Source organism: Oryctolagus cuniculus, chromosome 16, assembly GCF_051225735.1.
Source record: "Oryctolagus cuniculus isolate XC-2025 breed Fujian yellow rabbit chromosome 16, ASM5122573v1, whole genome shotgun sequence".
Taxonomy (NCBI): domain Eukaryota; kingdom Metazoa; phylum Chordata; class Mammalia; order Lagomorpha; family Leporidae; genus Oryctolagus; species Oryctolagus cuniculus.
In genome coordinates this window covers 48,823,392-48,967,570 of record NC_142882.1, presented here as the reverse complement: position 1 = coordinate 48,967,570, position 144,179 = coordinate 48,823,392, and the positions used below count along the sequence as shown (strand labels likewise).

The 144,179-nt window shown below is 41.9% G+C and overlaps 2 protein-coding genes across 5 annotated transcripts; one reads left to right on the top strand and one right to left on the bottom strand.

Annotated features, from left to right (window-relative positions):
• Positions 1–27,581: 27,581 nt before the first annotated feature.
• Positions 27,582–118,175, bottom strand: ITGB8 (integrin subunit beta 8). Of its 4 annotated transcripts, none has more exons than XM_008261486.5 (14): positions 117,100–118,175; positions 79,907–79,992; positions 73,401–73,575; positions 62,279–62,525; positions 59,669–59,834; positions 58,927–59,085; positions 48,206–48,301; positions 45,084–45,173; positions 43,533–43,673; positions 40,425–40,830; positions 36,893–37,118; positions 36,007–36,113; positions 33,132–33,295; positions 27,582–33,038 (listed from the first exon to the last, which is right to left on the bottom strand). In XM_008261486.5, exons 1-14 carry the CDS (start codon positions 117,224–117,226, stop codon positions 32,916–32,918), a joined length of 2,313 nt encoding a protein of 770 aa, XP_008259708.4. In that variant the 5' UTR covers positions 117,227–118,175; the 3' UTR covers positions 27,582–32,915.
• On the top strand, positions 117,467–127,162 carry LOC149121729 (uncharacterized). The gene is made up of 3 exons (XM_089315616.1): positions 117,467–117,559; positions 117,844–118,565; positions 118,777–127,162. Exons 1-3 carry the CDS (start codon positions 117,467–117,469, stop codon positions 118,787–118,789), a joined length of 828 nt encoding a protein of 275 aa, XP_089171742.1. The 3' UTR covers positions 118,790–127,162.
• The last annotated feature ends 17,017 nt before the right edge of the window (positions 127,163–144,179 follow it).

Sequence of the window (144,179 nt, the reverse complement as noted above, 5' to 3'; positions counted from 1 at the left end):
CAGTAACTTATTGAATGGGGAAAAGTTGGGAGCCTTTCCGCTAAGACCCAGAGCCAAAGATGCCCACTCTCATGCTTACTAGTCAATATAGTCCTGGAAGTTTTAGCCAGAGCCATTAGCAAGAAACAGAAATCAAAGGGATACAAATTGGGAAAGAGAATGTCAGATTATCCTTATTTGCACATGACATGACTTTAAATGTAGGGGATCAGAAAGACTCCATTGAGAGACTATTGGAACTCATAAAAGAGTTTTGTAAAGTGACAGAATGTAAAGTTAACAAACAAAAATCTATAGTCTTTGGAGCTGGTGCTGTGGCTCACTTGGCTAATCCTCCGCCTGCAGCACCTGCATCCCATATGGGCATCAGGTTCTAGTCATGGTTGCTCCTCTTCCAGTCCAGCTCTCTGCTGTGGCCCTGGAGGGCAGTGGAGGATGGACCAAGTGCTTGGGCCCCTGCACCCTCAATGGAGACCAGGAGGAAGCACCTGGCTCCTGGCTTTGGATCAGCATAGCTCCGGCTGTAGTGGCCTTTTGGGGGGTGAACCAATGGAAGGAAGACCTTTCTCTCTGTCTCTGTCTCTCTCACTGTCTATCTCTATCTGTCAAAAATAAAAAATCAATAGTCTTGTATAAAAGGACAATGCCATGGCTGAGAAAGTGCTTCTAATTTAATACCATTTACAATAGCTACAAAAAATTAAATACCTCGGAATTAATTTAACCAAGGATGTTAGTGATCTCTACAATGGAAATTACAAAACATTAAAGAAAGACATAGAAGAAGACAAAAAATATGGAAAAATCTTACAGATTCACGGATTATAAGAATCAATATCGGCCGGCGCCGCGGCTCACTAGGCTAATCCTCCGCCTTGCGGCGCTGGCACACTGGGTTCTAGTCCTGGACAGGGTGCCGGATTCTGTCCCGGTTCCCCTCTTCCAGGCCAGCTCTCTGCTGTGGCCAGGGAGTGCAGTGGAGGATGGCCCAAATGCTTGGGCCCTGCACCCCGTGGGAGACCAGGATAAGTACCTGGCTCCTGCCATCGGATCAGCACGGTGCGCTGGCCGCAGCGCGCCGGCTGTGGCGGCCATTGGAGGGTGAACCAACGGCAAAGGAAGACCTTTTTCTCTGTCTCTCTCACTGTCCACTCTGCCTGTCAAAAAATAAAAATAAAATAAATAAAAAATAAAAAAAAGAATCAATATCATCAAAATGGCCATACCACCAAAGCAATTTACATTCAATGTGATCCCAATAAAAATACCAACAACATTCTCCTCAGATCTAGAAAAAGTTATACTGAAATTCATATGGAAATACAGGAGACCCAAAATAGCTAAAGCAGTCTTACACACACACACACACACACACACACACACAAAGATAGAGGCCTCACATTACCAGATTTCAAGTCATACTACAGGGCAGTTAGCATCAAAACAGCCTGGAACTGGCAAAAAAAAAAAAAAAAAAAGAAAGAAAAAAGAAAAGAAACAGCAGATGGATATACCAGTGGAACAGAACAGAAACTCCAGAAATCAACCCATGCGTCTACAACCAACTTATCTTTGACACAGGGGCTAGAATCAATCCCTGGAGCAAGGACAGTCTCTTCAGCAAATGGTGCTGGGGGACCTGGATCTCCTCATGCAGGAGTATGAAACAAGACCTGTACCTTACACCTTACACAAAAATCCACTCAAAATGGATCAAGGACCTAAATCTATGACCTGACCTCATCGAATTATTAGAGAACCTTGGGGAAACCACGCAAGACCTTTGAATAGGCAGAGACTTCTTGGAAAAGACTCCAGTGGCACTGGCGGTCATAGCCAAAATTGACAAATGGGTTTACACCAAATTAAGAAGGTTCTGCACTGCAGAAGAAATACTGAGCAAAGCTAGAGGCAACTGACAGAATGGGAGGAAATATTTGCAAACTATGCAACTATTCAAGGATTAATATCTAGAACCTATAAAGAGCTCAAAAAATGCAACAACAACAAAACAAACAATCCAGTCAAGAAATGGGATGAGGACTTGAACAGGCACTTTTCAAAAGAGGAAATTCAATTGGCCAGCAGACACATAAAAAATTCTCAGGATCAGTAGCCATGGGGAAATGCAAATCAAAAGCACAATGAGGTCTCCTCACCCCAGTTACAATGGCTCTCATACACAAGTCAGCAAACAAAGAATGCTGGTGAGGATGTGGGGGAAAAGGAACCCTAATCCACTGTTGGTGGGACTAAAAACTGGTGCAGCCATTGTGGAGGACATTATGGTGATACCTCAGAATTCTGACTATAGACCTACCATATGACCCAGCCATCCCACTGCTGGGAATTTGCCCAAAGGAAATGAAATCAGCATATGAAAGAGTGATCTGTACTTCCATGTTTATTGCAGCTCAATTTACAATATCCAATTCACAATTTCCAGATGTCCTTCAGCTGATGACTGGATAAAGAAATTATGGTAAGTATACACCATGGAATATTACTCAGTGGTAAATATTATTCAGTGATAAAAAAACAATAAAATCCTATATTTTCCATGAAAATTGAAAGCATTATACTTAATGAAATAAGCCACTTCCCAAAATACAAATACCATATATCTTCCTGATCTATGGTAACTAATAGAGTACCTAAAAGATAATCTATGAGAGTGAAATTGACACTGTGAACTGTCATGATTTTAAACAGCCCTTGTTTCAACTGTTGGGAAATAGTTTTTTTTCTTCATACTATTTGTTGAACTCTTTACTTTGTTTAGGGTTAATGTTATACATATAAATTTAATTGAAAATAGATTTTTATAAAAATAAGAATGTGAATAGGAGAGGGAAGAAGAAGAAATGTGGGATTGTGGGTGGGATATAGGGTAGGGTGGGAAACACCACCATGTTTCTAAATTTGTATATATGAAATGGGTGAAGTTTGTATATCTTAAATAAAAGATTTATAGATTAAAAAAAGGGAAATGGTGACCTTCTGCATGGATTGTAGGTTTTGCAGTCTTTCGTGATAGTTCCTATCAGGCAATGATGCCTAAGAACCTTTCTTCATAACCTTATCGCTTTATTCATTTTTGCTTATGTTTGACACTAGTAGCTTCACTTAGATTCTGACACTTTCTATTTCTCCCTTGTGATCAATTTTTTTTCTTGAAAGCATCGTTGATAAATCTTCCTTTGGTATGTGTTGTGTTCATTGTTACTAGAATCCATCTGTCTTGGTTGGTGATCTGGTTCCCCTGTAGTCACAGTTAATCAACAAAGACATTTTTTAAAGAGCGGTTCTTAGAGTAAACTGCTAAAAGCATTTAAGTGAATAATCAACAATATTTTGAGTTAAAAATACTAAAAGTAATAAATGTTAACAGATCTTAATCCCATGTAATTAATTCTTGCTCTGTTTGGTCTTTATTAATGGTTTTATTAATCTATTAGTGATTTAGCTCTCATTTGCTAGAGGCATTTGATCCCTCTTTGGTGTGGTCCCAACGACAGCCTCAACAGCAGGAGCACCATTTTTTGGAGTCAGCCTAGGTGGCTAGTCAACTCCCCAGTGGGCTTTTACGAAATCTTTCTCCCCTCCTCTGGAATAAGTAAGGTATTTAGCCTGGATATCAAACCAACTGAGACTATGAGTGGTTAAGATAAAATGAAATAAACTTTTTATTTTCCTCACATTGTTTCAATAAGAAGGCATGTGGTTTTTCTAATTATATAAATCTGAGTTTTGGAACAGGGAGTGGACATATTTTAAAAAAGCTTGAGGTTGTCACTGATTATTTAAGTCAACCAGGACTTGTAGAAGTGGAAATTCCCCTGCCTGGGTTTGAGTTAATCCTTTGATTTGTGTGTGCGTTTGTGTGTGCACGTAGCTGTTTTTCCTGTCCTTCATCTTGCACTCCTGGAAAGCTAAGCTGGGCTCTGCTGTTGGCTCCGTAATCCTCATATGGTCTATGTTGAGAATAATGCCATGAGGCCAGAGCTACAGAGGAGGATATAAAAATCAGTTAATCTCTATGAATACACAGAGACTGAGCCCATCCCTTCTCTTTTCTTTTTTTAAAATATATATATATATATATATATATATTTATTTGTTATTTGAAAGGCAGAGTTTCAGAGAGAGAGAGAGAGAGAGAGAGAGAGAATCTTCCATCTGCTGGTTCACTCCCCAAATGACTGCAACGACCAGAGCTGAGCTGATCCAAAGCCAGGAGCCAGGAACTTCTTCCAGGTCTCCAACACAAGTGCAGGGACCTAAGCACTTGGGCCATCTTCTGCTGCCTTCCAGGTGTATTAGCAGAGAGCTGGATCAGAAGTGTACCAGCTGGGACTTGAACTGGCTCCGTAGATGGTAGCTTTACCCACTACACGATAGCACCGGCCCTGGGACCATGAATTTTCAACAATGAAACCTGGTCATGCCTCTGATACACCAGACTTGGAGTTTACTCTGCCAGTATCCACAAAAGAGTCAATCAAGGTCCCCAGAGGGTCAAAAACTAAGGCTCAACAGAGAGGCAAGGGAGGAGAGCAAAGTATCTTTGAGATTATTCACCCAGAGACACCTTGTTTCAGAACTGGTTTTCTCAAAGGGAAGTGTTAAACAGCTTGTACTACTGCAACAGGGAGGGGTTCCCATGGACTAAAACATGGGACTAAGGGATCTAAGCAGGTTCTCAGGCTTAGTCATGGTAGCCTTCTCTCTCTCTCTCTCTCTCTCTCTCTCTCTCTCTCTCTCTCTCTCTTTAACAAGAGATTTATTTCGGGACACACAGCAGACTCATAGAATGGCAAATGCCCTTAACAGCACTCCAGCCTCAGAATCAACCCTTGGGGCATTCAGATCTGGCTAAAAGGCCCATGAGAGTCTCACAGGCATGGAAAGCCAAGACACTGTGGCAAAAACAACCTAAATGAAAGATCTCGGTGAATAAGACCCCAGCAGAAAGAATGGGCCATCAAAGAAGGAGGCACCTTTCTCTGAAGGGAGGAAGGAACCTCCACTGTGATATTGCCTTGACTAAACAAGTTCAGAGTTGGTGAACTCAAGGGGCTTCCATAGTCTCGATAGCTCATAGCAAGAGCCTTGGGTGATTACTGACATCATAAATAAGAGTGTCTATTGTTAAATCAACAATGGGAGTCGCTGTGCATCTGCTCCCCACGTAGGATCTCTGTCCTTAATGTGTTTTACTATGAGAGTTAAAGATAACACTACTAGTCGAACAGTTCTCTATATCTTTTGTGGGTGTGTGGGTGCAGTCTGCTGAAATCTTTGCTTAGTATATACTGAGTTGATCTTCTGTATATAAAAATAATTGAAAATGAAACTCGATGAAGAGTGGGATGGGAGAGGGAGTGGGAGATGGGAGGGCTGCGGGAGGGAAGGAGGTTGGGGGGGGAGCCACAACAATGCAAAAGTTGCACTTTGTAAATTCACATTTATTAAATAAAAAATGGAAAAAAGAGATTGATTTATTTATTTGAAAGGCAGAGTTACAGAGAAGCAGAGACAGAGAGAGAAAGAGAGGTCTTCCATCTGCTGGTTCACTTCCCAGATGGCCGCAACGGCTGGAGCTGTGCCAGTCCGAAGCCAGGAGCCAGGAACTTCTTCCGGGTCTCCCACGTGGGTGAAGGAGCCCAAGGACTTGGGTCATCTTCCACTGCTTTCCCAGGCCATAGCAGATAGCTGGATTGGAAGAGGAGCAGCAGGGTCTCGAACCGGCGCCTGTATGGGATGCAGGCACTGTAGGCGCTATGCCATAGTGCTGGCCCCAGCCTTCTTCCTTTTGCAGCAGGCACGTGATGCCACTGGCAGATGGTCCTAAGACCTGAAATTCCTTTGTGCTTGCCAGAAATTGTTACCAAATGAGCCAGATATGGTGTTTGTTGTGCACATAACAACAACCTTTGGCATCAGTCATTTGAGAAGAGAAAGTCTTTATTATGCATCGTGAAGAGGCCAGAGAATGTGACTTAACCCTACCTCTTCAGTCAGGGGTCTGGGGGTAGTTTTATGGATTAGGTAGGGAAAATCTGGCATGCAGAAATGCTGGCCTCGCTATTTCTGATTAGAGGGGCTTGGAGTCAGAGCAGCATGGTAAGTGGGTTATTTCCTTTTATTATTATTATTTTTTAAAATTATTGACGTAGGAGAGAGAGAGAGAAAGAGAGAGAGAAAGAGAGAGAGAGAGTTCTCCCATTTCCTGTTTCATTCCTCAAATGCCCACATAAGTTGGGCCAGGTCAAAGTCAGAAGCCAGGAACTCAATCCACATTTCCCTCGTGGGTGGCAGGGACCCAGCTATTTGAATCCAGGATACACAGAAGAGGGAAGCTGTACTGAGGAGTACAGCCAGGACCCAAGCACAGGCACTGAGATACGGGATGCAGAGCTCCCGAGTGATATTTTAACCACTGCCCCATATGTCTGCTTCAGGCTTTCAATTCCAGATTTTCTGGTTGGATGGGCCCCTTGCTTCTGAAAGGGCTCTGGTGCATTTAATGTCAGGTGGTGCTCTGATCTTTTTGGCTTCACAGGTTAGGTTTCTTCTGCACATGCTGTTGCTGTATGATGTGCAGTCCTCTGCCCTGTGTCTCTTTGCACATGTGTGACCATGTCCTGAGCAGCTCTCCTAAGGAATCAGAAGCCTAAAAACATGTGATCGGGTCAACTTCTAGAGCCTAAGATCGGGGAACTTGTAGGAAAAGAGTAGGGACGAAACTGCAAAATTTGGGGCACAAGAGGAAGCCCATTAATGGGCAGTCGGATAGCAGTACTCCCACCTGGCAAACCCCTAGAATAATTTTTCCACAAGGGTATGCAGGAAGGTGAATTGCAGGAGTACTGAATAAAGACCAAAAAGTCATTTAGAGAAGTGGGAATTAGATATGATTGCAGAAATCACTTGAAACTGATAGCTGTGTAAGAGGTTCTTCCTTTCTTCTCTTTCCCCTCCTTTCCTTTCTTCTTCTTTCCTTTCCTCCATGCCTCTCTTCCCTTTTCCCCTTATTTTCAATCAAATAAGATTTCTTCAAAATGCTTATTTTTCATTTTACTTAATTTAAAGGTAAATGATACACACACACCCCTACTGGTTCGCTCTTTCAATGCCTACAAGAGCTGGGGCTGGGCCAGTGCAAAGACAGGAGCCAGGAGCTACATCTGTGTCTCCTACATGGGTGGCAGGGACTCAGTCCTTGAGCCATTATCTGCTGCCTCCCAAGTGCATTAGCAGGAAGCTGGACCAAAAGCAGACATGGAGGTATGTCTCAATCCCAGGCACTCTGACATGGGATGTCGGTGTCCAAGTAGCTGCACCGCAACACCTGCCCCATTTTCCAGAAACTCTTTGAAGTACTTTCATATGGTGCTGATGGAGATCATTTTTGAGCTTGTGGATAGTAGACATTCTTTCTCCTTTTTGTTTACAGTTGTTTAAATGCTGCTAATCTCTCTAAAGTCATCTCCTTGTGCTATTATGTTTCAGCACTTTGTCTCAGCTCCCCAGAGTAAAATGTAATGAAATCCTTTATTTTTCTGTGTGTGTCCTAAGTTCCAGAAACTTATGAAAATGCTTCACAATTCAGTTGTGTCATAATCAAATCCAGAACATTCTACCATTCATACCCCAAGCACGCAGGCCTGGGCAGTTCAGGAAGTGTGTGGGTACTGAGCCAAGCTCTCTTCGAAAAGGCGTCTCAGTTCTTTCTTGTCATCCAGTGGAGTGGAAACAGTAGCCAGACAGAGACAAGGGAAAGAGCCAGGTTGATAAGTGGAAAGATCATTTGAGAGCAAGGATTTTCTAATCATCCTTGCAAAAGAGAAAACATTCTTCTCGGGTATTTCCCCAGCCCAGCTTTGTTCATAGCCTGTCTCCACAGGTCCAGAATCAAGGCCCAGCCTTTTCTTTCTTGTGGTACTTTCTCTCCTTCTCCTGTAGTTAGATTATTGTAGTTAGATCTCCTAAAGAGGACCTCATTTGTGAGTTTGTGAATGATAGATAAGAACTAAATATGTCTTTTTCCACCCAAAGGATAGAGTGCCTTTGAGATGATACTTTGGGTAAAAAGGGATAAATATTTAATGATAGACTTATATGATTATTCATTTGTTAGAATCTTTAATTATAACCTAGCTAACACAACAAAATAGTAGAAAAGGTTACAATAAAAGAATAAATATAATAACATAAATGTATACAATTCAATAACTTATATTTAATGTATCATATCCAGAAGTAATCTTTTTAGTTGAAGGTATTTTAACTAATGGATCTCACTTTATTTGAAAGGCAGAGAGACAGAAAGAGAAAGACAGAGACAGATTTTCCATCTGCTGTTTCACTCCCTCAAGGCCTGAAATAGCTAGGCTGAAGCCAGGAGCCTGGAACTCAATCTGTGTCTCCTGTGTCAGTGGCAAGAATCCAAGTATTTGAGCTGTCACCTGCTGCCTCCTAGGGGGTACATTAGCAGGAAGCTGGGTTGGAAGCCGAGGAGCTGGGCCTGTAACCAGGGACGTAGATATGGGATGTGGACCTCCCAAGTTGCATCTTAACCACTGCCCCAAATATAAAAGAAGAGTTGAGTATGCAGTTATAGATCATAGAGTAAAGATGAGTACAGGGAGACTGATTTTATTTAGCAGACGCTCATGCTTTCTAAATTATTTTCTCAAATCGTGACATAACTACTAATAGGATTTCTTTTTTTATGCCTGTTGGGTTTGATGTAAAAGTCTCAACTGTGTCTGGAAACATGAGACTAGCTAAAATATTCTTGAGGAGAATGTAAAGATGAGTGATTCATCTTAAATGTGTAACTCTTATGATTCAAATATTGTAGTAGTGCAAGAATAGATCAGAATGGTCACTATGGGGTAGAGCAGTCACCCTAGGAAGTATTCACAGCCCATCTACAACATCTCACAACGGACTCATTCCGAAGACTTCCTCTAACTAAGCAACTCATTGAAGACCATTCCTAAGTGCACTTCTGTTTATCAACTGGAGAAGGAACTCAGTGTCTACCTGAGTCCCATGGGGCCTCACTGGCATGATCAGCACCTCCCACCCCCTCTTCCTTTCTCAGATGAGAGTTGCTGCATGAAATCTCCAGCTCTGTGACCTCTCTGCTGGACAACTCTGAGGAACCAGGTTTGCACAGACTCGCCGTGTTCCCTACAAGCTTAAGGTACAATTATCCACAGCAGTAGAAGGGTTGAGAATGTGCTCTTCTTTGGTTGTTTTTGTTTCTTCTTTCAATTCCCTACTCTGCCAGTGTTTCCTGAGATAACCTTGCAGATAGATTATCTGCACCTGAATTTTTGGAGAGGTTATGGCTCATGGGGAGCCCAGACCAACGTATCAACCAAATTTAGTTGCTGGTGACAGGGCCAGGTCTTCATAGACCAGGGGCATCATTTACCAGAAAGTACTTGGTTGCACTTCAGGAGTCATCCCATTGTGCAAGGCAGGGACCCTGATAGTTTGCCATTTCTTCTAAAGTCCACTTTTGGAATTGCATTCTTGACAGATTTTTAATGTTAGAGTGCAAATATTAATGTTCTGCTCAAAGTGATGCTATAATAACATTATCATAGTACAGTATGTTTTTAAATTCCTGTCTTTCAAATTTATAAAGATAAATGTGGCTTAGTTTCTGTGATAAAAATAAATTCATTTACTAGTAAAAGAAAAATCAGTGGTGTTCTGGCAATTAGGGAGCTATTTAGGGCAAAAATCAAGTTATTTCTGTCTTCATAGTGAACACAGAAAATAAATATCATATTGATCAGTGAATAAATAAAAGATACTCTGGAGCACTAGAAAAGATTACCTAATATTTATCTTATCTTGAGCATTAAGTGTGATGAAACTGCAGAACGTTGCTGACTAATACTGTATAAAAATGAAACTTTGTGATGTCATAGTCAACATAAACAATGTCAAAAGATAGAGTGAAAAATGTTTTCAGATGTCATTGTGACAGAACCCCAAACTCTGAATCTACTTACCCAACGTGCATTGAGTCATTACTGGGCATCTGGGTTGGGGATTGGGAGGAAGTAGCTTTCTATTTTTGCAAAGCACAGAGAAAGGAGTATGGGCAGTTGTTGCTTAATTCCCAAACTGCACGAGGGATTAAAGATAAGGAATCTTCCAGCTGAAGTTTCAGTTAAGAGGTGAGTGTTCAGCTTGTGTGCATATCTCTGTATTCAGGGTCTTCCTTGATTAGTCAATGATAGGATGGCCATCATGTTCTTTTGGGAATTTTGAGAATGGCCACATGGGCTCCAGCCAGTCTGGGGGCTACCATATTGTTTGCTCAGGGCATGTGGTTCCTGTAGAAAAAAGACAGGGTGTGGTATCACGATGATGTTTGTAGAATAGGTAAATGAACTCACGAGAATGGTGGCCTGGGACCCTGTGCAGCCTGTTGCCTCTAGTACACCCCCCTCACTTCAGCAACTGAATCTTAGTAAGAGATTGATTTGCAGTCATCAAAGCAGGAAAAAGAAACTTGAAGCTAATGCAGGCAGATGGAGAGACTAGGACTTGAGAATATCCACACCAAAAGCTCCGAGTAGCATTAAAGGGCATTAAATATGCTATTAACATTATGAAGAAATGAGTGAACTCATTGAATTAAGATCTGACTGTATTTTCTAGCTGTACCACCTCTGGGAAATTAATTCATCCAGCTGTCTCAATTCCTTTTCTGTTAAATAGAAATAATAATTATACCCACTCAAGAGGGTGCTTTGAGCATTAAATGAGATTATCTAGTTAAGTGCTTTGCAGAATTTTTGGAAAATGTTAAAAATTTTGACAAAGCCTAATTTGAAGAACCATTTTAAAATATTTCTTTATTTTTTATTTTTGTTTTTATTTGAAAGACAGAGAGAAAAGGAGAGAAGGAGTGGGAAAGGGAGGGAGACAGAGAAAATGCTAAAAAAGATTTTCTATCCACTGATTCACTTCCCAAATGCCTGCGAGAGCTGGAGCTGTGCCTGGCTGAACACTATCTGGATCTTCCTAGTGGGTGGCAGGGACCCAGGGACTTGAACTGTAACCTGCTGCCTCCCAGGGAGTTCATTATCAGAAAGCTGAGTTGGAAGCAGCATAGCCAACATTCAAACCACTCCAATATGGGGTGGGGATGTCCCAACCAGCTACTTAACTGAGTGCCAAATGCCTGCCCTGAAGTATTGTCTTTTATTTTTTTTTAAGTTTTAAGCTTTTTATTCAGTGAGAGAAATGCATAGGAGAGTGAGAACCCTATCTGAAGGAGAGAGAGAAATCTGAATTGAAGTATTGTCTTTACAACTGGTTTATATCTCCTATACATAGTGAATACTTATACTATTTTTTTTTTATAAAAGAGGATGAACACGTCATAGAGAATCAAAAAGAGGATGGGAATAAATCACAATAAAGAAACCCAGATGATTAAGTGCCAGGCATTTAATGAATTTCCGTGAGTATGAACAAATATAAATTGAAGATTCCTTTGCATATTGTTAAGTACCAAAAATTTTGTTTAACTATTTTTTATTAGTTCATGATCAGTAGTGCCAATCTTAAATGTATTTTGATGATAATCAATTAAATTATTGCCTTTCATACTCATCACACTTGGGAATAGTATAAAAATTAAATTTGGTTGAGTTACTTGAATTATTCTATTTTATCTAATTTCTCCACCCTTGTTGCTTGCGGAGAAAGGATCTGGGTAACTAGGGACAGCAGTGGGAGAAAGACTTTGAAGCACCTGAGAAAAATCAGGGCCAGAGTTGGGGTGTAGCAGGTTAAGCCGCTGCTTCGGATGCCTGCATCACATATAGGAATGCCATTTTGAGTCCTTGCTGCTCTGCACTTCCAGTCCAGCTTCTTGGTAATGTGCATGGCAGGCAGCTGATGGTAATTAGGGTACCTGGGTTCTTGCCACCCAAATGAGATACCCAGATGGGGTTCCTGGCTCTTAGTTTTGACCTGGCCCAGCCCTGGCTGTTGCAGGCATTTGAGAGTAAACCAGTGGATGGAAGTTCTGTCTCTCTTCTTTCTGTAACACTTTCAAATCAGTCACTCATTTTCAAAAAGGGACTTAAAAAATCATTTCCTTAATGACCCAGGGGCAGGTGCTGTGGCGTAGTGGGTAAAGCCTCCACCTGCAGGGCCGGCATCCCATACGGGCACCAGTTTGAAACCTGGCTGCTCCACTTCCGATCCGGCTCCCTGCTGATGTGTGTGAGAAAGCTGTGAAGATGGCCCAAGAAGCCGTTGGATCCCTTTATACACGTGGGAGATCCAGAAGAAGCTCCTGGGTCCTGGCTTCTGATCAGCCCAGCTCCAGCCGTTGTGGCCATTTAGGGAGTGAACCAGTGGAAGGAAGACATCTCTCACTTTCTGCCTCTTCTTCTCTGTAACTCTGCATTTTAAACAAACAAACAAACAAATAAATCTTTAAAAATTAATGATCTAAAGGAGCAAAATTATGATAAGAATAGAAAATGGTGGTAAATAAGCTTTTGGAATCAGGAAAATTTTTTTCATAAATTATACTAAAATTTATGCAAAATGAAAAAATCCCTTTATTAAGTTCTATTTTACTATTTAGACTAGGAGAATATTCTACTGATAATGACTTTATTCTATCTTTAATGTTCACAAAGGAAGAATTGTGACTTATAAAAATCCAGCTTCCATATGACATGCCGTTCTTTTCCTCAGCAACAGAAATATTGTTGACTGCACCGTGTTTAGAAATATTAAACGTGCCAAGACCCCTGCATTTCTTGACTCACTTTTTGGATACATGAATTTCCTACTAATGAGCTACTTGCATTAAGCCAAGTCCTACTGATCAAATTATGTAGCAAGAAATGTACATACTTTTTCAGATTCCTTTACCATAGAGCTAGTGACCTACTTAATATCATTAATAATTTGAATATGGGGGCTGATATTGTGGCATAGTGGATAAAGCCTCTTGCTGCATGGCCAGCATCCCCAGTGGGTACCAGTTTGTGTCCCTGCTGCTCCACTTCCCATCCAGCTCCCTGCTAATGGCCTGGGAAAAGCAATGGAAGATGGCCTGAGTGCTTGTACTCCTGCCACCCCTGGATCCTTCTGGCTTTTGTCTTTGGCTTGACCCAGTGCTGGCCCCAGTGGCCATCTGGGGAGTGAAGCAATGGATGGAAGACCTCTCTCCCCTTCTCCCCAACCTCTGTTACTCTGCCTTTAAAATAAAAAAGGAAATAAAACTTTTTTTTAATTGAGGTTTGTTCATGGTAAAATAAGCCAAAAATAAGTAAATAAATAAAAGAATGTAAGCAAAAATAATAAAATGTAGAACTATCAACCTGAATATCTTGGAAGATTGGGAGATTCTGTAAGGAAAATTAGCCTAGTCATCGGGAAAATGCCTGACATGTGGGGAGGGGCTTCATAGTCTTAACGAAATGATAGTATGAGGTTCTAAGCCCAGGAAGCTTAGTGGCATCTGGATCCTGCTAGGATCTCTCTCTCTTTCTCTCTCTCTCTCTCTCTCTTTCTAGAGATTTCTTTATTTATTTGAAAGGCAGAGTTACAGAGAGTCAGAGAGAGAGAGAAAGCGAGAGCGAGAGCGAGAGTGTGAGAGAAAGAAAGAGAGAGGTCTTCTATCCAATAGTTCACTCCCCAGATGGCCACAATGGCTGGAGCTGTGCAGATCTGAAGCCAGGAGCCAGGAGCCTCCTCCAGGTCTCCCTCGTGAGTTCAGGGGCCCAAAGACTTGGGCCATCTTCTTCTGCTTTCCTAGGCCATAGCAGAAAGCTAGATCTAAAGTGGAGCAGCCGGGACTCAAACTGGTGTTCGAGCAAGGCTGAGAGGCAACACTGAGATGGTGGGCAGGCATCACGTGGCAGTGGCCTCAATGGAGCAGCAGTTTCCAAGAGTACAATCAGGTAGGCTGTGCCATCCAAGAAGACACAGAATGGAAAGACTCAGAATGCAAACACATATCATCAGAGCTTGTGGTTCATCGAGTTGATGTAAACATAGAGACGCAGGAGAAAGAGGTGGGATAAGTTAGCACACTGAGAAGAGGGTAGAGGGTAAGAACTGGACATGGGATGTGAATGTTCTCTCTTACAGTACTTCTAAGTCTTACTTTTCTCTCCCTTATCTGCCATCTCCATGGCCAGTGTGATTAAAAGAATCCAAATTGAGGGTGAGCAAGGGGCTCAGCAGATGGAAGGATCCAGAAGTCAGTGAACACTTATGCTATAGAAGAGCAATAAGGCAAAAGCATCCTGATCTCAGCACCAGCTTACCAGGAAGCTATGGCTTTGTGGATTTCATCTCAGGCTGAGAACCTGGGCCAGAATGGGTATCACCTGGGTGTGTGTGTGTGTGTGTGTGTGTGTGGTGTGCAATTTACATCTCCTGAATATTTGGTGTCTTCTCATTATCATGTATGGTGTCACATTTGCCGCATCAATACTTAGTAGATCGTGGATTTTTGTGACTCATGAACCAATTTCATGCCTTTTGGTCCCTCTATCGCCACCTGTGTTTAAGATACTCTTTTGGTCTGTTTCATGCATCCTAACAGAATATCTATTGCTGGGTAGTGTATAAATGAAAGAGGTCATGCAGCTCAGACGTCTGGTGCCTGGAATGCCCCATAGGGTCGTGCTAGCACCGTGTGAGGGCCCCCTGGCTGTGTCACAACAGGGTGGGCCGGCAGAGAGGGAGCCAGCTGCATGCAGAGGGGTGCCGGGGAAGATGCTGGTTAGGATGCTCACGTTCAGCATTGCAGTGCCAGGGGTCAGTCGCCGTCTCTGTCGCTCCACCCGGCTTTGTGCTAATGCACACGCTGGGAGGCAGTAGGGATGGCCCAAGTTCTTGGGTCCCCGCCACACATGTGGGAGGCCTGGATGGAGTTCCTTGCTTGGCCCAGTCCTGGCTGTTGAGGACATCTGGGGAGTGAGCCAGCAGATGGGAGCAGGCTGTCTCTCCCCCCTGCCTTAAATAACAAACAACAATAATTAATAATAATAACAGTAAAGAAACTGGGAGGGGGCTGGCTTGCTCTTTTTTAACATCCCACTCTTTCTGAGAGCTCACCCACTTCTAAGGGATCCAGACCTGTGACATCATCAGTTCCTTCCTGAGGGTGGAGCCGGGACCTAACTGCTTCCCTTGGTAAAGGTGCTGCCGCACGGGGACCAAGCTCCCACACCAACCCTTGGGAAACAAATCGCAGCGCCTCCTTAAGCTCTCCTTACTTGTTCCGCCTCAAGTGTCTTGTAGCTCAGGGACTCGCCACCCACGAGTGACACTTGCATCAGTTTCTCTCGCATCTCACAATTACTGTTGTTCTCACTATCTGTATTTAATGTTTTGTCTGTGTTTCAGCATTTCCATTTGCTTGTCCTGTTTGCTACGGGGGAGCTGAAAAATTCTCAAATAAAATGGCAAAAACACCTTCAGAAGGGGAATGTCTGAACGGAGACTGGGAGGGGCCGGGCCGGGGTGTGTGGACGGTAGACTCTTGTGTGTTTGTGGAACTTCATGCTGTGATGTGCTGCGGTTCTGCGGGAGCTGGCAGGGGTGGCCGTGGCCCTCCTCTTCATCTGGGCTCTTCCGTCATGACCTCTCTGGTCTGTCCCTTCTGGCTTCAGGGATCATGTTTAGGCACCACTGAGGAAGCATCTTCACAGAGCTGTGTACTTTAAAAACATTCCTTATATAAACTGCATCATGCTGTTTATTCCTGCAGCATCACATCCTCACCAGAACTAATAAATTATTTACTTTCAGCTGACAAAGGCTTAGCTAGAAAAACATACCAAAAATCAGAGGACCAGGGGATTGCAGAAAGAGGAACACACGAACTTTCTCAGGCCCTTGACTCCCAAACTGTTCAAGGGAGAATTCAGACTTGCATCAGAATTGAACCGTGGATCACACACGAAACAGGTTTGTCAGGAACCCAGCCCGTAAGTCCCTCTGCAGCTGACTCGTGTTGTCTGGGCAAGCCATCGATTGATTCTGGTCATTCGGTGCAGTAAACTCCAGATGAATTTTCATGAGCTGAGTTCCAACATAAGGGAGAAAAATCCCCGCTACCACTTACAGTATAAGACTCTCTTCTTTGTTTTTCATCTGGGATCATGGAAATCACCAAAGTTTTACTGCTGTGTCTTAAGATTCTATCAGGGTGGGTTGTGTGAACCCAACATTTGGCAATTTCTGTTTCCCCAGGCGGTTCCTTGGTAGTATCTGTCACACTGAGACAAACGTACTTAAAAAAAAAAATGAAGTCTTTAGCAATTTGAAGCTCCTTCCCCAGGTGATGGAATTATTTATCTGGGGACTGCCATGAAGGCCAAAGTTGAAGATGCCATAATCATAGGTGACAAAATGCTTCCATAAACAGGGATGCCAGTGGCCAACGTTGTGGTGCACTGGGTTAAGCCATCAAGTTGCAACACTGGCAGCCCATATGAGAGCACCAGTGGGAGTCTCAGCTTCTCTGTTACTGACCCAGCTCCCTGCTGATGTGCCTGGGAAAGCAGCAGAAGATGGCCCAAGTGTTTGGGCCTCTGCACCCACGTGGAAGACCTGGATGGAGTTTCAGACTCCTGGCTTCGGCCTGGCCCAGCCCTCACCATTTCGGCTATTTGGGGAGTGAACCAGCAAATGGAAGACCTCTTTCTGTCTCTCCCAATCCCTCTCTCACTCCTCTTTTCAATTAAGTAAAATAAATATTTAGAAAAAGAAAAAAAACAACTGATGTCACATTCATTAGTTTTAACTAAGGTGCCTTTTATGTTTAATCATTAATCAAAACCAATTGCTATATTTCAAATGGATTTTCTGTTCAGAGATGATGATGAGATATTCAAGATGATTTTCATGAGTTAAGCCTTCTATTTCATGACAGTTTGATAAAGAAACTGGTTGTGTAAAACTAAGAGGAATAATACTAAAGGGATGTTAATGTGTTTATGAGACCAAATATTTTGTTTTTTATATGTTGAATAGCATTTTTCCATGGGGAGAAAGAAGCCAGGGGACTACAAAGGAGTGGAGATTTCAACACAGGCAGTAAGTAAATTCATATAATAATAATAATAAAAAATTAATATAATAATAAATTACATATAAATTAAAATTCAGAGATGTCAGCCAGGTCTTAGCTTTGTGTAGTGTACATGAACAGACATGTAACATTTCACTTATTCATGTATCTGTAGTTCTACAAAAGACTTTGGGAGAAGCCAGAGGTTGTGTTTATCTTTGTGTTTCCAGTCTTCCAGAATTGTTCCAAGAGTGGGAGGGGAGAAATGAGGATTATCTTTGATCAGAAACAGCATGACTGGAATCTCCCCGGAACTGGAGCAAGCAATTTCCTGGACTGTGACACCAGGAACAGAATGCCAACTGTGACTCTGCAGTATTATCCTACTCTCGAATGCCCTCCGGTGACTTTTGTTTTCATCCCTGGCCTCCTCCCAGAGTGCTCACATCCAAATGATTGGCTCAGGAAGAAAGGGAGAAGGAGAGACAGAAAGAGGGTGCGGGGCACTGAAGTAACTGGAACAAGCGTCATGGAGGAAGTGTGGTAGAGTTAGAACGACTTGAAGGGAGATCAGGATCCAGACAAGTGAAGGAAGAACATTGCAAGTCAAAAGGTTGGCATCGGGGCTGGCACTGTGGTGAACCGGGTTAAAGCCCTGGCCTGAAGCGCCGGCATCCCATATGGGTGCCAGTTCTAGTCCTGGCTGCTCCTTTTCCGATCCAGCTCTCTGCTATGGCATGGGAAAGCAGAAAAAGATGGCTCAAGTTCTTGGGCCCCTGCACCCATGTGGGAGACCCAGAAGAAGCTCCTGACTCCTGGCTTCGGATCAGTGCAGCTCCAGCTGTTGCGGCCATCTGGGGAGTGAACCAGTGGATGGAAGACTTTCTCTCTCTCTCTCTCTCTCTCTCTCTCTGTAACTCTTTCAAATAAATAAAATAAATCTTTAAAAAAAAACACAAAAGTTGGCATCAGTGAGCAGAAGAGGCACAATTTAAAGTTTATGATTGCCTCTTCTGCAAAATATGGCTGAATATGTAGAGTGAGGTTGTAGTATGGGGTAGGGACTCGAAAGGGGATGGGTAAGTTCAACATTCAGAAAGCCAGGAGGGGTGAGCGTTTGGTGCAGTGGTTGAGACAACCACTTGGGAAGACAACATCCCGCATCTGAGTGCTGGGGCTCCAGTCTCTGCTTCCAATTCCAGCTTCCTGCTGATGCACACCCTGGGAGGCAAGTGCATCAGCCACCATCTGCCGCCTCCTAGGTGCATGTATTTGTAGAAGGATGGAATCGATCAATGGAACTGAGTAGATTCTAGAAATAGAACCATTCACACATAGTCAGTCACTTTTTTGTTGTTGTTGTTGTTTGTTTTTTTTATTTTTATTTATTTTTATATTTTTTTAAACTTTTATTTAATGAATATAGATTTCCAAAGTACAGCTTATGGATTACAATGGTTTCCCCCCCATAACGTCCCTCCCACCCGCAACCGTCCCATCTCCCACTCCCTCTCCCCTTCCATTCACATCAAGATTCATTTTCAATTATCTTTATATACAGAAGATCAGTTTAGCATACATTAAGTAAAGATTTCAACAGTTTGCTCCCACACAGAAACATAAAGTGAAAAATACTGTTTGAGTACTAGTTATAGCATTAAATCTCAATGTACAGCACACTAAGGACAACGATCCTACATGAGGAGTAAGTGCACAGTGACTCCTGTTGTTGACTTAACAAATTGACACTCTTGTTTATGGCATCAATAATCACCCTAGGCTCTTGTCATGAGCTGCCAAGGCTATGGAAGCCCCCTGAGTTCACTGACTCTGATAATTTTTAGACATGGCCATGGTCAAAGTGGAAGTTCTTTCCTCCCTTCAGAGAAAGGTACCTCCTTCTTTGATGACCCGTTCTTTCCACTGGAATCTTACTCGTGGAGATCTTTCATTTAGTTTTTTTTTTTTTTAAGATTTTATTTATTTATTTGAGAGGTAGAGTTATAGACAGTGAGAGGCAGAAACAGAGAAAAAGGTCTTCCTTCTGCTGGTTCACTCCCTAAATGGCATCAATGGCCGGAGCTGTGCTGATCTGAAGCCAGGAGCCATGAGCTTCTTCCAGGTCTCCCATGTGGGTGCAGGGGCCCAAGCACTTGAGCCATCTTCCTCTGCTTTCCCAGGCCACAGCAGAGAACTGGATTGGAAGATGAGCAGCTGGGATTTGAACCAGCGTCCATATGGGGTGCCGGCGCTTCAGGCCAGGGCTTTAACCCGCTGAGCCTCAGCGTGTGGCCCCATCAGTCATTTTTTGATGAAGGTACTGAGGTCGTTAATGGAAAAAGAACAATCTTTCCTAGAAATGATGCTGGGACAACTAGACTTTCAAAGAAAATGGACCTACACCAGGTTTTATAAAAACCTCAAAATGGATAATAAGGATCATACTACTAATACAAAACCTAAATTTTGAAAACTTCTGGAAGGAAATGTTGGAAAACAAAATGCAACCTTTCATTAGGCAAAGATTTTTTAGCTAGGCCACCAAAAGCATGAACTGGCAAAGAAAAAAATTGGATTTCATAAATGTAAAATTTCTCTAGAAAGCTTCTGTAATATTATTTTAAAACACCATAAACTGGGAGTAAAGATTTGCAAAGTGCTTGTCTATTTAAAGGTTTATAACCAAAGTAAAAGAATATTTCAAAAAGTTTATGGGGTAAGGACTTAAAAGTTTGCTTTAGTACTAAGTTTTGAAATTTGTGCACAGGTTTTTCCTAATATGTGCTTTTCCATAACTTTTTGAAGACCCTCTCTACACATGAATTTCAGAAGTTTTTGAACCAACATGAACTTATCTTTCATTTTCTTCTTTTTTGGACAGGCAGAGTGGACAGTGAGAGAGAAACAGAGAGAAAGGTCTTCCTTTTCTGTTGGTTCACCTCCCAGTGGCCGCTGTGGCCGGTGCACTGTGGCCAGTGTGCTGTGGCCAACGCACCTCGCTGATCTGAAGCCAGGAGCCAGGTGCTTATCCTGGACTCCCATGCAGGCGCAGGGCCCAAGGACTTGGGCCATCCTCTACTGCACTCTCGGGCCACAGCAGAGAGCTGGACTAGAAGAGGATCAACTGGGACAGAATCTGGTGCCCCGACCGGGACTAGAACCTGGTATGCCAGCGCCGTAGGCGGAGGGTTAGCCTATTGAGCTGCGGTGCTGGCCATTTTCTTCTATTTTTTAAAAATGTTTGAGACAGAGTGGAAAGGAGGGACCAGACAGAGATGGACAAGAGAACTCCCATCTGCTGCTTCACAACTCAGATGCCTGAATTGGCTGGGGCTGGGGCTGGGCCAGGCTGAAGCCAGGAGCCGGGAATTCAGTTCAGTTCTCCATGTGGGTGGCAGGGACTCAGCTATCTGAGCCATCCCCTGCTGCCCCCCCCCCCCAGGGTCCACATTAGTTGGAAGCTCGAGTTGGGAGCAGAACTGGGACTCTAATCTGGGTACTCTGATGTGGGATGCAGACATCCAAGTGGCATCTTAGTTACTATGCCAAATGCCTGCCTTTACATAGCCTATTAAATTTAGGAGAGAACTACATGAGGGTGTGAATTCCATTATCTAGGGGTTGCTGGAGGTCCATCTTGGAGGTTGGCCACTGCGGATAACAAAGAAGAACATGAAGGGACCTGTGTTGTGTGCAGTGGGTTAAGCCACTGTTTGCAATGCCAGCATTCCATATTGGAGTACCAGTTGGAGTCCTGGCTGCTCTGTGTCCCATCCAGCTTCCTGCTAATGCACCTGAGAAAGCTGAAGATACTCCAAGTGTCTGGGCCTCTGCCCACTATGTGAGAGACCAGGATGCAGTTCCTGGCTCCTGACTCTGACCTGTCTCAAGTCTGTCTGGCTGTTGCAGTCAATTGGGAAGGGAGCCAGTGGATCGAGGATGATCTGTCTCTGTCTCTCCTCCTTCCTCTACCTTTCAAGTAAATAAATAAATCATTTTTTTTAAAAGAAAAGCACATGAAGAGAAGATATCCCACTTTAGTCTTTGGCAAGTACAGATTAAAACCACAAAGAGAGAAGTACACACGTGCCAGTATGGTTCTTCAAAACCATTCTGCAAAGTCATGACCAGGGATGTTGAGCAATCTGATCATTCAGATTACGGCTAGAATGTGAAACAGTGCAGTTTGGGATTTTCGGATGAATTAACCATATTGCTCTCCAATCAATCTAATAACACTACTTCTAAGTACATAAGTGAGAGAAAGAAAAACTCATCCATGCACAAGGCCCTGAGGGAGAATGTTCACAGCAGCCTAATTCATAGTCATGAAAACTGGAAATTCTCCAAATGTCCATCAGCTGGAGAGTGGATAATCAAATTATGATAGATACATGCAGTGGAATCTCATAACTCAGCAATAAAAAGGCACGACTTGCACAAGGAAACATGGTTGAATCTCAAAAGCAGTGTGCTAAGTGACAGTCACATAAAAGTGACCCACAAAAGGCTATCTACAGTATTATTCATTATTTGCTTTATGTGGCATTCTGGAAAAGAGGGATGACAGTGATAGAAATCAGGTCAGTGGCTGCCATGGGATGAGAATAGGGACAGAGGATGGGATTGATGGAAGCATTCTGTGTTTAGATTGTGATAGTGGTTTCAGAACCGTATGCATGTGTTTATTAAGATCCATCTAATGACATTCCTAAAAAGAATGAGCTTTTCTGTAGGGTAAGTTCTACCCGAATATATATGGCTTTAAAGAAAGCAAATATAATGTAAATATCAGTCTATTTTTCATATTTAATTTGAAAATGATATTAATTTAATTGGAAGGTGAGGAGAAATTGATAGAGATGAGATAGAGATAGAGAAAGAGATAAAGAGAGAGAGAGAGAGAGAGAGAGAGAGAGAGAGAATCTTTTTTAATCTGCTGATTCACTCCCCAAATAGCCACAACAGCTAGAGGTTGGCCAGGCTGAAGCCAGGAGCCAGGAACTCCATCTGGGTGACAGGAACTCAAATTCTTGAGCCATCATCCTCTGCTTCTCTGGCTCCTTAGCAGGAAGCTGGATCAGAAGCAGAGGATCCTGGAATTGAACAAACACTCCAATGAGGGGTGTGGTGGTTCTAAGAGGTGGCTTAACTAGCTGCACCATAACGCCTGCCCCTATTTTCCATGTTTTAGTGTTACCATGGAAAGGTTAGGTTTGGGTAAATGTCAGATGAGAAGCTATTATTCTAAGAGAAAGTAAAATAGGATAGATGTTGAAGTCAGAGATTACAAGGAAGTGAAATTGTATTAGAGTTCTCCAAAGAAACAGCTCCATTAGGATGTATACCCATGTATAGAGGAGATACACTTCACTGAATCAGCAGGTTCATGATATGATGGGCAGCCTGGCAGGCTGGAGACTCAGGATAGAGTTTGAGTTTGGAGAACTAGGACAAGGCAAAGCCACAGAGGAAGTCAGAGGGTGTCTGCAGGAAAATGAAGTCCCAGTCACACCTGGAGGACGATCGGCTTTACTCCAAGTCCATAGATTCATATACTGATCTCATGCAACAACACCCCTGCAGACACATCCAACACGAAATTTGACCACACATGTGGGATCTGTGGCCCGGTCAAGCTGACACATGAGTCACCCATCCCAGGCTGGGAAAAGCATAAAGAACATTCTGAGGGGAAAGAATATAAGGCAATTGGAGGGACATTTGCACTAGGGTTGGAGGCTAGAGGGGATATCCTCTGCCCTCTCCCCAAAGAGAGGGAGGATGGGGACTCGCACCAAGGATCTCTCAAAAAACTTAGTAATGATTTTCTTTTCCTCCCATCCCTCCTGTCTATTTTTATCCTCCATGGCCTGAAGGAGAGTCTCAGGACTGTTACTCTTGAAAATCTGGCAGCGTAGGAGGGAGTTGTCACACTCAGTCCAGCACCGTGCTGTCAGCAGGTGCCCCAGTTGGAAGTGCTGTGGGTCATGCCTATTCTAACACCACCATGCTTTTGTTTGCCTAATTACTGACTTTTGCAGAGAGTAAAAGTGAACTTTGGTGACAAATTTCTACACTACCAATTTTTTTCATACCCATTATACCCATTAAATGTCACATCAGGAAATATTCAGGAAAATTATTTTCTCAAGGAAAGACATTCTTATGGGAACCTTTAGACAAAATCTTTGTTCATTGATAACTAATATTCTAAACAGACTTAAGCAGGTTAACAAAGGAGCAAGGTCTTATTGAGACAGGCAAAGAATTAAGGGAAGAAACTTAACTTGCCTATAAAATTAATCAATTAATTATAAATTAATTTATCTCAATTATAAAGCCCAGTAATGTTTAGACAGAACAGGTAGCACCTACTCAATAATCTGTGGTTTTTTAACTTCCAGTTCTTTTAATAGTATTCTTCATCTATGATTCTTTTTTGTTCATTTTTTAAAGATTTATTTATTTGAAAATCAGAGTTACACAGAGGGAGAAAAGGAGAGGCAGAAAGAGAGAGAGAGAGAAAGGTCTTCCATCCACTGGTTCACTCCCAAATTGGCTTCAATAGCTGGAGCTGCACTGATCTGAAGCCAGGAGCCAGGAGCTTCTTTCACATGGGTGCAGGGGCCCAAGGACTTGGGCCATCTTCGACTGCTTTCCCAGGCCATAGCAGAGAGCTGGATTGGAAGTGGAGCAGGCAGGACTTGAACCGATGTTCGAGCAAGGCTGAGAGGCAACACTGAGATAGTGAGCAGGCATCACATGGCAGGTGCCTCTGTGGAATGACAGTTTCCAAGTGTACAACCACAGTGCCGGCTCCCTAGTTTTTAGCCTTTATTGTCATAGTTCCTAAACTTTGATGGGCATTAGAATTCCTTCAAAAGCTTTTTAAAAAACAGGAATCACAAAATATCTCTATTTTTCATTGATGCCTAGGTGATGTTGATGCTGCTGGTTCAAGGACAACCCTTCAAAAGCCATGAACTTACAGTTTGTCTTGCATTTAATAGGAAAAAGTGGGAAAGAATTATCTCATGACTTTCATTATGACCCACATGAATTTTGCACTCATAAGAAAAGAACAGGAATAAAGGAAGAGTTTTCCTCTTGCCAGTCTAGTCTGAAGATTTTTTCAGGTCTGAAGGCAATTCAGTAGGAGGAGCTGAACAACACTAGGCCCTAAGCACTAAGCTAGGCACTGGCCCAGTGACGTTCTCAAGAATTGCGGTGCCAGAAGGCAATGTGCCATGTGTTTTTTTCATGAAGTCCACTGCTTTTCAATTAGGATCACAACATTCAGAGGTAAATACATACATTAAAAGAAGATACTACTTATCTTTCCACTAGATTTATTCTGATAATATTTGAAAGCTTGAGCGTTGACATGATTTAAAAATTGCCAGCTTTAGTTTTGTCTGGCCAAATATTTTGAGAACGTTAGCATTTAGTCTAAAAGTCGTAGATTGGCAAGAGCAGGGTGGTTTTTGAGACAAGATGGGGAGTTATCCAGTTTGGCTGGAAGCCTACAGTGAATTTTGGAGCTGGCATTAGAATAATCTTCAAATAACTCCTTTCCTTATCACCTATATCGAGCCAGTGCCCGGGTTCTTGCCAGCTTTCCTTTCAGTAGTAGTCATATTCCCTCTCTCTCTACTTTTGTCTAGATCTTTACTTGCTCACAAAAAGTCTTCATGATCGGTTCACTGGCTTTTCTGTGTCAGAATTTGAAATGTTCCCCTGTTGTATCTTATATTCATCCAATTCTTCCTAACATAAAAAAGTCTGCACACTGGCTATTTCTCTACTGCATCAGAAGTGCTCGCCCTTTTAGTAATAATTTATTGAAGAGTAAAATCTCTTTATACTAGACTATGGCACATTTGATTTTTAAAAATGGTTTGTTTATTTATTTATTTGAAAGACTGAGTTATAGAGGAAGAAGGATACACACACACACACACACACACACATATCTTCTGCTGGTTCACTCCCAAAATGGCTGCAACAGCCAGGGCTGGGTCAGGTCCAAGCCAGAGGCCTGGAACTCTGTCCAGGTCTCCCACATGGGTGGCAGGGGCCCAAGTGCTTGGACCATCATCTGCTGCGAAGGGAACTGGATCAGAAGTGGAGCAGCCTGGACTCTAATCAGTGCAGAAATGGGATGCTGGCATTTCAGGCAGCAGCTTAATCTGCGTGTTTGTTTTGTAGTCACAAATAGATATGTATGCTTCAAAAATATTGGCCTTGGTCAACTCTGGGTGGTTGGTCAGACTAACATTTAATTTTGATGTCTAGATTTTTTTATAAAAAAAAGTTATTATCTACATGATAACAGTAGTAAGTACATAGAAAAATAAAATGAAAATGAATTTACATATGAATATCAGTACCACTAGGGGTTAGATTTTGAATTTTTTTTCCTGCTTTTGTATACTTCCAATTTTTAAACCACAGGATTAAATAGTATGCAATTTTAGTATTAAATAACCTTTAATAGCATTAAATAGTACTTACATTTAGTATTAGCATAAATTAATGCTGAAAAACTATATTCATTGTTTGTAAGTGTCAACCATGTTTAATTCCAATAATACCACTTTTCTGTTCTGAAATTTCTACAGTTGCTCTCTCCTTGGTAACCAAATTTCAGAATTCTCAGTCTAGAAATCAAGCTCTGCATAACCTAGGAACTGTAGGTTTTTTTTTTTTTTTCATTATCAATGCTGATTCCTAATGGATTTCAGTGGCCTTGGATGAAGCCCTCACACTTTCCAGCCTTGGTCATACCTTGGCTGTCCCTTTATCACTCTTATCTCTTCTTTCTGCATAGCCACACTCACCTTTGCTGCAAGACTTGGCTCAGATACTGTCCTCAATTGGCTTTCTACTAATCCCTGGACTCCAACATTTCAGTGCATTTAGCATTTTGTCAATTTTAAGACCTGTTCCTTTTTTCCTATGTAATTTTTGTGTATATACATCAGCTTCTCCAATTTATTTGTTGCATGTGTTTTGTTGAATGTGAGAACAAATGTTAACCAGTGAAACCCATCCTCACAATGCAAATTATCTTTTCTTATGGAAAGACAATTGGACCTGGATATGAATTCTGTCTTGGCTACTTACTGATTGGATGAATTTATACAAGATTCTTGGCTTCCCTTTACTTCATTGTGTTGCTGAGGGTTCAGTGAGATGTTTGTATACTTTTTTACTTTTTTTTTAAAGATTTTATTTATTTATTCGAGAGGTAGAATTACAGACAGTGAGAGGGAGAGACAGAAAGAGAGGTCTTCCATCCAATGGTTCACGGAGAGCTGGATTGGAAGAGGAGCAGCTGGGACTAGAACTGGCGCCCATATGGGGTGCCGGCACCGGAGGCAGAGGATTAACCTACTGCACCATGGCGCCAGCGCCAAGATGTTTGTATAAAGAATGCTGGATTAGTGAAGAGTACTGATTGTCTGATATAGCATCAGATGCAATGGATGAGCTAAGATTATTTCTTTTCCCAGGCACTACTGATGAGAGAAGCAGTCAACAGCTAAAGGGAAGGATCTGACAACTTCAGCACAGGGCCAGTTGTCCCAGACAACAGATAGGAGAGAGGAAGTGAGACCTGGGGCTGAATGTATGCCCTCTCTCTCCCTTTCCACTGGTTCACATTTAGACTTCCAAAGACACTTAGCTGCAAAGGAGTCTGGGAATTCCAGTCTTAACTGTGTGCTCTGTGACCCTCCAGAGGTTGATCTCATTACTAACAGGGGAAGGAAGGGAGGAATGGGGTCCAACAACACTCGTGTCCAAATCAGGATTCTGAGCCTGGAGACTGCAGTCCCAATAGCCAGGATGAGTTCTTGAAAACTGAGGCTTCAGAGACCCCGGGCTAGCTTCCCCTCAACTCTCCAGCACAACACTTCCACCCACAGGCGGGTTACGCATCCCGTCTCCTTCTAGTGATGGAAGCTCCTTAGGGAAAGGGCATCTGCAGACATGTCTTTACGGAATTTTTAACGTGTGCACTACCTTCCTGCTTTATTCTTTATTATGTAACCTAGGAAGGTTACATAATGGAAAGTCACAGTACACGAGTGTTTGATAGATTTCAGTTGTTTTAAGTCTGACCCTCCAGAATGTACCGCTGAATGTGTAACATTACACTTGCATCGAGGTGATGGTAGAAGTCTCTATCAGGGGCAAAAGCCTGTTTTAACAGTTAGCTAATTTTTCAGTTCTTTTTTCACTAGGATGTTTCTTCTGTTTCCACACTTTGGCAGCTCTGGGAAGGCAAAGGGCAATTATCTGGTCTCACTTATTCACCATTGCCTGTACTGTTTCCCAGAAGTAGCATTTTTGGAATTATACCATGTCTTCTGCCCGCGGCAGAGTGTGGACATCACATTTTCCTCTCATGACCTTGTACTAGCGCTCAGCAGCTTTGAAGGTCAAGTAGCACAAGGCAAATAAATCACCGTTCTGCACATTGGATCTTTACATTTTTATTTTAAGACAGAAAATTTCATATTGGTTAACACCTACATTGAAACAGAATGGTGCAATAGTGAAGGGCCTTGTCATAACTGTTGTAAGCTCTGTTAGAAAAATATACATCTCACAACAAACTACAGTGTCAGCTCTTTAATAAATACATAGAACGGAAGTTAGTAGTCAATCAGCTCTATAAACAGGTTCATATTGTAGTATGTAAAACCATCATATTCTCCAATCATCTGTATCAGTTAAGGCAATTTATGTTTATGAATAATTAAAAGCCAGAAATAACAGGATACATGTGAAGTGAAAATTTGTTTCTTAGTTGATTTATATTCAAATATTTTAATTTAAAAATACATTCTATATTAAAGTTCTTTTTACAAAGGCAGTACATGTTACGTGAGACAAATAGGGTTATGTTACTGATAATTTAAAAACATTTCTAAAATTTTTTTGCAGAGGTTTAAACAACTTTAATAAAGTAGCTGGTAAATGTAAAATAGCTTTAAAGATATGTTAAATATACACAATGGATTTCTATATTAATATGTGCAAATTTAATTTTTTATAATTTAGAATTAAAACATTATATATTCAACATTCTCAATAAATCTGTGTACCATACTTGTCATCGTGTAGTAATCTCATCAAAATCACATTTATCTGTAGGACAGTGTAAAATTGGTAAAAGTTCTTTACACAAATCACACATTTCCTATCTTTGATGATTGCAGTGTTTTTAAAATCATTATTGTGTTAGACAGTTTTAGCTGAAGTTGGCTGTTGAGGCTAGACACCTGATTAGAAAAGTTAGCTTACAAAGGTAAAATTTATGCAGAAAAAATATTCCAGGTAGATAAAAGAGTAGTGTTATTACTCTCAGATATTTCATTAACAGCTGCCCAGAGAGTTGAACAATTATTTCAAATAATTCAAATCACTTAAATATGCAGATTTACAACAGTCATTACACGGGCTTGAAGGTAAGTTTATCAGAGCCCATGAAAAAATGAAAATGATAAAGAAGAATGAACAAGTAGGAAGACCCACGAGGAAAGTTGTTTTCCACTGTATGGATGGGTTGTATCATATTTTTCTCCTGCCATTGACGTAAGGCATATAAGATACTGCAAAATCTAACTATGATGGTTTCATATCGTATTTTTTCCAGTTAATTCTGTTTAAAAGTGAGATGATCATATAAAAGGATCCCTTAGAAAGGAATAGAAAATATAAAACTTTGTTAACAAAACTGCAAGAAGCCCACCCAGTCGTATCAGTTAAGTTTGCTAAAACCATAATCATTAGCAAAGAGTATAATCAGGAGCCTGAAAGAGCTGTTGTAAATTAAAGATCTGCAGTATCTGACCAGATGAGCTCTCTATCGGTTGTATGTGATATAGTTGTACTGAATATTGGCTTCACATGTTATCATATGAGAGTTCACTCACATTCATGAGGCAAGGGATGCCCTTATAGCCATGAACATCCAGCTAACTTGGAATTAGTGTAATATGTATTCAAGCACAATATTTAACATTGCATCAATTGCAAATGCCAACAATTGCAAGACAGATCACAATTTCAGATGTTCTATGGAAAATGTGAGTGTCTTGGAATCTATGAAATATGAACATGGAAGTGTAGAATCAATTACATGCAGCACTTTTGCTGTAGCGGAATTACAAAAGAAAAGGAGAATGAATTGAAAGATGCTAGTACTATATTTCTTTGCAAACGCATCTCAGTTTGCATTGGAGGAAATGGAGTTCTTAAGATCACAATAGACATGAACAGTCATAAATTAAATATTTGAGTACACAAAACAGAACAAAAGGTGCACATAGCTGAGCTCCCAGGTCACCATATATCACTTGATACTTCCATGAAAGCATATATCTCAAATCCTTCAAAATGGACAGAAGCCCAAACAGTTATGAAAATTTCAAAATGTGACATTGTTAGGTTTTAATGGGTCTATGCTTGTTTAGGAGCATAGATTCAAAGGCGTTTTAAAATTGGTAAGGTGAATGGGAATCAAGAACTTCATTATATCAATCAATTCAGTGATTTTTTTCACTATTAAGTTTATGGAGCTTGAAACTTTAGGGCAACGTCTTGGAAACATGTGGAGGGAAAAACAGGAAGGAAAGGAAAAGTCACTGAGTGTAATCTATGTTACCAGGTACCAGAAGGAATACAGTGATGTGGAGAAAACCTTTCCATTCCATGGTCTACCACGACATACGTCAGTGTCTCAGGGATGTCTTCAATGAAGATTAAGTAAATATCTTTTAAAATATTGGGGATTTATTATTGCATGATGTGCTGCATCTGATGTATTCATCCATTAATTTTATTTATCAGTTTTGAAAAATTCACCTCCAGATATATTTATTCTGTTTAACCTTGGGCTTTTGGGGTTACTTTTGTAAATCAATGCCAAATTAAATATTTAGGACCCTGTCAGATTTTTAGTGAATTTTTTAATCTTTCAGGGAACTTCTAAGACTTAATAAATGTTAGCAGATTTCCAAAAGTACAGCGAATGCCTACAAATATATGTGCACTGCAGTGTAAAGATGTACCCAGAGAAATCAGACGCACACAGCGCTCAGCTGTGTTGTAGTGTATGTATGGCACGTCTTTAAGTCATTACAAACTTTAGGGCACAAAATGCTGCCGTACCAAAGTGGTGTTCAAGTTCTAAATATTATTAACAAACTAAAATTTCTATAGTTGTATTTAATATCAATGAAACTCAAAAGGCTCCTGTAGTCCTAGTAGTTGAAAATAGGCTTTATGTACATAAATTATTTAATCTAAGAATACCCTGTGTCCCCTTATCTTTTAATTAATTCTAACTAGTCAAATATTAATTCTCTTTTCACAAACCATTATACAGAAAATATATCAATTATTCAAGTAAAAGATAAGCTCTAAAATATTTAAGAATTAGCTCATTAAGTTAAAAAAAAAAACCAAAACAACAAGAAAGCACAAGATGTCATGAGCATAACTACAATCACCAGCTAGCACTGAGTTTCCTGTGAGAAAGTCTGCCCCTCCTTTGGTCACACTCTCTGTACACTATGCCACTAAGGCAAACTTGAGAGGGTAGAAAAATATACATCCTTGGTTTTTAAGGATCTCATTTTATTATACTCATATGGACATTCAGTCCATATGGCAATTAGTTTACTGTTCATTAACAGTGTAATGTCCCTTTAAGAAAATTTAGCATTTGAATCATGGATATCTTCCATTTTTGTATTTTAGAAGTTGTTAGGCATCCTTTTTTTTCCCTTTAAAATGGATAGTATGTGTTACAGGACACAAATGCACTTTGTACATAGTCTTGAGTAAGCAAAGGTTGCTCACATGAGTAAAACACAGTGCCACGTGTTGTTCATGTCCCCAGTCTCTATACGAGGAAGCAAGTGCCACGCCATGTAGGATCATCACTGCAGGGCTGTGACAGCCAGAGGAGCTGTGGTGTAGTTGGCTCCAGAGCAACTTATGAAAGGTTTCTCAGTCCTCTCTAGGGCTGTCTTCACCACCATGCAAATATCTAGTACTTAAGCTCAAGTACTAGAAGGCAGCAAATCTGGGAACTTAGTTAAAAGATGCTTTAAATAAATCCCTTTGTGCTCATAGGCAAAACTCTGTCCTACACACAGGCTTGTTGGACCACCAGCCAGGAGTCCCAGATTGACCAAGTCCATGGGAATAGAGAGTTGTAAAGTTTTCTCTGAGGGAGAGAAAGCACAAGGCCTTTTTATCAAGGCCTCAAGCTGCGCACTGTACAACTGCAGGGGGCACTGTTCATCCAGGCTATGGAGTGTGTGCATTTCCCTGTGGGTGTGCCCTTTCAGGCTGGTGAGCAGGAAACACTGGAAGACAATATGGAGAATTTGGTTTGAATTACTCATTTCAGCATTGCTTTGAAATGTCTTCTTATGTTCTTAAGACTTCAGTAAATCCCATTTTAAATTTTTTGCCAATTGGATAACTTAAAGAGGTAGCATGATATTGTGCAATGAACACTGGCCCAGCAATAAGACAGAAGCTTTTTCCTAATGCTGTCACTTTATCAGTTGGGTGTGTTTCAAGACATCATTTAAATTTTCTGAGTCTCAGTTCCCTGACTTACTAGACAGGTGAATGAGCTTATTTAAATTATCTTCCCTCTTCTGATTTTATACCTGTATGAGTTCTGGTGGGTATGGTTGGGGTAATCCAGAGAAAGCATGACTTTCTAGGTCGAACTGAAGGGAAAATAGAGCTGCTCATTTAAAAAACCCCTAACAGCTATTTGCACTCAAAACTGTGAAAGAGAACTCATTCAATTGCTTGAGGCAAACTTTCTAAATGGCTTGCAGAATTTACCTTAATGACTACACAAATGAAAGGGTTGAACAATCCATCCAGTTTACCAGGTGAAGAAGAAATCAAAACACTAGGTCTGCAAACAATGAAGCTATTCCGGTTTGGACAACAGTTTACAGTGTTTCTCATTAACATTCAGCCTTTAAAACCAGTATTCTAATAAAGTGACATTGTATTATTAGTTCTGTATGCAGTAGTAACTTAGCACTTATTCAGTCCAGTCATTTGTGACATATAAACTTATCCTGCAGGGGAGAAAAACAAACTACAAAGAGAAAGAGGAGAGAGTGTTAGAATTTGCAACCATCTTGAAAAAAAGAAAAGATCAACACACATGCATTAAACTATACAGTTTCAGAAGCAATATCCCTTAATATTAAGCTTTCATATGTTCACCTCTTGAATAAATGAGACACTAACCATTTATTCATCTAGTTGTTCTTGTCTACTCATTGCCAACAGTTGAAGTGTTGGGCAAAATTGGCCTAAAACATCCGGTGTAACTACCAGATGATATTTTTCGTCTGCATGGTCAATGCAGGGATCACTGTACCCTTGTGGTGGCACAATGCAACTCTCTCACAGCGTTGTCTCTCTCTCTGGGAAGCATAGGAATGGAAGGTACCTGTAAAGTGTAATCAGTGCTCTTCAGATGATCTACATTCTAGGTTGATCTAAATAAGTTATATATTACAGTAAAGTGCTACAATGACACTAGTCTCAAACAGTAGTAAGACATTTTTCTCTGAAAAATTCAGCAGCTATGTGAGTCACATGACGATGAGGATGCTTGGCAGTCTTCACTCGAATCCATCCAGCAACTGGCACAATCTGGAACAATCTGTCTCCTCCTGTGACTTTTAGAACTATCCTTTTTAGGAGCAGTTATTGAAAAATCAGTTTCCCACAAAGTATTTTTTTAAATCTTTTTTTCTTAGAAGTTGCACCTGAAAGTTTCATGAGCATTTAATTTACTGATATCCAATTTTATCTCTTCAGGTTTCTCACGTCGGTAGGTCACTGCTCTTGTGCAAACACTCTGCAGAATCAGCTTATCCTTGACGGAGAAGAAATATTGTTGTTAGTTAAGGGCCTAAATAATGTAGCTAGACAATAATTACTGGCAGCATTTTTTTTTTAATTCACTGACCTTTTTTGAGGCTGACACTCTGTAATCTGAGGAGGACTTGATTTTACTGCTATTCCATTGTAGTATCACTTGTCTAATGATCAGGATTTTAAGCAACCCAATCAAGAACGTGACTATGAATATGATGAAAAAAATCCTCAAGTAGCTTGGGCTAGAGAAACACTCTGTAATAAAGTAAACAAATAAATGGATTAAAAATCAGTATGAGGAGATCAGAGGATGGTACCAAGCAACTTATGCTGAGAGCTCAATGAATAGGACCAGAGATATTTGCAAATAGGGGATTCACATGACATGATAGCTGGCTCAAAAAAGTATTCTAATTTTATTGCATATTTCTTATAAAAATATTTTCAATAGATAGCCTCCCTTAGGGGAATATCCATGCTAATGGGATTCAATAACATTTTTTTTGCAGCTTGATGCTTTAATTGTATTAACTGGAATGTGTCCAAATCCCTTAACCAAACATAATTTTATCCATGACAGAGAAAAGGACACTTTTTGTAGTGTTTACTGTTGATCACTAAGTGGAAAATAGGATTTTAAACAATTATCTAACAGCTCTGGGCATGAGCATATGTTTCCCTTATTATTTTGTTGCACACCAGTAATGGAAAATTAAGTAAACATCTACAGAATCTAAAATCGGTACTAGATGAACAAATATTTCCTCTGAAGTTGCAGTGTAGGTTTTCATTATTATTACACATGGCTTCTCCAGGAAATGGGAGTGTCCAGTTTGGGACACACTCAAATCTCTTCCTCAATTTTATTAATTTCTTTTTTCACTCGTCTGTTAGCTAAATCTACTCTATTTTCTACTAAAATTTCCACCCTATTTTTTTTCAAGGACAGATAATATCCAGTTGGAGGGGAAAAAAGCAGCAGTGTGAAGAGCACGCTAGATCTCTGCTTCAGCACCAGGCCTTTGGCACAGCGTCCTTGGAAAGCGGACAGGCTTGGTTGCTGCCAGTGGTATTACTCTAATCGGAGGGGAACATGGTTGCACAATAGACAAGTATTCCAGGGAACTCAACAGCTGTCCCAGATTCAGAAAGTGACTTCCTGGCTAAAGAGGCATTTGTGCCTCTGCCCATTCTCCAGGCATGGGGAGGAGCCCTTGAACGTGAAGGGTCTCCAGGGAGGCGACTGGCCAAGGCCTGGGGTAGCACATCCCCAGTTTATAGGTGATCTGAGTTAGAACTCCCAGGGACCAGCACGTGGGGCTCTTGGATCCACCAAGAGCTCGGTGATGAGAGGCAAGGGGTGCTCTCTCCAGCTGGGAAGGCAGAGGAGCCTTCCTTCTGGTCGGCAATCAGTTAACTTGAAAGAATGGACAAAGGCAGAGGCCCCAGGGCTCCTACTGGAACGGAAACCCTAAATACCAGAGCACGTCTCCAGCCATGTCGGGGTGGACTCCAAGGCGCTCTCAAAATGGTGCCCTGGATTCTTCCGCAGTGACTTGCGGGGTCACGACGCGCAGGATGCATTTTGTCATGTGCCTTGGCTGATTCCAGACCAGTCACCCAGCCAAGCAGATGCTCAGAGGGGGCACGTGGCTGGATTTCCCTCTCTGGCCTCCTGCCCGGTGGGAGCTTAGCCAGAGAGACCGAAAGAACACTCTTTAAGTGTGATTGAGCGGATGGATCTCAGAGGTGCCTAACAGAAGCCTTTTCCCCACCCCTTGCACAAGAGTTGTGACGAGGAGGGGATCTCCCTCGCAGCTGACACATTTTAGGGACGTTTCTAACAGGGTAGGGTAGAAGACATTTTCAGGGTGCAAATCCGCTACCTTTTCAACCGTTGCTAGGGGTGGTCAAACATTTTCCTCTGACCCATGCTTTTCTTAGTTTTGGTCAGGCCGGGGCTTTTCCTAAGAAGTTTTAGGCAATTTTTTTTATGGTAACAACAGCTAAATCAAGAGTGTTTACTGAACATTATAAATGACATGTTGATAGCGAGGGCCCTTTTATTAGAAAAGGCACTTGGCTTTCTGGAGTGATTGCTGTAGCCCCAGCTGGCAGCACATGGGTTCTGTTCAGAGCCAAATCCATTACGGGCTAAGACCAGTGTGGTTGCAAAGCAAAAGGGAGAGAAAGCCCTGGTGAAAGTTTGCTTCTGTGTTCCATCTCTGCAAGAGCTGCACTTTTTCTTACTGGCATGGTGGTGCTGGTGGTGGTGGGGGCAGCCCTGAAATAGTAGATGCAATCGGAATGTTTCCAATGAGGACACGATTTCAAGGTTTATTCTAATTCAGATAAAGTTCCATGCCTCAAACCTGTGCAAAGCTGGCTCTGGCTTTCTGGGTTCTACGGAGTTTTTAGTTTAAATAGTCTTTAGGCACAGGTCTCATGTATTTCCCTGATTTCTGTGTCATCTTTAGATTCCTCTTTGATGATCACTGACTCAGTGCCGCGTGGCCTTTTCAATTTGTTATTGCCTCCGTTTCACAGATCAGAAAACTGAAACCCAGGGAGATTTTCTAAGAGGGCTGAGAATTTTTTTTTTTTTTTGAAAATGATTTATTTATTTGAAAGGCAAAATGACAGGAAGTGGGGGGTGGGGACAGAGAGAGAGAGCAAGAGTGAGAGCGAGAGCGAGAGAATCTACCATCCACTGGTTCACTCTCTAAAAGCCTGCAACAGGGCAGTTGCTGGGTGGGCTAGGCTGAAGCCAGAACTCGATCTGGGTGTTCCATGTGGGTGGTAAGAATACAAGGAATGGATCCATCATTACTGCCTCCCAGGGTGTGCCTGAGCAGGAAACTGGAATCAGAAGTGGAGTGGGACTGCAGGTGCCTCAGATGGGGACTTAATCTCTGTGCCCCCCAGTGGCCCTTCCCCAGTGCCTTGATTGTCCAGTGTCGGTTTACCTGATGCCTGCTCCACATAAGGCTGCTCCATGGAAGCACATGAGGTTCTACACTGATCAAGTATAGCCTGGGACAGATTGTGAGGGTGAAGGCATTGCACACAATTCCTGAAGGGGAAATGGAAGGGAAAATCTTTATTCTTTAAAAAAGTGTTGGCTGTCAAATGTTCTGTGAGAAATACTATACATCTGCAATGACCAAACAGTTTAAATTTCAACAGGTTCATTAGAAATAACTCCATCATTATATTGAAGTACTGCATTTCCAAATTAACCAATAATGAACAGCTAATTATCAAATCAGTTATTGGGAAATTACTTAGTTTAATTAAAAACTATTATTGGGAAATTAATTATTAGAAACTAATAAACAACAATGTCACCTTCATTTAACATATTAATCACTTTTAGAGGACTTCATAACCACTCTCGTTCTTTATCATTAAAATAGAGTAATAACAGCTAACATTTATCCTATGATTACCATGTACCAAGAACAAAGGTGGTATTCTTACATGAAGCATTAACTTATTCAGAATTGTAGCATGGTATTATTTACTGATTTTCAATATCAGCAAACAAAGGCATGGAAACTTCTAAAGCTTGTCCTAGATCACATAGCCAACTAATAATAAGCTGGGTAGCCCATATATTCAGGAACCTATTTCAAAAGCACTAAGGCCACAGTGAATTTATTCTGATGCTTCCAAAGCTTTCTACAGCAAAAGGTTTGAATTTCCACCTCCTCTAACATCCACTCAACACTTTTTAGGGTAATGGTAAGAATTCACCAGGCAACTGTCAAGACTAAGAAATGCAGGAATGAGGAGGACAGGTAGCCTTCACGAGGGCTGCTTTAAGACTGACTGGAGACACAGGAATCGTACCAGTTTTCACTGCAGGCTGTAGGACATGTGGGACAGTGTTCACAGAAGCGACCGATGCTCCTGGGATCGCTGCACTCGCACCTGCCACACACACACGTGCCTCTTCCGCTGCACACTTGGCCCTTGGAATTGACACAGTGCTGGGCTGCTGCTGACGGGCACTGGCACCGATCCCCTTCCCAGCCACTGAAGCATTGGCATCTGCCCGCTTCACACTCTCCGTGCCCTGCAACACAGACACCCCAGGACCTCAGTTGCCGAGTCCTTGATTTTGTGAAGAGCTCCCAGATGTGGATTCCCATCCCGTCTCCTTGGAAACACAGTGATGCTCAAGTGAGGGGGAGCAGCATTGTTTTCTGTTTGGTTGACATCTACAATGCCAGGACTTAGAGGTACAGCTCTTTGCAAAGCAGTTCTATTGTAGACCATCTCCCGACGCTAATGTATTGGGCTAACATGTGTGCAGGGTGTCCCCAAGTCACTGGCAGCCCAGTCACTTGAGTGCCCTTGCCCGGTGTTAAGTTAAAAACACACAACTATAAAGAAGTGACAAAGGCTGCAGTAATGTTGTCTGAGTTGAAATCAGTAAAATAAGAGTATGTGAGTAACGTAATCCATTCTCTCAGCCTCATTATTACAAGTCTGGGATAACTGAGAGGCAGACGAGTGCTTCTTGCTGCCAACACCATTTAAAGATACCAGGAAGCAGACTGACTAATCCTTTCACACCCTCAGTACATTTAAAATTATTTAAAAGATTTAACAGGCATATAACATTGTATGTATCTGTGAGGAACCATGCGATCTTTTGGCTTGTGCACACATTTTGAAATGTGCTATCAGCGTAAAAATAGCTCTCTTTTCAGACATTTAGCATGTCTTTATGGTGAAAGCAGCCAAAATTCCATCTTCTAGCTTGCTGGTTGCTGGTTTTTGAGAGATACACGGTACATTAACTTTATCTATGGCCACCCTGTACAGTGGATCCACAGACATCCCTACTCCTTTCTAGCTATAACCTAGTGCCTTTTTTTTTTTTTTTTTTTTTTTTTTTTTTTTTTTTTACAGGCAGAGTGGACAGTGAGAGAGAGAGACAGAGAGAAAGGTCTTCCTTTTGCCGTTGGTTCATCCTCCAATGGCCGCCGCGGACGGCGTGCTGCGGCCGGCACATCCCGCTGATCTGATGGCAGGAGCCAGGTACTTCTCCTGGTCTCCCATGGGGTGCAGGGCCCAAGCACTTGGGCCATCCTCCACTGCACTCCCTGGCCACAGCAGAGGGCTGGCCTGGAAGAGGGGCAACCGGGACAGAATCCGGCGCCCCGACCGGGACTAGAACCCGGTATGCTGGCGCCGCTAGGCGGAGAATTAGCCTATTGAGCCGTGGCGCCCGCCTAACCTAGTGCTATTAATTAAGCTTTCCCCAACCCTTCTTCCTCCCTTCCCTCCTCAGTCTCTTGTAGCCACCATTATAACCTTCTTTTCTATGACATCACCATCTCCAAATATGAGTGAGATCATGTGATCCTTGTCTTTCTGTGCTTGGTTTGCTCTGCTTAGCAGTTTTAGTCATGTTGTTACAAATCACAAGATTTCATCCTTTTTATGGCTGAGTAGTATTTCTTTGTATAATAGCTTAATGGGCATGTCCTTAACTACATGGTGAGCTCTTATTTGGTGATAAATTAAAAAAATAAACAAGATGGTGTGTGTTTGGAGGGGTGGGGTGGAGGCACTTATGCACACAGGCAAGTTGAAGTAATGCTTTCTATATATAATTAAACAGATGTTAGACTGAATAAAGTAGCCAAAATTTAGTATGACAAAGGGAACTAGAAATCATAAGGGGCTTACATTTTATTGGGGTATATAATGTTTCCTAAATGCACGTGTCCACAAATCAGCCGATCTGCATTCACTCCTTCCTTTCTCCCTCCCTCCTTCTCTCCCTCCCTCGCTTCCTTCCTTCCTTCTCCCACTCGCTCTGTCCCTTCTCGTATGCTGAGCACCTTAGAGTGGCTGCCCCAGGGTCCACGGCGGCAGGATCTGCCCAGTGTAAAACTAATGAGCTCCAGGCCAAACAGACGTCTGTCAGGCTCTGTTCCTCTGTCGGCTGTGTGCCAAACCCTAGCCAGCTGACCTGTGAACATGTGTTTTTCCCTGCAGAGGAAACGAGTGGCGAAAACTCATGTCAGCCCTGCAGTGTGCACTTCAACACAGACAATTCAAAGCAGATCCTCCCCGCCTGCAGCTCAGAGCACCAGAGTTCTACAGAAGGGCTAGTTCTTGAATTTTTGACATGTCACTGTAATCACAGTGGGATCCTCATTGTATCTGGAATTTGTTTGAGAGACTGGATGCTGTAGGAGATGATTTCAGTAAATTCTTTCTCCCCTCTGTAAAATATTTCTCATCTCTGTAACATGCAGTCGACAAACTGCTGATTCATTCTTATGTCACCTAGAAATCTAATTCATCCTACTCACAATGCCAGTTATAGCTGAATAAATGCTTGGGATTTAAAATATTCTATGTATGTAACAGGATATAAAGGCAACTTGCCATCACATATTTAGATGCTGTAGGACCATTTTTGGTTTATACAAGAATATAAAATTTATTTTTTATAAGTTTGTTACTTTCTATGTCCTTAGGACAATGAATTATTTCTGCTCATCAGTAATTTAACACATATTTGCTAAATGAAAATATTACCAGGGTTTTTTTTTTTTTTATAATACGTAGACTCAGCACATTGTTACAGGGGCGTTTCCACAGAAATGACTGTTTATTTAAGTCATTTAAAAATAATACTTTGCTTTCATTTCCAAATGTGTACAAATTTTCTCTAATCTAACCTCTAGGTGGCGGCAAACCTAATTAGCCCATAGGAATTGTGATAACTTCATTTTCTGTTTGGTCTGTGTGTGGCCTCAGGAGCTAATCTTCCAGATTACTTAGTAAAACAGCATTTTCCTAAAGAATGCTGTCCTTTGGCAATTCTGTTGCTAGTGGTTTTCAAAAATTGGCTGGAGAGATTTAAATTATGCAGATTTATAATTCCAGCTACAATCATGCATTGAGAATTTTCCAATGAATGAAAAGTGTATTTTTATAGCTCAGTTCTCATTATCCTGATAGAAATAAAACCCTCTGAGTCAACTGGGGGGAGTGACCATTAACTAGAATGAATCAGGTCCTTCTAGAATATCTGATTCTTCTAGAAGGTGGGTCAGCCATCATCAGCCATTTCCCTTTCAGATAGCTATCTTTATGAGATCAAGGAATACATGGAAATGACATTTAACTTTAGTTTTTATTTTAAAGTATTTCTTATATGAAGTAAGCTAAAATATAAATAGCAACATTTGAGGCAATAGGTCTCGTGCTGTTTCCTAATCCCACACATTAAGAAACATTGAAAATTAAATTCAGACTCAGTGGTGGTCATTTGTAAGATGAGACGTAAGGGACTCTCACTGATATGCCAGTGTCTTCGTGACCACAAAGACAGACTGTGTCCACCCATACTCACCAGCACACAGACTGCCATGATGATAGGGACAGGAAAAGTCATCTTTTTCACAGTATTTTCCATACACTTTTCCAAGCTTCATCTTGTGACATAGGCATTTCCCACAAACGCAAACCCCTCGGCCACTGCACACCGGTTGGTCCTCGTGGGCCTTGCAGCCCTGACTGGGAGATTGTGCTTCCTCTTGATGACACTGACTCTCCTGGCACTGGGGACACGTGGAATCCAGGGGTGCTTCCTCGGCACACTTCGCTGCACCTCCTCTGCTGGCCTCACACTCACAGCCACAGTTTTGGTGTATATGGATTTTACTGGTTTCATTGAAACCAATAGGTTTGATTATTGCATAGTTCTTCCCTCCTGTGACACTGCATTTTTCCATTGTCACTGTTACATTGAAGAGCACCTAAATTGAGATTGAGGAAATAGATTTACATACATTGATTATTTTATCACCAATATTATAACTGCTAAGATTTGAATTGATAATATACTATCTTGAAGACATGAGTAATATTTGTAAAATACACATGAATCTCTTTTATAAGTAGATGCAGCTTCCCTTTTCAAGGCCATTTGCTTCTTAATTAATACCTAATTATTATTAGTTAATTCAGGCATTTATTTCTTAATTGTTAATAATTAATAAATTAATTAATAACTAGGGAGTTGAAGGATGCAATGGTTGCTAATATTGCACTATTAAAGAGACTAAGCCTATTTAAAGCATCTACTCCACCATTATGATTAATTTCTTAGCAGATTTGAGAAAGAATAGAGCATTGGTCCGAATTCAGTCCCAAAATGTGGGATTATTGAATACCTGGTGCTAGAGAGAGCAAGTAAACCCAAGCAAAGGGCTCTGCTCCGCTATTGTAAAACCCTGAGATGAGATACTCAACCAAACAGCTTTCTTTCCTTCCTGTTTTCTAGGGTGCTAAGTTTCAGAGTCACATTTTCTTTTATACAGGGTGCCAAAGGAGGAAAATATGAGGTTTACTATGATCAGTCAAGGACAAAAGATTTAGACGTCTCATTCTCAAATCTTAGATCTTCAAGATGAGGTCAAATATTTATCCCAGAGGGAAGAGTTACTCCAGAACCAAGGAAGAGGACCGCCAGGCTTTGGTTTCCCTCCTGAAACTACAATGCCCTTCCCTGGGCCACTTTTTCCATTTGCTCTATTTCTTCTTTTTGCACAGCACAATTGGTTTGATGTGTCCACTTATAGTTGACCTGCCTTACCATCTTCAGGTCATTTGTTACATAAGAAGGTTGTATATTTTGTGGCCTTAAACAGAAATCTATTTAATTAGCATATATGTAATTAAATATACATAAAATCTAAATGTAAGTTTATTTATGCATAAGGAAGTAGAATCGGTCTCATTAAAATCAATACAGTTGGTTTGCACTTGAAATAGTTTTTGTTTTTAGGATTGTTAAGGATTAACAGATGTGTATGGTAATGTGGCCCCTGCCGTTCTGAACAGTGGAACAAAACTTAGGGTTGATGTAATTAGGAGGGAGGGCAAATGAATATTCCTCAGAGCCAAACTGCTTATGTTACTTGGTTGAAAGTGGAGGGGAAAGGGGATGCAGGCAAAGAAGAGGGGGAAAAAAGTAAGAAATCAGGAAAATACTTCTTCTAAAATAGAGATTTTTGAAAGAAAGAACTACTCATAAAAAATTGGGTTTCATCACTCACTATCTTTTGCTAGTAAAAGTTTTCTCTGTATTTAAATCATAAATATTTTGTAAACTGCTGTGTAATACCTTTTGAACAAAATCCAAAGAGTGATTATAGAGGGAACTACAGAATTAGAAGCTTGCAATAATTAGTTTAAAATATACAGCTCAGAGGAAAAATATATGTGCTATTGCAGATTCTAAAATTTCCAAGATGGGATAATATATTCTAATTAAGGAGAAAGGAAAATTCTTTCTTTTTGATCTTAGAATAATAGGACTTTCCATCTCTTTCAATAACTCTTTACCTATAGCATGCCATTGAAGTAATTAACAATACCATAATACCTGAGAGGTGGAAGAAACAGGGATTAGAAATCCTATAGTCCCAGCCATTTATTTAATATATTTATTTAAAAATTATTTATTTAAAATTATTTAAAATGAATAGAGTGTGTGTTTGGCAGGGGGTCAGGTCTCTACTTGGGGCACCTGCAGGTCAGAGGGCCTGGATTTGAGTCCTGGCTCTTCCTAATTTCAGCTTCCTGCTCATGTGCATTCTGGGACGCAGCAGGTGATGGTTGAAGGTTGATGGATCCTTGCCATCCACATGGGAAACTTGGCATTCGGGGAGTGTCTCTCTCTCCTCCTACCCAACTCTCTGCCTTTCACATAAAAATTAAATAAATGTATAAAAAGGTTAAAATGAGGCAATTGCTGCCCCACGAGGTGAATGACTCAGTGAAAATCAGTTCGCCTTTCAAGGATTGTGTGCCTTGCTCTGCACTCTGGCAATCCTCAGAGAATATCTCCTCTGCTTCCCTGTCCTTCTGCTGGGGGTGATCGGGGCCTCTCTTCCTTATGCCTCATCCTTTACAGTTAAGTGATGCCACTTCTCTTTTCTTAGGAGATTCTTAGTAAGTGTCCCAACCTCCTCACTCATGCTGAGTGTACCAGCACCATCACAAACTGAAAGACCTCAGAATTCCCAGCCTTCATCCTCCGCTCCCTCATTCCCACTCTTTTCTGTGTCTTGATGCTTTCAGTTTCACATTCACTCTGAAAACCCGCAGATTTGAAACCAAGATGGTATTCTATCACCACTAGGTCTGAGACAACTTACTGAAGAGATGTGACTTTTCTAACCTATGCTGGTTGTGACAACCGCTTTAGGAGCTACTCATTATTATTAAGGAAGAGCTTAATTGAATATATTGATTTATTTTAACTTGAAAGTTAATGAGAATAGTCAATTGAATTAAAACAAACAGGAACATTGTGAAGAGACGATGCAAGATACAGGGAGCATAAATAGGACGCTTGGAATAAATATGTCAAGATGTCAACAGTGGTTTGATTTTTCTATGAGCAAGCACGCCAAACAACTTAGTTTCCTGTAAGTCAGAATGGCTCACTCACACGTACTTCGTCACTGCTTGTTACATTGCTGCATCCTTCCATGCCCAGCTTCCTGGCTCCATCTGGACAGATGGCTGTGACGTTAAAGTAGACGCCTGGCACTTTGCTTTCCACCTGCACTTTCACTTCTGAAATGAGTTTCTGCAGAGACATCGTTTTTTAATTACACTCTATCGCCATTTCCAACGTAAGCAACAAAGCAGAGTCAAGCTTATTAAATCATTTTAGACTCAGCTGTTAACTAAATCCAAGAGTCTGCTCTGCAAAGGATGAATAAGAACCACATTTTCACAGTGACCTGAGAATATGTGAAATACTGAAGGGTTAGATTATCTGCACAGAAACGCCTGTATTTTCCCACGTATTTCCCATGACCGTGCATTTTGATCATTTCAAAGAGATTTCTCACTCAGCCTGTGTTACAAAGATAATCATTTTAAATCCAATAATACTGACACATATTTTAAAGAAAACATTGTGAACACATTCATCATCACAAGTGGCCATTCTTGAAGACTGAAATGTGGAACACAGCTCTGATGCACTCAGCTGCTACAGTTCGGCTTCCAACGCTTCAGACTGACATGGAAGCCAAAATGCCTACTGATCTAGGACTATGAGGTACAATTTCAGGGGGAGACCATTGCTATACTGCAGGTACAAGAAGCACCTGATAGATGTCCTATCAGATTCTTCAAGGCCTGGAGGTAAAGAACAGCTGGAGTTTGCTCCTGCTTCTTCAGCTCATTCGCTGTGTCACTGTTGGTTAATTTGCTTAGTTTCTCTGCACCTTGGTTTCTACAAACGTATTTGTAAAATGGGACTGCTGACCCTTGCCATATAGGTCAAATGTGAGGACTATATGAGATTATATGTGGAAAATGACTGGTTCTAAGTGGCATGAAAGTAATTGTCACTATTATCAAAACATCGTAACGTGTTCTAACCAGAAATGACCCAGTTTTAGAGAGCAGATATTCAAATTCTTGGCCATCAGCATCCAATTAATAAGAGAGTAAGAAGGTAGCTATTAAGGTGATTCTTTTCACCAAACCATTTCACAAAACTGCTAAAATAATTGGATAATTGTCTGACCACAGAGACTTAACAGAGTCCTCTTAGTAACCTCTATATCTCAGATAGTTCATTTCCCTTGGTGGACTTTTTGCTTTAAATATTAGTGTGAGTTTCTTATTTTACTTTATGACATGGGATTTTTGCAATGTCTTGCTAATAAAGTATATTGCATAGCCATGGTTTGGTGACTTCTTGAACTTTGAGTTTGGAAGGAAGTTGGGTTATCCTCTAGCCCAGTCTTATTTTCTTGTGAATGGGGATAATTGAGGGACAGAAAGCTGAAGTGACTTTTCCAAGGTACCATTCCTAGTAAAGCTAGGGCTAAGCTCCAGGTTCCTAATTCCTGATGTTCTTTCAACCACTCTTCTCAACATTTATATCTTGCCAAAGAATATACATATAATTTATATCTTGGCACAGAAATCAGGGTTAAAATTTACTGTCTGCAGAAACTTGGGTGAAATATATGCATACCTGATAGGCTTCTACTACCAAATTATTGAGGTTTGCAGCCTTTGATTCTATTTCACCAGCAATGGTACCCGGCAAGAGGGGTAGAAGGTCCTGGAAGACATATCAGTAGCATTTATGTAATGACAGTAGTATGCAGTGGTTTAACAGTCAGCAAATATTAAAACTTTCTTATATTTCTCAGAAAAGGGTGAGCTATTGTGAGACACAAGAAAAATACAAGCAACCTAGAAGGGCAGTCACAACATATACTCCTGAAATGGTAGTGAGTGTGAGTGTGTGTGTATGTGTGTGTGTGGCTGTGCATGACACAATGGCCTAGAAACCTAATCTCCAACCACACACCGGTGTGTCCTGAAGTATCTTCCATGGAACACAGCCCCAAAAGATTTTAAACATGAAATGAGTTTGGAGGGGAAAGAAAGAAGTTCTGCATTTTATTTCTTCCCCTTAGGGACTCATAACACACACCCATAGTTTAAAAGGATCAGAACAGGCTTGCAATTTAGAAATCATTTAATATTATTTAATATGGTATTCCTAATCCTGCCTAGGTTATCAGACTCTTTTCTCATGTACCATATATAAATATTTTACAGAGCTGCTGCTTCACAGAAAAGCTTCTAGGAAATGCAGGGGCAGAGTGGGGGATACATCACAGTCACAGAAGCTTTATGGGGCAGGTGTTCCAGACGGGGCCCTTAATAACTACAGAGAAAAGTCCAAGTATTCCTAGGAGGAAATGAGAACAAGGTCTACCAGAGGTGGAGATGAAGCAGAGAGAAGAAAGTAGCTTCACTAGAATGCAGGGTGCATTTTTTATAAGGAAGGAGATGCCAAAGTGTCTCAGAAATCCATTAATTCACTCATTTTTCTACTCGACAAGTATCATCAAATTCCTGCAGCATACCAGCCGCCACAGACACCAAAGACATGGTGTCTCAGATCATAGGAAAAACATGTCACTTACAGATTCTTAAAATTCACTTATCCAATTTTATTTGGTGCCTATTGTATAGCCTTTACCATAACCTATACTACATATGCACATATGCTACTTTATAGCCTATACTACATATTTTCTATCCATCAGTTTCATAAACCATCGTCCATATGAAGCCATAGAGATCTGCACAGACCCCTGTGAGAGGGGCAGCAAGCAAGCATTTGAGTGTTGGAGAAGGCTCGCAGGGACCATGTCCTGGAGGAGCTGATGCAGGACTACGTCTTAAAAGCTGAGTACGAGTTACACAAGGGATGATGGAGATTGGCATCCAGACACGGGGCTGTGGCAGGCAGCAAGAGCAAAGGCACAAAGGAAAGAAAAGGCCTGATGCGTACGTGCAGAGGAGGAGGAGACGCCTGGCTGGAGGAGCAAGTGCAAGGCCAGCAAGAGTGGGTAATGAGGCCGCTGCTGCAAGCAGAGACCAGATGGCCTCACAGACCACAGCAGAGCCTGGTCCTCTAAGCCAGAGGCAGCCACTGGAAAAGTAAACTCCAGGAGCTCTGTGGGTGCACTTGTGAGTTCAGTAGTCCATCTGGCCACCACTTGGAAGCTGGATTAGGGAGGTCAATTACAAGGTTGTTAGAACGCAGATGAAAGGGGATGGATAAAAATGATCCCTGGGCACTCAAAGCAGGAGGCCTTGAGGGCACACATGGGACTCGCTGCAGAATTTGTCAGGCTTTGGAGCCTGTTGATTCTTACTCTGCAGAGAATTTAATTAAAACTGTACCTGGTTTTATGGCTCATTGTTCAATAGCAAGTTTACAAGGCATAGGGAGAAAGTGTGATAGCTCATAGAAGTATCAGGAAATGATCAACAGCAGAGAAAGAGGAGGCACAAGTTATAAAAATTGGCACAGTATTTAGAGGTTAAGAGCTTGGGCTTTGGGTTGTTCGAGAACGTTGAGCAAGCATTTAACTGCTCTATATCTGGTTCCTTGTCTTTACATTGGGCATATGGATCATTGTGCCCTCATTAATAAGGGTTCCTAAGAGGATGAGATGAGTTAATGTTTATCAACTCAGCAGCAGATAATAGCTAAATGCCCAGTAAGCAGAAGTGGTTCTTACTGTTAACAAAGTGGTTTGAGCCATCTATTTTGGGCCAGATTCCCCACTTCCATGGGAAAGTGGTTCTATGCCACAGTGCAATGGGTTCAAGACTCTGAAAAGGTAGTTTCTTCAAAGTTTTAAAAAAGTGAGTAAAAGGTATTGAAGATGGGCCACTTAGCAGGATTTCCATTTATAGAGTAGAAGGAAGATGCAGAAAAGCAAAGGAGCTGAGAAAACCCAGTAACAGAGAACAGAGGAGCTCGATGGGAATTAGGGCAGCACAGAGTCACAGACACGAAGGGAAGAGTGGATCTAGGAAAATTAAACTTAAGAGACTGTGAAAGGAAGTTACTCCAAGGTCACAGGGGAGCAGGTCTTGCTGTGGGAGTCCATGGTGCCTCCACAGTAATACAGTTTCCACACTTGATCTTAGCCAAAAGGCCGAGAAGTGATAGTAATACAGTTTCCAAACCCCAACAATATTATTCTTATGTATGAAGCTGTGTCAGCTCACGCACTTCTATGGGGTGACCCAGGCCAAGCTGGGTATGTTGGTGCTACTGAAAATTAAGCTGGTATTCTACAAGGGCCAGAAGATGAGGGTACTTAAAAGATTAATGGAAAAATGAAATTAAAAGATAAGTCAATTTGGTGCCCAAATTGGAGTCTATGTGTAGTTCTTTCATACTGTGCATTTTCCATGAATATCTGAACACCGCCCAAAATAAGCAAGACTCTGGACGTGAAAGGTGTAGACATGGATTATGAACTACTTATCACTTGATGAAGTCTTTTCCTTTGTTGTTGCATTCAGTACCATGTTCATTGACTATAATTCTCAAACAGCATTTGGTGCCCACACTGGGTTCCATGTGTTACCAATGTAGACAGAATTTATACTTAATGCAAAGTATAAATTTAAACTTCAGACACTGTAAAATATACTGTAGTGACTACAGTATTAAATTCATTAACTGTACAAGATATAGTAATTCCAAATCCTTACCTGTGGTTCTAAGAAGTCTTCTAATGTTAATTAATTCCTATATGTGGGAAATTAACATACCTTATACCAATGAAACTGTTTTCCTTGAACTGCAAAGATGACATTGATGTTGTTGTCTATTAATTTCTCTGAAAGTTGGCCTAGTGAGGGATGTTCCTGCAATGGATAATGAAATAAAGAAGGGAGTGAAATTAGTAGCTCAATCCCACACATATCCAAACATCTATTATGAAGAAAGCCAGTTGATTTATAGAAAATGGACTTATTTTGGAAAGTAATGGATTTACTAGATGCATTTACATTCTTTTCAAAGACAATATCAGTATCAATGTATTAAGATCTTTTATAAGTAACATAAAAACCTGTAACTTGGAAAAACAAAGAGGGCCGGATTCAACATAACACAATGAGTTCAGCACCTCTTGAAGTTGACGTTGAGTTCAAAGTGACATAACTGAAAGGTAATTTAATGTACAGAAATATTAACACACTAGTGGCATTCATGGTTTGAGGCAAAACTCAGTGTTAAATTACAAATATATATTGTATACATGACATACCTATAAATATGTATATGTAATATCATCTATATGCCCAAATATGATATTAGCATAAACCTCTGCAGTAGCAGAAAGTCCTGAACTCAACTCTCAGGTCTGTCACTTTACAGAGTTCTGGCTTTCATGATTGCTGACAAAATTAAAATGACAACAATAGTGTGTGCACCAATACAATTGGTTCTTGATTGAATAGCAATTCTGGGGCAGATGCTGTGGCACAGAAGGTTAGACCACTGCTTGGTATACCCAGATCCCCTTCCGAAATGCCTGGATTAAAGTCCTGCCTCTATTTCTAATTGAGCTTCCTGCTAATGTGTGCCATGGGAGGTGGCAGGTGACAGCGCAAGTACTTGGATCCCTGCCAGGCATGTAGGAAACCCAGATGGAATTTCAGGCTGACGGCTTTGGTCTGGCCTGGGCTTTGTTGTTCCAGGCATTTGGGGAGTGAACCAGAGGAAGGAAGAGATCTCTGCCCCAACTCTGTCTCTGTCTTTTGCCCTCTTTGTAATTCTGCCTTTCAAATAAATAAAAAGAATAAACTTTAAAATAGGTTAAAACTAACAGCAATTCTAATTTTCATTTCTAATTACTTATCTAAGATATAGATTATAGCTATCTCAACAGTATCATTATACTTAATCGATTTGCCATTTTACCTATTATAAACCTGTTTTACATGGACAAATTAATCTTGCAGTCAACGGTGGCATTCGTTGTGGTAAACTGACAGCTGGGGATGAGTAGGAGAAAGTGAGTAAAATTTAATTTAGAAGATATGAGAAACCTGCAAACTGCAGACATTTCATTGTAAAACCATATTAGAACACTGTTGTTTCTAATTCAACCTTTGGATCTACTTATCTCGCCCACCACCTCCTTTCCTCCAGTTTGTTATACAGGCTCCAATACCTTATTGTGAACTAGAGTCCCCAAGAACTTGTTCCTTCTGTCTAACTCTGTTTTGGTGCCTGCTGGCCTGTCTCCCACTAGCCTCCTTCCTCCAATGCTTCCTTTCCACAAATGCTCTTCTAAAAGTCAAACTTGTGTCTCCAATCTCAGGTTCATCACTGGACACCTCCCAGTGAGATGATACCAACACTCACTTACAGGAGCCTCTGCCTGCCCACCGGCACCTAGTGCATATGGCCAAACTTAATTAGCATCCTGTAATTCAGGTTCAAATCCCTCTATACTTTTTGTTTCTTATTAGATCTTCCAATGTTAAAAATTTCACTAAATCATTTTGGTTAACATTTCTGCATTTTGACAACCATATGAATTTGGTAAAATTAATTAGTTTCACTTACAGTCTAAGTTCTGTGACCCAAATATTACATTTATACATGGACATAAGATATCATTTTATGCTTAAAAATGCAATGACTAACATGAGTAACCATAACAAATGTCATTTCTTTCTATGCTGTTCTATAAATGTGATAGAAAAATCAAATTTCCATGAATTGCATTTAAATGTGATATGAAACCAGTTTGTGAAGACACAGGGTATTATCACCTAGGTTTGCATAATGAAAGATTCTTAAGAAAATTATTTTAAAGTATTAGAAAACAAATCCTCCAAATATAAATTTTGCTGGTTAAATTCTTATTCCTGTTCCTAATACAATGTATAACCTTAAAATGCATTTATGACAGCTTGAAAAATGCCAGTAAGTTAAAAAGAACAAGTAAAGGCAACGTAGAAGCAGCCGTATTGGGAATAATTTTTAATGGCAACAGCCACTTTTCAAATCTTTTTGCTTTGACAAAAAATAATTGCAGCTTGCCAAGCACTCACCCTTCTTAATTTTTAAAACCATTCCTATTTTACAGGAAATGTAATCCATATGTTTTTAACCAGTTTACCCTCAACTCACATGAAGTCAATATTCAAAGAGCAGCCTAAGATGGAAGCAGCTTTTGAAACCCTCTTAATCTCTTTCCCTGCTCCAAAGACAGGAAATCCAATGGACCAAAAGCACGCAATCTTTAAATCTAGAATATTCGAGCTTGATCTGGAGTTCATGAAGAAAGTTAGGTGGAACACACTTTTTGAACCCTAGAGAGAAATCTCTTTGAAAAGAAAAGTGCAAGTAACCCAGGCAGATTTTTTTTTAATTACAAATGTATAACAGATGTTTAAATAAGCCAGCGTTGACAGCAGACCTGTGGAGGAACAGCCATCGCTGAAGCCCTTCCCCTTCCTTCCATGAAACGTATTATCCTCTGCGAAGCTTTCTCTTTCATGTCCTCCCTGTTACCAGCAGGGGAATGCAGTCCCTCTCAGCCATCTGTCCTGTTCTGCTGATGTCACTGTTCCTGTACTCCAACTCCAACTCCCCCTCTGGCTAACCCATGACACGGTGCTTCTCTAACTCTGCAAACAGTGAGTAGAGCTAGAAGGCAAGAGGGAGAAGGGAAAGTGCCCTCCTTACTCAGGTTACGGGGACTGATATAAGTGTCAGAGGAAGAGCAGGTGAGGGTCACTCACTGAGAGCTGTTTCACTTAAAGCGATGATGCAGAGCCATGGGGTGGGTCTTCTACACTTTATTTGATAGGACAGGGAGAGATAGAGATAGATGATAGATATGTAGTAGACAGTCAGATAGACAGGCAGAAAAACAGACCCAGATAGATCTCTCATCCACTGGCCCAAATGCCTGCAAGAGCCAGGGCTGGACCAGGCTGAAGCTGGGAGCAATGAACTAAATTCATGTTTCCCAAGGGACAGGCAGGGACCTAATTCCTTGAGCCATTCCCTGCTGCCTTCCAGGGTGCACATTAAATGCAGGAAACTGAAAAGGGAGGTAGGGCCTGAAATTGATCCCAGGAAATCAGATTTGGGACACAGACATTGCAACCACCAGGCAAAACTGCCTGCTCCCAGCAGATTTTAAGAATGTATGGACCCAAGTGGACAAAAGAGAAGTGTATGACTCTTTTCATATTAAGGGAAATTCATAAAAATCATTTCATAAGATATATAAAATTTGAAGTGTTAATGAGAAGATAAAAAACTCAACAACTTAGTTACACAGAATGCTCAGTGGTCTGGATTATTTGGTGGAATTTATTTTCTAAAGGAGAGACAAATATCAAAATGCCATGGGAGCAGTCTGATAGCAGAGGCTGACTTTAAATTAGTCTTGTTAGTCTAAATCCAGTCCCATCCCATAGCCTATTTTCTATCCACATGGCTTTGTAGTATAACTTTATATGTCAGGGTTTCTCAAGAGTGGTGCTGTTGACATTTTGGGCTGGATGTTTCCGGTGCAGGGAGGAGGATGCTATGTGCACTGTGGGAGGATTAGCAGCATCCCTGGCCTCTCCCTGCCAGATGTCTCTGCTGCCCTCTTTCTCCACTGTGACAACCCAAGTGTCTTCTGACACAAACATCCTTTACAGGGTAAAACTGTCCAGCTGAGATGGTCTGCTCCTCTCTGGGAATGAGACTGTTTTGTGTGTGTGTGTGTGTCTGTGTGTGTGTATGTGTTTTGGTAGAGATTTATTTATTTGAAAGGCAGAGTAACAGAGAGAGAGAGAGAGAGAGAGAGAGAGAGATTCTTCCATACACTGGTTCACTCCACAAATGGCTACTGGGGCTGCCCCAGGCCAAAGCCAGGAGCCCTGCATTCCATCCAAGTCTTCCCCATGGGTGTTAGAGGCTCATGTACCTGGGCCATCTTCCACCACTTTCCCAGGTGCATTGGCAGGGAGCTGGATCAGAAGTGGAGCAGTGGGGACTTAAACTGACTGTCCAATATGGGATGCCAGCATCACAGGCAGTGGTTTAACCCACTGTGGCACAAAACTGGCCCTAGGACTACTTACTAAGAGACAGTTTTTAATAAAAGACTGCTTAATAAAGGCATTTGAAGGTCACTCACAAAGGCTGAAGGTGCTCGTGGATACATGTTGACTGGCCTTTCCTTCATATTTGGTCTCTGAAGATGTTTAGGTCTCTGCCCAAAGTAGAGTTGATTTGTAATCATGATACTCTATTCACTAAAGGAGGGCACGGGCTAGTAATTTTTGCCAGGTTTTCGAGAAGAATGGCAACAGTTTTCTGTTTCTTTAGAGCAGTTTCCAGGTTAATTGGGACAGTCCATTCCATAAGTATTTTATGAAATAAAATTTGATTTTGATTTATGATTTGATAAATTTCATAATTTGATAAATTTCATAAATTTGATTTATGAAATAAAATTTGGTTTGAATTTGATGGTGCCATCTTTGCAAACTCTCAGTTTATCCTATTCAGAGATACTTGGGTTACTTTGAGCCTGGTACAGGTGATTTCTGCATAAAATATTACCTTTTTGTTAAAAAAAATCCTACTAAATACTGACTGCAGAGACGTTGTAAGTTTTTAAAAGCAAGATGTAACATTGCATTTGTTAATGCAACAATGCATTTGTTGAAAAGAATTGCACATGGACTTAAAGCCTTCTAGGTGTATTCAGTGCCTGGCGCAGAATAAATGCTCAATAGATTAGCATATTTGGGGCCAATGTTTAGTTTAGTGATTTAGTTGATCTCATCCCCTATTGGAAGAACTGGGTTCAATACCTGGCTCTGGTTCCTGACTCCAACTTCCAGGTAACATGGACCTTGGGAGGTAGCAGTGATGGCTCCAGTAACTGGGTTCCAGACACCCACATGGGAGACCTGGACTGAGTTCCCAGTGCCTGGCTTCCTCCTAAGCCCAGCCCAGCCCAGCCCAGCCCAAGCAACTGTGGATATTTGATGAGTCAATCAGTAGAGAGAGGCTCCCTGTCTGTCTCCCTGCCTGCCTGCCTATTTGTTTTCCTTGCTGGCTATTGAAGAATAAATGAAAAATAAATCAGTGGGGCTGACGTTTTTGCATAGTGGGTGAAGATGCTGCCTATGGCACCAGCATCCCATCTGGGTGCCGGTTCATGTCCTGGCTGCTCCTCTTCTGATCCAGCTCCCTGCTAATGGCCTGGGAAAATCAGCAGAAGGCGGCTCAAGTACTTGGGTCCCTGTACCCCCGTGGGAGACCTGAATGAAGCTCCTGGCTTCAGCCTGGCTCAGCCCTGGCCATTGTAGCCATCTGGGGAATGAACCAACAGATAGAAAATAATCTCTCTCTCTCCTGTCTCTCTCTCTTTCCAACTCAAATAAATAAATCTTTAAAAATGATCATTTTTATTAGCGCTTATCCAAGACAAAGCAGCCCAGAAACAGGAGAGAGAAACATTTTCAAGTTTCTGACGTCCAAGAGGTTCTTTCTACTCACAGGGCAGCAAAGACAATGAACAAATCCCTTAACTAAAAGATGGCAGTGAAAGCCTTAAATGCAATTCTGTGCAGTATTGTTAATTATCAATGTCCTCCAGATTTTGAAATGTCATAAAAATCCCTTTTGGAAAAAATAGATAAAAACAGTGAAATAAATGTGGTAACTTTATGAACATTCATTAAATCAGGTAGTAAAGATGTGGATTCAATTAGTTAAGTATGTTCTTACGTGTTCCTCTCCCTGCAGTTCTAGGACAACTGAATAGAGTCCAAAGTAGCTGGACTTTGTGGCAAATAGAAAGACTGTTCAGTGGCGTCCTAGAAGTTGAGTCTCCGTGAGGCACAGATGCAGGAGAAGAGGAACAGTGCTGATGGTTTTCACCCGAGAGAGCAAAGCTGTTCAGCTGTGCCTAATATTCCTGCAGCAATACTGCCCCAGGTCTCTAAGCTGCACCTGCTCTACCCAAAGGAGGCCACAGCAAAAGGCACTAGGAAGCCAGGGGTAAGGGAATCCTAAGGAGGTAGCAGCATCTCTGATCACCATGTCACAGGACACTGAAATACTCAGTGGAAAAAGCCACACCAAGCCTGACCTCGTGACTGCTAGCAGACAGCAGGAACGTGGCAGGAGCTCACCGAGCCGAATCTTTCTACTCAGGACCGACAGTCACACCAACATCTGAAAACCGCACTGATGAGGTCCACTGGGTGACCTCCACATACTTGCTCCTTGTTCTCCTCTCATTGTGACTGAAGATCTTTGTGCTGTTCTCAGCCTCTGCCAAGGGTGGGGTGAGTGGTTTCTGGGAGGGCTGAGAGAAGCTGGAATAACCCCGGAGGAGCTGGGTGCGGAGGCAGGGTGAAATTCCAGACCCTCGGTATTAATAACCCATTTTCTACACCACAAGCAACTTTCATATGGACATCTACCATTACAGAAAGAACTCTCCTTATTACTGGTTGTTAAACTACTTGGGTTTCTGATTCATGCACTCAGTCTTGAAGAAAAAGCAGTAAAAGATGTTATGTTATTCTCTTGTGTAACATCATTGCCAATATACAAATATAAGCAATGTGTACACATAAACAATTTTAAATTATACCTTATTTTGTAATTTACATAAGCTAAATCCTAAGTAAGATGCACTCAGAAAATTAGAGCAGAAATTACACCAGGAACCTCATGTCTACACGTCTCCTTTTCAGTTGAAATTCCATGACAAAGTGGACAAAAATTATAGATTTTAACATAAGATTGAGATGGATTTGGCCCAGCTCTGCAACTTAGTGATTTTTCAGCTCTCTGTCCTAAGATAACTAACTTAACTTTTCTGACCTTTGACCTTTCAGTATGTGAAAGGAGATACTTATGATAATCCTATGGAGTTGTTGTAGCCATTAGCTTGACACTGTTTGCTGGAGTGCTTTCAGTTAACACATACTCAGTGCTAGTTGTTATGATTCTGGGGTTTGCACTGACCTTCATGCAGCAGTTATGTGCATAAGCAGTGGAACTTTGGCCTTTGTAATTTGGATATATATGAGGGTATTTCAAAGGTTTGTGGAAACTAGAATTAAAAGATGTTTATTTTGGTGCAAAAAATTGAAATCCTTGCATACAAGGAGTCTAAAAGGTTGGTAGAAAATGCATATTATGAAAAGCTATGCATGATTTCAAATTTTCTTTGCACAAAAATAAACTCAAATTAAAAAAAAAAGATGTATTATTTAATTTGAAAGGCAGACTATCAGAGAGAGAGAGAAGGAGAAAGAAAAAGAGAGAAATCTTCCATCTGCTGGGTCACTCCCAAAATATCTGGCAACAGTCAGGGCTGGGACACACTGAAGCCACGAGCTGGGAATTCCAGCTGTGACTCCTACAGGGGTGGCAGGGACCCAAGCACTTGAGCCATCATCCACTGCCTTCCTGGGTGTGGCAGCAGGAAGCTGGATGTGAAGATGAGCAGCTGATTTGAACTGGAACCCTAAAATGGGATACCAGTGTTGCAAGCTGAGGCTGAATGGTTTGTGCCACAATGTCAGTCCCAAACTTATCTTTTAATTACATTTGTTCCATGACCTTTTTGAAGTATTTGTGTAAGTGGTCTTTTTCTAATTATTTCTCCTTCTGAATAAAAGAACCGGAGTCTTAGACCAAGAAACTCAGCTGTGAGCACTGTTCAACATTGTTGGTATTGGCTGCTGGAGATAAAACCAGGAATCCAAGTGTTCCATTATTGGTATACCTCATAGAAATCTTAAAGTTCTGGGGCCTAGTGCTGTGGTGTAGCAGGTAAAGCCACCACCTGCAGTACCGGCATCCCATATGGGTGCTGGTTTGAGTCCCGGCTGCTCTACTTCCAATCCAGCTCTCTGCTATGGCTTGGGAAAGCAGTGGAAGATGGCCCAAGTCCTTGGGCCCTTGAATCCACGTGGGACACCCGGAAGAAGCTCCTGGCTCCTGGCTTCAGACTGGTGCAGCTCTGGCTGTTGTGGCCATCTTGGGAAGTGAACCAGCAGATGAAAGACTCTCTCTCTCTCTCTCTCTCTCTCTCTCTCTCTCTCTCTCTCCCCGACTCTGCTTCTCTGTAACTCTGCCTTTCAAATACATAAAGAAATCTTAAAAAGAAATCTTAAAGTTCCTCCATCATGGTCAAGTTAAGGAGGATGGTGGTCATCTGAGAAATGCTTAGAGTCAAGGTCAAGGCAGCCTTGGATAAAGGGAGTTTCAGAACAGCAGCACATCTTTCAGAGAGGAAGCTTCCAGACTTTGGGGGGAAGTGGAATTCAAAGCACATTTTCCATGAACTGTTTAAGCCCACAGATCTATAAATGCATGGCTAAGAGAGCAATCAAAGTGCTTTTAAGCTCCTTGAAAACACAGACCTGCCATAACTGAAATCAAGTATTCTTCTAATGTAGTAGCCAACACACTACCCCTTGGCCTACTCAATACATCACACCAGTGACACATGGAAGGGTCATTTCTTCAAATAAATGACTCGATCACTCAGCAGGTGGGGGAAGTTCATGACAGACTGTCCAATTTCCTGATATCATAAAAACCCAAACACTGTCTGAAATTCCACCAGAATTCTAATTGATTTCCATAAGGTCCTGTGACATGATGTATGTCTAGTATTATTACAGCATTTCCCTGCCTAAGGAACCCTCTCTAGATGAGCAATGGCCTCTCAACAAAGGAGAGATGACTTCAGTGAGCTGGCAGAACTTCAAAAGAATATAGCAATTTGAGAAGAATGTCACTGTTCTTTCTCCTTAAAAAATAAGAGCTTCTCATTGTCTCCTGTCTCCTCCTCCAGTCTTCAATAAATAAATGAGAACTGCACCTCAGATTAACAGAGGTCACACAGAGGAATAATAGATATGAAATGACTAAGTAGAAGTAGATGTGTCTGCCAAAGGCACAGGAGAACTAACACAGGGAAAGACTATTGGAATAACTCCAAATTCTGAAGTTTTACATTCACTGACCAAGGGTTGAACTTATGGTCTATGCCAACACAATTGCTCCTCTAGCTTTTCAACAAGTTTTGTAGAGTGTCTGACAAAGAGAGAGAGAGAGTTATTGGTGGTCTCTTTAAATTTTATACACGGGGACCACACCATTTCAGCATAATTTGTCTGCTTCCAATACTGTAGCTCCGAATTGTGTATGAAGTGCCTTGGAGCACTGTGCTACACTCACATTTATTTGAGAGAGACAGACAGAGTGAGAAAGAGTTTTTTTGTTTGTTTGTTTGTTTTTTGCTGGTTCACTCCACCAATGCTGGCAACAGCTGGGGACCTGAGGCCAAGAGCTAGAAACTTAATCTAGGTCTTCCACATGGGTAGTAGGAACTAAATTATTTGACCCATCACCACTGACTTCCAGGGCCTGCAAGGGTTTGCACTGGTGGGAAGCTGGAATGAAGAGCCAGAGCTGGGAATCAAATCCAAGTACACCAATGTGGGATGCAGGTGTTCCAGCTGGTGGCTCAACTGCTAGAACAAATGGTGGCCTCATGAAATATTTTAAAATTTCAAGGTAAAGACAGTGACAGTCAGTATATGTTAAGAGCCCATAAACTACTCGCTGGAGGTAGCAGTTAGTTCCTTGTAAGATTCCATTTAGTTCTATTCCTTTAAAGGGAATCCTATCTTGGCCATGTGGGTCAAGGTGAAATAGCAAGTAAGGGGAGCAATGTCCTGTGTGATTAAAAAGTTTGAGAAGTTCTCATTGTTATTTCCTAAAACTGACACAAAATTCTCTCTATATATTTGATTCACAAATATTATTTTTACTACCTCCTAAGTTGTTGTGACATAAATAGTGAATTTATTTAGACCTAACTACTCAATACATGCAATTGATAGGTATTTATTTTGGCCTGGAGGCACTGTGGAAAAAAATCATTGAGACACTAGGGAGCCAAGATCTGAGAAATTTTGAGAGCTTCTATCCGTTTTTGTTTGTTTAAAGATTTATTTTATGTATTTGAAAGGCGGAGTGATAGAGAGAGGGACACACACAGAGATTTTCCACCTGTTGGTTCACTCCCCAGATGGCCACACAATCATTTTTCATACCACTCCTTAATCTGTGTGTAGATAGCAACCCTGGAGAACTCATCTATTTGTACAAAGCATACTCTCCCCTTTCCCCTTTTCAAGGTTATTGAATTGCATAAGAAAGAAGGCTTTGTATCACTTTTATTTTTTAAAACCTTGCCTAGTGCTACATTTGCAACCCATCAAACCAGGTGCTGTCCAAGTATTTAATGTTCTGTTGATCCACATTTGTAAATGGCATTATTCTACCTGTTCTCAATCATGGCTTATCCTGGTGCTGTATCCTGCTCTTTTAGGTCAGTTCTTGGTACAAGAACAGCTGGACTGCCAATTTAAACTTGTCCTTGAACTCAGTCATAGCTCTGAGAGGGCTACTGCTACATTACCATGGTTGTGGACTTGACGTAGACGTTGTTTCTCAGATGGCAATTTCCATCATTCGGCACCACAATGCCTGCCAACTTGCTATCAAGGGCCAGATGAGATGTCTGATCCGTCATCACCAGCAGCAATCTTTTAGCTTCTTTTCGCCATCCGATGTGACTCTTGAAAGAAACATGTAATTAGACCTAGTGCAGTAACACAGATCTGCACTGTGGTTTTTACCTCCAGTAAACGTAACATTTGAGTTGACAAATATTAAACCAAGGCTAGAAGGATGTGCATGCGGAGAACGCCACTTCATAAACAGTGTTTTTTTTTATTTGTCTATTCTCTATTTTTCCACAGTCATTTTGACCACACTAGTTCCTGGATACAGAGTTCTGGGGTTGCCCTGCCTGGAGGAGGAATGAGACAAGCTACCAAGTACATAGGTAACACGTTGTGAGTGCCACGGCTGGCTAGTTCTGGTTCTTCCATGATGTGAGGCGCATAAAGAAAGCAGTCTTATTGGAGAGGCTTAGTCCATGTGCATAAGCAACCTTTTACCCTTGGTGCATTCGATTTAGCCTCCTCTTACAGTTCAGCCTGTCTCAAACACGTGCCCAGATGCATAACACTGGAGACACGGGAGAGATAGGAGAGTGCGTTCTTCTGCACGACGGTTTCACTCCATCAATGAGACAAGGAGTTCTCCTTTGAGAGCTCTGCAGGTGCGCCAGTGCTCAGCAGGGTGCAATGTCTTACCTCGCAGACGGCAGCCTGCAGCATGGCATCAAAGCCTCCTTCGGGTGTGTCGATGTTGCCAGAGATTTTCTGTCTGTGCACAGCTCGCTCGAACTCCGTGATGTTCTCCGTCAGGGACAGCACATGGATGTATCCGTGGGGGGGCATGCAGTCTAAGTTGTAGTCACTGAATGGGGAAAGACGGAATGCAAATTCATTTTGCTATGCTTCCTGGAATGTTCCAGAATACCACCCACATGCTGTCCTTGGTAGGAGAAAGGGAGTGTTTTTATTTATTTATTTATTTATTTATTTATTTTTTTAATCAGGGAAATTTTATAAGCAAAAAGTTACACTTACAAAGTTAGATAGACGTTTAATATTGGTGAATGCTTTCTTGCATGGTGGAAATAGAACTATAAAGCTTGGTGTTCAAAAAAATGAAGATTAAACATGTTTCTGTAATAATACAGGACAACAAAGGGCTGTTGATGTGCTAATATGCCTGATGAAATTGTTTTTTTTAAAGATTTTTTAAAATTTATTTATTTGAGAGTTAGAGTTATAGACAGTGAGAGTTAGAGGGAGAGACAGAGAGAAAGGTCTTCCTTCCGTTGGTTCACCCCCAAAATGGCAGCTACGGCTGGAGCTACCCCGATCCGATGCCAGGAACCAAGTGCTTCTTCCTGGTCTCCCATGCGAGTGCAGGGGCCCAGGCACTTGGGTCATCCTTCACTGCCTTCCCAGGCCACAGCAGAGAGTTGGATTGGAAGAGGAATAGCTGAGACTAGAACCGGCGCCCATATGGGATGCTGGCACCGCAGGTGGAGGATTGATCTACTGCGCCACGGCGCCGGCCCCTGCCTGTTGAATTTTTAAGATGAGAATTTGCAGTGGTTCCCTATCACAACTGATCATGAGATAGTTGAGTAGCACATATTTGGGGAATGGTTTCAGAATTTAGTTGAAGTATTCTTTTATTGTTTCAATTAAAAATATTACATTGAATTTTAAATGACTATTTTTATTGATCTATATTTGAATGACAGAGAGACAAAGATACAGAGAGGAATCTTCCATCTGCTGGTTCACTTTCCAAATCCAAATGTCCACAGTAGGCAGGGTTGGGCTGGACTGAAAGCCTGGAACTCAGTCGCCCATGTGGGTAGAAAGGACCCAGGTGTCTGACCCATCACCCACTGCCTCCTAGCATGTGCATTAAGAAGAACCTGGAATTGGGAGTGGAACTGGGTCTCAAACTCAGAATTCTAATATGGGATGCAGGTATATTTCAGTGATGTCTACCCACTGAGCCAAACGCACACTCCCTATTATACTGATTTTCAAAATACTTGGTGTGGAATTCTTGGTGATGAACCAAAATATCTAGATTATTTTAAGAATTATAGGATATCCCAGAAAATGAGACTTCTTTGTCAGACATTCAAGGCCAGGAACTCATGGAACTCCACAAGGGTCTGAATGAATCCTGTTCTGGAGCAAAAAAAAAAAAAAAAAAAAAAAAAAAAATATATATATATATATATATATATATAAAAGCAAAAAGAAATTGCTTTAATGAAGTGAAATGTGTACTGGAAGTTGATGTGAGCAATTCATGGAAATGGGAAAGTTATTAAAATGCTTGATGAAGAAAGAACTACACAGATTTGTTTCTCTGAAAATTCAGCAGGATTATGATAATACCGTGTGATAAATTTGCAATTTTAAGATTACTTTTTCAGGGCCGGCGCTGTGGCGCAGTGGGTTAATGCCCTGGCCTGAAGCGCTGGCATCCCATATGGGTGCCGGTTCTAGTCCTGGCTGCTCCTCTTCTGATCCAGCTCTCTGCTGTGGTCTGGGAGAGCAGTAGAAGATGGCCCAAGTCCTTGGGCCCCTGCACCTGCGTGGGAGACCAGGAAGAAGCTCCTGGCTTCGGATCGGCACGGCTCCAGCCGTTGTAGCCATCTGGGAGTGAACCAGTGGATGGAAGACCTCTCTCTCTGTCTCTACCTCTCTAACTCTTTCAAATAAATAAAAAATAATAAATCTTTAAAAAAAGATTACTTTTTCATTCATGGTGGAGCATGTACTATTTAGAACCAGAATTCCAAAATGATGAAAAAATAAAAAAGACTTTCAGCAAATTCTCATCCTTTGGCCCACTCTCCATGTGATAGCTGGCTGAGTTTCCTTTTGGTCATGTCCTCAACAATACAATTATACACAGTCACAATGCAGTCACAGAGAGCTAGGCACAGTGTGGGCAAGATAAACACTCTAAAATCTTAGTTCAACAAATTTAGAGCAATCAAAGAGGAGAAATGCCGAATTTCCAAACACATAATTATATACACAGCAACCTGATTATCCAAAGTTCCCAATGTTAGGTAGAGGGTATTTTTTGGTGATTAAAAACTGAATGACTGATATTTGAAAAAATAAAAACAAAAAACCTGATCTACAGATCCTTTCAGAAGTTTACAGGCAGGAATTAACCTCCACATATCTTTGATATTTATCTAATAAGACTAAAATATAAAATCTGTACACTTCTTTATATAAAAATAATGTGAGATTTTTATAACAAAAAGTTGATTTAATATGATATCTGTGTCACATATGAGATACCTGCATTGGTTGTGAATCCTTTCTGGGTGGATACTGATGTATGGTGAGACTGTTTTATCAACATAGGAGCCGAACCCAAGGCGGAAGTCACGGGAGAAAAATGCCATTTTTCTAGATAAGTCATTTCCAACAGAATTTAATTTTTCTATATTGTTGTGCATTGATGCTGAGACATCTACCAGATAATAAAGATCCACAGGATATTTCTTCAGCGGATGAATTTTCAGCATAAAATTAGCTGCAGCTCCTAGTTCAAAGAAAGATAAAAATCATCACATGATCTTCATTTTAAGCATCTTGGGAATCAGTCACCTTTCAGCATCTGAAACAATTACCACAAATTTGCATATAACAGAATTTGGAATATTCTGGAATATAAAGCATTTAAAACTATGCCAACGTTTCTCTTAATTCTATAGGCTAGATAGGGATGATAACCAATGGATGATCTTAATGCAAACGAAACAGAATACGTTTATGAACTTGTGTTGCCTTCAATAGCTAGAAATGCAGTGTACAAAACAGCAAGCAGTAATATGTCAAGACAGTAGGTGGCTGTGCTTCTGCAAAGATTTCAGGAAATCAGAAAGATATCCCAAGAAAAATGCTCTTTTATTGGATGAAGGTATGCACATCTTATTTACATATGAGGTATGAAAACTCTGGTAGTGGGGAGTACATGGAGCTGGCCAAAATATTTAGTGCCTCATCATGAATTAGCAAGATTCTTCCTAGCCGTCAACGAATTAGACTGAGGGCTAACACAGTGGTGCCAACCGAAGACTTGGAGGATCCAGGGAGCTGCACTTGTCCAGCACTTAGTGGTTGCACAAGAAATGTATACTGGAGAAGAACCATAGCAGAGAGGCACTGGCCTTGGCCAAAGCAGCTGGAATGTGAAGAGGGGATTACACGGAGAAATTGAGAAGTCAGCCTCCCAAGGACAGCCATCTGTAACACCATTCTTTTCAGTTTTGTGTCACATTATTATTGAAAGAAGGACCTGGATTATCCCCAAGCACAGTTAGTAGAAGAGCTTTTAATTTAAAGTATTCGGTGAAAAGTCATCTATTTAAATTCAAGCAATATGAGAATTTCACTTTTTGTAAACAATAGAGTAAATGCTTTGTAAGTCACTCATTATTTTTCCATGGAAAATATTTTTAGTGGAAAATAGTTTCTAAGTAGACACCAATTTCTATCCATAATTGCTAGGCTAATCTACTGATTAAACGAATACCTTAATTTATCCAATCATATTTCCAGTCTTAAGACACTTGAAAGTAGCAATATCCTCTTAAATTATTTCACACATCAGACATTTTTCATTTGAATTAGTAACTTATTCAAAATAGTAAGGTTTTACCAAAATGTAGTATTAATTACAGGAGAAAGGGACCTGTTCTTTCGTTCTTAATTTGCCTTTATGTGTAGGAACTCCCTGTAGTGTTCCACTCCTAGCTTTTTGGTCCAAGACTTTGGAAGAAGAACCAGGGCATGCATAGCTCAGCTCAGCCCATTCTCTCACCCCTTCATTTTGGGAGCTGGGCTAAAGGAGAGCATGTATGAGTGTTTTGCACAGCTTTTGGGCTTCTGGTGACAAGACCTGTTCTGAGAAATTAAATTCAGGGGCTGGCAGTGGGGTGAAGCAATTGTGATATGATGTGATAATTGTGACATGAGCATCCAATATTAGAGCATTGACTTGAGTCCCAGCTGCTCTGCTTCTGATCTAAGCTCCCTGTTAATGCCCTTGGGAAAGCAGCAGAAGATGGCCCAACACCTTTACCCTGCTGCTGATGCTGGTGACATGAATGGAGTTCCAGGCTCCAACTCTGTCTATTACAGCCTTTTGGGGAGTGAACCAGTAGCTGGGCGATCTCTTGTTCTCTCTGTCTGGCCCTCTCTCTGTGTCATTCTGACCTTCAAATAAATAAAACAAATCTTTAAAAAAAATAAAGAAATTCAGAAAACTTAAACTTGAACACGGGACAGATCAATGAAATATAGAAGGGTCTTGAACTTTAACGTGTGGGTCAGCATTCTTTAAATAAAATTTTATAAATTGTGTAGTGTTTTTTTTCTTAACTGTTGACTTGGTTGTGTTGCTAAAGGCCTCGGGCACTGGCCCATGGTATTTTTATCTTGGTGAATCATGGTAGTTTATGGTAGCTCTGTTTGAAGATGAATGTCTGTGTGTTTTCATTGAGGCGTAGCTGGATGCACCAGATACGCGGCCTATTGTGCAGGGGGCTCAGCCATAGTGTGGGTTGGTGACCTCAGCAGAAAGGCAGAGTCTGTGAAGCATTAGCAAAGAAACAGTCCTTGGAGGCCCAAACAAATGCTAGCCACACAGGGACCCTGAGCAGACATCAGCTACTGGGTCGAGGAAGCACACTAGGTTCTTAATGGCCCCAGTGAGGAAGAAGGCTATGTGCAATCCTGCCCAAATGATCAGAGTTGCAGGATACGGTGGCTTGGTTATGGATCACATAGATGCTGGCCTTGCACAAGTAGTTAGGGTCAGATGAAGATCTCAGCATGGGCAGGGGCCTCAGTATGATGAGTTTTCACTAAAAGAGGAGAAAGACTATACACAGACTTCTTAGTCCTGGCTGAAGAGAAAAGCAATCACTTGCAAGCACTTACCCTGCAAGGCCCCTGAACTTCTTGGGAGGTCCCATTTTAAGCAGTCAGCCCTAGAGAGGTGGAGCCCAAATCTCATGCTAACAAGGAAACGAAAGGGGTTGAGGTTGGATCACCATGTCTTGCCCATGAAATTTGAGACCTTCCCGAAAATATGCTCCCAGATTGGCTTTGGATTGGATAATTATGTATGATTGCTTCTCATGGAAGAAAGTTTCTTAGGCATTTGAATCCCACAGTAAAAGGTGGTAGAAATACCTCTCTCTGGCAGTGCAGATACTACTGTGTCTGATGGAAAAACCCAGACTCACTCAATACTAGAATGCTACCAATAGAGGACTGAAAAGGCAGATGACATTAAAGAGGCTTTGAATATGCTGGATTGGAAAGAAACATATCTAAAAGTAAGGCCTCATACGTGTGCTGTCACCATCATGAGGTTACAAATTTCCTCTGACCAAGGAGCTCTGCAAAGCTGAACTCTGCTCCTAGATTCTGCAACACTGGCGTGGATTGACCAGTACACAGAAACCAGTTTTTATGTAATCTCCTGGTGTTACCACTTATCAACTAGATTGGACAAGATGCAGAGGCTTAACTCGGGATGAGAAATAGAACAGGGTGTGAAACATGGGCTTAGAGGGACTTTGGAAACTAATTATGAAGTGCTAGGGCTGGTTGCAGGAAGTTGGGGCAAATCCTCACTCCCCGCCTTTGGTGCCAGGTTGCCGCCAAAGGAACTGTAGTTGGCAGGAGGAGGTGACTACCTGGGAACCACAGCTACACTTTGCTGACAGACCACGGATCTCTGTCCTGGAGGGGTAGTGCCCTTAGGTTCGTCACATACTGAGTGGTTATAACCAAGTGATTATGCCCCAGTCTTGACCTTTCCTCCCATGTAGAACGGTTGTCTCTAGAATAACACTCCATTGCACACCCAATTATCCTCTCAGAAATATGTAATTTGCAATCCCATTTTCTCTAAGAGCTTTGTTAATTTTTCATGGTCTAGGTTCATACATTTCTGTTATTTTAAAACTATCTGGAGTATTCCAAATACCTGATGGTATTAAATAGTTATATTCAACTGAATATGTAATATAAATAAAGCTAAACTTGACTGCAGTGCACTCTCCAAATATTGTCAGTGTTTAATAAGGCTTAATATTTAAATAAATTTAATGCCAAGGTGTCTTTTTTATTTCACATTAAGTTAATGATAGCTGCTCTTGTCACATTAAGGGATTTGGCTGTTGAAGATAACTTTATTTATATTTCTTGTATCTGGTATCTTTCTTTGTCAGTATCAGAACATAGCTTAAGTATTTTTATTATTATACAATTGTTAAAAATTTGTTTATCCATTTGGGTGAAAGAGACACAGAGAAACACAGAGATAGACAGTGGCATCTTCCATCTTCCAGTTCACTCTCCAAATGCCCCCAACATCTGGGGCTGGGCCAAACAGAAGAAAGGTGTCAGGAGTCAAACTAGGTCTCCAATATAGATGGTAGGCACCCAAGTACTTGAGCCCTCACCCCATCACTTGCTGCCTCCCAGGGTGCACATTAGCAGGAAGCTGGAACTGGAAGTGGAGCCAGGACTGGAAATCTAGGTTCTCCTATATGAGATGTGAGCACCCTAAGTGGCATCGTAACTGAAACACTAAGGGCCCTCCACCCCTGCACCCCGAACCCAAGTAATTTCCTACAATAGGGAATGTGATGACTCAACTGTTCTCTTGTTGCAAATGCTTCCTTGTTTTCAACAGCTTTCTAATTTTTGGAGAACAGGTAAGTATGAAGGATCTATCTGGTGATGTGAGTTTATGAATATCTTTAAAATACTGACTCCTGGATGTAGGGCTATCTTTTTTTTCCCCCTCAGTACACATTGTTTCACTAATTTTAGTTTTTTTTTCTGCATTAAACAATGAATCCCAACCACTAAACATATGTGATGATTAGTTAAGGCCAACTGTAAGGAAAATAGTGTAATAGACCGTCACTTGGGGTTGACCATAACACTTCCTTTTTGGTTTCTTCTTTTTCCTTTGAGATGTAGAATTTCTAACACGAGGCAAAATTAGATTGACTTTAACATTGTAGCTCTAACTCATTACTGCTGACATGTTAAAGGATTTAAGAGTTGTGAATCAGTAGTTTAGAACGTAGTCAAATACTTCACTTATGTTCACCAAGTTAAAAATCTCCAATGACCTCCTGCGGCATTTCAGAATGTCAGATACGTTTCCATCCACACCAGCTTGTCTTGGCTTTTGCCTGGATAATTTCTATAGTCTCTTCATTTGTCTTCCCCTAATGGTCTCATTTTTCCTGCAATTATTATCTACACCACCGAGTCCATCATTTTTAAGACTGAAAATTGCATACGTCACTCCCTGCTTAATATGTCAGTCGCTCTCCAACTATCAGATGATTAATCAGACCAGATCAAAGTGACTCCACCATCCTGACTCTACATCATTAGTTCCAGCAGGACAAAAGGGCTGGGAATTCCCCACATAAACTCTGCAAACAGACACCCGTGTCCTGCTTACGTGATTTCTCTTCCTGCGGTGCCCTAACCGCCTCTTCTCATCCTGTGTCCACTTACGTGCCTTGTCTTCCTGCGGTGGCCTAACCACCTCTTCCCATAATTACCACTGGGTAATCTGCTCCTCCCAGCAGTGGGCTGAGGTCCCTGCCCCTGTGTTTCCATGACAACAATAGCGTCCCACCATTACAGTGCTTGCTATATAATTATGAGATTCCAGAAAGGGCATCCACATCTTCTTTTAGTGATTAAGGGCTACTAAAGGAGTAGATCTATGTAGAATATTTACCAGAGTATTTGGTAAATACATATATTTTTGTCATTAATGCTCTTATCGCTACTAGACTCTAAGCTAGTGAAAGGCAAGAAGTATTTCACCATGGCTGAAGCTTCTATGTTAGGTCCACGCATAGTCATTCATCAACCTCTATAACTCAATTGTGCTCAGCAGGTATGTCTTTGGTAGCAAAATTCATTTTTCAGATGAGCCTATTTTCAATGTAATTTAACACACATTTGCTACAAAAAAAGGAATATAAAATAAAGTTCTGCCAATAAAGATCTCAGCTATGTTGGAAAGATTTAGCCACATTAGCAAACTATGCTAATTTGTATAAGTTTATTTTCGGTGAGATTGTTCTTATTAAGGCCATTTTTTTGGTCATATTGTTACTACCACCTGCATCTTTTCAAAAATGTATTTAGGGCCAGTGCTGTGGCTTAGTGGGTAAAGCTGCCACCTGCCGTGCTGGCATCCCATATGGGCGCCGGTTTGAGTCCCGGCTGCTCCTCTTCCGATCCAGCTCTCTGCTATGGCCTAGGAAAGCAGCAGCAGATGGTCCAAGTGCTTGGGCCCCTGCACCCACGTGGGAGACCCAGAAGAAGCTCCTGGCTCCTGGCTTCGGATCTATGCGGCTCCAGCCATTGCAGCCATCTGGGGAGTGAACCAGCAGATGGAAGACCTTTCTCTCTCTCTCTGCCTCTGCCTTTCTGTGTAACTCTGCCTTTCAAATAAATAAATAAATATTTTAAAAATGTATTATTTATTTTTATTTGCTAGAGTTACAGAAAGAGAGAGGCGGACAGGGGTCTTTCATCTGCTGGTCCACTCCTCAGGTGGTCACAGGAGCCAACAGCTTCAGCCAGGTCTCCCAAGCAGGTGCAGGGGCCCAATCACTTGGGCCATCTGCTGCTGCTTTCCCAGGCTGTTAGTAGGGATCTGGTTGGTAAGGGATGCTAGCAAGTTGCAGGTGGTGGCTTTACCGGCTATGCTACAACACTGACCTATGTTACATAGAGCTTAACTATATTTACTAAATTTTTATTAAGGACTTGAAGGAACTGAGAAACCTCTAGAAGCTGTGTACGATTTTGTATGAGAGGTCTCCGAGAGGTTCATGGAAATGTTTATCGTGAAAAACTATGCCTGGAGTTAAAAATTTCCAAAATAAACATCTTTTAAATTGTTTCTTAAATTTACTTATTTGAGGTGGAAGGGGGGAGAGAGGGAGAGGAAGGAAGGAAGGTCTCCCAAATGAGTGGCAGGGACCCCACCACTTGAGCCATTACTACTACCTCCCAGGGCCTGCATTAGCAGGAAGCTGGAGACGAGAGCCAGAGCTAGGTGTCAAGCCCAAGCACTCTGATTTGGGATGTAGATATCGTAACTGCCTGAATTTCTGAAGTACCCTATAACGTATTCCTGGAATGTTTGAGTGAAAATGAAACGTTCCTTCCCTTGAAAACGCTTAGGTTTGATGTCTTTAGAGAGTTCTCTTTATTTTAATAAAAGAATGATTGTAATTTTTATAATTATAAACATTTATAGGTTTTAAAACTTCTTGTATATTCTTGGGTTTCTTCAGGTTCTCCCCTTTCAAGAGTCAATTTTAGACTTGCATTTTCCCTACAAAATTATCAGTATTACCAAGTTTTAAACATTTTACCATAGGTTTTTGGTTAATATTCTCTTGAAGTCTCCTTTTTCAGTATTTGTTTCTGTGATTAGTTATACAATTAGGTTGTTTTTTGTTCTCCTTAATTTGATTTGCCAGTAACTTATTTTATTGGACTCTACAGAGAACCAACTCCTAGACTTATATGTCTATTTTGTTTTTATTTCTACTTTGCATTTCCTCAATCTTGTTTTTGTTTATGTGTTTGAACTCCCTTCTCTTGGTTTTCATATGGCTATTTTCTTTTTGCTGTTCTCATAGCTTTCTTTGGATGCTTAATTCATTATTACTCATTCTTTCTTAATAATAAAAGCATTTAGTGTCTTGAATTTTTCTGAGAGAGAACAATTTTGGTCACATCCCATATAGTTTGATGTGTGTTCTTCTTCTTATTAGTCTGTGATTATAGTTTTGCTTTATTTTTGGAGATAGAATTATTTAGGCTTTCCTTAATTTTACTGTTATTTGATCTTTATCTTTCTGGATTGTTTTCAAATTTTATTGCATTATGTTCAGAGATGTTGGCTTATGAAAACTTTTTCACTTTAGAATTGAGGTTTCTTGTTTGTCTAAAATATGATTGTTAAAAATATTCCGCCTAGCGGCGCCAGCACACCAGGTTCTAGTCCCGGTTGGGGCGCCGGATTCTGTCCCGGTTGCCCCTCTTTCAGGCCAGCTCTCTGCTGTGGCCAGGGAGTGCAGTGGAGGATGGCCCAGGTGCTTGGGCCCTGCACCCCATGGGAGACCAGGAAAAGCACCTGGCTCCTGGCTCCTGCCATCAGATCAGCGCGCTGCACCGGCCGCAGCGCGCCGGCCAAGGCGGCCATTGGAGGGTGAACCAACGGCAAAGGAAGACCTTTCTCTCTGTCTCTCTCTCTCACTGTCCACTCTGCCTGTCAAAAAAAAAAATATTCCGTGAATTTTAAAAATGTTGTTTTATATATCAGACTCTATGGACTGAATTACCTGGCATGAAGCTGCTCCCCAGGATTCCTAAGTTGACGCCCTAAGCCCCAGTGTGACTGTATTTGGAGATGGGGCCTTTAAGGGATAATTAGTTTACTTGAGTCTCATGAGGGTCAGCCTCCACGATGGGCTTAGTGCTCTCAAAGCAGATACTGAAGCATTTGTGCAAGTGTTTCTCTCCTTCTCTCTCTCTCTCTCTCTCCCTCCCTCCCTCCACTTTCCTCTGCCATGTGAGGCTACAGAAAGAGTCCTCACAGGACCTGAATCTCCCAGCACCTTGATCTTGGCCATCCCAGTCTCTTGGACTTCTAGCCCTTCTAGAACTGTGAAAACAGATCTTTTCTGTGGTTTATGCCATCCCATCGATGGCATTTTCTTGTGGCAGCCAAACAGACTAAGGTGGCAAGTTTATGATCACTGTATTGTACTTTGTCTACACATAGTAAGGAGAGTGTTTTCAAATTCTCCTTTTTAAAAAACCCACTAAAGGAAAATGAAGAGTGAGTGGAGAATGAATAGACAGGATTCCAGAATATTGAACAACAATTTGTAAAAGATGTATTAGTAGTATCTTGCTCTCACATTTTAAGTGTGAACTGAGGAATATCTACAGACCCATCAGAGTCAGGAAACTGAAATGTAACTGAGTGGTATATTAGCTACAGTTCAGTGTTAATCAGCCTCAAAGGGGCGACTTGCTAAACTAAGACCCTAAAGAGTCTTGTGATGAACAATGGGAAGGCACCAGATGACAGCATTGCTGGGGATATGGAAATGTGTAAGAAACTTGGGTTCTATGCATTATTTATTTTTATCATTACTTATCTGAAAGAGAGATTCATGAGAGTATTTCAGGCATGGAAAGCCAAGACACTGTGGCAAAAAATGACCTAAATGAAAAATCTCTCTGAGATCCCAGTGGAAAGAAGTGGCCATCATAGGAGGAGGTACCTTTCTCTGAAGGGAGGGAGAACTTCCACTTTGACTATGGCCTTGTCTAAATTAGGTCAGAGTTTTTGAACTCAAGAGGCTTCCATAGCCTTGGCAGCTCATGACAAGAGCCTCGGGTGATTACAGCCATCATAAATAAGAGTGTCAATTGTTAAACCAACAACAGGAGTCACTGTGCACTTGGTCCCCATGTAGGACCTCTGTCCTTAATGTGTTGTACTATGAAAATTAACAGTAAAACTAGTCTTCAAATTGTACTTTATGCTTTGTGTGTCTGTGTGGGTGCAAACTGTTGAAATCTTCACTTCGTATAGAGTTGATCTACTGTATAGAAAAATAATTAAAATGAATCTTATTGGAGAGTGGGATGGGAGAGGGAGTAGGATATGGGATGGTTTACGAGTGGGAGCATGGTCATGGGGGGAAGAACCACTGTAATCCAAAAGTTGTACTTTTGAAATTTATAAAATAATAGTTTTCTATATAAAAAAAAAAGAAAAACAGAGGGACTGTAAAAGCAAGACAGAGATCTACGATCTACTGGTTCACTCTTCAAATTCCCATAACAGAAAGTGTCAGATCACGCTGAAGCTGGGAGTCAGGAACTCAATCTAGGTTTCCCACATGAGTGCGAAGGACTCAAGTACCTGTGCATCATGGTTGCCTCCTCAGGGGTGATAAGGTGGCTGGAATGGAAAGTGGAGGCTGGGACTGAAACCCAGGAACTGGGAGATGGGAGGCAAGGGGTCCCAAGGAGCAACTTAACTGCTTTGCTAAATGCTCACTTCAGAAACTGGGGATATTACAGATAGCCTCAGGAGAAGCTCCAAGAAAGCTCACACTGATCAGAAAATCTAGAGTAATGAATTTATTAGAGTAACAGGAAGAGAGAACGAAATCAGTAAAGGGTTTGGGCAACGATAACACAGTGTGTATGTGCAAGAGAGATGCATGTGCAATTATAGCCATATTTAAGGGCAGAGTCTAGGGAGCATACTGAATTAGAATTAGGTGAACAAAAACATAAAATATTTGCTTTCCTCTGTTTTTCTAAAAAGGAACTCATTAGCCATTGTAAATTGTTTTTTGCAATAAAAGGTGACGAGATCCATAATCTTGCCAACCTAAGCACTTTCATTTTCTATCTCATTTTCTTGCTGTTACTCATGTATGTACATACTGGGCAGCAGTATTATTTTATATGGTGAAGAACACAGTTTTAATTGGCAGCTGGAAATACATCAATGGCCAAGAAAGAAGTAGATTTTGTTTTTCTGGTGATCAAATAGTCTGGAAGAACTAGCTCAACTATGGAGTGGGGAGGGGGTTGTGTCAAGAGTGGTTGTTAAAAATAAATGACAGGGTAGGACCACCCAGAATGAAATTATGAAGACTTGAAGGCAATTGCATACCGCTCTAAACCAAATCCACCTAATTGAGTGCCTGTGTATCCTGACTTACCTTTCTCTATGTAATCATACACTGGGATTCTCTAGCACTGAAGAAAAAGTGCTTTCTATAGCCCTATGGCTTGTGTCAAACTGTAGAATACACTGTGGTAGAAGAGGAAGTGTGGCAGAAGTACAAGAGGAAGGGGCACGACACAGCTGTCCACTGTAATACAACAGTCACAGAATCCAGTTTTGTGTCTGCAAGTTCATTACAAAGCATAATTCCCATCTCCTACTAGCTAATTAATCAATCAATCCAGCAAATATTTATGGAGTATTTACTATTGACAGCACTCTGCTGGGCATTGGAGGAGAAATGGAAAAGTGGAATAAAGCATGTTGCCTTTGTCTGTGAGCTGGTGGTGAGTAGGAACATGACCATGTCATGGTGTGAGCAGATTATGTGATCAAAACACATTGTTATTACATAGTGTGGTCATGTTCACAGGGTGTCTCAGGTCATGCAGCTGGCCACAGGCACAAGAGACTACAATTCTGGTTTTTTGACTGTGAGCCCATATTAGACACCAGCAAATTCAAATGAACTATAATTTCCAATCAAAATTCATCATAATTTTATTTGAAAAATCATCAAACCTGGTCGCAGCTGAATCGACACTTCTCCTGGTGTCACCTGGGTATTAACTTCATTTTCACTTGGAATTGTCACATGCACAGATGGGTATTCTATTGAATCCACCGGGCAGCCTTTGCTTATTAAATTGGAAACAATATCACAGCGCTCACTCCTTGGTCCACCTGAGATGAAATCCTGTTTGAAAGAAGGAAAATCACTGATGCTTTTGGTGCACATTATCTCAGCTATAACCAATGAAAACCACATAGCAAATATTGCAAAGAAGCCACCTTCCAATAGAGAATAAATTATGCAACTATTCATAGTAGTTGCATGTTTCCAGTAAGAGTACTGGGAAATGTGCCTGAAATAAAATTTTAATGTCTGAATCTTATTTATAAAGAAGAAAATGAATTATTAAAAAGAGATTTAAACTAGGCACTTCAAACATTGTTAACTGATCACAGTAAAATTATACCAACTTAATTCTTTGTAGATATTTTATGTTGGAAAGACTGATCCAAGAGAAAATTTAACTGAAATAGACTATTCAGTGGTTCCAAATGTGAGCCTCTGGTATGTCTATTACATACTGTTATGTTTGGAATATGAAAGCAAATGCTCAGACATCACATGCCTAATTAGCTACTGAAAATTCATAAAAGACTAGCATCAAGAATCAAGCAACTTGTTATATATGCAACAGTCTGTAAATAATTCAGTAATCCAAGGAAGATGTTCATGATGGGGTTAATAAATATTGTAGTTCAGTGTCTCACGATTTGCAACTGAATCTGAAACGATTAACTAACGTTCAGAATTAGATATTTGATAGCTATCTAAAAGTCATCCAGGGGCCAGCGTTGTGACATAGTATGTAAAGCTGCCACCTGTGACACCAGCATTGCATACGGTCACCAGTTCATGTCCCCACTGCTCCACTTCTGAACCATCTCCACGCTAATGGCCTGGAAAAATCAGCAGATGAAGGCCCAAGTGCTTGAACTCCTGCCACCCACATGGGAGACCTGGATGAAGTTCCTGGCTCCTGGCTTTCCCCTGGTCCAGCTCTGACTGTTGCTTCCATGCAGGGAGTGAACCAGCGGTTGGAATATTCTCTCCCTCTCTCTGCCTCTCCCGCTCTCTCTATAACTCTGACACTCAAATAAATAAATATATTTTTTAAAAGTCATCCAATAAATTTGGAATTAATAGAACAAACTTAAAATTTACTTCATCATGATTCAGAAAAAAAATTGAAATTTTTATTTTTTATATAAGCTTTCAGATTTATTTTCCAAGAGTGGTAAATATATTGAACAGTATAGAAGTATGTTTTATTATATATATATATAACATTAGATTTGTATACTATATGTATAGGTATACTATATAGACATACATAAATATATAATATTGTATATATACACATATATAGTGTGTATATATATATATATATATGCATAGCACAATGTTGGCCTGAATTACTTGGGATATTAGCTTCATGTGAGCTGGATATCTGCTCAGTGATCTTCCTAGAAGTGGCTATTTTGATTTGATATTCAACTTTCCTCCTTTAGTTCTGATGAATCAGAGAACTGGGTTTCCAATCTATTAATTATTCCATCACAGGATGTTGAATGAATAACTTACTCAGAAACAAAGATTTGTTAGGTTCTCAGCATACAGGTTGGAGGAAGGCAGATTCCCTAACAGCCAAGTTGACAAAACACAGGTGAATGTAATAAGTAAATGCAACCTTCCTGGGAATTAAACTTAGGGGAAGCACAGAACGTCATAGGGTTATAGATAAAGGGGGTTATCAAGTTGAAGCAGAAGTAAATGTTGACTATGAACTCACTCGCTATAACCAGGGACATCCCTGGCACTGGTGAGTACTGAGATGGGACAGTGGTAGGCGACACAAAAACATCCACACAAAGACTTTAATTCCCTTCTCAACAGAGTCAACTAGAGTCACTGAGACAAACAGAGCTCATGGGTTGTTTCTGTATCATTTGAATGCCAAAAAACTCTTTTACATTTTTTAAGAATTGTAAAACAATGAAACAGATGAAGAGTGCAACGGAGACATTGTGTGGTCTGTCAAGACAGAATGTTCATCACGGGACTTTTTAACGGAGTTAAAATGTGTCACAAATACAGGTAAAAGCCAAGAGGGAATAGCTCCTTCCTTCCAGTCAGGATTTGCAGGTGTTATCTGGCAAATGACTTCATGGAAACAGAAAGATTAACTTTGTTCACCAGTTGACCCACATCAAGATTTCCGAATGAAGTTTGAAACAACCGGTCTTAATTTCTTGTCTTAATTTATCCTACCTACTGACAAAATTTGGAGGTACTGCATATGAGACTTACTTTTTTTTTATTTTTAAAGATTTATTTATTTATTTCAAAGTCAGAGTTACACAGAGAGAGGAGAGGCAGAGAGAGAGGTAAAGACAGAGAGAGAGGTCTTCCATCTGTTGGTTCACTCTCCAGATGGCTGCAAAGGCCAGAGCTGTGCCAATCCGAAGCCAGGAGCTTCTTCTGAGTCTCCCACGTGGGTACAAGGGTCCAAAGACTTGGACCATCTACTCTGCTTTCCCAGAGCTGGATCAGAAGTGGAGCAGTCGGGTCTTGAACCTGTGCCCATATGGGATGTTGGCGCTTCAGGCTAGGGAGTTAACCCGCTGCGTCACAGTGCCAGCCCCAGTGAGACTTAGTTTTTAAACAGCTGGGAGTTCCTTGGAAAAAGGTGGCAAGGAAGCTTCTAGCATGTGTATCACTTTCCTCCCAAGAGTCCACTCCTGCACGAGAGCTACTGAGAGGACACGAAGCTTGGCACACAGTTGCTCCTCCATGACTCACAAAACCTGCCTCCGACAAATGCCACATGCATGTTACTCATCTAAAACCCCCACGAGTGCACATCACGGAAAGGAAATGAAGAACAAATAGCTCTAACTGGTTTTTGTTTTTTGTTTTTCTTTTCAGCCATGTAGTCTGTTAATTGTGTATACAGAATGGAGAAGAGATTGGTGTAAATCATGGTAACTATACATCAAACTGTGAAATTTGACCTTTAAATGTCAAATAGTTCTGCCGAAGTCAGCAAAATATGCTCAATCAGCGTGGCTGTTTTTACACCGCTATAAAAATGAAGTTAGCAAAACATCGCCAATTTGCCAATTAGGTTTGAAATGGAAAAAAAAAAAAAAAAAAAAAAAAAAAAAAGCCATGGCATCGAAGAGGAGAATGGAACGCTGTCCTGCCCATTGTGGCCTACTTTCCACTTCATGTAAAAGAAAAGCAATTTGAAAGCACATCCTTTTAATTTTTGGCATTTTGTGTCATTTTCATTTCTTCTAATCCATATATTTTACTTTTTCTTCTAGTACAGCACAAGCGAAATCACACGTCAACCTTCTGCCCCTAAAAGCTACTCAAGGGTGAAAAAACCCAGGTGGTCATGACTCTGGCTGGCTCTGTGCCAATCGATCTTTTCATTCATTTAATACAATATTTGGAGGGTATCAAGAAGGGAAGTTTTTTTTTTTTTTACCTCCTCATTTCTTAACCTTTCTTTTAAAAAAAAGATTTATTTTATTTATTTGAAAGGCAGAGTTACACAGAGAGAGAGGAGAGGTAGAGAGAGAGAGAGAGAGAGGTCTTCCATCTGCTGGTTCACTCCCCAGATGGGTGCAATGGCTGGAGCTATGCTGATTCAAAGACAAGAGCCAGGAACTTCTTCCGCATCTCCTATGCGGGTGCAGGGCACAAGGACTTGGGCCATCTTCTACTGCTTTCCTAGGCCATAACAGAGAGCTGGATCAGAAAAGGAGCAGCCGGGACTAGAACCGGTGCCCATATGGGATGCTGGTGCTTCAGGCCAGGGCGTTAACCTGTTGCACCACAGCGCCGGCCCCTGAACCTTTCTGATTTCCAAACAGGCAACCCGCACAGAAAAGAAAGGCTTCTATCACTTCCTCAGGACAGTGAATGCCCTCTGTATCACATGTCAGTGTAACTGTGCCCCAAACCTGTCCTCTCAACTTTGCCTATGCCGTGATACTTTCTATCAGCCAAGTCACATGAGGCAAGAGAACAAAAGGATTCTTCAGAACTTGTCTTTCATAGCTGTTAAAAAGGAACCTAAGGCGTAGAATTAGGTCATATTGATAAGATCCTTTCCTTCTATCTCTCAGTTACTTTCAAATCAGAAGCAAACCAACTGCCTCCTCCTTCCCTCTCTGTCCATTCTTGCTGCTTGAGAAATCAGAGACATCATTTGCATCTGGGTCTACAAATTCACCAATCCATTCTTCTTCTTGATGCTGTCAGGCCAGCCAGCAGGGAGTGGACAGCTCCTTGTGCTCATCAAAATGTCAGTGGCTGTCCTAACCCAATCACTTCCCCTGAGGCTATGCTCGCCATCAGGCAATCCCCTGGGTTTCCTAAATTGCACGGAGGGCTCCAGACCCACCTCCCACCCCGCCCAACTCAGGTCTGTTCTACTCATCAGTGCCATTTCTTCGGCAATGCCTCTGCGTCCACCTCATGCTGGATATTGCTTCATTTCATTGGTGCAGCGTTGTGACTGAGGTCCAACTGGCATTCCCATCTTAGAGGTGGAGAAAACTGAGATTCAGAGTAGATCTATCAGATGCCCAGGTCTGTACAGTTAGACACTGGGCAACTGGGGTTTGAGTCCAACTCAGCGTCTCTACAGAGCCTGCCTTTCAGTGCATAAAGTCAATTGTACTGCACTACGGGATACTTTGGGGCATACGTATTCAAGGGAATGACTGGACGTTTTTGCTAAGATCCGCTCTAAAAGCCTGGGCCATCCATGGCTGCAGGTCTGCCTCCTTCCTCTGGCTACTGCCCATTTGCCCCTCATCTTCCTCCCTTTCATCTGAGTGCCTATTCCTGTGAATACTCAGAATTCCCCCCTCCCCTTCTGTGGCATGATTGCTTTTCCCAGAGCTGTGACTCTCCACTCTTTCTGTGCTGTGTGAGCTGGAGAAAGGATATTTCCAGAACCCGGCCCTCTCTGGCTGGCATTTATACTTGGCTGACAACTGGGCTTCTGCACTGTATTTTGAAAGTTCTCCCAAACGACCCTCGCTGATGCACTCCACAGCTCATGTCAGGTTGGCACAAATTTCAAGGCTCTAAGAATCTTTCTTAGGGATGCAGCTAAACTTTAAAATGGATATGGTTTGGGAGTCAGGAAATATCAAGCCAGGAAGCAATCTTGACAGAGAAAATCCTAGAGGCAAACTCCAAATTCAAGGAAATGGAGACTCAGAGAAAGGCACAGACTCAAACAGATCATCTGCTTCACAGGAGGTGAGGGGACTGGCCCCAGGATTCTGCAGCTGTCCACCCTGACATTACCTGGCTCCATGAGTTCCACTCAAACGTGTCCTAATTTATGAATGGTACCTGCTTTTCTCACTGGTGGAGCTCTGGGCAACTTGAGGCTGTCAGTAAGAGATGCTGACTTTCAGGCATGACTGCTATCTGTAAACTTTTCCCTTTCCTCTGTCTGACTTGTTTCACAGAAGAAAGGCATGTCCATCATCCTTTTCTACTTTCAGTTTTCCTTGCCTCCTGGGGGAGGCTTTGAGACAAACAGTAACCTGAGAGGATGGAAAGATGGTGGTAGGTACACCTGTTGAGCTAACCCGGAGGAAACACCAGCCAGAGATGTGTCAAGCAAAAGGCCCAGGAACTACATAAGTAACATGTAAAATTACTTAGGAAATCTCATGACTTAAGAAACCCCAAATTAGCAGATGTCTTCTTCATTACAATGTTTGCATTTCTGACAAAAGAAAAAAACTCAACAATGCACAATAACTGTTTTACTAAGCATTTTGTTACTGGAGATTTGTTTCTCTCAGTAGAATAGGAAAGCGCTAATTTTGAACAAATAAACATTTTCTGGACTATTCTCCAATCCGACTAATTTAAATGTATAAATCATCTAACATACAGAGTCTCATGTCAAAAGCAGAACATCACATTTTCCATAAGTAACCGACAAATTGATTCATGATGTTATGAAATCGAGTACATCACTTATCTTCAAGTGTTTTAAATAAAATAAACGGAATAGCCCAATAAATTATCTGGCTTTGCTTTAATAAGCAAATACAAGTGAATGATCCAAGTGGGATTTATAACTTTATGCTTCAAGCTGCAGCAGGAATGTCACGCCAAAGCTTACTGAACTACCAAGAGTTACTATCTGTGTTTGCCAATTCTCTCTATAGAACAGATGGAAAATATAAAATGGTTTGCAGTTCATTTCAAAATTACCATAATTTTCCTAATAAAAATGTTACTTATTTTATATCCAGCCAGATAAAACCAAGTAAAACTTTCCTGATGTTAAGCAGTATCTTTCTTTTTCCTGATGCACCTTCAAGGCACTGAATCTTAGGGCGATGAAATCGATCTGGTGAGAAAAATCAACTCTGAGGAAAGGAAAAGATGAAAGACAGAGAAGGCGCACCTCGTGAACACACCATCCACAGTCTGGACCCAGCGCAAGGCACTCGGAACACGACACAGCATGGGAGGATGCGCATCTACTGTTTTCTGTAATAGAGGAGAAAAGGTGTTAAGGTTCACACTCATTTTAGGAAGGCTCTGTAATTTTACATAGAGATGGACTTTGAAGACTTCAATCAGGCAACCTTTCATTTTAAATATATGCCATCAGAAACATGTCATTTCTTGGGGTTGGTGTTGTGACACGGTGAGTTAAGCTGACGTCTGCAATGTTGGCTTCTCATATCTGAGTCCTGGCTGCTCTGCTTCTCATACAGCTCCCTGCTAATATGCCTGGGAAGGCAGCCGAGAATGCCCCAATTTCGTGGGTCCCTGCCATCATATGGGAGACCTAGATGGAGCTTTAGGCTACTGACTTGAGCCTGAACCAGTCTGGGCTGGTTGTTATGGCCAGTGGGGAATGAACCAGTGAATGGAACATTACTTTTTCCTCTCTTTCTCTCCCCCTTCCTCTCCTCTCTCTCTGCCTTTCAAATAAATAAACAAATCTTTTAAAAATGTGTAACTTCTCTAGGAAGAGTTAAACTGCTCACTGCAATTAATATATATCTTGGGAGTTATTATTTAAACGTTGAGGAAAAGGAAGGTGTTTAAAAATGTGGTTTTAGTCACATTTTAGGGTCTGGCTTGAGTTTTGCTGCAACAGCAGTGACTCCAAATTTTTAAGTGTGTTGACATTTTGCTGAATTTCATAATCTCTGAACCAAGCAGTTGGTTTTTGGGTTGTAAAGGTTTCCTATAAATTTAGCATGTACAGACGTAAATCTTAATATATAAAACCATGTTGAGTCATGGTCAGGAAATTTCCCGAGAAATAACCTTGGTGGACACACAAAGTATTTAGGTTGGGAATTCTGATGGTGTTAACAGTGATTATTTTGGCATGAAGAATATCAGAACCAGATAGAATGGTGGGATTCAGTATTTTAGAACTAAAGTGGCAAAACTGAATGAGTTATTTTGGTTAGCTCAATTTAATTTCTCAAGCTGGGTCACTTTTTTAAAAAAATATTTTATTTGAAATACAGATTTACAGAGAGAAAAAGAGAGACAGTGAGAAAAGGAGAGATGGGCAGAGATCTGTCATCAGCTGGTTCACTCCCCAAATGCCCACAAACGCTGGGGCTGGGCTGGGCTGAAGCCAGGAGCTCCATACAGGTCTCCCACGTGGGTGCAGGGGCCCAAGTACTTGGGCCATCTTCCACTACTTTACCAGGCGTATCAGCAGGGAGCTGCATCAGAAGTGGAATAGCTGGGACTTGAACGAGGGTCCATATGGGATGCCAGCACTGCAGGTGGCAGCTTAACCTGCTAAGCCACACAGGCTTCGGGCTGGATCACTAGCATTATGACCAATGCCCTATTCCATAGAGTCCTGTCCTTGGCTAAGATATTTCAACTACCTCATTGTTCCTGGAAATAATTTATCGTTTGCTTCTCTCCACTGACAACTCAAACAATTAAAACAAGACTTATTATTATAGACATAAACAAATAAGCTATGATACGGAATGATTCAGATGTCATCTTATCGTGAGTTTGAGGTGGATCAATTACACACATTATGGACACTGAACTTCACAGGGAGATTCTGTGCATCTCACTCATGGACTCACAGCAAATGAGGTCAACATCCTGGCCATGAGCAGCTCACAGGCCAGGTGAGGAGAAAACCAGATAAGCTGACAACAGACACAGTCAGTGTGACAACCATAAGAGAGTTCACCAGATTGCTATGGGAACATGGTGGTGGGGGGAGGCTCTCACTATCTTACAGTAACAGACAGGGGTGCAGGAAGTTTGAAGATGGCTACTTAGAGGCAGTGATCTGCCTTTTCCATCATCTGCTTCTTTTAATCTGTGTCCCTCTCTTTCAAAAAAAATGTAATACCCGGGTGCTAGTCCCGGTTGGGGCGCCGGATTCTGTCCCAGTTGCTCCTCTTCCAGTCCAGCTCTCTGCTGTGGCCTGGGAAGGCAGTGGAGGATGGCCCAGGTGCTTGGGCCCTGCACCCGCATGGGAGACCAGGAGGAAGCACCTGGCTCCTGGCTTCAGATCGGCACAGCGCGCCGGCCTCAGCATGCCAGCCATGGTGGCCATTTGAGGGGTGAACCAATGGAAGGAGGACCTTTCTCTCTGTTTCTCTCTCTCACTGTCTAACTCTGCCTGTCAAAAAAAATGTAATACTGATGAAAGAAAAGTGTGTGTATGCACAGTCACACAGGGACATGGTAGTTTTATTTATTTATTAAATACGTATTTGTCAGAAAAGCAGAGCAACAGAAAGAGAGGGAGAGACTGAGAGGGAAGGAGCTTCCATCTGCTGCTTCACTCTCCAAATGGCCACAATAGCCAGGTATGGGCCAGGCCCAAGCCAGAAGTCTGGAATTCCACCCTGGCCTCCTACTTGGGCACAGAGGCCCAAGTACATGGGCCATCTTCCACCGCTTTCCCAGGCACATTAAGAGAGAGCTGGTTCAGAAGTGGAACAGTCAGGACTCCAGCGGGTGGTATTGCAAGCAGTGGCTTAACCCACTGAGCCACAGCATTGACCTTGACATGGCTGTTTTAAAGGGACAGAGACCATGGGCCAGCTCTATGGCATAGTAGGTTAATCTTCCGCCTGTGACACCAGCATCCCATGTGGATACCGGTTCTAGTCCTGGCTGCTCCTCTTCCAATCCAGCTCTCTGCTATGGCCTGGGAAAGCAGCAAAAGATGGCCCAAGTTCTTGGGCCCCTGTACCCACGTGGGAGACCAGAGAAGCACCTTGCTCCTGGCTTTGGATTGGCGCAGCTCCAGCCATTGCAGCCATCTGGGGAGTGAGCCAACAGAAGGAAGACCTTTCTCTCTGTCTCTCCCTCTCACTGTCTGTAACTCTACCTCTCAAATAAATAAATAATCTTTAAAAAAATTAAATAAAGGGATAGAGAGCACAAAACTCCCATGCCAATTGGCTTCCTTTTCCTTCTCTTTTTTTCTGAGTCTCTTATCCCTCTCTTTGCCTCTCTTCCTCTCAGCATTACCCAACATTCTGGAAACTAATATAAAAAAAAATTCTGACGTGAAGGTGGCAAAGGTTGGGTGTTGGCAGTGGGCAGAGGACTAGCTCCAGTGAGCACTCTTCCCTGTGTTTTCCAGGAATGGTTTGGGTTAAGCTACTATTCCCTGTTTGTGTCCCTTTCCTTTTATCAACTTTTTTATATATGTTATTCCAAACCTCTTTGCTCATCTTTCAAAACATGACCTAGAATCTCCAAACCTAGAAGTAACTGATGTTCTGGGCTCCCATCATTACCACAGTGGCCACACAAATATGAAGATTCTGTTGCCTACAAACTGTCCATCTGGCTTAGCCAGCAACCTGTCAAACCTGCTGATTTCTGAAATTTTCTGAAGAGGGAGTGATCTTTTCAGTTTTATTTCCAGACAGGAAACCAAGTTAAGCTTAGAAATCAAGCACAGCAGGTTAAGCCACCACCTGTGATGTCGGCGCCCCATCTGAGTGCCAGGTTGGGTCCCCGCTGCTCCATTTCCCATCCAGCTCCCTGCTAATGTGCCTGGGAAGTCAGTGGAGGATGGCCAAAGTGCTTGGGCCCCTGCACCCACATAGGAAACATGGATGGAATCTTAGACTCCTGGCTTTGGCCTGGCTCAGCCCTGGCCATTCGGGGAATGCAGCAGTAGATGGAAGACCTCTCTGTTTCTCCCTCTCTCTCTCTCTGTATCTCCACCTTCACCTTTCAAATAACTAAATACATGAATCTTAAAATAAAAATCAAGCACATTTGCAAACCACCCTCAATTCACGAATTGAAACTCCGTGTCCAATGCAACAGTATTAAGAGGTGGCAGTTTGACAAGGTGGTAACGTGGTGATGGCTTCTCTCTCATGGAGAGAATTAAGACCCTTATAAAAGAGGTGTACACAGCACTGAGCCCTTTCTTCCTATCAGTTCTTTGCCACACTGGAACCCAGCAAGAAACCCTTCAGCAGACACAGAACACCAGTATCCTGATCTTGGACTTCCCAGACCTCTAGAACTCTTACAGTTTCTGTTGCTTAGAAATTGCTCAGTGTCGGGGGTTTTGTTCTAGCGGCAAGAATGCACCTAACCTGTCTTTCACTGATTCAGCCTTGAGCCAAGCAGAACATGGGATTAAGTCTATTTCAGTTCAGACTTGAGCAAGACTTTCGCTCAACAGGTAGAATTTCATGTTGGCAGCTGTGCCTGCAGTCTCACGGGAGGGAGGCTGTCACAGTTGTTTTCAGTGCTTGTCGGATTCTTACTATGTTAACCCAGAGTCAAGCACCGGGCAATCGATGAATTCACAACCAAACCCTTTTTGCTTTGGATTCTGACTCTTGCACGTAAAAACCTTCTAGGGCCAACATTTTTCTCTCAAACTCCAGACACCTAAGGATGATGGCCAAAGGGACAGAGACTTTGGTCCTGTCCACACTTCCAAAGGTTCCAAAGCTGACATTTCTGAGAGTGTGCGTAACTACAGGGAAAAGATCCCATAAATGGACCTGGAGGAGGTAGGCCTTGTAGTTCTGCAGAACTGGAGGGAGGCCATCAACTGAATGCCATGGGAACAGTGTCAGACATTATTTCTGGAGAGTGTCACCGTGACGCTGCGCAGAAGACCTGCCAGATCCACTTGGACATGCAGGATTTTCACGGTCGTCTTTTTAGTTTTAAAAATATGCAAGTAAGTGAAGTACCTAACGTGCAAATGTCACATCACTTTATAACAATTCTTTTCCCTAAATGATCAAACTATTTGGAGAGCTATGCATCAGCATGTGCTACCAATTCTCTCGCTCCCTCTCACACACACACACATGCACACACAATCCATACAGGACTGCTGTTTGCAGACCTGGCAGTTTGTCATTTGTCTCTGGGTCGCTCCATTCCTTTGCTGCGAATCCCTGAGGTTACAGCCCCAGCTGTGGTTTCCAGCAGCTCCTGGCACTGCCTCCGCACCTTATTAGCTTGTGCATCTGAGTGGTTCCTCTTCCTACTCTATGGTTGTGGGATTGTGGCTGCTGCTTTTTTTTTTTTTTTTTTTTTTTTTTGACAGCAGAGTGGACAGTGAGAGAGAGAGAGAGAGAGAGAAAGGTCTTCCTTTGCCGTTGGTTCACCCTCCAATGGCCGCCACGGCCGGCGCGCTGCGCTGGCGCACCACGCTGATCTGAAGGCAGGAGCCAGGTGCTTCTCCTGGTCTCCCATGGGGTGCAGGGCCCAAGCACTTGGGCCATCCTCCACTGCACTCCCTGGCCACAGCAGAGAGCTGGCCTGGAAGAGGGGCAACCAGGACAGAATCCGGCACCCCGACCGGGACTAGAACCTGGTGTGCTGGCGCCGCAAGGCGGAGGATTAGCCTAGTGAGCCACGGCGCCGGCCTCTAATGGAAATTCTTAAGCCCATAGAAATGGAATGATAATGTTGCAGACCACGGGTCCTCAGATCTTTCCTTTATGTCCACGACGTCAGTCCTTGGTGCCGACTGAATCCCAGGTCATTAAAAAATGTGCTGCTTCGGCAGAAATCAGTCAAGGATGTAGCAGCAGATTGTCAGTAAGTGCACGTGTTCTAAATGACTGTTCCTTGATCAGGAAAGCAGGGGCTGGGGTCTTCCTTTTTCTCATGAATACATAGAATACATAGCATTCCACTAGTCTAATTTAATACATACAATACATGATGTTACAACTAGAGGTAACACATATACTGTAGTAGCATTGCTAAAGCTTGCTGGTAAAGAGCTTCTGAACTTTCATGGCACTGCTATGTCCCGGCCCTGTGCCTGTTGGCTACTTACTTAAACTCTAAATCTCCACATCCACGCTGCAACACTGACTCGCTGCACGCATGTTAAAAACTTGAGATGAGGATGAAGTGAAGTCAACCAGGCTGCATATAGTGCTCAGGGCATAGCAGGCATTCAGTAAAGGAACTGTCAAAATGTTGTTGTTATTATTATTATTACTACTATTATTATTACTTACTCATGTGTATATACACGCAAATATATACATCTGTGTGTGAATGTCTTTAATTCTAGGCTCATTAAAAGTGAGATGTTGATGTGTCTTTAAATGTACTGTATATGTAATTTACTGTCTTTTATATGAAACCGCCTTGGGTCATAAAGACAAAGTTTTAAAAATATAGCTAGTACATAAAATCCTTATTAAGTAAAACATTAATATGTTTATTTTGGTAGCTTCAAAATAATTCTTAAAAAGCCAACTAAGTTGAATACACACATTTAATCTATTACAAATACAAGTCGGGCATGACTATGAATTGGATTACTGAAAATCTCTTAGGACAATTTCATTTTATTCACAGTTTGCAATGTGGACATTGACTTAAGCTGAATAATTTCTGAATGATTTCCCAGAATCAAATGTTTATGACACTTGTGAACTGACCTGTATAACGGCCTGTCATAAAGCATAATAAACATCCCTCATCAACAGGATAGGGCCTACGAAAGTCAGGAAACTGTGCGTGACACCCTTGAATGGTTGTTTTAGATGATACTCTTTATTCATGTTATTTTGAGAACATTTAATGGATAAAAGTGAGAAAGAGTAAAATGCACCCCCCCCCATTAAAAAAAAATCCAAAAAACACAACCAAAGTTCCATATTTAATTTGGGATCTTTCTATACGTTAAATATCATATATAGTGAAGGTTTTAAGAATCATGTCTTTTTTTTTCCTGCTATAAGTCTATATAACAAAATTTCCACAAAATTTAAAGAATGCCCATAATTATCTATAAAGGAACACATAAAATGGATACTGATTGTAGTCTTTGATATTCAGAATCAATTATTCTACCTTTTCCTGGGACTCCACGGAAAAATGATCTGTGAGAAACACTTTTAATTCTCAGGCAGCATCCCTTTCCTAACTGCATTGATTATACGAATTAAAACAAACGTGGATACCTGTACAAAGCTAATTCCTTACAAAAACAAACAAACAAATAAATATTTAAAAAAAAAAAAAGAAAGAAAGGAAACAAGGTTGCTGGGAATCACCACAGCTACTTCCATCTCTTTTCCTCCTAGGTTCATCCTTAGACTTCAAGTATACATGTGTATGTAACACAACCACATCATTATTAGCATTACCACTTGTCTAATTTAATATCTAGAATACATAGAACACAATTTTGCAGTTGAAATAGACAAAGACACAGATATACTTAAAAGAAGGACTGCTGTTGCTAAACTTCTGTTCCTAAAATAAGTTTTATGTCACAAATACATATTTCAACTGAACATTTTTAGAGTGAGTAGCAAAGTCCACTTTAAATTTGGTGGCTTGGGGGCTGGTGTTGTGGTGCAGCTGGTTAGGCTGCTGCTTGTGTTGCCGGTATCCCATACAGGAGTGCTGGTTCAAGTCCTGGCAGCTCTGTTTCCTACCGAGCTTCCTGCAAATCTGCTAATCTGAAGCTTCTCAAAAAGGCAGGGTTTTGCCTTTTGCCTGGCTTGCTTGCTTCTGCCTGGAACGTGGATGTGATATATAGAGCTTGAGCACTATTTCAGAGCAGAGAGAACTTGTCTCGTGGAAACCAAGGCTAATAGTGCATAAACTCACTGCAGCTGTCCAGGGCTAACTCTCAGAATTCCATCTGGTGGCAGAAGACATTTTACCTTAATATTTTTCAATCTCACTAGCAGATAAACACAATTCCTAACTGGTAAATATTCATCTGAGCTTTGAAAGATAAATTAAAATGACAAACTGAAGTAATACAAAGAAAAAAGACATAAAATTACATGCATCAAGTATAGCATCCACATTAAAGAGATGTATTGTGTGTGTGTGTGTAAGATTACTAAACTATCAGTTCCTGGTAGGACAAACACTTAAAACCAATTTTTTATTTCTTATTTTTTTTTTAAATATCTTCATTACATGAGCCTTGTACTTGGTGCATGACTCAATAAATGTGTAGTAAATAATGGTATTCTAAGTTGAAGCTATTTTGAAAATTTACATCCTGGCTAGTGCCGCAGCTCAATAGGCTAATCCTCCACCTTGTGGCGCCAGCACACCGGGTTCTATTCCCTGTTGGGGTGCCAGATTCTGTCCCGGTTGCCCCTCTTCCAGGCCAGCTCTCTGCTATGGCCCAGGAGTGCAGTGGAGGATGGCCAAGTCCTTGGGCCCCACACCCCATGGGAGACCAGGAGAAGCACCTGGCTCCTGCCTTTGGATCAGCTGCGGCAGCCATTGGAGGGTGGACCAACGGCAAAGGAAGACCTTTGTCTCTGTCTCTCTTTCTCAATGTCCACTCTGCCTGTCAAAAAAAAAAAAAAAAAAAGAAATAAAAAGAAAAAAGAAAGAAAGAATTTACATTCTGAGGTTTTATAGAGAATAAATATTTATGTATTTTAAAATATCTTCCCTTGGGGTAGGTGCTATGGTGCCGGTTCAAGTCCCAGATGCTCCACTTCCCATCTAGCTCCCTGCTAATGTGCCTGGAAAAGCAGCAGAAGTTGGCCTATGTCTTTGGGCCCCTGCACTCATATGGGAGATCTGAAGAAGCTCCAGGCTCCTGGTTGGATCTTCGCAGCTCTGGCCGTTGAGGCCATTTGGGTCGTGAACTAGCGGATCTCTCTCTCTCCACCTCTACCTCTGCCTCTCTGTAACCCTGCCTTTCAAATAAATAAATAAACAATTTTTTTTTGACAGGCAGAGTGGACAGTGAGAGAGAGAAACAGAGAGAAAGGTCTTCCTTTTTCCATTGGTTCACCCTCCAATGGCTGCTGCGGCCAGTGCACTGCGGCCGGCACACCACGCTGATCCAAAGGCAGGAGCCAGGTGCTTCTCCTGGTCTCCCATGTGGGTGCAGGGCTCAAGCACTTGGGCCATCCTCCACTGCACTCCCAGGCCACAGCAGAGAGCTGGCCTGGAAGAGGAGCAACCGGGACAGAATCTGGCGCCCTGACCGGGACTAGAACCCGGTGTGCCGGTACTGCAGGCGGAGGATTAGCCTAGTGAGCCACGGCGCTGGCCTAAATAAATCTTTTTTTTTTTTTTTTAAAAACCCTTCCTGTTCAAGACCTATTTATTGCAAAAGGTAGTATAATTTTTTTAAAGATTTATTTGAAAGAGTTACACAGACAGAGAGAGAAGGGAGGAGAGGGGGGGAGAGAGAGAGAGAGAGATCTCAAGATCTTCCATCCACTGGTTCACTCCTCAGATGACCACAATGGCTAGAGATGAGCTGATCCGAAGCCAGGAGCCAGGAGCTTCTTCTAGGTCTTACCATGTGGGTGCAGGGGCCCAAGGACTTGGGCTGTCTTCTACTGCTTTACCAGGCCACAGCAGACAGCTGGATCAGAGATGGAGCAGCTGGGACTCGAAAGAGCACCCATATGGGATGCCAGCATTGCAGGTGGCGGCTTTACCTGCTATACCACAGCGCCAGCTCCCAAAAGGTAGTATAGTTATGCTTGCTTTATGATACATATCTGAGGGAACTTATTGTTCCAAATGAGAAAACAAACATACCTATAATGACATCACTATGTTAACATTTGATTAATATTTTTAACATATTGTGTAGTTCTGGTAATTTAAAGTAAATCAAGTTTTCTTTTTCCTACGGAATGCTGAATATATGATGATACTGAATTGTAATACCTATATTAATGTTAGAAATACTAACACTACTTTTAACAGATGCGAACTCACTAAATTCACTTTTTGTCATCACTCATATCTTAACCAAATTTTAATTCCGCAAATGTTCCATGCTCCTCTGAAATTGAGTAATTCCTTACTGAGCAGTGTTAGGAAATAGCACTGATATTTTTGATTCTCATAAACCAGTTTTTTAAGGCAATCTTTATGTTTTATGGACAAATTTCAACCTGTTATATAGTAAACAATTGATGGAATGAAAATGGGATTTTGTGCTTTTATAAGAATTTTTGGAGAGCAAAAGGTGGAAAAAAAAAAAACCTCTGTGCACCTTGGGCAGGTTTAGAAATGTTGGGGCAATGTTGCATACCATTAGTGTGCCCTGCCCTCCTTTTGGGACAATCCCAACATGAGTCAGAGTTCAAAGTGGGCTAAGATGGCATAAATCAAAACTGTAGTTTAAGATGGAATTTATAAAATAAACCACTGTGAATCCGGTAATGACACTCATTTGTATTAAAACCTGATCAAATGAGATTATATCATAGGTTTTTTTTTCCTTGTAATTCATTTATACACATTGCAAGCAGCTTTGCATAGGAAAAGCTCTAATCAAAACACACACTGGAAGACTAATTTAAGACCTACACTGGGATACTTTTGAACTTGAAAGGGACACTATTTATTACACTGGTACAACAGACGTGAACTGGAACTCCTCAAGCCAACTGAAGGGCAAGGTCACCCTAGATGCAAGGTATTTTAGGAGTGTAGAATGAGAAATAAAAACAGCAAATGAAGAAACCCATGCAGAGGCTACAAGACATGAGAAAGGAGAATGAGGAAACAAACCACGAGTTAATGATGAAGGATTCTTTCTTCATAAAGGTGGACTTGGAACTAGGAACTTATGTACATCTGGACACGTACTATTTGATGTGAGAGGCAGACGAAAGAATACTTGTCCTTTGCAGCTGACTTTGCAGTCTGTATTATTTTCTCTGCAAGGACGTTTCTCTGGTGGGCTTGGTGGCCACCCAACACTCAACAGGAGTAGCTTCTGGAGGGGATCAAGTTCAATGTCACAGTTGCTCACTCACCTGAGCACATCGGTTTGTCTTCTCACGCTCACCTGGTGGGAGGTTGTGAGGCAGTGAGAGGAGCTCACATAGAGATGGTGAAGAGCCTGGTGGTCTCTCCCACTGCCAGTGCCCCCACTGCAGACTTGGGACCTCCAAAAGCATCAACATCTCAAGATGCAAGGAGAGCTCCGGAGGCCCCCTCTGAGGCCAATGCTGGTTAAAGCTGCATTTGTCTGACTTGGAAAAGCAGCCTTCGTCATGTGCTTTGTGTCTTGTTTGCACTGGAACTTTTCCATACATTCCAACTGTCCTGTTCACGAGGCACACTCCCTTGCTATAAAAGCCAAAGCATTCACCGGCTTCCACTCTGCTCCTCTAAATAATGTTTTCAACCTAACATACTCGGTGGAGAGAGTTCCAGGACCTCTTCCTATTTTTCTGACTCTTGGCAGATACATCTTTCCTTTCTCCCACTTCTCTCTCTCTCTCTCTCTCGCTCTCTCTCTCTCTCTCTCTCTCTCACACACACACACACACACACACTTGTTCATGTCAAAACTTCACATGGCATGGCTCAGGAGGTAATAGCCTAGGTAGCAGGAATGCATTTCCTACACTGTGTAGCTTTGAAAGCTGAGGTCAAATTCCAGGTATGTACCTAATCAAAGCAGCAAAGCCACCCTCTAAATTCTGGGGAACTTAGTTTTAAGTAAAAAACAAGTAAATAAATAAAACTCAAATTTAATTTTAGTTCACTTAAAACTTATTTTTTTTTTCTGTAACTGTATTTCAAAACTCAGAAAAGTATGGGGGCAGGCATTTAGCTAGCAGGGATGGGGAATGTCCAAGTCCATGAAAACATCTGGTTTGGCTTTGCCAAGACAATTGCAGACAGGACTTGAAATTCATTAAGTCCATAGCAGGCTAATTTTTAAGCTGATAATTTTGTATGGCCTGCAGATAATGTTATAAATATCCAAATGGCCATTGCAGGGAGAAAGGTTCCCCACCCCTGCAGCGATTAAGACGCCTGCAGCCCAAATCGGAGAACCTGAGTTTGACTCCTGGCTATGGCTCCTGATTCTAGCTTCCTACTGAGGCGTAGCCTGAGAGGGACAAGTTGGGCATCTGCCATTCATATGGGAGACCTGGACTGAGTTCCTGGCTCCTGGAGTTGTCCCAGGTCCAGCCGTAGCCATTGCATGCATTTGGGAAATGGACCTGCAGATGGAAACCTATGACCCTCCCTCACTCTCCTTCTGCCTCTCAAATAAAAAAAAAAAAAAAAAATGAAAAACTTGACTGTGGTCCTTGCCAATCAAATCCATAGGCATGTGTACTTCAAAAAGTCTATGGAAAATGAAATGAAAAGATAACCAGTTTGCTATAATTTTTTTGAAATCCAGACATAGTTTTTTCATAATGCACATGACCCACAAAAATTTAAAGTATCTTTGTACAATAGAATAAATTAGGGCAACTAAAACAAGTATCTATGTTTGGCCCTCAACCAAGCACTTCCTATTATTTAGCTTACTGAAACTTTGTAAAAAAAAAAAACCCTCTGAGGAAAGCACTACTGTGCTCATTTTGCAGACAGCAAACTAAAGTTCAGAGAGAATAAATTCTCATCCCCAAATCACACAGGTAGTTAAGTACAGAGATTGAGTATGAACCCAGTTCTGACTGCAGACTGTTTCTCATAAACACTGTTTGAGATAGGATAGGAAATAATATAAAGACAGCACTCCAAAGTGCGCCTGCAATCCCTTGATATTATTACTATTATTATTATTAGTCCTTAAATGGGGACTCAGCTGTAGTTTCCATGCAGCTGAAGATAGTTCTTTAATCTAAAGTGCATCCTTACTTTTCCTCGCACCCTTGTTAAGATCATCACACTTTCCCACTCTAAAGATGAGGCTTTAGAGTCTCCTATGCAGGATGATTTCCTACCCACAGTGCAAAGACCTCCCTAAGGACTTCTATAGCCTTCTGAGCAGTCATTTTGTTGTTTCTGTGCTCACGGAAATGCTGAGCGTTAGTGTGGAAGTCCCAGCCTGAACATCTCCCCGAGCACATGAATCAAATGAGCTGGCGCTCGCTCAGCACAGGGTGGGATGCTCCTTTTACAACTGTGTTTCCCCAACCTCTTGCCAAGGGATGGCTCTGAGCTGCCTGCTAATTAGGCAGAAGCACACGGAATGTTGTGTGCTGTTGCTGTCTCCATTTGTGGATTTCCAGTTCTGCACTGGAAGCCAAATCTGATACAGAGAAGGCGACTTGTTCCTGTCCTACCCCTGCCAATGCACTGACCTTGGCTTCATAAATGAACTCTGAGGCTACACTTCCTTGCTGCTGAGGTGGGGGAAAATGGTCCCCTCATGCGGGGCTGTGTTCCCCACTGAGCAGCAGAAACATTTTAAAGAGTAGAATGGTACATAAAATCAAGTGACTGGGGTAGAATATCTGCTTTACGGCATGTACAATTCTGTTAATTTATGGGATTACTGTAATATACATTTCATACTATGGAAGATGTATTATAAAAGGCCACCAAAATCCCCATACATTAGACACAACAGTTGTGCATAATGTAAAATGAATATGCACTCTTCTTTCTCTTTGCATTTGAGAGGTAAAGAGACAGAGACAGACAGGCAGACGACAGGTGATAGGTACATAGGTAGACAGATACATAGATGACCTGTCTGCTGGTTCACTCTTAAGCGTCTGCAAGGGCTTGGGCTGAACCCAGGAGATGGGAACTCAATTCTGATCTCCCACATGGAGATCAGGAACTCAATTACTGCAGCCATCACTGCTGTCTCACGGGGTGTACACTACAAAGAAGACAGAATCAGAAGCCAGAGCTGAGAACTGAACCCAGGCACTCCAAGAAATCGTAACTTCTAGGCTAAACACTTGCTGCCTTTTATTGTTCCAGTCTTTTTCCTTGAACTTGCACTGTCAGCAAAGAGACATGAGCAAGCCTTTGGGGGATGGATAAGTCCTTTGTGGTTTTGTAGCAGTTCCCCCCACCCCCAGGCCTATACATCTGTAAAATCCATCCATTGACACTTTAAATGGAAACTTTGTTAAAGTAAATTTAAGCAAAAGATTTATTTAAAAGTAGCACCGTAAATTGACCCAGCTGAAGTATTATTTGTTAGGTAAAGGACAATCAGTGTATAATGAAAAAATATAGTCCTTTGCGGCCAATATACAGAAAAACATATGGGTTTCAGAGAGTAAGCCCTTAATACACTGTGCATGTCTTTCAGCTTAAATATCAGTTTGTGGTTAAAACTGTTTATCCTTACATAGTACTTGAATTATTTTCATATCTTCTTCTATTCAGAGTAAGAGGTTAATTATTTTAGTACTCCTTCATATGGACAGAGCTCAGTGAGATGATAAAACTCTTTGCAAATTCAAAAATTACTTTTTATAGTCTATTTGGCATTTCTTCCAAACTCTCTGCAGCAGCAGAGCAGGTAGCAATATCAATGTGAGGGCATCTTTGCAATTAATACTATTATTATTATCACTAATTATACTAACGTAGTTTGATCTTCACATTAATAATATACTTTATATTTTAGTCTCTAAGTAATTTTCTATTTTTGATGCCAGAGATTATTCTAAATTGCTTATGACTTTTCCAAAATTAATTCCATTTGGGGGCTGAGGCAAGGGAATTCTGAATTACAAGCGAAAGATTTTACCCCAACTATATCTTACAAGTTTTAGATATTTATTCTTCTGCAATACTTCAATTACTTTAAACTTTCCAATGACTATTTGTCCAGTTTCATCTCCTGGTCTAGAATTTGGTAGAACTAGCAAATTCAGGAGATCTAATACTGATACCATTATTAGTCTGCAATGTCCTATGCAATTGTTGTTCTATACTCCCCATAATTCCCAAGATAGTTCAGCTACTGTTTCCCCTTTATCTACACTCCCCTTTATTCAGGGTCCACAGTTCCTGGGGAGAAATTTTCCATCAGTGCCTTAATGTCTCTCCTTACTCTCACTGTCTGCTTACAGCACCCTCTCACCTCCTAGTGCTTATCATCTCCTCTACTCCTTCAAAGTGCACAGCTCTTATTCAACACACCTCTCCTTACCTGTGTTACCATCACCAAACTTTTCTAAACTTTACACTGTCTTCCTCTCCTGGCTTCAGGTTTTGCTGCCTTACCCAAATCCCCCCGCCAGGCCTCTCTGCCTCCACCATGGACAGAGACAGTAGGAATTCCTGGGGCCAGGGACAGATGCCAAGCATTGTCATAGGCTATGGGGATGCTGGATCCTGAAACCAACAGAGTTCTTAAGCCTGAGATACCGAAGAGAAGCAGAAAAAGTGACAAATTTAAGAGAACCCAGCATTTGGGACAGAAGATAGGCTACCAGGCCTGGAACTCTTAAATGTGAAATTGAAAAAACACAAAAACAGGTCAGATAGAGTCAGGTGACACAGTCCAAACAACAACTTAAACCTTAGCATCTGACATTGCCTTATGGGACACTGTCATGAATCTACTAAGGATTGAATCTGCCCCCCAAAATTCCTTTCTCATCGCCCCTCCCTCTCAGACATGCTTTGATTCACCTCCTGTTAATTTTCCATTATATTTTTTCCATGTACATTATTCTCTTTCCTTAAACCTTCAAGAATTTCTGCTGGAATAGGCATTTAGCTTAGTGGCTCAGATGCCAGTTAGGAAATGCTCATAGCATGTCAGGGTTCCCAGTTTCTGGTTCCAGCTGCTGGCTCCACTTTCTGCTCATGTACACCGAGGGGCAGCAGTGATGGCGCAAGTGGTTGGCTTCCTGGTGCCAGCATGGGAGACCTGGACTGAGTTCCCAGCTCCCAATTTTGGCTCAAGTCAGCCCCAGCCATTGGAGAACAAACCAGTGTAAGTGAGAGTGTCTCTCTCACTCTCCCTCTCTAAGAAATAAAGAGTAATAATAATTTTTTAAAGATTTATTTGAAAGCCAGAGCTAGAGAGAGAGAGAGAGAGAAAGAGAGAGAGATCTTCCATCTGCTGGTTCACTCCCCAGTTGAGCGATCACAAGCCAGGAGCTTCATCCGTGTTTCCCATGTGGGCAGAAGGGGCCCAAACACTTGGACCATCATCCCCTGCTTTCCCAGGCAAGTTAGCAAGGAGTTGGGATTAGGAAGGGGAGCAGCCAGGATATGAACCAGTGTCCATAGGGATGCCAGCATCACAGACAGTGGCTTTACCCACTACACCGCAACACCAGCACCAACAATTTTTTAAAACAGAATATCTATCAAGTCCTCCACTTAAGCTGTGAGTCTTACCTTAATGTTACTGAGAAAATCTAAATAACTTTTCTTCTTTTCAACTCCAAATTGTCTTTGTTCTCTTTCTGGAGGAAGAAGAGTTCTCTGTCAAGATCATTTCCTTTACCTGTCTAGTGAATCACTCACTCAAAGACGAATGGCAATTTTCTAACTATATTTATGTATGTGTTTATGATCTATTTTATTTAAAGGAAGAGTGAGTGAATGAGAAAGAGAGAGAGAGAGAGAGAGAGAGAATCTTCCATCTGGGCCAGGCCAAAGTCAGGAGCGTTTTCTAGGTCTCCCACATGGCTGTCAGGGCCCAAGGACTTGGATCATCTTCTGCTCTTTTCCCAAGTACATTAGCAGGTAGCTGGATCGGAAGTGGAGCATCCTGTACGAGAACTGGAGCCCATATGGAATGCCGGCATCACAGGCGGCTGATTAACCGATAACACCACAACACTGGCCCCTCCTAATATTTGGCAACTAGCATTAAGTGATGTGGATGCCCTCTGCCTTTTAATAGTGGGTGAGTACTTTATCATTCCTCCCATTCGCAAACTACTTTATGTCAGACAGTTATGTGAATGAACAGGTTACATCTCATCTCTTCTCTGGGGACCACCAATTCACTTCCTCAGTACCACACTCTCACCCGAGTTTCTGACTTGAATTTTCAAAGTCTGTGGCACATTCCATTGCTCCAAGTTCAAAATCTATGAGTCTCAAATAGAAAATGACACTTTTTTCTGACTTGATCGGCCCATATTTATGCATTACATCATTTTCCTAGTTATTCTGGCTAAGTATCCTCCCTCTACCACACTCCCAACCACCTGTTAGCCAACAAGACTTTCTTTCCTTCACAACCTTCAGCATTCAACTCCCTCTCTGCCCATTCCCACCTGCTACATCCTAGTGGGGGCCCATGTTCTTTGTCCTTCTCTTTATTGCAACACATCTCTCACAGTCATGATTAGAGGCACTGCTGCTATATTCAGTTCCTGATACATTGAGATCACATCGCTATCCCTCCAAACAGTACCAGAGCTTGAATAATCAATTAGCAACACAGCTTGTCAAAATTCTGGAGGAAGAGAAATCCAAGATCAAAGTGCCAACAGATTTGCTGTCTGGTGAGAGTCTTCTCCTCACACCGTGGAGGGGCAAGAGGGGAAAACCAGCCCCACCCCAGTCTCTTTCTTAAGGACACTCCTACAAAGGCCCTACCTCTCAGCACCAACACCTTGGGGATTAGATTTCAACCTGCGGGTTTTAGAGAAACACAAGCACTCATCCCATAGCATAAGGTTCCAGCAAATCTGCCCTTCCTAACTCTGCAGCCATCACTTGGCCCCTCGTGCCCTAGGTCATGGTCAAGGATGTACGCCTCCTCCCTGGCTGCAGAGCTGCCCTGTGCATTGCCTCCTGGACAACCTTGCCAGTCCTCCAGAGTCCATTTAGACCCTTGTCTCCTGCATCCAACATCTCTGCCTTCAAACTCTTCCTGTCCCTTCAGAAGCAGCCAATCTCTCCGCTTAGTAATCTTGACAGAACTTGCTTGGTCATCCTTACAGGAGGTGCAGAACTCCAGTTATTAGTATGTTAATCATGTGTGTGTGTTGCTTATTTCACCAGTTGTGTCATTTACATATTATACATGTGTGGACATTTCTAGCCAGAAGCAAATTCCTCATGGAAATAGGCAACATTAGGGAGTTTGGAAACTCTTCTCTAAACCTCTCTACCCCCTAAGCACTGTTGTTTTCTATCACCTCCAGAGACTTCTGCCAAGTACTATAAACCTCCCCAGGCGATCAGCCCCATCATCTGGGGTCAAGGTAGCCCAATGTACCTAATGAAAAGTTCATCTGTTTCTTAGCTGGAGGTGGAGGGAGTCCATGACAGCGGAACTAAATCAGGCTTCCTCATGTCTTCCCTCCCCTGCACACGAATCAGGTGCAAGTCCTTAAGCCTCCCCTCCCCGCTCCCTGCACTGTGGCTCAGCACCACAACCCTGCTTCAGTACTCCTGGCCTCGCTCATCCTGGTTGGTAGCAGTCCCTACAACAAGCCCATGACTCCACATCTAACTATCTCAAGGCCCTGCACATCCCCTCCTTCTCCTAACCCTTGACAACCCAGGAACCCTTCTCCTACACCCCTTGAAATTCCCAGGCCATTTCCAGAAGGCTCTGTATCCTGGACTCAGCTCTGAACACTCCTTTCATCTCGTTCTAACAGAAACCTGGCTCCCTGCTGAGGACTTGGTTTGCTCGGGCTGGTCTCACGAGTGATGTTTCTCTCCCCCTCCTCACAGCCCTGGTCCTGGGGGTGCACAGCTGTCCTCCTTATGGACACCTGCCAAGCATCCGCTTGCATCCCAGCCATGCTTTCCCTGTTTTTGACGCTTGTCCCTCACACTGGTCACTCATGACCCTGATTCATTACAGGCATTTTCTGAGCCCCGCATGAGCCCTTCTCATTTCCACGATACGATGCGTGTGCACCTGTTGCCACTCTCTCCAGCACCCCTGCTGTTTAAATCCCTGGTGACTTCATGAGGCACACAGATGGTCTCTCCCATCCTAGATGGCTCTGCTCCTCATGCTCTTTTACAATATGTTGTCTTCCATATGGACTTAGTCCCTCTTGCCCATAGTCCTTGCTTTAGAATTTGCGATTGCCAATAACTGCAACGGACCTATACCTCCTGATCTGCCTTCTAACCTCCTTCTGGAATCCAGACGCCAACAGTCTGCTATATCCAGTTCTTCCATGGTCCCATCTATCAAATGCCTCTCATGTCATGTGACCTCCATTTCCCTAATTTTCCATGAGGCTTTCTCTCTCACTGCCTTCACCACCTTATTCCCACATCACCTTTCATGACCAGGCCTACCCCATTCAACCCACCTAACCTGGCTTCACTTTTTCTCACTAATTATCACCCCCTAACATACCAGGTAATTACTTATCATAACATCGTTATTTTTATTTTATCTTTCTTCTCCCCAAATATAACACTCGTAAGGACAAGAACTTTAGTCTTTTTGTTTCCTCATTCTTTCTCCCTGCATACTGGACAAAGCTTGTCACACAGGTACGGTTGAAACATATTTATTAAATGATCAGATTTGTTAGATTATAGCTGAAATTACAGAATCTGTGAGATAATAATGGATAAGTATCAACCTCTTGTTACATTGATGCACCACGGAGACAGATGCTATCTGGTTCCTATTTTTCTACCTGAACTCAAGGACAACTCATCACTTGCCTTATTTAAGGCAACTCATCACTTGCCTTATTTAAACACACACTTTCTCCCTAGTACTTCTTTTTATTTATTTACTTATTTATTTATTTGAAAGGCAGAGTGGACAGTGAGAGAGAGAGACAGATAGAGAAAGGTCTTCCTTTGCCGTTGGTTCACCCTCCAATGGCCGCTGCGGCCGGCACGCTGCAGCCAGCGCACCGCGCTGATCTGATGGCAGGAGGCAGGTACTTATCCTGGTCTCCCATGGGGTACAGGGCCCAAGTACTTGAGCCATCCTCCACTGCACTCCCTGGCCATAGCAGAGAGCTGGCCTAGAAGAGGGGCAACCGGGACAGAATCCGGCGCCCCGACCGGGACTAGAACCCAGTGTGCCGGCGCCGCAAGGTGGAGGATTAGCCTATTGAGCCACGGCGCCGGCCTCCCTAGTACTTCTAATTCCTCCTCTGGTTTGCCAGGCCCACAGTACTGTCCAGTGTGCTATGCATTCTATTTCTTTGTCTACTGCCTTTCTCTTGCCATTGGGAGGTAAGCACTACAAGGGCAGATATTTGTTGTCTGCTTTGTTCACTGCCACATCCCCAGGGCTTAGAGAAAAGGCAGGCACATAGTGAAGACTCGGACATGAATGCTGAGCAGACGAGTAGATGTTTCCTCTGCACTGACCACACTGTCCCAGGAGCTTTCTCTCTCTGGCTTGAAGTGCTCACTTCCGGACATTTAGGCGAATTTCTCCCAACTCTGTTTTCTTCCTTCAATCAACTCAGGGCCCTCGGGCAGGATGCCTCCCAGGGCAAAGCTTGGCCTACTATAACACATACCCTGAGGCCATTCTACTCCCAGTACACACGTGGCACTGGCTGTTCTCTTGGCCCTGATTTTTGCCACTTTGGTATCCACATTCTACTCATTTGATAAACTAACTCTCACACTTTTGTTCTTCCTGTCTTCACACTGATATTTAACAGTATTTACTAAGAGCTGAAAAACACAATGCAAGTAATCCTGTGTACTGCCAGGGTACAGCATATGCAAGCTGGATTCTACTCTGTGTGGACACCTTTGAAGAAAGTGTCATTGGGCACACATTGTGCCCCAAAAGGTGAACCATCTGTATGGGAAAATCAAAGCAGTTGCAACCTTCAATTAACCCAGGCTTGCATCGGGACATCAGACAGACATCTAAAGTCCTACATTACTAATTGCTCAAACCACCAACCTCAGTCCCAACCACTCCCTCATACTGTGTTCTTCAGGTCAGTCAGCCCAAGTACAGGGCCTGCCCTCAGAGAAATCCATCCAAGGCCCAATGCACGGAGTGGATGCTTGAGAAATACGTTTTCATTTGTTATAGAATGGGGCTCTCCTCAAATAACAAAGAAAGCTTCAGTGATGACCCTCCAAGACAGGAAAGTGTACACATCCGTCTCATAAAGATTTTCCAAAGGAAGACTCAGAATATCAGATGTCTTTATAAGTTCATGGACAAATGCACGTTAAGAAAAAATATACAGATTGAATTTTTTGCACCAAAATAAATTTGTCTTTTTAAGATACATTCATTTAAAAATTATTCACTTACTTATGAGAGAGAGAGAGAGAGGAAAGAGTGTGAGTGTGCTCCTGCTGGTTCACTGCTCAAATGCCCACTGTGACTGGGAGCAGGAAGTCAACTCAAGCTCCCACACAGGTGGCAGGAACACAATTATTTGAGCCAACAGCCAGAACCCAGGTACCCTGATGGGGACATGGGTATCATACTCACTGTCTTAACCACTAGCTCAAACAGCTGCCCCTTTAATGACATTTTATGTGAGATTTTTGAAATGCCCATCTATGAATGACCACAACATTGAATTAACTAAAACACTACCTTCCACCTGCACTCTGAGTAACCATGGCTTTACCACAGCTGTTTTTCAGCCTCTCCTTGGAAGCTCTGTTAGCTAGCAAAAGGAAGAGAATGGGGCGGGTGAGCACGGAGATTCAGTCAAAAGAGGAAGGACATTATCATCTGAGACTACAGAACAGACAATTGCTCTTCTTGAGGAATTTTGAGGTTGTAATGATTTTGATGGCATTTATCCGTTCCTGCATTTTTTTGTTAATTACTTAATACCTGCTATTACATCTTGGCATTGTGATGCTCTTAGGGATACAGTATCTGCCTGGGTGCAGCTTTTGGAGTAACAGCGAGACTTGACCTATGATAAAACCCTAACAGGTGTGCTGTAAAAAGCAACAGGATGGTGCCAAGGAGGCAGATAACAGGAGGATGTCACCTCCAGGAGAGACAGGAAGGCCAGAGAAAAATCTCCTTCAGGGATTTCCCAGGTTAGTTTACTGCATGATTGCACCTCTGTTCTATCCGGTCCCCCAAATATGCTGTCTGTGAAAAATCACACTGCATTGTCAGGTTAGCCCAATCAATTGGATCAGTAAAAATGGGTGGAATAGCACTGTGTTCAGAGACATGAGACCACGCCCCAATATCCAGCACTCCCGGCGTTGTCTTGGATACCTGTACTCCTCTCTTTCCTTCTTAGCTTCTCCTTGGACCTCAGATCTCTTTTGTCATTCAACACTCAGTGACCTGTTTCAGGCCTTTTTTGCTAGAGACCCACAAGCTGCCTCTAGAAACAGATAGCCCAACTGTGTTTGTATGGGCAATACAGGAGTCACCCTCTCACTAGAAGTCATGCTGTAGGATCTCTCTCCACTTCTCAGATCACCGAGTAAGCAGAGGTAGCTCAGCTTGTCTACCCATTCTCATCTATAGCTCTATGATTTGTCCCCAAATGACAACTAAGCCCCTAACTCTGGTTCCCAGTTTCTGTGCTCTCATATGCACTAGGAATACCTGTGGTTACTGATTCCTTGGCCTCTGGACAGCCCTGAAGCTCTTGGACTCACATTTCCATGCCAGTAATGTAATGAATCATGGCCTTTTTATCAAATACGCAATGGGCACATCCTTGTAGGCTATTGGTAAAGCCCTCCCAGACTCTACAACTCCCTATCAGACTTCCAGTGTTCATGGGATGTCTCCTGTGATCTTTTGGGTGAAGATGATCACCATCTATCTGGGAAACAGCCAATAACCTGGACTTCTATAAGTACCTCATTGTGACCAGCCTGGGCTCTTCACATGCAGGCTTCTCAAAGCTCTACAATGGTGAGCTGGCACTCAAGGGTAACCCAAATTCCTCCGAGGAAATTCATGTAGAAAGAAGAATGCCATTATGTTGCAGAGGTGGGCTTCCAGGTGTTGAGATAATTGGATGTTTCTTGAGATTCTTCAGGGTGAAGATATTCAAGGAGGTAGATCAGTGAGTAGCCACTTCTAGAAGATCAGATTGTGATGTACTCTGGACTCTCTGTTCTTTAGCACAGGGCCAAGAACATCCTCACATGGGAGTTTTTGTTGAAAAAGATTAAACCCAAAGGAACTGATAATTATCTAGTGTAGGAGAAAAAAAATCTCATGCCATCGGAAGTTTATCCTGAGAAGAGGAGGAGTGTAGCTTGCAGTGATAGTTCTAACTGACCCAACATTTCTCCACTGCCTAGGGGGCAGCCCTTGTCTTTGTTTCGAAATCAAACGCATCTCTGGGAGGAAACATTTGGCCAAAAAGCCCTAATGTCTGACTTTTCACTTGCTCACAAGTCAATCTGCGTCCCAACAAATCTATCACTAGATAATCCAGCCCCCGGAGGGGTGCTGAGCTCTGGCATCGCTGAATGTCAGCCCCGCCTGTGTATTCACAAAGCATGTACCCACGGCGTGAGCATCGAGCCCCATGCTGCAGCTGCACTGTCCTGCCTTCAGCTGTAGACATGTGCTCAGGAGCCCCCTCCTCCTCCTCTCCCAGGTCATCACAGTCCCACTGGATCCCACCAAGCTGTGTGTGGCCTTGGCTTCTTCACAAGTCATCACCACGCTACAGCCTCTAAACTAAGGACCGTTCCTAACAACATTTAGTTCTATTTCTGTCACTAGTCTCAGATGCCAGGCACTGTGACTATATAGGTCATCCCATACTGTAGGGTTTGCATTCTAGCTTGTTGTAATGGAAGCACTTAACAGTAAGGACCTTTCTAAGCAAAACTTAGGATGTGTGAAACTGACTTCCTTCTTGAATGCATTTGTTTGTTTGTTTTTTTTTTTCCAATGTTACTACCTTCTAGGTGAATTTTTTGGAATGTAAGCTCCACCTATTATTTGTAGATAATTTGTAGAGGATTTTCTTTTGCAAATGATGACCCACTTGTGTTCAGTTCACTATCAAAATCCAAAGCAAATGCACACCAAGACAATGGAGCAATACCTTGGGAGGTATGCCTCCTGCTAAAAAGACCAGCTCTGTGGTTTTTCTGCCAACAATACAGCTCTGTTACAACAACTTCTTTGTTTCCAACTAGAACAGCCAGTTCCACAGCAATTCCTGGCCACCCCACAGTTTTCTTGTATTCAATGACCAGGCGTAGCCAAGCCTGGGTTCTTTATCCCTTCTCCGGCAGGCAATTAAGGAAGACATTCCTCACTTTGGTCATCCTTAAGGTACATGGACTCCACCCAACTCTTGAACAATTTTGAATTTCTCCTCTAATTATTTCTTTGTTTGACCTCAGACTATTCCAGTGCTTTTCAGAGTGTGAGGGTAATCCCTCATTCCATAGGGATGAAGCTTTCTACCCGGCTCCTTTCCCTACATGGAACCTGCAACACTGCCTGAAAAATTACACTAAGTATAATAACTCCCACTGAAATCAGGAAACACAGCTTATGTCCGGAGACATATTTGTAGTTCAATTCCTAGGAATGGATCCTGGGACCATTAGCACACATGGAAGTGTAGTACTTAGATTCACCATGAATGTGTCTTGATATTCTAATCCTTTCTATTTTAAGAGGAAGTTAAGCCCCAAACCATGTGAAATATCAAAACATTCCCAGCCAATACTCACAGTACAGCTCACATATCTAATAAGATCTAATTTTCACAATTCTTTAGAGCTGAAATGTATCTAGTCTTCCATCTTCTTGTCTTTATTACCAGCCCTTCTTCCCACTCCCTGACTCAGTTTCTCCCTTGGAGAGATTTGGTTTGGGCTAGCCCTTAACAACTACTCTAGTCTCTTATCCTAGACTAGCTAGGGGCTGCCACCATTACTGTTATTAATGTTATTATAAATGGACACTAAGAAACAGTGACTTGATCAGCCCTTGTCCTGAATGTTGATGAACAACTTAATACTTTATCCCATTTAGTATTTTTTTGTTCTACTTAATACTATTGGCTGAACTCTTTAATTAACACACAATTATTCATAGGTGTTTAAATTTAACTGAAAAGTGATCCCTGTTAAATATAAAAGTGGGAATAAGAGAGGGAGGAGACGTACAGTTTGGCACATGCTCAAGCTGACTTGCCCCAAATGGTAGAGTTAGAAACGTGCCAGGGGATTCCAATTCAACCCCATCAAGGTGGCATGTAACAATGCCATCTCACTAGTCCAAGTGATCAGTTTCAGTTCATAATTGATCATAATGATAGGATTGAGAGTCAAAGTGATCACATAAACAAGAATAGTGTCTGCTTATACTAACTGATAGAATTAAAAAGGAGAGAATGATCCAACATGGGAAGTGGGATACACAGCAGACTCATAGAAGACTCATAGAATGGCAGATGTCCTAAACAGCACTCTGGCCTCAGAATCAGCCCTTAAGGCATTTAGATATGGCTGAAGAGCCCATGAGAGTATTTTAGGCATGGAAAGCCAAGACACTCTGGCAAAAAAAAAAAAAAAAAAGCCTAAATGAAAGATCTCTGTAAGTGAGATCCCAGTGGAAAAAATGGGCCATCAAAGGAGGTACCTTTCTCTGAAGGGAGGAAAGAACTTCCACTTTGACTATGACCTTGTCTAAATAAGATCGGAGTCGGCAAACTCAAAAGGCTTCCATAGCCTTGGCAACTCATGACAAGAGCCTATGGTGATTACTGACGCCATAAACAAGAGTGTCAGTTTGTTAAGTCAACAACAGGAGTCACTGTGCACTTACTCCTCATGTAGGGTCTTTGTTCTTAATGTGTTGTCCAATGTGAATTAATGCTATAACTAGTGCTCAAACAGTACTTTATACTTTGTGTTTCTGTGTGGGTGTAAACTGTTGAAATTTTTACTTAATATATACTAAATTGATTTTCTGTATATAAAGATAATTGAAAATGAATCTTGATGTGAATGGAATGGGAGAGGGAGTGGGAAATGGGAGGGTTGCAGGTGGGAGGGAGGTTATGGGGGGGAAAAAGCCACTGTAATCCATAAGCTGTACTTTGGAAATTTATATTTGTTAAATAAAAGTTAAAAAAATTATTATTATTATATCAATCTTCTAGAATCATCCAACTGCACCATTACTGATCTGGAATGACAACAGACTCTGTGTATGACAAATGTGACAATATTTGTCAATTTAAAACAAAACAGCATCAATTAATCTGGCAAAGAGATATGTTTCTTTAAAACCATCACAATTTACATAATGACTCACTGATAAGGCCAGCACCAAAGGATGCCTTTTAACACCTGTTTTAAAATTTGGATTTTTAGTACTGTGAATGGATAGCAGTTCCCTGTCTTTTGAAATCATCTTAAGTATATATAATAGCCAATAAAGTCACTGTAATTTAACATTATGATCTTAATTTTATTTATTTTGGTTGGGGATCTTTTTACATGACTCTGGAAAGATACTTATATATTTATATTTAATGTTATGATTTCCCAGCAAGAACTGATCCCAGCACTTTTGTTCAAAGGTGTGACTGTTTTAAATAAATTAAAAAATCCTAGAGGACAATATTTTGACCTTTATTTCATTTTTCCTTGCTGTGTGAATTACAGTCATTTTCTTCCTGTGAAAATAGACAGAAGGTCACATTGTGATTGATTCTAAATTGAAAAATTGTTCTTTTACACCACGAAGGCAGTGTGGCAGTGTTTTCCCAAATATCATTCATTTAAATATTAAATATAACATACTAAATAATATTAAATATAGTATAAATGCTAATTAATCTGACCAAATTTAATTCATTCATGTCAATAAAATGTTCTTTTCTGTGACAGCCTTTATACTAATAGAAGGAAATAAAGAGTCAAACTGAATTAACAATATACATCCGCTAGACTGTAACACTACTTGCAAAACAGTAGAACTCAGTGTCATCTGTATATAACCTGGAGCTTCCTAATGAGATTTACTTACTGAAATATATAAGCACCTTGACATCAGGTAGGTATCCTTATGCATTGGTTTCTGGTGCTTTTGTTGTTTGTCCTCTCTCTCTTTGCCCCAAGAATATGGAAATAATTATGGAAGTCTGCCCCTAACTTTTTCAGGGCCAAGAGCAATAGTACAAATGGCAGTGAGCAGAGCAAGACTAAATATTTAACTGCTACACACCAGTTAAACCATTAAGTACAGAGCAAACCATTAAGTACAATAGCTTCTCTCTACCTTCCTTGATAAATATACATTCATAATGAATGACCTAGAAGACTAGATCTGAATTTAGAATTAGCAGCTCCTTAGGTGTCTTCCTGAGAGCTTGGCAATACTTGGAAGCTTTGCCCCTCCAGCTCACCATCTGCCCCAATTCTCCCCCACCTGGAGATTTATTCTGCACCACAAGGAGGCTGTTGTTTGTTTCACCTGTATGGACACACCTGCCTGCACATCTAAGTCTTCTCCACTTCTCTTCACCGGCCACTCTGGGCTACTCTCACCTTGGGTTTGGCACAGGGGTGGCATGGTTTGCTCACAGAAGCAAGGCCTTGCAAGTAGCTTGGGTGATCAAGAAGGAGGTGACAGAGTCTGGATGGATGGATGGACAGACCCCATGGACATCTTGCCCTTGGGTGGGGCCGTGGCCAGAGGAGGCTGGAGCCCTTGTGCCCTTGGGAGGCAGACTGTAAAAGGGACTGAGAATTTAAATCAAATCCACATCAGAGTCCCTTTAGTTATTAGGAAAGAGATCTTGAGGAAGCCTTTCATCTTTTTGATTAGTTTGCTTACCCATACAATGGAATACCAATACACAGAGAGTTATGAACAGGAAAGGATATATTTCCAGATTAAAGAATATTTTGTATTTTCACATGTGTCCAAGAAGGTTCCTGGCCTATAGGTAATGCTCCACAAATTTAACTATTTTTGGTATTTTAAATCCCAAACTCAACAGTGCTGTCATAAAGCTGTAAGCATTTTAAGAACATTTGCATAACTAATGATTAAATAGAATAGGATAGAATTTTTTTAATGTTTTGTTGAAAATGCCTAAAACTTCATGTCTGTTTAAATAAAAACTCATTTAAAAATTGACACGCAGAGGAAAGAATCAGAATTACTCATCTTATTTAATTATCAACAATCAAGATAATTATAAAATCATGAAGATAAAAAAAGTTACGATAAAGAAGATTAAATACGACCAGATCACAGCTTTCGATCTTTGACAAAGATTTGTTTTAAAGGCCAACAGATGGCTTTGTGGAGAGGACCAGGAAAGCAGACACAAGCGTCCTTTATGGTGTAATCCACAGTGAAAAGCACCCTTTACTTCTCTAAGTTCAAATTCTAGGGAGGATTAGAGCTGATTAGGGCATATTTGCTTAGCTGCCCAAGTTCAAACTGCTCATACTGTGCTCAGTCATTCAGGAGTCATTTATTTCAGACAGTTGGTTAAGGTCTACTGCCTGCAGGCATTGAAGACAGAACAGGCACCTTCCCTCCCTTCTGGAGACAGGACAAGAGGTGTGAGATGGCTGGCATGTGGTGCACCTGCAGCAGTTGAGGCCCCGTGGCAAAGCCTGAAGACAGAGTGCAGCCATGGAAGGACTCTGAGCAGGGAGAGGAAGTGTGGACAAGGTTTGAAATGCAGGCTACTTTCCAGGAAGCTCACATAATGAGGAGTAACTTGGGCTTTGTCTACGCTACTCTATTAAAGGAGAGGATGGGTTTAAGAAACCATCATGGACCAAAAACTTGATACATATTAAGAATCACCATTTCTCTTTAATCATCTTATCTGGGATCATTCGCTTATCTATACCCTTGTTGCCCTTCACAGATAGATAACTCTTCTACCTAGTCCTCCATGAGTTTCATTATCTTTAAGAGCAAAAGAGGAAAACATAGTCTTATGACTGTTATCAACTTGGAAACTTTAACATATCATTTTTCACTTTTTCCAGGAGATGCTAAACTCCAAGAAAGACTATGAAATGCCTTATATGGCCAAAGAAGGAAAACATTCAAAAAATTCAGTGTCATGTTATAGGAGCTGTCTGTTCTGAGTAGTGTGTGTATAAGAACCACCTGTCTTTCTCAGGTCAATTTAATGACTTTGCATCATTTTTTTTTTACTTGCATTTACCTCCCTCTGTGTGTGTATCTGCATGTATTCACACATGCACATGCACATGTACATGTATGTGTCCTCTTCTATTAAAAGGTAAACCTCAGTTGGCGCTGCGGTTCAATAGGCTAATCCTCCGCCTGTGGCGCCGGCACCCCAGGTTCTAGTCCCAGTCGGGGTGCCGGATTCTGTCCTGGTTGCTCCTCTTCCAGTCCAGCTCTCTGCTGTGGCCTGGGAGTGCAGTGGAGGATGGCCCAAGTCCTTGGGTCCTGCACCCCATGGGAGACCAGGAGGAAGCACCTGGCTCCTGGCTTCGGATCAGCGCAGTGCGCTGGCCACAGCGGCCACTGGGGGGTGAACCAATGGAAAAAAGGAAGACCTTTCTGTCTCTCTCACTGTCCACTCTGCCTGCCCCCCCCCCCAAAAAAAAAGAAAGAAAAGAAAAAAAAAGGTAAACCTCATGAAGCAGGGGCTTCACTTTGCTCTCTGCTGTATTCCTAGTGCTTCAACAGAATTTTTGATGTCTTGGCATCCGGTTGTTGCTGAAGAAGGCATAGTAGTAGAAGCCTTTAATCTAGCATGTATGGAATGCCATGTTCTCAATGACTAGTCCCAGTGGATGTGGTCAATCACTATGAATATTTAATAGCCAAAGAATACCTACATTAGTCAATCTATGTGGAGTAAAATGGTAGGAATCTCTTATTCAATATGGAACCTAGACCTGTAACTGGATAGCTCTGAGCAGGGAGAAACATGGTTCTTTGATGGTGGAAGCTCACTCTACCATGACTTTGTCCCTTTGAGCACTTTTGATGGAACTGTTTCACAGCTATGTAGCAGGTCACTCTCTTCCTCCTTTCCTTTCTGTCTCAAAACACAAGTCATGCACCTCTATGACACATTGGAAATCCAATGTGTTACAGGGAGAAGTTTTATTTCAGGTTATTCCCATGAAGCCATGGGTTTTCTCATCCCTTCTCACTCAGAGATAAAAGCATCCTTAGTGAGGGGTTCTCGGGGTGAGCTGAGTGAGTGCAGATGCTTCAGGAAGAGGAATGCTCTGACCGGGTGCTAAATCTGAAGTCTCCTCTCCACCATTACTCAGTGTGGGCAACAAGGTTACCCAGGGTGGGGTCACCAGTAAGGCATGTGCAGCAAGGTCTTCTGCCATGGGGCAGTCACACTGTAGGCACCACGTCCAGAAGTTCTTTGAAGAAATCATGATCATGATAGAGTCCCAACCCTCCCTCTTCTACTTAGAGGCTAGGTGATCTCTTCTGAGCTCTAGGACTATAACCCTACCTCTCTCATGGTAATGCCATAAAGATTAATTTAACACAGTGACTCATTTGCATCAGTGCATGGCTCAGAGCAAGAGCTAATGCAGTGTTTGTGCAATTGCATAAGCATTCCATTTCTTTCCACGGCATGCAGAAGCCATTCATTTGTACTATCTTTAGGATATAACTGGAAAAGTTATAATTTTAGAGATTAACAATTAGGTCACATCTTAAAAAAGTCCATTAATAGCTGTTCAATTTAGTAAAATGCAATATAAATTAGTATAACATGTTATTTTTCCTATAGATTAGTTTATAATCACTAAATAGCTTCCAGAATATACTTCATTTACAACTAAGAAATATATGAGTACAGAGGACCTCACAATCCTCCTGCAAGCAAAACTCCTTTAAATGTGTAGACTTGGCTGCCACAGGGGCTAGGGTTGGAGGACCAGGAAGGATTGAATAAATACAATACAAATTGGTAACAAAGTTGCGAGGTTGTTCAATGAATATAAAATAAAAAGACTATGTCCTTGCATCAGCTGGGCAAGTACCATTCAAGAAAATCACATGATTTTTATATAAGACTTGCTTGTCAAACTAACAGAAAGGATATCATTCCAAAGACTGAGGATTTTGGAAAACAGGTGCTTTTGAAAGATGCTATGAGCCCTTCTGAACAAGTATACACAACAGAAAGAATCAAAGGCAACTCAATAAAACTTGATGTCTGGCCGGCGCTGCGGCTCAATAGGCTAATCCTCTGCCTGCGGCGCTAGCACACCGGGTTCTAGTCCCGGTCAGGGTGCCAGATTCTGTCCCGGTTGCTCCTCTTCCTGTCCAGCTCTCTGCTGTGGCCTGGGAGTGCAGTGGAGGATGGCCCAAGTCCTTGGGCCCTGCACCCCATGGGAGACCAGGAGGAAGCACCTGGCTCCTGGCTTTGGATCAGCGCGGTGCGCTGGCCACAGCACGCCGGCTGCGGTGGCCATTGGAGGGTGAACCAACAGCAAAGGAAGACCTTTCTCTCTGTCTCTCTCTCTCACTATCCACTCTGCCTGTCAAACAAACAAACAAACAAACAAAAAACTTGATGTCTACATAAAGTCTGGCTCTATATGCTAAAGAACTTTAAATCAAAATAGCAGCCTCTGACACCCACACGAGTGTTCAATAAATTGGCCTTTGGTGGGGGATGGGTGGCTGAACACCAAAGTGAGGAATTTAAGACCAAGTGATTTGTACCTGGATAAAACTTACCCAGACTCTGAAATGTTAAGGAACAAAGACCAGGTGACCCTGTATCCTTTATTTTCTGTAAGGAAGTTTCACTCAAAAGTGGGGGGCGCCAGCATCCCATAGGGATGCTGGTTCTATTCTGGCTGCTCCACTTCCAATCCAGCTCTCTGCTTACGGCTGGGAAAGTAGTATAAGATGGCCCAAGCCCCTGCACTCACACATGAGAGACTTGGAAGAAGCTCCTAGCTCCTGACTACGGATTGGCCCAGTTCTGGCCATTGCAGCCATTTGGGGAGTGAACTAGCAGATGGGACCTCTCTGTCTCTCCCTCTCTCTGTCTCAAATAAATACATAAAATCTTTTTAAAAAAAAAAAGGAATGTAGGAAAACAAAAAAAGTATTGTAGTATTGCTATATCATAAGCTTTCTCAGATCTCTCAACAATCACATTTAAATGAAATTTATTATATTTATCTTGTTAATAACCTATATTAACTGTTATTCAAAAATTTTCCCTTCTTTTCTGAGCTATACCTTTTTACTTTTTTTGGTTTAATACTAATTTTGTTTATAGTCTAAGCAAGACATGATTAACCTGAGTAAATAATATAATACCTTTAAAACTTCAACATACATTTTAAAATATGCCAAAATTATTCTGAGAACTTTTTTATACCTAATCAATTCCACTACTTTTTAGGATTCCATATGTGGTTTTAGCACCTGAGAAAACCTATACTTTTCAAAATTCTCCCAAAAAAGGAAGTTGGAAGGCTAACCCTATTTTATGAATTCTGAATGGCTAAAAAAATTACAGCAAAATTGGCATTATTCAGTAAACTAGGTCTTCCCTGCATTCATAGTAAATGTAGAAATACTTTTAATTATTTTTCTAGAAGAAGACTGTTATTTAATTTATGATCAAATATACCAGAACACAATTGTTCAGTTCACCTTGGTTACAAAGACAACAGAGGGCAAGAAACCAAATGAAGCTTTGTCTTGGAATGTGAACAGGGCATCAACCTGAGATAATACTGAGAAGAAATTTACTTATTTATTCAAGAACTGTATGCTGAGTACTTTTCACATGGCTGGCATTTTCTTATGAAAGAGAACAAAGTCTCTTTCCTTGTGAGCTGTATTTTCACTTCAGGGTTGGCAGGTTGGAAGAAGGACAGTAAGCAAATGGACACATACATATGAAAGGATGCCAAGGGCCCCCTCTGATAAGGTGACACCCGAGTAGATGTTTGGAAGAAGCGAGAGAGGAGTCAGCAAGACATCCCAGGGAACAGCGTTCCAGGCAGAGGGAACAGAAGGCTCCAGAGTGGAGGCAGGATTGCGCTTAGTGCATCTAGGGTGTAGCAAGGAACAGTACCGCCAGAACAAAGAGAGAGGGAAAGAGAGGATAAGGAGATGAGGCCACACAGTCAACAGAGCTAGCTGCCCGTAGAGTTGTGGATGCCGTGTGTAGACTTGGCCTTCAACCACGCAGCATGGAGAGTTCTGAGAGGAGAAGTGACGCCGGTTCTGAAAACTTGAATCTGGCTGCGCTGTGAAGTAGAGAGGCCACTGAGCAGGCATTTGAGAGGCTGAGCCAAAGAGGGTGGCATGGACCAAGGTGGAGGCAGTGGGGGTGATGAGCTGACTGTGGAATGTGAGGGCGAGGCAGGAAAGATGAGAACACGGTGTTAGCCTCAAGTGCAGGGACACTGCTGTGACATGTACTGAGATGACAAGGATTACGAAAGGAGTACTCTTGGGAAAGAAAACAGGGCTTTCGGCTTTGATTGAATCTGAGCTGATTTACACACAGAGTTAAGATGTTGAACTGATGTCTGTTCTTATCACTGTAAGAGGTTGCACTGGGCAGTTTGCTGAACTCTCTGCAGAAGTCAGCACTGGAGATTTGTAGCTGCGACGTATAAGCCTAGAAACGGCATCTAAGATCCAAGACTGAGTCAGCTCACCTGAAGACACACCAGCTAAGGAGAAGAGAAATTCTAAGGAATGAATCCTGGGATGTCTCTACTTTTGGAAGTGGGAGATGAGAAAAAACCAACACCAGAGATGAAGAAGGAGCTTACACAGGGCAGTGTGGGTTCAGGATGCCAAGGGGAGAAGAGCTGCCATGGAAGATAGGTCACAGTTGTCATGTCACTGACCAATGACAGGTCCAGCAGGAGGAAGGCCAAAACTTGAAGAGGTCACTCTGATCTGAAGAGAGCGGGGCTGCAATGATGACAAAGAAAGCCTGACTGCAATGGATTCAAAGAGAAGCTGCTAAAAAGAATTGGAGCTAGAAGTATGGACACTTCTTTCAAGGACGTGTAGCAAAAGGAGAGTGAGGGATAGGAAAGGCGAGATACTGCAGCACATATAGACACTGCTATGAGCAATCCAGCAGAGGAGAAACGTGGATAATAAAAGAGACAGAGGGACATCTTTACAATCACAACTTTCCCAAGGTACACCTGCTGGGATCCCACTGGGATAAAGTATTTAACGTGTGTCTGGGGGAGTGGATTTATTCCTGTTATTTTTGTTCCTCTTCATATGCATACATACCAAAAAAGCTATCAGATACACATGCTTTTCAAGAAAAAGATTTTTTTAATGGAACCAGAATAGACACATTGAGCTGTAAGTGGCTGAAACAGTGACTGTCTTTCCTCTTTCTCCTCCACAGTTCCTCCCTTAAAAGATTGTGAACACTCTGGTGGTCTTAAATTTCATTTTAGAATTCATGTTTTGGAAATTAGTGAGAATGTGTTTCTTATCCAGGAGTGCTTCAATTTACTAGATATAGTTTAGGATAAAGTAATATGAGAATTTTGCTTCAAAATAACTTAGTTGGGGGAAAGAGATGAGCTGGGTGGGAGCAGCAATGGAAGAATTTGGCTTTGATTTAATGATAACTAAAGCCAGGTGATGGACATAAGATGGGTTCTGATATCGTTCTCTCTCCTTCTGTATATGCCTGAATTTTCCATTACATAATATTAAATATTAAAAGAAACACAGGGTCACTATCATAGTTTTTCACCCAAATTTCATTAAGTGGCAAATTTCAGATATTGCTAACAAGAGAAGGAGCTGTTTGGGGGCACATAAAATTTTCTGGTGTTTTTCAAATCATATCAACTACTTTGCTTTTGTATACGTAGCAAGCATAGACGACCTTTTAAATGATCAGAAGTCAACTCTGCTGCTTTAAGATAGAATTAATGAGTGTCCTTATGCAAGTAATGTGGAAGACAAGCTGTTTAAATGAAGCCTTGGCTTTCTTAAATATCTGACTACTTTAAGTAAGCATAAATAACCCTGAGAACACTTACACTATGAAATATGTTTTGAGGAAAGTAAGCTACGGTCACTAAGGCATGCTAATTTAGTTTATTGTCATTTCAGAGAACAAATAGTGGAGAGTTGAATAGATGGTGAAATTTCATGGCAATAATAGTTTCCACATTTTAAAAAGAAATTGTGATTTCTGAAATCTGTCACTCATACAGCTATATAAAATTTTAGGGAACAAAAGTTCTTTCCTAACCCTTTAAAATAAGCGAAAGTAGTATCAACAGAGTCGCTACATCAATTCTCCATGTATTAACACCAGGTAGTCTTTATGTTTTCCGGTTAATCATTAATCAATTTCTAATGTTGTTGTTTCTCTAACTGTTGAAAATTTCCACCAGGGAAGTGAAAACTAATTTTCCTCTTCATAAGAAACACTTGTATTTTATGAAGAACACCCTTCTGCTCACTATTTGTTCATCATTAAATGCACACTATGTATCTGAGACTTGGAAACGCTGCTTTAAAACGTAAACCCAAAGTGACATTGTTCTCATAGAGCTTCTGGTCTCTTTTGTGTGGCTTTCTTTAGCCCTCATTGTTTTCTTGGTGTAAACTACTGAGCATGGGAACAAGATTTCCTTTGTAACTGATACCTAAATTTCTATTCTGCTTTAAGCATCTAATTTGCACTGTGAAGACATATAATTTGAGACTTGTAGCTCTATCACGAAAGTACAACAGTTTACACTGATCTCTAATTTTCTGAGTTGTACTGGCTATAATTTAAATTTTTTGCATGTTTTTAACTGCCATGCAAATCACTACACATCACAAACCTTTGTACATTGACAGAGTGGGTAGGGGGTGGTGGTAGGAAGGATGCCTTGTTCTGATTTCAGATAAGCATTCTCCTTTCAGGTCTGCAGGTGCAAGGAGGCCCATTCAGAAAATTTGCTTCAAGACAGTCTGGTCCCTACTTGGAAATACAATGCTGTTACACAAGAACTGAACTTATGTTCACAAGCACAGTGACTTTAAAAGAAAAAATTTTAACCGTTTTTAGCAAATTCTAGAGACAAGTAGGACTTCTTCCTCTTTAGTATATATTGGGAACAGAATACACTCTATTCTGTTTTGGTTATTTTACTAGTGTTTACTAAATCTAGAAAAGTACTTTATTACTTATTGCAACAGGATGGAATTATGCACAGTGGAAAATCTGCTGAAACAAATGCATGTTCCATTTAAGAGATAATTGATAATGAATGTTACTTTTTCCTTTGCCTGAAGTTTCACTTAGGTTATAAGCCAAAAAGCAACCGCAAGATAAAAAATTTACTCTGCCTTCATTTCAGATCACTGAGTAAATCTCTCTGAAGCAAATATTAGACAACTGTATACGCAATAATTAAATGAAGATAGTTGCTTGTTTCTATTATACACCCTTATTTATAAGGTTAGGATTTGACCGTTTTAATTAGCTTCAGGCAGAAGCTTGGCACATCAATTCAAAGCGCAGGAGTATTGGTCCACCAAACAATCACGATTATTCATTGAGCTTCCCTTGAACCAGAGGGATTGGAGTTAAGTCTCTAATAACATATAAAGACTTAGGGAGCAAGCAGAGAAAAAGTGATTAAAAAAAACTATTCACTACATTGGTAAGAATAAATATTTTGCCCACATGGAAAACCCAGTAAGAATCCACGGTAAACTGATGGTTATGATGTTTATTTACGTTGTTTTATGATGTGCTGACAAGCCAATACTACTACCTCACATTTGATTTTGACTGCATAAGAGACCCCAAACACCTTATTCCTGTATTATCTGACTTGAGCTTTCCTTTGTGACTTGGAGGGGGTACTAACACCCCCATTTTACAGATGAGAAAAACCAAGTTTAGAACACACTGGCTTCTCCAACTTCAGGCAGCTCCTACCCGGGCGGACAGCCTGCACTGGTCAGTCCTGGTCCAGGATTCTTGGAGACTGAGCTCAGGGAGGGATTGAGTAGCTGGGAAACCGACTTCTTTATTTCATAAAGCTGCAAGCAGGGCTCTTCCTTAAACGCCTTTACTTCATTCAAACTAAGCAGAGAAAGGAAACTTCTGTGTCGAAAAGGACCTGTCCCTCTCAGCGTCAGCAAATCGATCCACCGCCTCGGGTCAGATACAAGGTAGCGGTCAGTGGACCCCAGAGCTGGAAGGATGGGCGCACGGGGACCGAGGCGGCACCGAGACCCTCCACTGGCTGCTGCAAGCGCACCCCAAAACTTGCGTTCCGTCGCTGCGGGCCCCAGCACCTGAAGGCAACGCGCCGCAGCTCCCAGCGCAGTTCGCGATCGCCGTCACTGCGGGGCGCGAAAACGCGACACCCGGCCTCTGGGGACGCGGCAGCACTCCCCGGCCCCTCGCACCGCCTCCGGCTCCGACGTCTGCCCTTTACCTGCCCGGTCCAGCTGCGGCCGAGGCAGCTCCCGGAGCGCGCCCAGAAGCGAAGGAGAAAAAGCAAACAACTTACCGCTTCGACCCAGTCCGAGAACAAGTGAGAGCACCCAGGCCGCCCGGAGGAACGCCGCAGGACCTGGCCGGCAGCTGCGCAGGCGGACGAATGCGGCGGGAGGGAGACCCAGGGCCGAGCCGCACATACTGCACAGCGGCCCGCCCCGCGCCCGCCGCCTGGCCGCTCTGGGGACGCGCGCTCGCGCCTCCCGGGCGCACCTCGGGGCCCGGGCCGAGCCCGGCTAGGACGTCTCCAGCAGGCCTGGCAGGCGCTCCCCGGCAGGCGGTGCAGGTACGCGGGCCCCGGCGCCGCTCGGCATCCCAGGGCCCCCGCGGCCCTCCCAGCTCGGCGCGGCCTCGGCCAGCAGCGCCTCCCGCGACGGCCGATGGCCCCGCGTCGCCGACGCGAGCCGGGGCTCCGCAAGCCCGCTCCCGGGACAAAGAAAAGAGCTTTTGTTTCTCGCCAGCCGATGGGGCTTGTGCTGCATAAATCAGCTTAGCGGAGAGCCAAACACAATCAAACCCAAACAAAGCCCGAAGCTGGGGAGGGGGAAACCACCCTAAAGTACATTCGCTGGGTGATGCTGCCTTAGTGGGAGGGGACGCCTGCGAGGCCGGAGGGCGCAGCCATCGGCGCGAGCTCCTTCCACAGGTGGGCAGGAGAGGCCACGTCCCCCGGCTTGCAGCCCCGCGGCCCGGCGGGCCAGGGAGGAAGCTCTGGGCGCCAGCAGCCGGGGAGGCGGCTCCGGGAGCGCCCTAGCAGCGCCTGCCGACGCCCGCAGGCTCCGCGCGAGCCATCGCCGCGCCCTGCCTGGCCGCGAGTGGAGCGCACGGCCGCGAGCGCAGGCGGGGAGGTTCTGCCGGGGGGTGCGGGAGCCCAGCCTCGCGGGGCGGGGGCTGCGTGCCCTGGTCCTTGGCTCCAGTGCGCGGCCCGGGCGTCCGCCGCCCAGAGCCCGGGCAGCTGGCGCGCTCGGGGGGCGTGCAGCCGGCCAGGACGCCAGGGAGGCGAGGCCGGCGGCGGGCCGGGGGGTGGGGGGTTGGCGTGGTCCTGCCCCGTTCCCCTCCCCGCCCCGGGGGGCTCCCAACCTGCCCGGAGCGCTGGGCGCGCTCCCAGGACCGAGTTGCTAGGAGACCGCCCCACGCCACCGAGCCTCGCCCCCGGCAGCCCCGGCGGCGGCGGCAGCAGCGGGCTGCAGGGAGCGCTCGGAGCAGCGTGGGCGGGACATTGGTGAGGCATGAAGTCACCGCGGCCCACACTCGCTCTTTGTTTTGCTCACTCCGGCTCCTCTTCTCCCCCTTGGCTCTGAGACTTGGCCATTCCCCTCGTTCTCAGAGCTCCCGAAGTGCAGCCGCGCAGCGGGGACTCGCACGCCTCCCTCCTCCCCCTGACCTCGGCGGGGAGCGGCGCTCGGCGCTCGTCACGGGGCCGCAACGCCAAACCGCGCGCGCTCTCCGCGCCCCCTGCGCGCGCGCCTTTGTTCCGAGGTACTCACGGCCCCCGCAGCTGCTGCGTGAGGAGTGGAGTCGGGGGCCTCTCCCCGCCCCCGGGCCCCCGCGCTTGGGTCGGGGGCGCCCCCTGGGTCACGCAAAGCTGTCCGGGGCTGCCCAGTCCCGGGAGAGCCGGAGACTTATCGCCAGAGGTGCACAGCCTCAGCCCCAGCCCCCTTGTTTTTTGTTTTTTGTTTTTTCTTCCCAGGGTCTGGTGGTGATTCTGGACTTCTGCTGGTGACTGTGAGTCCTTTGACCTTAGGCGTCACCTTCCCAGTAACCGGAACACATTAGTTAGGGACCGCAGCAGAGGAGGCGAGAGGGCGTCCTTGCCAATCGAGGCGCCCCGGGAGCTGGGGCTTGTCCGTCCGCCGTCGGGGAAGAGGCGCGCGCTCTTGGGTCCTGTCTCCTGCACCGGAGGAAACCCGGTGCTGGCCTTGGAAACCAGGCAGGGTTTCCAGCTTGAGACTCTGGGGATGGTTCCCTGTTCCTACCAGAGAGGGAGTAAGTTTCCCCTGCCTCGAAGTTTGTCCACCAGCAGCTTGGCGGACCTCTTGGACCGGTCCAGCCAGGTCAAGGTGAAATATGCGGGAGTTTCCCCCTGGCCGAATGGTTTCCGCCTTCTTATTTGGAGTTAGAAAGAAAGAAAAACAAGTCGAAGTCGCGCGCCCTCTCTCCTTTTTTCTTTCTGTTTTCTAATTATTAACTGAGCGAATGGAAAGCACCTGGTTAACTAAGTGCAAGGCAGGAAACCCCCTCCCCCTTTCTCAGGTGTGGACTGCCCGTCGGGGCGCGTGGAAATCGGTGCACAGCCCTGGAAGCCGGTTGGGAAATGAACTGTGTCCTGGATCCCCAGAACAGGTGCTTCTGAGAAGCCGACTGCGGGATCCAAACCTGAGCCAGGGATCCTCAAATGCAGCCCCACTAGAGCGGTGTACCCTAAATACATGGGGATAAATCCAGAGCGGCTTCCCTTTGCCTTGTTTAGTCCCAGGTTTGAACAGCTGTGACTTTGGAGCGGAGAGGGGACCTTACAGGAAAGGCCTGAAAGTAACCTGGATGTAGATGAGGACTCAATCTCAAAAGAAAAATTGTTTTTGAGGCTGCCTTTGTGGAAAAACAGGTAAAGCCACAAGGGCATCCCATATGGGCTCAGGTTTCTGTGTGGCCTGGCTGCTCTGTTTCCTATCCAGCTTCCTGCTAGTGGCCTGCAGAAAGCAGTGGAAGGAAGATGGTCCCAGTGTTTGGGGCCTGCCACCCATTATGGGAGACCTGGATGAAGCTCCTGGCTTCAGGGTCGTTTGGGGTGTGAACCAGGAAATGGAAGATTCTCTCTCTTTCTCCCTCTCTCCCTCTCCTCCCATCTCTCTCTCCCATTCTCCCCCTCTCCTTCTCTCTGTAACTCTGAGTTTCAAATAAACAAATCTTAAATTTTTTCATATATTTGAAAAGGGGAGAGAGAGAGGGAGAAAGAACACCCATCCACTGGTTCACTCCTCAAATGCCAGAGCCAGGAACACAGTCCAGGTCTCCCATGTCCGGGGCAGGAACCTGATTACTTAAGGCATCACTTCTGCTTCCCAGGGTCCACATGAACAGGAACCTGGAGTCAAGATCCCTACCCTGGAATCCAACCCAGGTACCTTGTTGTCAGATGAGGGCATCTTAACTACTAGGCTGAACATCTGCCCAGGACTTGAACATTTGAACACAAAAGTAATGCTTTCAAGATGTAATTAGCGACTCTTCAGGGTATTTTCCAGAGAAATCTCAGACATAAGGAATGTAGCCACCTTTGAGAGTGTACTAAGACAAAAGTTGAACTCCTGTAAGGCTGAGTGTCTATGAAGTCTACACCGCCTGCTGACTATCACAGCAGAGTTTCAGGATGCATCTTAAATTAGTCAGTGAATTAATATGAGAGGAGGGGCGAGAGAAAGAGAAAGAATGTGCCCCATCAGCTGGTTCCCTCCCCAGATGCCTGCAATGACAAGAAGAGAGGAAGAAGCTGGGGGCTCAGGCTAGGTCTGCCACGTGGGTGGTTGGTAGGAATCTAATTAATTCCATGAGCCATTAACACCTCCCCCCTGGATATGCATTAGCGGGAAGCTAGAGTTAGGAGCTGGAGCTTGGAATCCTTCTGATAGAGGACACAGGATGCCTTAACATGGGTTAACCTGTGACTTACTTAAGTGTTAGACTAATGCCTACCCCTCCAAGCATATTTTTAAATCTAATTTTTTTTTTTGACAGGCAGAGTGGACAGTGAGAGAGAGACAGAGAGAAAGGTCTTCCTTTGCCGTTGGTTCTAATTTTAAAAAAGAATGCTTACGTGTTGATTTGAAAGGAAGAGTGACAGGGAGAGGGAGAAGGAGAGGAAGTGACGAAGGGAAAGAGAGCAGGCAATAATTACTCCCCAAATGCATGCAGTAGTGAGTTGACCAGGCCAAAGCCAAAATGGAAAATCTCCATCTGGGTCTCTGACTTGGTGCCATCATCTGCTGTCTTCTCAGGCGTGTTAGTAGGAAGCTGGATCAGAAGCGGGTGAACCAAGACTCAAACCGGCACTGAGATGTGGGATGACAGTGTTGCTTACCCTGGTACTCCAAAATGCCAGCCCCTAAGTCCAATTCTCGATGCAGGTTTGTGAATGGCAATTACAGTATTAAATACAAATAAAAAATGGGTGAAACTTTGTAAAATTGATACCATATATACTAGTTTCTATTACATTTCTTTAATTATAGCCATAGTCCATATATTAAGCCAAATTAGATGTGTAGCAAGAGGAATAAAAGGAAAGCTCATAAATCTGTCGAAGGAGATTTTGAAGTCTTTTATAAAGAAAGACTATTTTCAACAAATATTTTTTGGGGCCGGTGCTGTGGTGTAGTAGGCTAAGCATCTGCCTGCAATCCTGGCTGCTCCTCTTCTGACCCAGCTCTCTGCTGTGGCCTGGGAAAGTGGTGGAGGATGGCCTAAGTCCTTGGGCCGCTGCCCCCATTGGGAAACCTGGAGGAGGCTTCTGGCTCCTGGTTTCAGTTTGGCTCAGCTCCAGCCTTTGCAGCCATTTGGGGAGTGAACCAGCGGATGGAAGACCTTTCTCTCTGACTCTCCCTCTGTCTGTAACCCTACCTCTATTTGAAAGGTAGAGAGACAGAAAGGCAGAGAAACAGAGAAGTCTCCCATGGTTCCCTTTTTGGGAAATGCCCACAACAGCCAGGACTGGGCCAGGGCAAAGCCAGAAACCAAAAACTCAATCTAAGTCTCCAATGGGAGTGGAAAGGACCATATTTCTTAGACCACCACACACTGCCTTACAGGATGCACATTAGCAGGAAGCTAGAATTGGAAACAGAGCTTGGACTCAAACCCAGGCACTCTGATATTGGAAGTGGGCATCCCAAACGGTGTCTTCGATGCTACTGTGAACACCTGCCACAAAAAAAAAAAAAAAAAAAAAAAAAAAGACTCATTTGAGCCCCACACAAATACATGTCTGAATGCCAGTAAAGAGGTGTTGATGAATAACATAGCATGTTTTGTCACCACTTCTCAGTGTGAAGAAGTTCAAATTCTGACTACCGAAAAAATTAGCCAGAAGATCCTAGATGTAAGACTGTGGTCCCTGCCATATTATTTAGAAACAAAATATCTGAATTGCAGGCGATGGGGAGAAGAGTGAATTCTCCTGAAATCCTGTGAATCATCTGTAGGGTTTTCTTACAGTAAACACAACGAGTGACCCAGGAACCAAGCGCTTGTTTCCAATAAATGTCATTGGTCATCTTAACTCACCCTTTTTTTCTGTAAGAAAATGTGCAGGATATTGTGAGGAAATGCACCATCGTCTCCTTCTTCCCAGTACCTGAGCAACTGTAACAGAGAAGTGAGTGTTCCTGAAGACGATGACTTAATTGATTCCAGTTTTTCTATCCTGTTTCTGACAGCTAATTTTTCATGGTTTGTGGTAATGAGAGCAAATGAAATTCACAGATAGTCTAAAAATAACATTGTAGCTATTCATTCCAGTCTTCCTACCATCAGATTCTTTGAGTTGTGAATAAGTCATAAAATCAGATGACTTAAATTCCTTCCCTACTCCTTTGACCTTGATTTCTCACCAAATCCCTTTATGGCAAGAATCTAAGACATCGGTGAGTAGCAGGAGTCAGAGAAGCATCTAGGAAGCTGGTGCTTCCATTGGCTATTTTAACTAGATTTTGCCTAGATTATAGACCTCGAAGTCGCAGCCAAACCCACATTCACTTTTTAATATTATATCTCCCTGAAGCTGAGCTGGGAGCTATCCAGGAGGTTTTCAGTGAAAAGTTCACAAGTTGTCTGTGAACTTCTGTCATCTCGAGCTCTCAGGAGACAATGAGCATTCCAACAAGTGGGATATATTTCTGTGAGTGTGGCTTTTAGCTTCTACCTGAGCCACTGAAAGATACTGGTCACGGCATAATCACCTGCAGCCTGATCTTGTGCTGTAACTCTTGGTCCCTATTCCAGGACCTTCAGAGCTTGTATGTTGCCCTGGAACCTGCACTGTTAACAAACCCCTCAAGTGGTTCTTCTATGCACTGATGTTTAAGAACCTCCTACTGTAATGGGCTAAGGCAGAGTGTCCTCCTGGCTCTCCTACGTGTTTACTGACAAAATCCAGGCTCAGGTGCAAGTTCAAAGAAAGATGAATTGCTGAGGACAGCATCTTTTGCCAAGGAAGTCTTTGGATGATTAAGTCTATGAGATGTTAATGTTTTCTTAAACAAGACTTCCATGATTAAGCTTGGGAAATTCTTGGTTAAAGTTTTAAAGTCTTCTCTGGAGAAATTTCCAGAAATTCAAGTAGACCAAAATGCAATGAAATTCTCCAAATTAGGTAAACCCTTCATTCACAGAACATTTCACAGACTCATTTTCCGTGAGCTATTCCCATTTTATGAATGTGGACACTGAGACCCAGACTGCAAAGAAAATGACTTTCTGCCTTCAAGGGAATTACCGAGCAGGTGTGAATCAGAGAGCTGATTCTTCCCCCACTGTACTGTATCTGAGACTGCCACACTCCTATCAGAATGGTCAGAAATACAAAATATTGACAACATCAAATGCTGGGGAGGATGTAAGGTGACAGGAACTGTTCTTCACTGCTGGGGAGAATGCAGAAAGTTTCAGCTCTGTGGGGAGACAATTTGATAATTTTTTAAAAAAATTATTGTAAAGGCAAAGAGAGATTGATCTTCCATCTGCTAATTCACTCTCCAAATGGATGCAAGGGCTGGGGCTGGAGCAGAAGCTGGGAGCCTGGAGCTCCATCCATTTGGGGCTCCTATGTGTGTGGCAGGGGCCCAGGCACGTGGGCTATCTTCAATGCTTTCCCAAGCACATTAGCAGGGAGCTGGATCAGAAGCCTGGCAGCCAGGACTCACTGGTGTTCAGTTATGAGATGCCAGTGTCTTAGGCAATGGCTTAACTCATAGCACCACAATATCAGCCCCCGTTTGGCATTTTTTTTTTACCAAACTAGATAATCTGGAAGTCATAATCCTTGATATTTGCACAAAGGAATTCAAGACTATGTCGACACATAAACTTGCACATTTTTACAATAGTTTTAATTATAATTGCTTGGACCGGGAAGCAACCAAGACATCCTTCAATAGGTGAATGGATAAAAAAGCTTTGGCATATCCAGAAAATGAAATATTATTTAGTGCATTTAAAAAAAAGAGTTATCAGGCCATGAAATGACATGCAGGAAGCTAAGTGCTTGTTACTGAATGAAAGAGGCCAACTTGAAAAGGCTACATACTATATGATTCCAAACATATGACATTTTGGAAAAGGCAAAACTTTGGAAGCAGTAAAAGGTACGGCTGATAGGGGCTGGGGGAGAGGAGGAGGATCAATAGGCATAACACTGGGGATTCTCAGGGCAGGGAGAGTATATTCTGAGAGATTCTACAGGGGTGGGTACGTGGCACTATGCACATCTCACAACCAATAGAAAACACAACACCGAGAGTGAACCATAACTCAGCTATAGACTTCGGGTGATATTGGTGTGAAAACGTGGATTCGTCAGTTGTAACAAATGTGCCAGTGCATTGTGGGATGTTGACAGCAGGGGAAGAAGGCTGTGCGTAAGTGGGTCAGGATATAGCCAAGCTCTTCAGGTCTTTTTAACTTTCGTCTCAATTTTGCTGTGAACCTAAAACTGCTCTACAAGATACAATGCATAACCCTCCCCGCACCCAGAGTAAACATTATGAACGATACATGTCAGATCTCACCACATGCTATCCCAAGGCTCTTTGCAATGGTAATCCGGATTATTTTACTTTCATCCTTTAAACAAAATGGAAAATACACAAATACTTACTCCAACACTTGTATATTCTCATAAAGAATAACATCAAATGTCTGATTTTGCTGAATATCTAACTTTCCCTTCTTGATAACAATATAATTCTTTTCTCTCCTTAATAGATATAGTGAGTATCTTTACATAGAAGCCTACAATCCTAGCATTCTTTATCACAATTTAGTTTTACATGTCCTTAATCAAACAAAGTTGTTCCAGCATCTTTCAGCTGCAAGTCGTCATGTGGTGTACAAGTGGATGAAAGCTTTCCTTATTTGCACATGCTGGGGACACACGTGTTTAGTACTGCTTTCCATATAAAATTTAGCATGCTAAACTTACACGTAGTTAGCAAGGTAAATTAACATGTAATAAGTATTGTTACTGCTTTATCGCTCAGTATTCTAAATGTACAGGAGTGCTACAGGCCCACAGCTGGTTCCCCCAAATAGAGTATTAGCTGACATCGTAAAGACAACATGTCCCCACTGACATGGTTCAGCTGGTGAGCCGCATGGTATGTGTACATCGTTACACAGTGAAACTTACTGAGCCTGTTACTAGAATTCTCCCTCTCCACATTTTCTCATGATCGCATAGCCTCTGGAGAGTGAAGTCACTGCAGCATTTAAATTATTCTAATCAAATTCACATGGAATTTCTATACTTGGACTATGGCCATTCTCAGCCCCCTTCTCCAATTTCAAAATTACTTCATGTTTCACCTTGGAGAATGTGACCTTTTAACATAGCGAGGAAATTCTTTGTATATTGGGCACAAGATATTCAGCTGAGTCACTCATTTAATAAACATCTAAATATTTATTGAACATTTACTGTATGTAAAATGATAGGCCTTATGGAAAATACAAACATTCATAAAGCCCAGTTGCTTGTCTCAAAGATGTTATAATGTGGCTTGGAAATAATAGACAACAATGGAGATGACTCAGTTGATAAATTGCTAAGTAGACCAGCTTAGGAACAGACTCTCGTATCTGTAGTAATAGTGTTAAAATAAAACATGATTTGGAAGTCAGCAGGCAGGGGATAAGTTATTTAATAAATGATGATGGGCAATTGTTAGCTATTCAGAAAAGTGACTTACTCTGTAAACTGACTTTATACCAATATCCATTCATGAAGGTTAACATGGCTTAGTGTAATCCATGAGACCACATGAAGGGTCTTCAAAGAATTCATGGAAAAATGGAAATTATGAAAAATGATTGGTGACTTTCAATTTGTTTTTGTTCCAAAACAAATGTACCTTTTAAAAGAAAAGGTGTAGTTATTTATTTTAAAGGCAGAGTAACAGAGTGGGGTGAGGGGGAGAGAGAGAGAGAGAATCTTCCATCTGCTGGTTCACTCCGCACATGTGTGCAACAGCCAGGTTGAGCCAGGCTGGGCCAGGCCACAGCCAGGAATGAAGAAGTCTATTCAGGTCTCCCACACAGGTGTCAGGAACTGAAATACTTGGGATGTCCTCCACTGCCTCCCAGGTGCTTTAGCAGGAAGCTGAGTTGGAAGTGTAGAGTAGCCAGGACTTACTTGGACCAGACACTCTGATAAGGGAGGTAGACATCCTAAGCACTGTTTTAATCTGACTGCCCACTCAGAATGCTCTCCCTGTAGTATCCTCATATACACATATTTTTTTTCTGGCATTGGTAATAAAAGTTCTTTCTATTTGTAAAAATAACTTGTTCCATTTCAAAAGGATTTAAAAACGAATTTGAAGATTTTTTGAAAGTATGTACTTGTTTATAAATGTTGCAGAAAGGCATGAAAATGCATGCCATAGGGTGTTTCATGTGAAGGGATAAGAAAACCTTAGTCTACAATAGGTGAATGCATAAGGAGGGTAGGGATATAAATACTTAAAGACGTATGGACAAGTTCAGTTTCTCTAGGCACCAAAAATATTAATTTAAGAAATGAGAAGCTGTTTTATCCATCTAACGCTCAAAACCTTTCACAATGACAGTCCTTCACACTAGAAATAGAGGGAAAAAGAGGAACTGATCTGTGGTGAGCTGTCCATTGGCTCCAACTTTCTTGCAATGCATTGGGGACATGTAATGAGCTCTTAAAAATATATTTGAAACATTGATCTATTTGAAACTGGGGAATTAATTCTCCAAGACTTAGTAGGTAAATAAATTATTTTATGAAGATATGTATTTCAGCATGATATACAATTGCAATAAAAATGGAAACAATGTTTTTATTTGAATCCTTTTCAAGCTACAGAGATGATTAAGTTCTTATGTGTACCCTAGGCAATCGTTTACTTTTACAAATATTTGCTGGTTTACTCTTGTCTTTCATTAGCCTATGATTTATATTAATCCACCTTCTAGAAGCTTCTTCAATCTTTCCTGTTCTCTTTCTTATCTTTATGACTCAGGAAAATGTTTGAGTTCAGCCTTCATCATCCTTTCCTGGGACCCCCCCCCCCCAAGCCATCCCTCTCCCGGTACTGGGAGAATTTTTCTTCTGAAACACAAATCTAAACTTTTTGTCCTCTTTTTTTAAATTAATTAATTAATTTGAAAGTCATAATTAAAGAGAGAGAGGGAGAGGGAGAGGGGAGGTAAAGGGAGAGGGAGAGGAAGGGAGGGAGGGAGGGGAGGGAGAGAGAGAGAGAGGAAGGGATGGAGGCAGGGGAGGGAAAGAGAGAGAGAGAGAGAGAGAGATCTTCCATCTACTGGTTCACTCTTCAAATGACAGCAACAACTAGGGCTGGGCCAGGCTGAAGCCAGGAGCCAGGAGCTTCCTCTGAGTCTCCCATGTGGGTGCACTTAGGATCTTCCACTGCCTTCCCAGGCACATTAGCAGGGAGCTGGATCAGAAAAGGAGCAGCTGAAAAGGAGCAGCTGGGACTCGAACCAGCACCCATATGAGATGCTGGTGGCTTTACCCACTATGCCATAGTGCCAGCCTCACTTCTTGTCCTCTCCGTTCCCTTTGTTGATTCATTTTATGCCATTCCCCAGCCTCTCTCTCTCAGGCCATGAACGATATCTTTAGCATCAGCTACCCTTTTCTATATGATCCCCACAGCTCTTCCCAACTCTACCTGGCCACTGCTCTACAGAACAGAATCCTGACTTTCCATCTGCACTTTCACCTGTCTTTCCCAGTCTTCATCTTCACCCAGACCTGTTTTGCCCCTTTCTCTTCTCCCTTGTTTTTACTTGATTATCAAGAGTCATTTTCAATGCAACTCCTACAGAGTCTTTATAGATACCTAAGCCATAACGTGCAATGCCCTTCCCTTTTATGTCATTAAATTTTTTTATAAAAAGACAGTATAATTTTATTGCAGAATATGTATTGTATATGATGATTAATTTTATTTGCCGTATTTTTATGTATCTATGCCATTTGTGTTATATTCTTTTCATTTAAAAATGTTTATTTATTTGAAGGACAAAAACAAAGATATCTCTCATCTGTTGGTTCTCTCCCCAGTTGCTCACAACATTTGAGCCCGGGTCAGACCCAAAGTAGAGTTAGGGAACTTAATCTAGGTCTCCTATGCAGGTGGCAGAGACATAACAGCTTGAGCCATCATCAGCTGCTTTCCAGGGTGTGCATTAGAAGGAACCTGAAATCAAGAGCAAAGCTGGGACTGGAGCCCAGGCACTCTGACACAGGATGCAAGTATTCCAAGTGGCATCTTAACCTTGGGACAAATGCCAGCCCCATTCATTAATGTATTTCTATGTCCATATCTTCTTCAGGAGTATCCTTCTATATCACATAGTCTTATGCATGGATTTCAAAACTTTTTGAGCCAAATAAACTTCTTTCAATTTCACTTTGCTTGAACTTTTTGAAGTGCCCTTGTAGCATCCAGAAATGGGTTTGTTTACTTAAATATGCTCCTTAATTCTACCAGATTCTTAGCAGCAGAAACATATCTGGCATATTAGGCAATTTGAGGAGAATTTGCTAATAAATGGACAGGTTACAAATATAGGGAAGAGTGTCGGTGACAGTACCTTATCCCTGTGTTAGAAACAGGGCATGGGTGTATCATTATCTGTAGGCTTCCAAGGGCAAAAGAGAGGTGCATTACTGGAAGGACCATCCCAAGGGGTCACCTGAAAAACTCTTCACTTCTGCTTATGACTCACAGCCTGCCCTAGGTAATCAGCAGGAAGAGGACAGAAAGAGTCATTATTTCCCCCTTCATTCTTCTCCCTTTCCAATTTCCTGTGTAGACTTCTGCACTTTTACTAAACGCATTTAGCATTAAAGGAACTCAGATGGCTGAGAGAAAGGAGCTTGGCTGTTATTAAGATAGCCAGACTCTATCTCCATGAAGTTAGCAAAAGAAGCAGGGAAATTGTTCCTTGGTTCAAATTTCAGGCACTCAAGTATGACTATTAAATGTTTGTACTACTGCTAACTGATGTCTCCCCCCCACCCCCCCAATCCCAACAAATATGCTCCTAATTGTTTACTTAGATTTTATGCATATGACTATTTTATGCATATTGACTAAGAAACACAAATGTGAGAATAAAACATAAAGAAAGAAAATGAAGGAAGAGAGAAGAAAAACTGTTGTGTGGTTCCAAAACCCCACTGTGAAAGCTAGTAAATTAGCAGCACATGAACAAAAAGTAGACTTTTTTAAGCCTCCCTAGTATCAATCCTTTGGATAGTTTAAGAAAATTATAGTTTTTTTCTCCTAAAAAATATTCTAGTTTCAGCTTCTCCTCAGCAATCAGAATATTGGACACACATGAGCCTGCATTTCAGCCAGACTTGGACCTGAAGCTGGGTACCTTCCTGGTTTTGGCCAGGTCCTGTTCTGATTGTTGGGGATATTTTGTGAGTGAGTCAATGGATGGTAACTCTGTCTGCCTCCCTGCCTGCCTGCTTGTCTGCTGCTGTATCTCTGCTTTTCAAATAAAAAAAAAATACTCTTTTGATGATTAGAAAGGTCAAAAGTTAATGAGGTTTGAAGAACTTAATACGTCATTTAAATATTTTAGACATTCTCATAGCAAACAAATTATCTCTAGAACAAGGAAAGTAAAAATAACTTGAAGCATAACCTTCCTCTAGATTCAGAACATCAGTTGCTTGAAAAATCATTTAGAACACCTTACTCTGTCTTGGTAGAGTGGTGCTAGTGATTATTAGTTAATGAGTATATGAGGAAAACTAATATATGAAAGTAATGTTTGAGGAACTGTATGAAGATGAACAAAATTGAAAGATAAGATCATTTTGGTGCTAACTAAATTTTGACATCCATGCATGTTTTTTCCTGACGCACATTTTCCATGAACTTTCGAAGATTCCTCATATTCTGGGGAAAATAGTTTAGAAATGGTCTGAAGGTTCTTAATTGGAGCTATCTGGAAGGCAGTTGGAAATACAAGGCTAACGCTTAGAAGTATGAACTGTCGGTGCTGTGGCATAGCAGGTAATGTGGATCCAGTTCAAGTCTCAGCTGCTCCACTTCCAATCCAACTCCCTACTGATTCACCTGGGAAAGCAGCAGAAGATGGCCCAAGTGCTCGGGCCTCTGTGACCACATGGGAGATCTGGATGAAGCTACTGGCTCCTGGTTTCAGCCTGGCCCAGCCCTGGCCCTTGACACAATTTTGGGTAGATGAAAACCTCTCTCTCTCTCTCTCTCTCTCTCTCTTTCTCTCTCTTTCTCTCTCTTTCTCTCTCTCTCTCTCTCTTTCTCTCTTTGTCTGTCTCTCTGTCTCTCTCTCCTTCTTCTTCTCTGTAACTCTACCTTTCAAATAAATAAATAAATCTTTAAATACAGGAAGTATGAACTGTCATTACAGATTTGGGAATGAAGATACACTCATTCACTCATTCACTAAGTACATCTGATGTACCTGAGGCTGAGCTCAGCTTTTGCTGTTTATTCTTTGAGTTCACAAAGACAGTTATAATTTTAATATTGTTGTTCTCATCATTGTTCAGTGGAAGAAGCCAAGACACAGGGGACAAAATCATATGACTAAGATCACACTAGAAATGGCAGGGTTGGGATTTAAATTCTGGCAGTTCAAGCCAGAGCTAACCCTCTCAGCTATGACTACCACCCAGTAGGTGTGGGCACTGCACAACTAGCATTCAGAATTATTGTAGACATTCTGCTTTCTCTTTTATATTCAGTAGTAATACATTGAAATTGAAAATTTCCATTTTGGCTTTAGCTAAAAGAGTTAAAAACAGAAAAGTTATTAATTCCTGAGATATTTATTAAATTGATGTTTGACAATTACATTTTGAAATGAAAAACATAGTTTCAATGCTTTTCTTTCTACCACAAAAGTAATGGAATAATAACATGTTCAGAGAAGTTCATTGTCATGATGAAATAACACATTTTTGCTGAGGTAATTATTATAATAATAGGCTATTTCACATTTTTCCTTTCTATTCAAGCCTTCTTTTTTTTAATGAACAGGCTTTCTTCTGCTTAGCATCTGAGGCAAATGGCAGTATACTTCGCTCATGCTGTCCACTGTCCTGCCCTCACCCCTGGTTGAGTGTGGTGGAGAGGTAATTTCTTTTCTTTCTTTCTTTCTTTTTTTTTTTTTTTAACAGGCAGAGTGGACAGTGAGAGAGAGAGAGACAGAGAGAAAGGTCTTCCTTTGCCATTGGTTCACCCTCCAATGGCCGCCGCGGCTGGCGCGCTGCGGCCGGCGCACCGCACTGATCCGATGGCAGGAGCCAGGTACTTCTCCTGGTCTCCCATGGGGTGCAGGGCTCAAGCACTTGGGCCATCCTCCACTGCACTCCCTGGCCACAGCAGAGAGCTGGCCTGGAAGAGGGGCAACCGGGACAGAATCCGGCACCCCGACCGGGACTAGAACCCAGTGTACCGGCGCTGGAAGGCGGAGGATTAGCCTAGTGAGCCGCGGCGCCGGCCTGGAGAGGTAATTTCTATTTACAAGGAGAGGAACTCTGGAAAAGTTGTATCCTATCATCAATTTTTGTCATCACCTGGAACTGTGGAAATCATATTTGATTTAGCCTGACACTCCAGTAGTAAACTTTTTTTTAAAAGATTTATTTATTTATTTGAAAGGCAGAGTTACAGAGAGGCAGAGGCAGAGAGAGAGAGAGCGTGAGAGAGAGAGAGGTCTTCCATCCATTGGTTCACTCCCCAATTGGCTGCAATAGCCAACCTGAAGCCAGGAGCCAGGAGCTTCTTCCGGATCTCCCAAGTGGGTACAGGGGCCCAAGCCCATCTTCCATGCTTTCCCAGGCCATAGCAGAGAGCTGGATCGGAAGTAGAACAGCCAGGACTCAAACCAGCGCCATATGGGATGCTGGCACCGCAGGCAGTGGCTTTACCTGTTACACCACAGCCCCTCAAGTAGTAAACCTTTAAGACTACTGATCAATGTGCTTATATCCCTTTTTAGGTAATTATGGAAAGCTAGCAAATAGAGATGATTTTAGTTATTGAGGAGTACATGGCATACTGAACTCATTGTGCTAGAATTGGCTGTTCAGCATTTACTGAATGGTGTGTCTACTGGCTTAGTAAGAATTAGTTGACTCAGGGTTTTCTTCTATTTCAAATAAATGCATAAGAATGAAGGAAGAATCTGTGTCAGAATTCTGGCCAGAATATTTTAGGCTAAATGCAGAAACCAAAGGGTCTCAAGGGAGAAGCCACAGAATCGCCCAAGAGAATTTTCTACTTTTAGCATCTAGACTCCTATTACGCTCCTAAATCAGGAACCTCAGCTCCAGACACTGGAGTCATTACCTCTACACTGATGCATAGCTACAAATCAGAATCTCCTAAGGAGCTCTTCAGAAATCCTGTCATCCAGTGGGTTAAAAGTCAGCATCTCCAGAGTTGGGGACTGAGAAAAAAGTGGGTTGCCAAATTATTTTAATTTGTAGTCATGAATGAATACCACAGGCTCACTTGTTGTCATAGTTTAGCAAAAATGCTTAAATTGGTAATTTATAAACAGCAGAAATCTATTGCTCACAGTTCTAGAGGCTGAGAAGTATGAGATCAAGGTGCCAGCAGGTTCAATGTCTGGGGTAGGTCCTTTTCCTGTGGATGGCACCTTCCATCTGGTTATTCACATGGTAGAGGGACAAAGCAGATACCTCAAGCCTCTTTTAATGAAATTAATTCCATCCATGGGAGTCTTCGTGACCTACTCATCCCCTAAAGCCCCGTCTGTTATGACATATAAATTCTGGAGAGACATAAATATTCAGACTGTTGCAGTTACATAGGTTGAAACCTTCACAGATAATACTCATATTCTAATATTCCCCTTCTATATCAAACAAAAACCCTTTCTTCAATTCCTGATCGAGAACCCCAGAACTACATGATGGCCAAAAAACTTGTGGGGAAAACCGGGTATCTCAGTGCCAATTGGTATGAGATCTGGATCAGTTTGTGAACTGATTATAGAGGCTTGGTGAGTCTTTTTGCTGGGGGAGGGGCTGAACTGTGAATTATAGGATAGGGAGCAGAATATCTAGCTTTCACTTCAGTTGCACCCCATCCCCAGTTATGACCACAGTTAAATATCTCCAGGAATTCCCCAGTGTCCTGTGGTGAATAAAATCACTCCTGCTTGTGAACCACAAATCCAGGCAATCAACTAATGCAGGACCCAGTAAGCCAATCTGGGTTGGGGGTGTAACTAGCTGGACAGAATGAGAAATCCTTAAATGCAGGCTGGAACGCTTACAGCTTTATCCAGGATCCCACAGGTTATCTGAAGAAGTTGCAGAAGCATTTGAAACTTGTTCTGGTTTTCTATTGCTCTAACAACCACTGAAAATTAGCAACGTAGAACAATGACAACATTAAGTTAATTCCCAAGACTAGGGCTAGATGAGAGAGCACATTTTTACTCTTCTAGGATGGCCCAAAAGCTGGAGATTGGAGTCATCTACAAGCTCACTCACTTCCATTGTGGTTGCTGATAGCTGGCTGTCAACAGGCTTTGACTGGAGCTATGGCAGAAAATCCTACACACAGCCTTCTCCTGAGGTTGCTTGGCTTTCTCAGTACAGTGACTGGAGTCTTAGGACAAGCATCCCAACAGAACTAGGTGGACACTGCGTTGCATTTTATGAATTGATCCTAGAAATTACATAGCACAAATTTCACTATAATCAAAAGTCCACCAAGATTAAAGCAGAGGTAACATGATCCCCTCATTTAATGGAGAGATGTCAGTGTTGTCATGGGAAGAACATACAGGATGGCATGTACTGGTGAAATCATCTTTGGAAAATACAAACTTCCATGAAGTCAAAAAAGCAAATTACTTAGGATTGCTCACCTGCGGTCAATGATGGCACTATCTGAAGATGATTCTAGGGAGCACCTGTACCAATCAGCCAGGAAGTATTTGCTTCAAAGTCCAATTTCTGGACCTCTTTCTCCAGGGTTCTCAAAATAATTTTATGCTTGTTAAGAGAGTTCTTTGTTTATACCAATGCTTTGATCTTCAGCACATTCCCATTACACATTTTCTTTTTTTTTTTTTTTTTTTTTTTTTTTTTGACAGGCAGAGTGGACAGTGAGAGAGAGAGAGACAGAGAGAAAGGTCTTCCTTTGCCGTTGGTTCACCCTCCAATGGCCGCCGCTGCAGCCGGCGCACCGCGCTGATCCTGGCAGGAGCCAGGAGCCAGGTGCTTTTCCTGGTCTCCCATGGGGTGCAGGGCCCAAGCACCTGGGCCATCCTCCACTGCACTCCCTGGCCATAGCAGAGAGCTGGCCTGGAAGAGGGGCAACCGGGACAGAATCCGGCGCCCCGACCGGGACTAGAACCCGGTGTGCCGGCGCCGCTAGGCGGAGGATTAGCCTATTGAGCCACGGCGCCGGCTTACACATTTTCTTAAGATAGCTTTGAGGAATGTTGCTATTTGGAAGAGGCACTTCAAACATTACTTTTAGGTTCATAATAGGTGCATGTTACTTGTCAACAGACACTTTGAAAGTCATGCAGCTGATTAGAGTATTGTAGACATTTGATTTATTTTAGTTTACAGACAATGTCAAAAAAAAGAGATAACATTATAGACCAAGTTAAGACACTTTAATTATTATTTTCATCTACTTTTACAATTAAATTTTATGTGCTTTGTTGTTACGTTTGGAAACCACCCTTTAGATATTAAATGTAACGCCAACATTTACAGTGAACTTGTTGAACTTGTATAATAAGGACTGATCCTTTGTAGATACTTAAAATGATAATGTATGTGAATTCCATTTTTAAGGACCATTACTGGAAACATGGGAAATGAAATGCCAGTGTAGGGACATTCCCCTGAATTGAATGTTGCTGATCAGTGATTTCAGCAACTTAAAATATACTTGAGAAATCAGCATAAATGAAAGGAATCAAAATAGAAGATGAAAGTTAATACCCTTTACTTGGAGTTCAGTTACTGTTCACTTGTGTGCAAATCTGAAAGCAGGGTTCCTGTCTTAGTGCAAAGGACAAACAGCATGCAAGGATGGATCAGAAGTTTAGGCTTTTAGTCAAGTATAACATGAGCTAAGTCAATGAGGCAACAAATTACTACTTGTTGAGTTCTTTATTTAGTGTAGGGGTAAGCTTGTGATTATAAAATAAACAAGTATGTCATTGTAAAATTTTTTTTAAAAAATAAGAAAGGAAGGAGGAGGGACGGTGGGATCCTGGGTGGGAAGAAGGGTAGAGTGGGAAGAATCATTATGCTCTTAAATCTATACATGAATTACATGAAATTTGTTCATCTTATATAAATATGAAATTTAGAAATTAATTATTTCAAAGCAGAGTAATTTTCAGTTTTTCAGAATGGGAAAACCCATCTTTCTATCTCATTATTTGCAGGGATAACACTATGTTACAGAGGTATAGCAACTCTTTCTTATCATGATTAGCCTGATTTGTTGAAAAGCTATAATTAGCTGATTTTTAAAATATTCCACATAAGAGATCAGGGAAAGGGTGAACAATGTGAAGAAAAAAAATAAAATAAAGTTTGATGTTTTCGATAGACTTTCTTTATACCTTAAATTGAGTTTTAATAGATAAACTCATTTGCCAAAGATGTTAGATAATAAGTGTTTCCTCCTCCAATTACAAGCTGGTCATTCTATTAAGATTTTTTTTTTAAATAAGAACCTTATACGACATAAAATCTAATATGGATATCGAAATCTAGTATAGAAAGCTACATTGGCATTTCAAAATTATGTTGAGCTATATGCAAATGCTGAGAAGCTAGGAAGGAACAGCAGCATTTCGGGGTCAGGGGTCGTCTGATTAACCATCCAGTCCTATTAACTCCAACTTCCAAAATTCATCTTAGCTACTGCCATCACCCTTGTCCCATCACCATCATTGTCAACTTTGTCTCCTGTGTTTGTAATAGATTTCCATTTTCCCTGTTCTGTTGATGTCCCCAAACCCTTCTCCATTCAACCATCAGATGTAGTTTCTTCCTTTCTTAATCTGCTACTGTGGCTTTCAAAACCCTTTCAACTAAAACCCAAGTCCCTACCAAGACTTTCCTTGCTCTGCAGGGTTTTTTTCTCTCTTACTTCTCTAATCGAATCCTATGGCACTCCCCTTTGCTTACTCTTCTGTACTCTTCTTGGTTTTCTCTCAGCATCTTGGTCTTCCCATACACAATTCCCTCTGACTCTTTCTCTACTCTTGGCAGAGGTGACTCCTTGTTCTTCAGGTCTCAATTTACATATTACTTTCTCAGAAAGGCCTTTCTTGACTTTCCTTTCTGATACAGATTGATCTTCCCCAATCTGAATCTCTACAACAGTACAGTGTTTAGTTCCTTTAATCAGTATTATAATGTGCTTTGTTTATTTATTTTCTGTTTCCTTCATGAACTCTATGAGGATAAAGACTAGTCTGCTTTATTGGTCCTCGACAAGGGTAGGTGCCTCATACATGGTAGGGATCTAATACGTATTTTTGGAAAGAATGAGTGAAAGAATAGTGTTCTACAAATAAATCACTGGATAAATGTGTGGAATGTATAATGGCATGTGCCTGAGCAAATCATGTCTATCCATTTAACAAGAATTTGAGTGATCCATAAATGTTCTTTCCATATGGATTTTGAAATGAGAAGTTTATAGAGTTCATATCCAACATCTCACCATCAGATTATAGACAGCACCGGCTCTATTTTCTGAACATGGCTGTGTCAGCATCCAAGCAGGAAGTTGGAGATATTTGGCTTGATTCAATCAAGTGTGTCCCAGGTGGGAGCAGAGAATCAATAATTCTGATATCCCTTTTACAGTGCAGCATAATAAAGAACATATTTTTAATGTTCTCTATGGAATTTGAGGAGTTGAACATATACATTACTTTCAGCAATGGTTCAATAAGCATGGGTTTAATTGAATTTATTGTACAAAGTTGGACATGAGAAACATTTTTCTTTGTTCATGCTTCTAGATTTCCTTGGTGGCATCCAATTAAAGATAAAAGTATGACAAAATAGAAGCCAGCTTTTTATATCAGTAATGATTGCAGTTTTCATAAAGTCAGAGAACACCACTTAAATATTTTTCTGTTACCAGGATGGGCCTAGGTCAGGAGATAGTGTGCCAAAAGAACACACTAAGTGTTTCTTAAGTGACAGAAAAATTCTCAGTTTCCTTTGAAGACCTAGCTTAAATTTTTTAATATCAAGTAGATTGAAAAGTGGATATAATGATACATACTGTTAACTCAAATATTTAAAAGTGAAAAAAACATATTAAAGTAAGTCTCCTTACCCTTACTCATATAGAAACATGTGATGATATAAACAATAACTCTATTATGAAAGGAATGCACAGTAGGTCTCACGTAAAAGAAAAACAAGAAAGAAACCTTTAGGTGGCGGCCAAGAGCTATGATTATGAATCCCTTAGTCTGCTTTTATGAGAATTTATGATCTGATTTCAAAGTAGTCATGTACAATGGTCTGTTTAAACCACAATAATTCAGCACAAGGCAAATAAAACAACAAAAACAAAACTAGGCCTGAGATAAAAATGGATTTGGATGTTGATGTCAAATAATCAGTGAAATCTTAATTTTGATTCAAATTGACAATTGTTGTCTTGATTATTAACATTAGAGATTCAGATCTGGGAAGATAATTGCATTGAGTATTTGTTTTAATCTTTAAATAAATTATCTTTAAACAAAAAAGAAACTTTTTAAGAACTTGGAGAGTATAATAAAGATGTCAAAACTGTCCAGATGCTTGTTATGCAATTGGAAACTCCTCTCAAATTTGACACAAGGCTCCAGAAAACCAGGTCAATTATTTAACTCATTCTGGCAACAACTTGAAGAACTATGGCTTCTTGGAGTCCTGGTGTATTCTTTCTCTACTCTTTCAATGTTCTTTCAGATGAAAGCAAATGATGATCACTTCCACCTATGCCTCTTTTGTTCTAGAAAAGAAGGAAACCTTAAGGTGAGCATCATGATTTTGTGATGGAATGCGCTGATTTTAAACAATTTTTAATAATATAAAGAGGACAGATTTTATGCATTCTGTAGGCACAGTTCCAAGAAGACAACCACACTTTCCTCACTCCTCTGTTCCCCCATTCAATCTCTCTCACTCCCTTCCCTCTCTTCATCAGTTTTTGCAAAGATATAATTTTAATCCATGCTATATTCACATGCTTAAGTTGCCACTAATCCTAATATTTAACAAATAAAAAGTAGGAAGACCACAGTTCCACAGGAGTATAAATAAGAGCTAAAAATGACAATCATATCCTAAAATGATCATTTTCTTCCTACACATTTTTTTGGTATTTAATATTACCTGCCACATATCAGAGAAAGCATATTTGTCTTTTTGAGACTGTCTTATTTCATTAAGCACAATGATTTCTAGTTGGGTACATTTTGTTGCAAAAGACAGGATTTCATTCTTTCTTATGGCTAAGTAGTATTCCATAGTGTATGTATACCACATTTTCTTTATTTTTTTAAAGACTCATTTATTTACTTGAAAGTCAGAGTTACAGAGAAACAGAGAAGGGGAGGCAGAGAGAGAGAGAGAGAGAGAGAGAGAGAGAGAGAGAGAGAGAGAAGGTCTTTCATCCACTGGTCCACTCCCCAAATGGCTGTTAATGGCTGGAGCTGTGTCAATCCAAAGCCAGGAGCCAGAAGCTTCTGGGTCTCCCATGCAGGTGCAGGGGCCCAAGAGCTTAAAGGGCCATCTTCTACTGCTTTCCCAAGCCATATCAGAAAGCTGGATTGTAAGTGGAGCAGCTGGGGCTTCAACTGACGCCCATATGGGATGCCAACACTGAAGGCGACAGCCTTACCCACTACACCACAGTGCCAGCCCCACCACATTTTATTTACCCAGTCATCTGGATAAAGTTAATAATGGACATCTGGGTTGATTCCACATCTTATTTATTGCGAATTAAATTGCAAGAAACATGGGAGTACAAATAACTCTTTCATATGCTGATTTAATTTGCTTTGGGTAAATTCACAGGGACAGGATGGGTGAGTCATATGTTTGATCTATTTTCAGATCTCTGAGGTATCTCCATACTGTCTTCCATAATGACTGTACTTGTTTACATTCCCAACAACAGTGGATTTAGGGTACTACACACCCCACAACATATAAACAGAATTCATTGGTTTTTTTGATTTTAGGGTGATAGCCATTCTAACTGGGGTGAGGTGATACCTTATTGTGGTTTTATTTTGCATTTCAGTAACTGCTAGTGAGTCTCAGCATTTTTTCATGTGTCTGTTGGCCATTTATATTTCATCCTTTGAAAACTCTAGTTCATGTCCTTTGCCCATTTCTTAACTTGATTTTTTTGTTATTGTTGAATTTCTTGAGCTCTTTATAGATAGTGGATATTAATCCTTTATCATTTACATACTTTGCAAATATTTTCTCCCTTTCTGTCAGCTGCCTCTTTGTGAAGCTTTGGAGTACAGAAGCTTCTTAGCTTGATGTAATCTCATTTGTCTATTTTTTTCTTTATTGCCTGTGCTTATGGGGTTTTCTGCCTATGCCAATGTCTTGCAGAGCTCCCCTGATGTTTTCTCTAGTAATTTGAGGGAATCAGGTCATAGATTTAGGTTCTTGATCCATTTTAAGTTGATTTTTGTATAAGATCTAAGACAGGAGTCTTGTTTCATCCTTCTATATGTGTAGATCCAATTTTCCCAGCACCGTTTGTTGAAGAGACTGTCCTTTCTTCAGGAACTTATTTCAGATCAAGAGTTAAGGTGATGCTGGATTCATAGAATGAGTTTGGGAGGATTACCTCCTTTTCAATTGTTTTGAATAGCTTGAGAATAATTGGAATTATTTCTTCTTTAAGAGTTTGGTAGAATTTAGCAGTGAAGCCACCTGGTCCTGGGCTTTTCTTTGTTGGGAGGGTCTTTACTTATTTAACCTCTGTCTTGTTTATTGGTCTATTTAGGTTTTCTATGTCTTTATGACTCAATTTTGGTAGATTGCATGTCCAGAAATCCATCCATTTCTTCTAGATTTCCTGATTTGTTGGCATACAGCTCTTCGTAGTAATTCTTGATGATTCTTTTTATTTCTGTGGTATCTGTGGTTCCATCTCCTTTTTCATATCTGATTTTATGGATTTGGATCTTCTCCATTTTTTTTTTTTGGTTAGTTGAGCCAATGGTGTATCAATTTTGTTCATTTTTTCAAAAGCTCAGCTCTTCACTGATATTTTGTATTTTTTGGTTCAATTCTGTTTATTTCTTCTCTAATTTTAATTATTTCTTTCCTCCTACTAATTTTGGGTTGAATTTGTTGTTGGTTCTCTAAAACATAAAGATCCATTGATAGATAACTTATTTGATATCTTTCCAATTTCTTGATATAGGCACCAATTGTTATAAACATCCCTCTTAATGCTGATTTTGCTGTATCTCATATGATTTATATGTTGTGTTGTTATCTTCATTCATTTCCAGGAATTTTTTATTTCCATTTTGATTTATTCTATGATGCACTATTCATTCAGGAGTATGTTTTTCAGTCTCCATGTGTTTGCATATTTTCTAGTTTCTTAAATTATTAATTTCCATCTTCATTTCATAGTAGTCAGAAAAGATACATGGTATGATTTCAATTTTTTTTTAATTTGCTGAGACTTCCTTTAAGGCCTACTATATGACCTATCCTAGAGAAATTTCCATGCACTGATGTATTCTTCAACTGTGGGATGAAAATTTCTTTAGATATCAACTAGGTTCATTTGGTCCATACTATAGATTAGTTCTATTGTTTCTTTGTTGATTTTCTGTCTAGTTGATGTGTCCATTGATCAAAGTGGGGTGTTGAAGTCCTCCATTATTATTGTTTTGGAGTCCATGTCTCCCTTAGATTTATTAAGATTTATTTTATTTTATTTTATTTTATTTATTTTTTTTATTAAGATTTATTTTAAATAGCCATGTGCTTTGGCTTGGGTCTATGTACTTTTTTATTTTTAGTTTTTAAAAAATTTTATTTATTTATTTGAGAGATACCATTACAGACAGAAAGGGAGAAACAGAGTTAAGGGTCTTCCATCTGCTGGTTCACTTTCCAAATGGCGACTATGGCCAGAGCTAAGCTGATCTGAAGCCAGGAGCCAGGAGCCACAAAATTCTTCCAGGTCTGCCATGTGGGTGCAGGGGACCAAGCACTTGAACTATCTCTCATTGCTTTCTCAGGCCATTAGCAGAGAGCTGGATTGGAATAGGAGCAGTCAGGACATTAACCAACGCTCATATGTGATGTTGGCATTGCAGATAAGAGTCATAGCCCACTACATCACATCATATACATTTTTAAAGTCATTTCTTGCTGTTGAATTGATCCCTTCATCATTACATAGTGCCCTTCTTTGTCTCTTTTAACTATTTTTATTTTAAAAAACTACTTTGTCTGGTACTGGGCTGACTATACTTGCTTGTTTTTACTTTCTGTTAGCATGGAATATCTTTTTCCATCCTTTCACTTTCAGTCTGTGTGTATCTTTGTTGCTGAGGTGTGTTTCTTGTATACAGAAAGTAGATTGGTCTGTTTTTTAAACCACTGACCCAGTCTATCTTTTAATTGAAGAATTTAGGCCATTTACATTCAAGGTTATTGTTGATAAATGATAACTTGTTCCTACCATTTTCCAAAAATATTCCTATTTGTTTTGGATTTCCTTCATACTTTTACTAGGAGATCTTCTGCTTTCACATTCTTTCATAATGATGACTATCTGTTTCTGTGTGCAACACATTCCTAAGTCTCATTTGTAAGGCTGGACAAGTGGTGACAAATTATTTCAATTTCCATTTGTTTTGGAAATTGAAACATTTGTTATTTCACCTTCATTTATAAATGAGAGCTTTGCTGGGTATAGTATTCTTGGTTGTCAGGATTTTTCTTATAGGACTTGGACTATGTCTCTCCATTCTCTCTTAGCCTGTAAGGTGTCTTATGAGAAATCAGCTGTTAGTGTAGTTGGGAATCTCTGAAAGTAATCTGGTGTTTCTCTTGAGCACAATTTAGAATCATTTCCATATTCTTTACTTTGAAAGTTTGACTATAATATGTCATGGTGACTATCTTTTCTGATGATGCCTATTGGGAGTTCTATGTGCTTTCTGTACTTGATTGTCCCTTTCTCCAAATTAGGAGTTTTCTGCTATTATTTTGCCAAATAGATTTTCTAACACATGTTCTCTTACCATACCTCAGGAACTTCCAAGACTTGTATGTTTGGTCACTTGATATCATCCCATAAATCTTGAACACAATTTTCAGTTTTTCTCATTTTTTTTCTTTTTTTGTGTAACTGAGATGTTTCCAAGGATTTGTCTTCTAGCTCAAATATTCTTTCTTCTGCCTCACAAAGCCTATTGTTGAAACTTTCCATTGCATTTTCTATTTTGCATATTGAGTCCTTCGTTTCTAATATTTCAGTTTTCTATATCTCTAACTGACAAATTTTTTTATCTATATCATGTATAGATTTCTTTACCTCATGAATATGTTTCTCTGTGCTTCTGAGTAGTATTATGATCATTCCTTTGAGTTTGTTTTCAGGCATTTCACCAATCTCTTTGTCTTCACATTTTAATATTGAAGTGTTTTTGTTTCTTCTGGGGAGTCACATTATCCTCCTTGTTCTTGTTTCTTGTATTTCTGCATTGACTTTTAGGCATTTGAAGAAACAATTGTTGTTTTTCCCCTCTGAGGGTTTTTTCTTTGATCTATGCCTCTGTGGCTAAGTGATGTCTGTTCCTTCCATGGATGCCCAGGGCCATGTGCAGGGTGGAGCCAGGGAGCTCTGGTCAGTGCTCAAGTGTGGGCTGTGGGCTGAGGGTCCAGGTTGACCCCTAAGTTGGGCATGGTAGAGCTCGTTGACTGTCAGCAGAGGGTAGGGTGTGATCACAACTTCACCTCCTTTCTTTCAAGGTGATCAGTGCCCAGGGTTAGCTCACAGTGGCTGCAACCCCCACCCACTCTGGTGCATGACCCACACAAAGGATCTATGTGGCCTTCAGTGTGACCATGGCACCCTCTGCAATACCCCATCTCAAGCAATCAGGGAGCTCTGAGCCCTCTGAAGCCAGACACAGTGATAGACCAGGGACCCAGCTAAACCCCAAGCCCTGTCATGCAGTCACAGAATTCCCAGAGTCATAGCATGCTAAGCTCTCACAGTCACAGGGTGCAGAGGACCCACTTTGAGCTCTGAGAGCCCGTCCCATCCTTGGAGAGAGCAGATATATTCCAAGAGCTAGCTGGCTCTGGGTGCTCTGCCTTCACAGTTTGAGCCCAGGGGCCTGTGATAAGGTTGGGGGATGGGAGTACCTCACAGTCCTGAAGTGGATCCCCTGTTCCCTGCCAAGTATCCAGGCAAAGCTCAGAAGCAATGGGAGATAGAGAATTCTCTCTCTAACAAAATCATGCACAAAAGCAGCTGCAGCCTCTACTGGCATTAAGATGGTGCTTCTTCCATTTTGGTCCCCGGGGATCCCTTGTGGAGGGATGGGGAGAAAGAAATGTGCTTTTCTTTCACTGGGCTAGGTGGGTACCCTGCCGCTCCAATAAGGTTCCAGGCTGGACTCAGTGTGGTCACCAGTGACAAGGGCTGCTGAAGTCTGCTCTCACCTCACTCTCAGAAGCTGGTGTCTACCCCCCAGGTGTGGGAGTCACTGGTATTGTCCCCATTC

Coding starts and splice junctions, on each gene's coding strand:
- ITGB8 (XM_008261486.5), bottom strand. CDS start 117,226: ATGTGCGGCTCGGCCCTGGGTCTCCCTCCCGCCGCATTCGTCCGCCTG. Junction 79,993..117,099: donor TCTCGGACTGGGTCGAAGCG/GTAAGTTGTTTG, acceptor CCTCTATTACAG/AAAACAGTAGATGCGCATCC. Junction 33,039..33,131: donor GAGTGTCAGCCTCAAAAAAG/GTCAGTGAATTA, acceptor TTCTCCGTCAAG/GATAAGCTGATTCTGCAGAG.
- LOC149121729 (XM_089315616.1), top strand. CDS start 117,467: ATGGCCCCGCGTCGCCGACGCGAGCCGGGGCTCCGCAAGCCCGCTCCC. Junction 117,560..117,843: donor CTCGCCAGCCGATGGGGCTT/GTGCTGCATAAA, acceptor GCGCCCTAGCAG/CGCCTGCCGACGCCCGCAGG.